General features: G+C 43.2%; 17 protein-coding genes and 1 long non-coding RNA gene across 23 annotated transcripts; 12 read left to right on the forward strand and 6 right to left on the reverse strand.

Annotated features, from left to right (window-relative positions):
- The first annotated feature begins 9132 nt into the window (after positions 1-9132).
- Positions 9133-10981, forward strand: LOC128304640 (intraflagellar transport protein 52 homolog). The gene is made up of 7 exons (XM_053041847.1): positions 9133-9276; positions 9360-9462; positions 9537-9651; positions 9742-9899; positions 9993-10262; positions 10349-10597; positions 10694-10981. Exons 1-7 carry the CDS (start codon positions 9167-9169, stop codon positions 10979-10981), a joined length of 1293 nt encoding a protein of 430 aa, XP_052897807.1. The 5' UTR covers positions 9133-9166.
- A 530-nt stretch (positions 10982-11511) lies between these two features.
- On the forward strand, positions 11512-12980 carry LOC128302570 (cytochrome c oxidase subunit 5B, mitochondrial-like). The gene is made up of 4 exons (XM_053039420.1): positions 11512-11697; positions 12075-12248; positions 12362-12405; positions 12478-12980. Exons 1-4 carry the CDS (start codon positions 11619-11621, stop codon positions 12538-12540), a joined length of 360 nt encoding a protein of 119 aa, XP_052895380.1. The 5' UTR covers positions 11512-11618; the 3' UTR covers positions 12541-12980.
- A 362-nt stretch (positions 12981-13342) lies between these two features.
- LOC128300874 (uncharacterized) lies at positions 13343-15455 on the forward strand. The gene has a single exon (XM_053037102.1). The coding sequence runs from the start codon at positions 13695-13697 to the stop codon at positions 14670-14672; it is 978 nt and encodes a 325-aa protein (XP_052893062.1). The 5' UTR covers positions 13343-13694; the 3' UTR covers positions 14673-15455.
- Positions 15456-15671: 216 nt separating this feature from the next.
- On the reverse strand, positions 15672-18224 carry LOC128300872 (protein MCM10 homolog). The gene has a single exon (XM_053037101.1). The coding sequence runs from the start codon at positions 18222-18224 to the stop codon at positions 15834-15836; it is 2391 nt and encodes a 796-aa protein (XP_052893061.1). The 3' UTR covers positions 15672-15833.
- Positions 18225-21169: 2945 nt separating this feature from the next.
- Positions 21170-26231, forward strand: LOC128302305 (facilitated trehalose transporter Tret1-like). The gene is made up of 5 exons (XM_053039100.1): positions 21170-21465; positions 24205-24485; positions 24562-24753; positions 24932-25080; positions 25157-26231. The coding sequence occupies exons 2-5, from the start codon at positions 24212-24214 to the stop codon at positions 26081-26083; spliced, it is 1542 nt and encodes a 513-aa protein (XP_052895060.1). The 5' UTR covers positions 21170-21465; positions 24205-24211; the 3' UTR covers positions 26084-26231.
- A 960-nt stretch (positions 26232-27191) lies between these two features.
- Positions 27192-31727, forward strand: LOC128302617 (uncharacterized protein K02A2.6-like). Its single transcript, XM_053039482.1, has one exon. It carries the CDS (start codon positions 27192-27194, stop codon positions 31725-31727), a length of 4536 nt encoding a protein of 1511 aa, XP_052895442.1.
- A 7613-nt stretch (positions 31728-39340) lies between these two features.
- LOC128305804 (facilitated trehalose transporter Tret1-like) lies at positions 39341-41831 on the forward strand. The gene is made up of 3 exons (XM_053043415.1): positions 39341-39596; positions 39832-40023; positions 40111-41831. Exons 1-3 carry the CDS (start codon positions 39401-39403, stop codon positions 41211-41213), a joined length of 1491 nt encoding a protein of 496 aa, XP_052899375.1. The 5' UTR covers positions 39341-39400; the 3' UTR covers positions 41214-41831.
- A 920-nt stretch (positions 41832-42751) lies between these two features.
- LOC128305802 (facilitated trehalose transporter Tret1-like) lies at positions 42752-49524 on the forward strand. 2 transcript variants are annotated; one of them, XM_053043413.1, is made up of 5 exons: positions 42752-42873; positions 47253-47510; positions 47596-47787; positions 47951-48099; positions 48214-49524. In XM_053043413.1, the coding sequence occupies exons 2-5, from the start codon at positions 47261-47263 to the stop codon at positions 49186-49188; spliced, it is 1566 nt and encodes a 521-aa protein (XP_052899373.1). In that variant the 5' UTR covers positions 42752-42873; positions 47253-47260; the 3' UTR covers positions 49189-49524. The 2 variants fall into 2 exon arrangements, with proteins under 2 accessions (XP_052899373.1, XP_052899374.1); XM_053043414.1 differs by lacking the exon at positions 42752-42873 and adding an exon at positions 46295-46489.
- On the forward strand, positions 43984-44772 carry LOC128305805 (glucose-induced degradation protein 8 homolog). Its single transcript, XM_053043416.1, has one exon. The coding sequence runs from the start codon at positions 44086-44088 to the stop codon at positions 44770-44772; it is 687 nt and encodes a 228-aa protein (XP_052899376.1). The 5' UTR covers positions 43984-44085.
- A 518-nt stretch (positions 49525-50042) lies between the features above and the next one.
- Positions 50043-51135, reverse strand: LOC128301557 (S-phase kinase-associated protein 1). Its single transcript, XM_053038107.1, has 2 exons — positions 51083-51135; positions 50043-50917 (listed from the first exon to the last, which is right to left on the reverse strand). The coding sequence occupies exon 2, from the start codon at positions 50869-50871 to the stop codon at positions 50383-50385; it is 489 nt and encodes a 162-aa protein (XP_052894067.1). The 5' UTR covers positions 50872-50917; positions 51083-51135; the 3' UTR covers positions 50043-50382.
- A 619-nt stretch (positions 51136-51754) lies between these two features.
- LOC128305612 (sodium/hydrogen exchanger 7) lies at positions 51755-59752 on the reverse strand. 5 transcript variants are annotated; one of them, XM_053043145.1, is made up of 14 exons: positions 59213-59752; positions 58459-58775; positions 58112-58398; positions 57793-58040; positions 57525-57727; positions 57331-57442; positions 57105-57258; positions 56987-57038; positions 56601-56630; positions 56017-56076; positions 55499-55602; positions 55327-55435; positions 54995-55108; positions 51755-51871 (listed from the first exon to the last, which is right to left on the reverse strand). In XM_053043145.1, exons 1-14 carry the CDS (start codon positions 59493-59495, stop codon positions 51755-51757), a joined length of 2190 nt encoding a protein of 729 aa, XP_052899105.1. In that variant the 5' UTR covers positions 59496-59752. The 5 variants fall into 5 exon arrangements, with proteins under 5 accessions (XP_052899105.1, XP_052899109.1, XP_052899108.1 ...); XM_053043149.1 differs by lacking the exons at positions 51755-51871; positions 56017-56076 and adding an exon at positions 52085-53443; XM_053043148.1 differs by lacking the exons at positions 51755-51871; positions 56017-56076 and adding an exon at positions 52085-53446.
- A 314-nt stretch (positions 59753-60066) lies between these two features.
- Positions 60067-70477, reverse strand: LOC128301339 (myosin-2 heavy chain). The gene is given in 18 exon segments (XM_053037766.1): positions 60067-60385; positions 60466-60705; positions 60783-60998; positions 61072-61207; positions 61264-61466; positions 61537-62440; positions 62511-62623; positions 62694-63085; positions 63156-63444; positions 63518-63663; positions 63731-63890; positions 63959-64298; positions 64376-64835; positions 64904-66474; positions 66544-66787; positions 66860-67125; positions 67211-67424; positions 70457-70477. Coding segments are annotated over 17 exon segments (5958 nt in total). The 5' UTR covers positions 67393-67424; positions 70457-70477; the 3' UTR covers positions 60067-60289.
- Positions 70478-71455: 978 nt separating this feature from the next.
- Positions 71456-72907, reverse strand: LOC128303743 (hydroxymethylglutaryl-CoA lyase, mitochondrial). The gene is made up of 4 exons (XM_053040800.1): positions 72802-72907; positions 72448-72720; positions 72203-72371; positions 71456-72134 (listed from the first exon to the last, which is right to left on the reverse strand). The coding sequence occupies exons 1-4, from the start codon at positions 72856-72858 to the stop codon at positions 71659-71661; spliced, it is 975 nt and encodes a 324-aa protein (XP_052896760.1). The 5' UTR covers positions 72859-72907; the 3' UTR covers positions 71456-71658.
- Positions 72908-73523: 616 nt separating this feature from the next.
- On the forward strand, positions 73524-75737 carry LOC128304281 (uncharacterized). The gene is made up of 2 exons (XM_053041444.1): positions 73524-73615; positions 73713-75737. The coding sequence occupies exons 1-2, from the start codon at positions 73524-73526 to the stop codon at positions 75667-75669; spliced, it is 2049 nt and encodes a 682-aa protein (XP_052897404.1). The 3' UTR covers positions 75670-75737.
- Positions 75738-75794: 57 nt separating this feature from the next.
- On the reverse strand, positions 75795-76402 carry LOC128302618 (uncharacterized). The gene is made up of 2 exons (XM_053039483.1): positions 76284-76402; positions 75795-76218 (listed from the first exon to the last, which is right to left on the reverse strand). Exons 1-2 carry the CDS (start codon positions 76400-76402, stop codon positions 75795-75797), a joined length of 543 nt encoding a protein of 180 aa, XP_052895443.1.
- Positions 76403-76713: 311 nt separating this feature from the next.
- LOC128304532 (uncharacterized) lies at positions 76714-77661 on the forward strand. The gene is made up of 3 exons (XR_008287411.1): positions 76714-76749; positions 76801-76993; positions 77069-77661. It is a non-coding gene; the product is annotated as an uncharacterized LOC128304532 (long non-coding RNA).
- A 1898-nt stretch (positions 77662-79559) lies between these two features.
- On the forward strand, positions 79560-80745 carry LOC128305078 (mucin-2-like). The gene is made up of 3 exons (XM_053042367.1): positions 79560-79617; positions 79698-80537; positions 80609-80745. Exons 1-3 carry the CDS (start codon positions 79560-79562, stop codon positions 80743-80745), a joined length of 1035 nt encoding a protein of 344 aa, XP_052898327.1.
- Positions 80746-82680: 1935 nt separating this feature from the next.
- Positions 82681-106256, forward strand: LOC128304182 (solute carrier organic anion transporter family member 4A1). Its single transcript, XM_053041342.1, has 7 exons — positions 82681-82996; positions 96183-96517; positions 97284-97488; positions 99603-99705; positions 102900-103279; positions 104648-105428; positions 105517-106256. The coding sequence occupies exons 1-7, from the start codon at positions 82681-82683 to the stop codon at positions 105698-105700; spliced, it is 2304 nt and encodes a 767-aa protein (XP_052897302.1). The 3' UTR covers positions 105701-106256.
- Positions 106257-137502: the final 31246 nt, after the last annotated feature.

Below are 137502 nucleotides of genomic sequence, written 5' to 3' on the forward strand. Positions count from 1 at the left end.
CCGATCGGCGGCCATCGCGCGCGCATCGCCATCGTGGCGGCATTTTTCTATTTGAACTATTCCGCTTTTCCTCCCACAACTGCGGTGAGCTGGTTGGAATCGTCTACTGTGCCGCAGGAAAACTTGGTACTGTTTGTGTCATCTTTCGCTTCCCCAACGCGTAGTAGTCCCCTCCGCGGTATCTTCCTCCCTCAGCAACGAACGCCCCGGAGACAGGCCGATGATTAATGACGTTAATTTAAGCAATTCTTCGCACAATTACCACTGGAGCGCTGGACTCCGCAGGATAATTAGGCAAGCGTAGCGTTTGCGGTGCATTTGTAAATTGTAATTAAAATGCTACTCCTCACCCAAAAAAGGCACTGCCCGGTGGTGAAAAACGCAAAACAAAACGTCAAACGTAGCAGGGCTTATTACTCTACTACTGCTGCTGCTGCTTCTACCTTCACCACACCACAAGCGAATAATAATGTTGACCTCAAGTGGATCACCGGGCCGGAGCTAATCGGATGTCCGATACGCTGTAATTCCGTCGGTAGCAGCACCAGACTGGGACAGACACACAACCACACACACTATTGCACTTCTCGTCCTATTAATTAACCAACCAAACGGAGTAACCGGCCGCACAATTGGAGGTTTCATATTTTATGTCTACGCGCCGGTTCCATACCGGTTACCGTTACCGTTTCATTTGTATAGAGTAAACCGAACCGAATTGATCATTACCACTACTGCTGGGCGAAATTGCCTGGCAAGACGGTGGTTTTGCTCTTTGTCTATTTTTGCCACTAGGACCTAAGAGAATCGGAGATAACTTGTTGAACAAGGGACTTACTAGAGAATTTTGAAATACTTGTTGTAACTTACCGCTTACCTTTTGAGGAATATTTGAAGGCAGTTCACAACTGATGGCTGAAGAATTCCCCCATCAATTGGTCTAAAAACCATTACAGCAAAACTGCAGCACGGCCAGACTGTAATTGTAACGCCTTCTGCATTCAGCAACAAGAGCTGCATCATACCTGCCTGTAATGTAATGCAAGGAAACGACGATTAAAATCATTTAACAAGATTAATTGTTTAATTACATAGTTAGCGCTATCAATGACACGCCAAATGAACGGAGGACCATCAGGCGGTCGGACGTTTAAAATTAAAAATCACGAAAAACTGCCATACCACCACTCTGTGCATACATTCTGCCCGTCTCATGCGTCACGCGTGCGTCTGTAAGCCACAAAAGCGTATCCGATTACGGGACAGCTAAAAGGCAATGCGTTTTCGTGTGCGTTTAATTTTAAATAAATTAAATGCCACCGGTTAGTGGATTTAAGCAAGCACTGGAAAATGCTACTTGAGCGGTATGTGTGCCAAACATATGGGGGTGCATTTTTCTTTGTGTGGAAAATTTGCGAAACATTTGCATGCAATGAACTCGATGCTTTTTTATATTTGAGTTCAATTAAATAATTGTGATTTAATAGAATTATTTTTTAATATCTAAACAATGTACTCCACCAGAAAAAAAATTCAAAATGATTTCATATGCTTCATAGATAATATTACTGTCCTTTACAAATTATACAAAATAGAAAATGCTACCGAGTGCTTCCTCTCGTTCCGTGTGTATGTAAAGGTGAGGTTATTCTATCATCAACACTACGAAACTAAATCCGGCAGCACGCAAACGCAATAAATTGTCCTGCCAGTGTCGCCGAAAAAAGGAACCTCAAAACCGGCTCCGGCTACGATTGGTACGAATATTGCGTATTTTGATAATTCCATCGCTATGTATCAAAATATTCGATGAAGCCCAGCCCTATTTTGATCTCTGCTGGTTGGCTCCGCCTTCTCTTATGGGAGGTATGCGCATGCACAGGAACAGTGCCCGACGGAGAAAAGCTCGCACTGGAAAATTATACCAGATTGCTTCTTAACTATCGAATACGAAATTGAAAAAGTATTCAGCTAGTTAGGTTTTGAGTTGGAATTGTTTTTAAGGAAAACATACACCCAGAAGCTCAATATATGTTCTTTTTTGGGATATTTTAAAGAAAAAATAGCTCATATATTGAATGGGAAAGTTTTCCATTTGAAAGAACATCATTTCAAGAGTACTTTAAAATAAAATTGTATAAAAAAAATATAGGAACATTCTAGATTTTAAAGGGCCTTTTAGAATCAGAATCCTTTTACATTAGAACATTTTTTGAAAGAAGATACTTAAATCTGGTACTAGTCGTAACGTGATTTTTGGCTTAAAATTTGTTTTTTAAAGTATGAAATCTGAAAGACGATAACATTTTGACTATACAACTAAGATATACCAATTGAAGAATAAAAACATACGATATTTTTTAGTACGAAATCGTATAAAAAAAATTACAAGTTCATCGGTTTAGAGGTGTACTATCAGTGTGTCCGAAAAATAAATAAAAATCCGAAGTTGATTGTAAGATTGATCGATTAAAAATATCTAATTTGAATATGAAATCATGTTCGAATTCATGTTTCATGTTCAGATGTTTATTATTATCTACTATGCATATTTTGTCATAAATACAATTCCTCACATTCGGTAACAGTAAAAACTGTCCTTAATTTATTAACAGTATCCACAAGCCACACTAACAACCACAAAACGAATATCCATAAAATATTGCAAATGGAGATTTCATACCGTAGGCCACTGTACATAAAAGATATATGCGTTGAAATTGTTTTTTTCACTGCTGCCCGTTTCCTACAGCAAGCTGACGATACAATTCCTTCTGATCACCGGCACGGAACGCTAGCTAGTGATGTTTGGTCATATCTCGTTTCTAGTGCATGATTTTTACGTCCCGAAAGTGCATCGAAGCGTTTGCTGTAAGCACGGGAATGGACAAAACGTAGCGCATCGAGAGCGCGGTCGCCTTTTTTTCTAACGAAAGAAACCTCTAAAATGTTTCCTGCAACACTCTCATTGAAAAGTTTCCCCAACTTTTCTAAACTCAAAACACACTCGAGGCTCGTCCTAGTGCCAAATGGGTGGCCATTAATCGTTGCAACCCGATAAGGTGGGCATGAATTTTAAAATGTTCAAGTCAAATAATCTTTACATTCTTTTGTTTTTTGTGAAATATTACTACTTTTTAGAAAATTTCATAAATTTAATAACAATTGTTAAATATATCCTTCGTGTTTTCCCAAACTTTAAAATTATTAAATCAAAAGTAAATTACTAAATACAAAAGAATTTGTGAAATGATCTGATTTATACGACAATCGTAACGTTTTTAAAATAAATATCGACTTTGAAACAACAAACAAACATAAACAAATTCTTAAATAGTTAATGGTTAATTTCATATAACAAAAATGATGAAACATTTCAAACCTTTCACAAACTCTCAATGGTCATACTATCGTATGCAATGCACTGTCGATACAGTCTAGTGCACCTCGTTTCGACAGCGCGAACAAACATTCCATTGCAGCAATTCGCTCAATGCACTGACTTAGATGCAAGGCAACAACAACGACATGCGGCAATTCGAGAAGCAATCCATCCGGCTTCGTTTGTCTATTTCATCAAAATACGCACGGTGGTGCACAGGTGCCAAAGCGCATCTAGGACGATCCGCCCGTTGCCTCGTTGGGAGGGAGGGTTTTCTAACTAAACCCAACAAAACCGTACGTATGCACTGTCGAGGTTTCGTTGCATTTGGAAGATGTCAACAGCTCGCCCTAACGGAGGTTCACTCCATGGCAACACACAACCGCAACCGATCTGCTTTACGGTTCCGTCCGTACGCGTTGCTGATGGACGAGTTGGCGCATCGCAGCGCAACGAAACCGACCGCATCCGTCAGCGGTTACCAGGTTTCCGGGCAACGTTCAGCAAACAGACAAGGCCATCCGGATGAGGATGGCCCGTTTTTTTTGACGCACGAACGCCAACGGGCACACGTGAGACAGGGGAAGGATGAAGACTCAGATTGATGCTGAGCACGACAAATTCCATGGGTCCTACCTGATACACCGTGTGTCGTAGGGTGGAAACCGACATTTGTCATGCAGGTCCGGTGGTTCTCCGGAGGCAGCTTGTGATCTTCGTTTGTCTGACAACCGCATCGGTTCCAGCAAGGATCAAATGAAAATGATTGGTCGCACACTTTAGTTGACGTACACTTTAAAGCCTAAACTAACTGCCCTACTAAACCTCAGTTAACAACATCATGATGCCGTTTGAAACAATTTAAATTCAAGGCAAATTTAAAATACTTTATAACTAATTAAAGTTATGATGTGCTATGAGTGACCATAATTTATTGAGGTAAATTTATTTTTTTCTAAATTACCAACCATAGAAAAACTGATGTTTTCTACGTAATTTGAGTTTTTTTGTTGTTGTTATTACTTATACAAAATTAAAGAATTTAAATAAATTTGAAGTTTGGTTCGGCGACAAAAAAAAAACAATTTCTTTTGCGGGTACGTAAGTTATTGCTTTGCGATTTCTGACTATCCTGGTCTTGTAATTACTCATAGCTATCGTCGTAGCTAGTAAGTTGTTGCTTGCTCCAGCAGGGATTCAGTATCAATCCTGCCGTGTGAGAAATAAAAACACAACAAGCACTTAAACATTAATTAGGATTCATTTTAGATTAACTTGTTAATGACAACATTAATTTCTCAAACAGTTAACAAAAAGATCGTAAAAATGCACATTAGACTAATTGATTGGTGGTATAGATCGTTAAATTGTGGCGGTTCTGGCAATGTTAACCAAACACCATTATTGTTACTGTTTGGGAACATACCCCAAAACAAAGCGCTGTAAATACGCTAGACGTAATATTGGTATTGGAACTACAGACCCGCAATGGTACACGTCGGTTCCGTCATTCAACGATCGATCCGGCGCAACAGCAGCATTTCAAAACATTCTCACGCTCGGTACCATTTGTTTACGGCGAATGCCACATCATCTGCCATCTGGGAGGATGCGCGAGTGCATAAATTAATTTGCTGTCGATGTGCATCTCGCGATAAGCCACGCGTTTGTCACCCACACGGTGACGCTGAATCGACAATTTTACCGCGCGCAAGAATCCAAATCCTCCCGGTCCCTTCCATGTTTGCCACTGTGGATGGGTGGAAGAACAGCATATCTTAACGTTCTATTGAGTATAATTAGTTTGTTGGGGATCCGATTACGGTCGAACAACGCGTCCCCGCACTGTGATCCAGCGAGTCAGTGTGAATATTTCTGGGGGAGCACCGAGTCGCATAGAAAGTCGTGTGGAGCTGAAGTTTTTCTGCTGTTATTTTCTCATTTCTTGTTTTTCTTTTGGTTTTGGTTTGTTTTGCTGACGCATACCTATCGCTACTTGAACCATAGTAAGAGGTTTCATTTGCTGTAATTACTGTCCGTTAAAATACGTTAGAGAATGTTTTGGATTAAGTGTTTTTTTTTTGTTTCTTTTCTTTTACCAAAGCCCACCGTTACGTTACTCCTATTTCATAAACATAAATCATTTCTTCTGAAAAACAAGCTCGCGAAATATTTTCTGTGTGTGCTTTGGAAAGAAAACGGTTGTGCCCTATTTATGGTCAAAAGATGCCCATAGTAAGGACTTTTTTACCAATCCACTTTTTTAAGATTAAATTATAATAAACACATATTAATCCTCATATTAAAAGTTCATTATTTGAACAATCAATCACAATGATTTCGCTCATTTCGAACCTTCATGTTACAGTAAACTACACAAACACACGTGCTGCCTTAATAGAATACAATCAAATAGATCAGTATAATCACTTGTCCCAATCGTCCTACGTTACTGCACACGAGGTGGAAGAGATGGGAAACCGTAAAACGATCGAAAACGATAAAAATCAAATCAGATCAAATAGTCATAATTCACTTCAGCACTTTCGCTCCACGAGCATCTTCTCTCTAGTTCCCAAAGGAGCTGCAACGAGCGGGACGCATGGAAACGTTGGCGAATGGCAGCATACCGAGTTCCCGGAAGAGAAGCAGCATAGAGCTAACGAAAATTTATGTCACAACATGAGCAGCATAATTGTTGAGAATAAATAACCAAACGCAAGACAACAACGAGGGCCACGAATAAAAAAACGGCTCCCCAAGGAGAATTTGTTTCGTTTCGTTTTCGCCCCCTGTTCTGGCGCTATCCGGCCAGTGCTTGTACATTGCTCCATATTCTAATCCTAGTGTAAGATCCGTCCCACCAGGTGTTAGTTCTAGTGGGAAAGGTTCTCTTTATTTTCTCTTCTTCCTAACCGTTAATCGAACCACCACGAACGATCGGGCAGGCTCAGCATGTGCCACCAACGTGGAATATTCATATAGCTTCGCGTGGCACCACCATGGAACCGTGGGTAAGACGCCAGTTGCATGTAGCAGGAGCTCCCCTGATCCGCAGTGCCCATATGTATCAAAACAAAACGGAGCGAAAATGCAACTACAGAGCTTACAAATCGAAATCATGTACACGGCCAGTGTAAACTGTCAAATTCGCTGTCGCCGTAACAATTGCACGGCCCGTACAAATATACGTTTGTACGTTCGAAAACACATTGTGCCCATGTAGCGTGTGTTGCTCTCTCTGTGTCTGGTGCGAAAGGTGTAGATGTTGTGTGTGTTTTTGTTTGTTTGTTTGTTATTCTTCTGTTTGTGGGTTATGGTCCAAAAGTCTGGATGCTTGTAGCCGATACTTACGCGGTCAAAGCATAAATAAGTTCACACTCCTGACCGCTAGCTCCACAGCGAACAAGAAGGATCAAGCAGAGAGATAAAGCCTGTTTAACTCTTGTGGCTGTATGCACATATTACACAAAAGATTTTTCTTATAATTATATATATATTGGCTGGTGTTGCTTGAATATGATACATGATCCCCTCGTACAAAGTTGTAGAAGAGATAAATATTTTGATGTTAAAATTTCACTAATTCTAATCCCATTCTGATTGTTATTGGTGCCTTGTTCATTATTGATGACTAGATAATGGTGTATAATTGCAGGTAGAATGTTTATCCTTTAATTACGAATTTTTAACAAACAAACAAAACATTTAACAACTTCTCTCCGCAATAGGTATGCTTCTGATCATTGATTAAAATTTAGATTAAGATTAGAGATATAATTTAGACATGAAAGAGTTACCACATAATCCAAAGAAGCTGTCATTCGCTTTTCTAGTACTTACTGCTACTGAGAAGCTCCCACAGTCCACAGTCATATGCCTCCACATTCCTTTTTGATTTTCCCTTAGTAGAGTCAGATAAAAGGATAAGACAAAGGAAGCTCTCTTCTACATCAAATTTGTGGAATAGGGATATAAATATTAAAGTGAGCTCTTCAAAATTCCAGCCGAAGACGGTTTTCCGAACTTGTGCGAGCTTCTCATTTTTCCCTGTTCAGATACCCAAAGGGATTTCCAGATGACCCAAAGGGTTAATGGGATTCAAACGTTAAAACCGTGAAGCAAAAAGACATTTACAATTCATTCCGGCATGCAAGCCAACACAAATCGCAACTTCACACACACACACAGACTCGTCCTGAAGATGCAAGGAATGCATTTGGATCACGGGATCGACACGCAAAGGCACAGTCGAAGGTGTTTCGAAAAGCCTTCGGACTAACCTTTCCACTGCAGTGTCTCTACCCATCGATACCGGGTGCCATAAATCGAAGATAAGCCAGATGCGATAAGGAACTGCAAAGTAATAAAATTCGCACCATCTGATGCCCCTTGCTAAACACCGAATCGATGGTTTGGGTTGCCTTCACCCTCTGACCGATTTTTTTGTGTGTTTTGTTTTTGGTTCCGTCTGGTTGGTTTCGGGTGTCCGCCTGCTTTCCCATAAAGCCCCTCCCCCGCTATAAAGCGGAAGCTCGCGAATAACGATCGCCTGTATGCTTTCCCTCCAATTAGCACTATCTGAATCAGTTTTCCGATACAGAGAGATTAGTCTACAGGGTTACATCTCTTCCAGCATGCTAAAATGGGTGCCCAAATCGATGATCGGTGCGAAACGACAACACGAAATGACGATATCGATGCAACTTGGGAGTTTGGTTCAGGAAGAGGATGTGGAAGCGAAATGCGATAGACTGTGGCGGGCCGGTAATACAAGATGTTAAACATGATTTTATCGTACCACAGACAGCTAGCGGACCACCCGTTCAAGTGTGAAACGACAGCAAGAGCGCATGAGGCACGGTCAACTCGGACCGCGTTAGCCCTTTTTGCACGCGGTTCAAAACCCCCAACACCATCTGGTATTTACTTTTCCCTGTGCGTGTGCGTACGTACGATTCGCGTAACGTTCTGCGATGCGTTTCTTCGGTCATTCTCGAGCAGGGAAGAGGAGTGTAAGCGATCCTACGGGAAAGATAAATGAATCGTAACCGGGCTGACAGAGTCGTAAATTGCTTAACACTTTCATTTAATACTTACTTATTCGTGCCATTCTGCATCGAGTTGGGTATGCGTCTGCAAGCGAGTGAAGTTGCACCAAAGACATGCAAAGTTTCAGTTCCAGTAAAACGACGGAAGGTATGAAGAGTAATGTACGGTGTAAAGATCTTGTGTTTTAAATAGTTCTTTTTTCGGAAGAGACTTTTTTACTGCCTTGGGAGCAACAGCACGTTGTTTCCTCATCACAGCTGTTCCGGTTAGTCATCATTAATCGATAATGGCTCCCAAAGGACTTTACCACAATTACTGTATGAGGAAAATGTTCACTTTTTCATACACAACTAATTCAACTAAATAATAAATTCCAAGAAAATCGAGACGATGCATACAACTGGTATGGATACGACTGACAGCATCGCACGTGGCACCACCATCGGTCGTTACGAACCGCTGCCTGGAGACGATAGGTCGACGGAAAACCGTCAAGTATACGCATTTCCATGGTAACCCACCTTTGCCAAACAATCGTAGGTTGCAGCGGTACCGTTTTCCAAACATCCCAAACGCGACACGTGACGTTTGTTTATGCGTTCCCTTCTTTGCAACAGAGTGGTAAGTAAAACATGCAATGTTTTGTTTCAATATCCTAAATCTAATGTATCGAATTCGGTTCTCATTTAAGGTTCAGTGATTAAAGACCGGCAGGATCTGTTAACAACAGCCATGAGCAACGCAACGATTTTGTTTAATGTTTCTAAAAACGAGCTCTTCAAGCTGGCAGACAATCTCAAAACGCTGCATAGAAAGCTGAAGGTGAACCATCGGGTGGAAAGGTACAATTAGGTAGCGGATCCATACTCTTGCCGGTGACTAGCTAACCCGAAAGTTTTCCCAACCCTTGTTTTTTGCTCATTAGTAATAAAAGTGAGATCACCCCGGATATCCTTAAAACGGCCACCGTATTCGTGCTGGCAGGACCGCAGGAGAAATTCACCGAGACGGAATTTCAGCACTTGAAGGTTAGTACTGCATATACAACACCGGTGTGTTGCTCTTCGGGGGATTGAACAGCTTTACTTATATTTCTAATTAGGACTACATTAACGATGGAGGAAGGTTATTACTATTGCTCGGTGAAGGCGGCGAAGTTCAGTTCAACACCAATGTAAACTTTCTGCTAGAAGACTATGGAATGACTATTAACAATGGTACTGTCGGCACAGCCGAGGTTTTACGCACGGGAAAAAGATCCCTGCGTCATCCCCCTAATGCTCTTCCTCACTATGCGCTTCTTGCAGATGTTGTTGTGCGGCCACAGTACTACAAATATTTCCATCCCAAGGAAGCACTCATCAGTGGCGGTGTAAGTTGCGACTCGATGAACAATCTACTGCTGGACGCAAGCAAAAGCATCCTGACGTCGTTCGATTTCATGGACGATAAATACAAAGTTGAGGTATCAAAACGATATTTGTACCACCTTTAGCCATTGGGATTAATGATCAAGTAGGGAAGTTAACAGAAATCGGATCTCTCTTTCGTTATGTAGTTTGTCTATCCGTACGGAGCGACGATGAACGTCATTAGTCCCGCGAATGTTCTGCTCACCACCGGTCCGGTAGTGTACCCTTTCAATCGACCGCTGGCCGGCATCTTTCAAAACGAAAACAACGGCAAGCTGGTCGCCATCGGGTCTGGCCATATGTTTCAGGACAAGTACATCTCCAACGAGGTAAACACGGCCCTCTGGGATAGCTTGCTGGCAATGATACTGCAGGATGAGTTCAAATTCAAAACGTCCGACTTCAACGACCTGGAGGTAGGTTATCGGTCACCCGCAATTTGTCGCTAGCATCATCTGTCCGGAGGATCATAACCATCGCTTTTGTACTTCTCCTACGATAGATAAATGATTACGCCGTCATACCCGATACGATCTATTTGGCCGAGCAGCCGAAGATATGTCTTATGGATTCGCTCGATTACGACATTCCGGCTGACTTCAAGAAGCTATTTGATATGTCGCTATACTCGATCAACAACGATCTGTTGCGCGATGTTATCGGCACGTACGAAAAGCTGGACGTGCAATATGAACCGCTCAAGATCATCAAACCGCAGTTCGAAATACCTCTGCCGCCACTGCAGCTTGCGGTAAATGTAGCAAAATCATTGGATGGCCTTCGGTTAACCGGTGCCACCGCCGAGAAGATATCGCTTCAAACTTGCTTCTGTTTGTACTGTTCGCAGGTGTTCCAACCAATATTCAGTGATCTGGCGGCGCCTCCTCTTGAGCTGTTTGATCTAGATGAAGCCTTCAGCTCGGAAAAGGTGCAAATCGCACAGCTAACCAACAAATGTCTCACGCCGGCGCACGAAGGGCAACAGCAGATAGACGAGAAGGAGTTGGGATATTTCATACAAGAATGCGGGCGTATTCTAAAGGTTTGCCAGGACGATCAGAAGATGTCGCCGAAGGAGATACTCAATGCAATTAGCGTCAAAATTGCGCACTACAAAAAGTTGGACAAGGACTAAGCAGGGCATATTTGGGAAAAAAATACACGAACAATGTTTGAATAATATAGAAAACGTACTCACAATCAAGCTGGTTGTTTCTGCTACAGCAGTCTGCATTTTCACTAATATTTGTTTGGCTTCACTAATGTAAAAAAAGGTTGCAAAATGGAAACTAATTCAACGACCGGATGCAATTCCCGGATACCGATGGGTCACTGTGTGTAGAAATCAACTCGACATTGTGAACTATCTTCTTGTCAACTCACATTTCGTCAAGGTTGATATACATTATTTTAAAACAGTCGTTGTGTTTGTTTACCAGATAATAATATCTCGGTTTTCAGCACTGCATCTTCCACAGGCAGTTTTTTTCAACAATTCACAAATATTTTCCAAAATTTCCCTACAGCTTTCTTGTTTCTGTTCGTTCTTTCGATAAGAATCAAACAACATGTTTTGTTGCAGCTGATCTCCGCCTGCGCCAAACGTCAAATCTCTTCCTACCATGTGATGGTCGCTAGCAACCTTGGCCCGCTCTCATGGTACGTCAAAGCAGTCGCAGTTCGTGAGAAGTCTCTACGAAAAGTGCAATCCGAGACCGACAACGAAAAGACACCTTTTCACATTTCTCGTCGCGTACAAAGCAACCACACCAATGGCGTCGCTGTGCGGAAGAATTGTCCTGGCTGCGGCCAAGCGAAATGTGACCTACACGCCGGTTCGATTTTGCAAAAGTAAGTTCTTGGTGCACGATATTGCACAACACCTTACCGCGTGTGTGTGTGTGAGACAGATGGAGCGATCGAAATTTTCCTAGCGACCAAGTGAGAGAGCAATCCCAAACTCTGTGCGCTTACGTAATTTGGAAGGGCAAAATTCAGCATCCTTCGTACCGAGCAAGGATGGAAAACTGGCCAAAAGGATGCCCAACAATAGCCGGCATAGATCGGTAAAACGTTCGTGAGGAAATGTCCAAAGGTTCACCAAATATCGATAACCTTCTCCGCAGTTGCTCCATACCGACTTGACATTTCTGTCGCTGGAACGGTGTTTTCATTATCGTCCGGGAAGAATTTGCTGACATTTGTTTGTATTCGGTGATTTCTTGCAGTGATGAACGACCCAATTGAGCATGCCACCGGTATCGAGAAGCGTGAACTGCTGGCCAAGCAAGCAGGCAACCCAGATCCGTTCGATATGCGTGTGTTCAAGCGCGGACCGGGTACCAAGGATAGCCCCAACCTGATTCCATCGGCATTCGATGCCCGTCTAGTCGGCTGTGTTTGTAAGTATTGCCGCTCTCGTACTGCCTTATCCTGTAAACCCACACAAAAGGGTAGTGATAAGTAATTGAAGACGTATCACCCTTCGTTAATACACCTTCAACAATCATTCCAGGCGAGGAAGACCAAACCTACGTCCAGTGGATGTGGCTGCACCAGGTAAGGGTGAACAAGGAACAAGGGCTAGAAGAAAAAATGTCTCACTACAATTATAATATTCCATCTTTTTAGGGCCAGCCGAAACGTTGCGAATGCGGACACTGGTTCAAATTGGTGGAGAAAGCTCCGGTCTAAACAGTGGCATTAAAAGATTCACCCTGCCACCCTGTGCTGTAGAAATGAAAAGCAAACTAACTAATATTTAAATCCTGGAGAGCATTACCTACGCGAAATAAAGAGATATCCAGATCGTTAAAAACCACCCACACCAACTTGGGGGAAAATCCGTATGTTCTACAGTGAACAAAACTCAAGAAGCAATCAATATTCATGCGAAAGGAAATGCGTTCATGGATTCGTCTGGTTCCGCTCGGCCATAAGAATTGAAAACGTTCCAACTCAAACGAAAATCAATAGCAATCCATTCTTTGGCTACCAACAGGCTACAAAAGCTTCTACTGCAGGATACGTTTCCATATGTGTTGTCTGCTAAAACAACCCCGTTCACCCTACAGCAAAATTATGATAGCAAAACCAATTTAGTGTTATCCAATAAAAAAATAATTTTATTGAAACCTGGAGTTTGCTGCATTCGCCTCAGTTAAGTTTCTGGAATTCTGAATTGGAAAGGTCACAATGCATGAGTTTTTGGTGTTATCTGGACGATAATTTGTTTATTTGTTTCTCGAATTCAGTTACTTTTTATACTAATTTTGCACAATTTGTTGGACTTCTCCATCCGATCCATACAATTGGAACCAAACTATCGCATTATTTGAATCTATCGATCATACAATATAAACCAGACACCAGCTGGTGGCCCATAATATTTACCTTTTTTCTATGACGACGGCGACGTCAAACGGTGTCATAACAAAAAAAAGTTTTTCACAAAAAAAGGTGTTCCACTTCTCGCAAGTGTTGTTTAGTTTTGGGCTAGTACACTTTGGGGTAGGGTTGATCCCCAGAAAGGAACACGGCATCGGTTGGTGGGGTTTGCAATGAAACGGCCAATTAATTAGGCGAGAACACTCGCAGTAGTGTATGGACAGAAAAATCGGGCGAAGTAGGCAGTGCGATTGATTACATACCAGAGAGAAGTTCCAGCCAACGTTGGACACGCTCTGATTGCCATCCCAAGGCGTAAGAGGCTATTGGCATCTGTAAACGGAGCCCAACCATCAAACTATCGATAGGGCTTTTCCTTTGGTCAGTGTGTGAAGCAGTGCACAGCAAAGCGCGTTACTAATTTTGCCTTTCGACGGCATCAGTCAGGGTTTGCTGCAGAGATGGAGAACTCCACACCGGACCGCACCACGTACGTATCGGATTACTTTGCAAATCTGAACGAAATCTCCAAAAAGATCGCGCTCGACATCGACGAGATTCGCGGCGCGTACGAACACATCTGGGACGATCTGAGCCGCGAGGAGCAGATGGAAATCGTGAACGAAACGATCATCAAACCGGAATTGGCATTGAAGTATTTTGATAATTTCTCCACATCGACCGATTCGCTGCAGCGAATCCTTGGTACCGATGATGACGACGCCACCGGAGAGGAAGATCGAAATGCCAATCTGTACGACGGCAAACGTTTGCAGACTTTCCAGTATGTGCGAACCGGGCGCAAGCTAGTGACGGACGACAGTGCGGGCCTTTATCGGGACGAACATTCGGCTCCGTTTTCGCACAAAACCAAAAGCCAAATAAATTTAACCATCTTTCCGCCGGAAAAGGATGGCAAGGAAGCGGACAAAACGGATGCCGGTGGGAAGGCAGTGGGACTGCTAGCGAAAAAGTTGCTGCTCAAGTCACCGAAATCGGACGATACTGGTGGACTGGTGAAAGGAAAGGGAGCGCTTGTAAAGGGAATGTCTAAAGGGCACGAAGAACCATCGAAAGAGCTGCCAGCGTACGATAGCAAGCAGAACATCATCCTGACGGAGGAAGCGTACGGCACGAAGGCAACCGGAGCGGGCTTTTTGAGTAAGTTTAACAATCTCATCTTTAACCAAGCACCGATGGAAATGACGACGGCAGCATCGGCTGCTTCGATCAACGGTAGCGACGAGATCGATGGTACACTCGAACAAGACGAGTTCGATACCGACAACGATAAGGTGAACCTGTTCACCAAGAGCTCCAAAAACGAGTGCCTTCACCGTGCGCAATCGTCCTCGGTTGAGGAGGACGATAAGAACTACGACGAGCTGAACAGCTTGCTCGGCAACAGCAAAGGGTTCGATTTTCTGAACAACTGGTAAAACGGCTCCATACGGCTTCGGTGCGGTCTTGCCTTTTAGCCATTAGCGCGCATCCCTATACAACAATAAGCCCTCTAGTCGCTTTAATTTGCTGTCGAGTTTGCCACCGCGCTTTGATGTAAGAGTATTTTTACGCCAACACAGACACAGGGTTTCAACCGTTTGGTCAGTTTGCGCGGGTAGCGGTCATCGACGATCGTAGGACAATTTGTTAGCAAAAAGCATACAGCTTAGACAGTTGCTCCAGTTTCTTTCTCTTCCAATCGCACCAAAGCAGGCGATTTATAGCCTTTTTGCGAACGTAGCCTAGGTGACGCATCGTAGGATGCGATCAAATGAAACATAATTATTTATCCTCTAACTAGCTCCTAGTTCCCTCCCAATCTATAAAAATACTCATACGAGAACAAAATGAACAATATCAAATAATTCCAAACAGACTGATTACAATTGCGATCCACACGTTCGGTAAAAAAACAAACATTTAAATTACTCCTTCGGGTACGTGTGTGGATCAGATAACTGAAACCAAAAAAAGAATTTACTATGCGTTTACAACCTTCTAGACGAACTCATATGGACAGACATTCAACTGTTCCCTACATCCTCTAAAGGCCATTCTTACGGAACGTTAGAACTTAGGTGTAGGTGTACAAAAAAACGGAAATTTCGCACTCGCTAAAGAGTGTCGTTTACATATGATTCTTATCTCAATTTCTCATTCACCTTTCATCATTTTGTCATTAGTTTTGAGGTAGGGATAGCATATTTATTCATCGATTCCATTCAAAAGTTGGTCCGGAGAGCCATCAACCACATTGCTCATCGAAGCGCAGATATCAGTAAACTGTAATACCTCATCTTCACAAACATGTTTAGCCTGGGTCTAGTGATGATATTCTAACAAAACAAACAATGATAATAGCTGCAAAACACTCACACCTTTTTTGTATACAACTATATTCGATGCTCTCTCGTAGGGAGAGCAAATAAAGCATCATTCGTACATTAATCAAGGATTGAAGCAGAATTCCCCCCAAAGGGCCTGAAATGGTTGAGAAACGTTAGAATAACCTTCCACAGTGTGGGCATTTGCATATCAGACAGCTGTGATACATTTATTAAACCTTTTCTTTCTGTTTTAGTGCACACACAAAGGAATCAAAATGAACTCTCCTCGGGTACCAGCAAATTCAAACTAGCACTTGCACCAGCCAAACTGCCCAAATATTTCTCCTCGTCGCCCCGTATCGAAAGCACATCGCCTATCTGCACGCCACGTTTCTCCCGCATCATTGCACACCGTTCCCAGCGTGAGCTTTGGCAAGCTTTGCAGCTAACCTTCGGTATCCGGAACAAGCTAACGGTACGATTGCCACAGTCGGCACAGCGGAAGAATCGCTTTTCCGCGTCATGTACGCGCAGCTGGTGTCCTTCGGTTTTACAACGATCCGCAGCCGAAAAAGCAATGTACTTACACTGGATACAGCTGACCGCCTTGCACGGTACCTTGAACGTGTTCAGCATCTTATCCTCCATCGCTTCCTTACGTTCGAGCGACTTGAAGTACTGTTCCTGCTGTGCATTTTCACTTGCCACTACCAACTCCTGATGGGAGGAAGAAGCCTCTATGATGCGCTTCATGTGATCCTTCCGGGCACGCTCCTTTTCGTCCGCTTCTTCCTGCAGCTTTTGACGCTTGGCCACATTTTCCTCGCCAGGTGCATTCTTCGACAGCTCTTCCAGCACTCGCTTTTTGCCCTGTTCCGTTCCTCGGTACTTGAAGAAATTTGGGTCTGCTTTTTCGATCGGTTTTTGTTTGATAATTGCCGACGCACGGGCACGTGATTGGAGTGCCTTCTTTAGCGACACGTGTTGCTTCGTAAAGTCGATATCGAAGGATTCCCGACTTAAACGGGGTACCGTTTCGAGACTAAATTTGCGATTCTCCAGCGAGCTGGATGGAGTTGATGGAGCTACAGATGACTGAGTGCTAGTCGGTTGTGGTTTAGCTGCCGGCGAAGAAGTTTTTATTGCCTCCAACGATTCCATCGATACACCGAGGCTTTGCAGGCGCTTAAAATCTTTCATACGCTGGCCGACGTCCAGTTCGATTCGGGCAGCAGATGATTTAGGTGGTTTAGCTGCTGTAGTTGCTGCTCGATACGACGGTACGGATGATGAAGAGGCTGTCAATGGTGATGCCGTTGCACCGCTAGTACCTCCTGCTCCTCCACTGCTACCTTCAAATGGCGACCGAAAGTAATCCGACAACGTCATCATACGATTACGATCTTTCTCGATCTGTTTAGGGTGTTTAACTGCTTTCACTGCACTGAAGCTTTGTCCTGCGTAGAACACCTCATTCTTTCCGAGCACTTTGTTCCGCAGCTCGTTCAATCCACGGCCACCCGTCGACGTGAGAAGACCGCCGCGATTGCTTGCCTTGTTGTACTCTTGCTTAATATGGTACACACAGTATTCGCACTTGCCCAAGTTCACTATGGACGTGCAGCGTTCACCATTCTTCTTATGGCTACGGCAAGTGCCCAGATCCCTTGACTGGCCCAACACCATTACCTTCGTGGCGCGATCAATGGACAAGGTAGCCTCGGTGTTTTTCTCATTGTTATTGTTCAGAACGTTTGGGTTCAGTACAGCCAGCACCGTACCTTCGGCCGTTTTCCACAGATCCTTGTACGCTTGACCAAAAAGAAACAAACTGACCATCTTGATGTCGCCGTGAAGATCGCTCAACTTCCAAATGGCAAACTGTTTGCCTTTCTGCGTTGTTTTCGTTGGCGTCTTGCTGATCAGTACACCACCAATTACCCAATCCTGCTGAAGATCGACCGTTTCGATAAAGTTACGAAGACGCATAAACGGGACCGCTTTTTTGTCCAACATCCGTTCCTGTAACGTCTGGCTGGACACGAGAGGATGCACAATGCGCAATCCGAATATGGGATCGGTGTGAACTGTCGCTTGAAACACGGTTGGAATAGCTGGCAAATTGCTCGTTGGAGATTTTTTGGATGGATTGGTAAGATTTGTAGCTTGTTTACTACCAACGTTAGTTTTTGGGGTTGTATTCAATGCTTCAGGCTTCACCGTAAGCTCGGCGGACGGAGTTTGCGGTGAGCTTCGGTTGATTTGTCGCAGTTTTTGGTCCACCCATTTCGACAATGTTTGGTCCGTCTTTTCTGCTTCTTTTGTTTTTAACAGATCATTAATTTGCCTTCCGTACTGATTGTACTTCCTCTCGAGAAAGTTTCTCGTTTCTTCCTCGTCCGACGAATCAATGTCCGCATCAGCAGTCACAGTTGCTTCAGCTATCGCGCTGGAAGATGTTTCTCCATTTATGTTGCTTTCCGTATCGGTCACCAGAAAGCTGGACCCTTCGAGAGTTAACTTGGGTTTCGGGGTAACTACCGCGCTGCTGTTAAGCTGATCCGCCTGCTCACTTTCATTTTGATCCGAGTTTGCGTCATAATTTTCCAACAGCAACTGCTCCAGCTCGTCCATATCCAAGTCTCCTATCCCATCGGACATTTTGCTAAACAAATTTTAGAAAACCTATCAGACAAACTTTTAATTTAAGCCAGACCAAAACGGTATCGAAAATGTGATTTGGTATTGTTTACAATGTTTCCCGCCTTTCTTTCTTCAACTGACATTATGAAGGGGGAACCGAGCCGGGTCGACAAAAAACGCTTCAATTTTAATGCGGTTTTTCTGACCAAATTTTGATTTTGAAAATTCCCAGTTGAAACCTACTTTTTCTGTGATTTTATTGGTGCATTTTACGATTCAAAAAACAACATTTTTTAAATATTTTTCATTGTTTTTCACCGTAAAAACAAAATGTGGAAACCTTGTCTCTTTTCTCTATCAACCTTGGTCTTGTTTATGTTGTTGAAATCGGCATAGCCAACCGGCAAAATTACCTTCAGAGCATTTAATTCGTATGAATTTAATGGTGCAAACCGGTGTAAAGGGCAAATCATTGGTAATATATTAGCAGTACAGTGTCTGTGTTCGAAGAAAGTATATTTGCATGTTGAAAATCATCAAGTTGTTCGGAATACAAGCATATTTCCAGGACAATTTGTAAGTTCCTAATGCCGTATTGTACTTGTAATGTGTTGGTAATGTTGTCTGGTTTATTCAATTGCAGGTCAATCTGGTTGTACCATACCTTATTAGGAGTGATTATGGGATTCAGATGGAATTGGGTTGTACGATGATATCATCCAGCATCATCGAGTGTGAGGAAGATTGTTTACCACAAGGTAAGTTATGATATAAATATGCTTCACATCCCATTTTCTTCCTGTGCTTTCCGATCTGTTAAAAAAAAAAACATACAAGCCCCAACTTCTTCCATGAAGGTGCACTTGAAAAATGGGTTCGGATGTCTGTACTGATTCATGCACGTTGCCCTAAAAAAGCGCCAATTGTTACACGTATAAAATACATGCACTAGAACGAACGAGCTGATTAGGGGTAAGTGGATAGTTCCAAAATAAAATATTAGAAAATATAAGTGGGAGATCGTACATGCAAGAAAGTTAAACTAGGCTTGTACGCATTCAAATTTCATCAAGACTGCAGCTTGGTAACAAGTTGCACCAACTGATTCCGGAACACCGTATGAAAGAGCCATTAAAACATCACGTAAAATCCGGAACGCTTGACGGCAAACCACCGCAAGGGTGATGATCTTAAACATAGCATTTAACTTTTTAAGGTTTATAAGCTTGTTTTCGATTTCTGCGCGGTCGACCTTCATCTACCAAGGTTGACCCAAATAGTTACTGACCGCGCTCTGCGGGATGTGCCCGCAGAAAGAACCGGTTAGCTTGTGTTTTTCAATTATCGAAGAATATTGCACACGGTCTAGTGCCATAATCTTTCGTTGGTTGAAGCCATCGTGCACCATCGTGGAAGAAAATAAACACATAAATGCACATAGCACAGATACAATTGTTTGTAGCTAATATGGACCATTAGGGCATACGATGGCTTCGACCAGAAAGCTCTCAACGAATGAAACGAGAACTAATACAAGGTTCTGATCGGTGTAGCAATAATTACTACCCGCAACATTGCACACGACGGGATAGAAATTAGCATTGCAAACATTCATTTTAGCTTTTCATTTTGCCTTATCAAAACCATGCACAATTGTGTCCTGTAACGATGGTAAACTTTAAGTGACGAAAATGGTTGCAATTTAAATCGTTACATCTGCAACCGTTGCTAAATGCTTCTGTTACGTTGTCCATCCCCTTTTTTATATTAGAAACACGTTCGTTTTCAAATTTGGATTAATTTGTTATAAATTACCCCGAGCAGACACGATTACTTGACCGCAAACGGTACGATACGAAAGCGCTTTAGTCAACGAATTGGCCGAAAGCCGAATAGAACACTATACAATTGGTATACATCTGTGGGCGCTAGAATGATCTCTTCATCGATCTCGTCCTTAGGCATCGAGTACAAAAAGCTCATACTATTTTTAATTCCCACCCTGTTTAATGGGTTTCGGTGCGCGAATGGTGACATTTTTCTGGTGGAAAATTACTCCGACTGTGTTTGCCGGTTAGTGACATAAAAGAGGGAATTTTGTTTGCTTGCACACAACGGTTATCTGCTGTACATAAACGGTTCGCGCGCAACGTTGGTGCTATGTAAGCTTCTAGAACATGTATAGAAAGCTAAACGATTTTAATATGTGCTTTCGGACTGTGAGAGTGAAAGAGTGTTGTGTCAGTCCCCCCTTTTTGTGCACGTGATTTAATTTTTCCCGCTTTTTGCATCGTTTTAGTACAAAAGAACAGCTGACCAAAAGCAGCAATAAAGGGTACGAAGCGCTGGTGTATTACGAAGGAAGAAGACCTTGCCCTGCTAATGCGCCGGTGTGCGATATCTTTCTGCTCCACCCGAACCACGCGACACCCAGGGGTTAGTTGTGTCGGGGAAAAACCCCCAAGCCCTGGGCGCATTTAAAACACATGTAGAGCCCAATATATTCAACCCCAAAAACGCACAGAGCGAGAAAGAGAGAGCGAGCGAGAAACAATCGCACGAGCGGAGGTGCGCTTGCGAATAGGGGTTTTGCGATACCGCCACCACACATCGATAGAAGAGACCGTGGTTGGATCAACCAGCCTCGGCCCGGAGAGGCGACACAGAAAAAAAAGGCGCTAAATAAACGACCGCATATAACCCGACGATAGTTTGCAGGTTTAAGCACGGTGCGTCTCCATCGGCTGCAGGGATGGAGTGGAGCATGATCATGACGATGATGACGCTGATGACGATTGCGAGGTGACGGTCGGGTGCCGCGGAGTGGCAATGGTGTCGGCGAGCGCGGGTACCCCAGGGTACAGCATAATACGATCAGCAGCCCATCGAAGCCATCCCAGTCGTGTGGTGAAGATCGTCGCGAAAGGAACGAGCCTCAAGTCCTGACACTCGGTGATCGTGGTGATTGGATCGATTTGATTCGGTTGCGTGGTGTCCGCGTGTGGCGTCGTCTAGTGGGGTGTCTAGTTAACCCAAAACCGGGTTTCGGTGGCTGTACGTTTTTATTTTTTGAAGTGACGTTTCCATTTGCTTCGCTTAACGCGCTCGCTCCCTGGCAACAGTTTGCTTGGACTGTTGCTTTTGCCACTGGTTAGTTTGGTCATTTGGTTTTGTGAGTCGTCTCACGCTGTGGCCAGTTTTCACTAGCGAAACCTGTCTATCGATACGAGTACGGCACCCCGCCACTTTACGGGCAAAGGTAAGCACCGAACCCCGGTCCACCAAACACATGGAGTGGACACCTTTATTAGGCAATTTGTTATAATTAAGTGAGAGTTATAAAACGAAATAAGCACACACAGCATGGGGATGGTTTGATTGCCATTTTTTGCAGACGGGGAATATTAATTATACAAAGAAGTTCTTTAAGAATTTTAAATGTGAATGAATGCCAATCAACAGTGTGGATATTTAAATTTATAAATCGTCCTTTTTGTGGTTAAGTGAATGTAAGGAGTTCTGGGAAGTGCGGATGTACTAATCTCAACATGCAAATACAGATTCATCAAATATTGGATCTAAATCATTTTCAGGTATTAGTTAAGCGTTTGCATTCATAAAAGCCTTCAGTGTGGTTCAGTTTTATACGCCGCATAGGAACATCTTCGCATCGATCGATGAAAAAGAACCTTTTTTTCGCAAGCTGATTAAATATCTGATTGAAGAAATGTGGGACTTTCCGAACTGCTACGTGTCGCGACTCATTAAGCGGATGTTCTGCATTAATTTTACTTTTTACAACATTTTTTTAATGATAACTAAAAGCTGTATGTAATGTTTGACTAGATCAAACAATTCATTTTGGTTTATTCCTTTAAGGAAATGGTTAAAAATTAACTTTTTCTTATTTAATTTTAGTTTTGATAATAAGCGTGAAAGTAATAAACAACGAAAAAGCCCACTGAAAAGTAAGCATCCCCAATACTACCGCACACCGACACGCGGATATGCAGCCAATATTAAGGACTTCACGCCGTCACGGCGAAGGTTATCGAAAGGCGTCTCGGGCGCACAATTTATTCACCTGCAAGCGCGGGATTTTACCGGCCAATAATGATTGAGCGTTTTCTTAAGACGACTCTTTCTTTTTGACTCCTTTCTGCAGCAGACGATCGGTTTTGTCGCGTTTCTCGCTTAAAACGTAGCAAAAACTGAAATGCTATTATCATCCCGTGTAACAAGGTGGGAGACGGTTAAGAAAACAAAGATTTATCACACTTTGGCGGCGCACCCTTGTAATACCCCCCGCGGGGTGATATTACCGCGTACACACACGGAAGGTTAACGGCATTGAAAAACGCATCTGTACAATCAGAACCTTCCAATATTATCCACCTTCACGTGCCCTCCCCCATAAAACCGGTATTATTCTCTGGTTGCTGCTGCCGTTGGGTGTGATAGTGTGGCACGTTTGTTTCATCTTCCTGTAATCCACCGTAAGGGTGGTGTGTCCCCTTGGTAGAGGTCTTTAATATTTGCTCGTCGTCTTAACCTTCCTAGCCCTGTGCACCACACAAGGTGTCAAAACTATGTCACGGGCTTCGCCCATGGCAAAGAAAGTGCAGCTTGCGGCGACGCATCAATAGAAAGCGGAGCGCGCAGAAATGCAAAACCAGGTTCCAGGTTTTAAAAATAAACGGTCGGAGTAAGACAAAACAAAAAAAAACCTCCTGGTAGACGACTTGTGACGATAGCAATGCGTTGGCTGAAACTGGGTGTGATAGCAACAGCTGTGTGCCGCGGATAACACGATCGTCAAAGATAAAGACAATGCCCGGTTGGGAACAAAAGCGTACTGACCGTACCTCCACGGTACGTCATCTTTGCTGTTTGATCGTGCATTACGTGTGGCCTAGTAGATTATACAAGCCGTAACTCCAACTGGACAGCTGGCGGCAGACATGCAGAAGCTGGGAAAAACAACACACGTCCCGGGGCGCGTGTGCAATTTAGTATTGTTTACCCGGAGGTCCTATTTCTGGCGCGGATGATGATAGTACCCCCAATAGTGGCCGATCTCGTTGGAGGTGTTGAATCGGGCTCACATCGGGTGCGAAATGTAATAAAAGCGTGCATCGCTGGTGGTGGAGGTGGTTGGTTGGTTTGCATATCCGCTTTCCAGCTACCAGATGCCAGGACTAAGCACACGAGACGATGCTAATGCATTGGGCAAACACGTACACGAGTAGCTCAGAGCCATCCCTCCACTCAAGGTTGCAGCCACCGGTGTGTGGGTCACTTAAGGTTCTTTCCGTTCTTTGATGACGCTTAGTTTCGACCAGTGTCAATAATTGCGAATTAAGCGAGCAAATAGATGGGTGAGGGCAAAGTGCTCGGGTTGAGATGATACGTGATACGCAGTTATCGGAAGACTCGGTGGGTGGCACATTTTTTCCACAATTAGCATACCGATAGTAACTGCTCACATGGGGTGGTTCCGATCAAGCATTCGATCGTTGAATCACGCTACTCGATCAACGGCAACGGTTATTGAACGACCTAGACATCTGGTTGCGAAAGTATGGTGCCGATTCCAATTTTACAGCCACATGAGAAATACTTCCGGGGCGTGTGTTTCCCCCAAAACACTTACTAATTGAAGCGCGCATAATCTGGTACACAACCTGATTGAGGATCGTTACCAGCTAATATAGTGCGCTGTTTTTATCTGTATCAGCTATTGATTATTTGAATAATGTCTCATTGCATTTGTCATCGGTTTTAATTTTATGAATTCAGATAATCCCAATGATTAAGTTGAGCTCTTTAACTTAATATAATATCTTAAATAGAGTCTTCGTGAGTTCTAGTACTCTATTAATTATCAGTGTCCAAATGCATTGTCCCACACCTGTTCTCAGTCTCTTAATTGAATGTACATTAGAACTCGATATTCTACAATGCTTTTCATCTTCCATTTGCTTCCCACTTGTTGCAGCTTGAGAATGGATAAAGCACGAGAAATACCAACCCTACCGGCAGATCCACCTGCAGACAAGGTAGCTGATACACCTGCAGACAAGGCGACCGAGGCAACGGCATCCGGGATTGTGAAGCTAACTAAGCGGGCCGTCATCACGCAGATACTGATCGCCGTCGCTGCTAACATTACGACCATCTCTTCCGGCATGGGCATTGGGTTTCCGTCGATCGCAATGATGGAGCTGACCAACTCAACCACGTCCGTCGTGCTAACGGAATCGGATGCCAGCTGGTTCGGTAAGCGAAACATACCTTGCAACGTTTTCACGCCGCTCGATCACTAAACTCGTGTGCAACTGTGTGTCTCCTATAGCGTCCATCACCGCGATCATGTGTCCTTTTGGAGGGTTGCTGTCTGGGTATCTGCTGGACAAAGTAGGCCGTAAGCGAACGCTTTACTGCATCAACATCATTTCCATCATCTCGTGGGCCATCATGTCGTTCGCCAGTACCACGGACGCGTCCTTGCTGTTTGTGGAGCTGATGGTCGCACGTGTCATCATCGGTAAGTGCCGCACGTGTGAATGCGCTCTGTTGTACAGCAAGATCAATATTTTTACGTCCACGGAACTGGGTTCATGAATGCAATTCTTTGAATTTCTGCAAAAGCAATCAAGCCTAAAGGGTAACAAACGTAAAGCCATAACCCAATAATGTGTTGTGTCCATATTTTCCTTTGTCAGGTATCGCGATCGGTCTTTCTAGCACACCTGCGTCGGTTTATGCCGCTGAAGTTGCACACCCGCGCTTGAGAGGCCGCCTGACACTGTTAACGGCCGGTTTTACCGGTGTTGGAATGCTTTTGGTTTACTCGCTGGGCTACATGTTCAAGGTAAGTTTGCTCAGTGTGTTTATAGCACGCGTTCGTAGCTCACTAATTCTAATCAATCGTCGGTTCATCTCTGCAGGAGGACTGGCGCTACGTCTGTACAATCAGCGGTGTGTTTACCGGTGTGTCACTAATTATCGCTATTCCACTACCGGAGTCTCCCAGCTGGTTGGTGGGTAAGAAGCGACCCCAGGAAGCCGAACGATACCTGAAGGTAATACGCGCCATCAAGGAAGACAACCATCCGGAGATTCGGGCGGAAATAAAGGCACTGGAGGAAAATGTGGCCCGCTTCCGTGCGTCGGAATCGTCGAAAAAGCCATCCAAGCTGGTGCAGCTAAAGAAGCCGGAAGTCTACAAACCGCTCGGGATCATGTGCACCTTCTTCCTTTTCCAACAATTTTCCGGCATCTTCGTGATCATCGTGTACGCGGCAAGCTTCTCCGTTGAGGCAGGTGTATCCATTGATCCGTTCCTGAGTGCGGTACTGGTGGGGCTGACGCGCGTACTGACCACCATCTTGATGTCGTTCATCTCCGACAAGTTTGGCCGTCGTCCACCGGCCCTGTTCTCTGGGTTCGGCATGGCGTGCTGTATGTTTGGTTTGGCGGCATGTGCCGTGTATCCGGTCACCGACACACCGTACAACTGGGTACCGACGGCGCTGCTAGTGGCGTTCATCTTTACGGCGACGCTCGGATTCCTCACGCTTCCGTTCTCGATGAACGCGGAAGTATACCCAACGAAGGTGCGTGGTTTAGCGTCCGGATTGACCATCTTCTTCGGCTACACCATGTCATTCATCATACTCAAGAGCTACCCTACGATGGTGAACGTTATTGGCAACGAGAATGTGTTCATGTTCTTCGGATTGGTGTCCCTGCTGGGTATCGTGTTCGTGTACTTCTTCCTGCCCGAAACGAAGGGCCGTACGCTGCAGGACATTGAGGACTACTTCCGCGGTAGCAAGAACGCGAACGCAGACAAAAATGACACGAAAGCGTAGACGGTAACACGGCGGTGCAAATTATCTAGATAAGCGAACCCACTAGTCTGTGATAGAGTCGGTTTTAGTATGCGGAATTGGGATGGAAAAAATACTTTTGACATTTTTACAATAAGCATTTAGGAATCTCTCGTATCGTATATTTAATAAATTGGAATAAAGTGTTGAAAAGAAATAAGCTACGTAATTACAACGGCAGTGCATAAATCCGTCGACGAAAACCATGATGACGAATTGTTTATCTCACTCGTATGAATATTTTCATTGTACATTGTACATTGTAACGTGTGTTGACCTACTTAGTACAATTTTCTAGATAGCTTTTAAAGCTTCCAAGCCTGTGGGTTCCGTTCGAGGAAAGCGACTTTAAACTAAGTCTCTTGTAAATTGCAATACACATGTCATGGTGGCGTTAGATGTTCCTCTAAATAACCTCCAGATTCTTGTTCGTAAATCCCCACGAGTTGTTGTTTTAAATGTAAGTCCTATAATCTTTTGATTACACTCCCCTGTGGCTACGAACACAACTCACGTGACGTTCCTTGAAATTTATTTACCGCCTTACGTATGATTCGGCCTTTCCGGCGGATGACGAATTAACGCTATCACCTCAGGCTAGGGTTTGTCTTACAACACTTTCTCTCGTCCATGGGGACGGGATTAATAGACATTGGGCGGTGGTACTTGGAAAAACCCATTCGTTAATAATAATTGTTGTGTATACACCTCGGTCGTGAAGCGTTACGGCTTTGCTCGATCCTGTCGTCGTGCGACAGCGATCGACGTACGCTGTTCGGCTATCGTCGGCTGTGCGCGCGGCCATCGTCTTGTTCTCTTCCAACGCAACCGTCCAAGCGAAGGGACGTGTTCTGTAGCGTCCCGCCTTATTGTTATATTTGTGTTAAGTCTTAAAATAAAGTGTGTTGTATTAAGTGTTTTAAATTCGACCGTCTCAGTTTTTATTAAAGTAAAACGAAAGTGACTTTTAAACACAAAAGTGGCGACGAGGACTAAAGGTTTAGTGAAAAAAAAAAGTATACCGCGAAGTGCAATCATTCCGCTCCCACGCAAGCGGCGTCGCAAGGACACGGACCTGAGAGACAATAGCATGGAAGAGGATCAACGTCGTCTCTCGCAGCAATTCGATGTTCCGGGTACCGCGCATCTACAACCCGGATTTGGACCGCCGTTCCAGCCGAACGGTGCAACGTTGGATCATCAAGCAGGATCGCCCACCCAGCATCCGCCATCCCTTATCACGGCGTCATCAAGCCAGCATCCGCCATCGCTTTTCACGGCGTCATCAAGCCAGCATCCCCCATCGCTCCCAATGCCGTCATCACAGACGAATTTGTATCAAAGCGGTGAGCCCACAATGTTGCAATTGATCCAGCTCATGCAGCAAGTAATGACCAAGTTGGAGCAGCAGCAATCGGTATCACAACCGCAGTCAGCATCACAGCCACAGCAGCAGCAGCAATCGGTATCACAACCGCAGTCAGCATCACAGCCGCAGCAGCAGCATCACCAGTTTCCCTTCAATCCTGAGCAAATCCTTGATTCGTTGGCCAGGAACATCACGGAATTCCGTTTCGATGCTGACGCAGGCGTAACGTTCGAGAAATGGTATTCGCGTTACGAGGATTTGTTCGTCAGAGATGCAGCCAGGATTGACGATGCGGCCAAAGTGCGCTTACTCCTGAGGAAGCTGGGTCCGTTAGAGCACGAAAGGTATGTGAACTATATTCTTCCCCAAAAACCCCGTGATTTTACGCTCGAGGCAACCATTGCCAAACTGAAATCCATTTTTGGAAAAACAGAATCCTTGCTAACTAAGCGTTACAAATGCATGCAGTTAGTAAAGAGCAAGAGTGAGGATTTTTTGGTGTACGCATGTCGCGTTAATCGGGCGTGCGTGGATTTCGAGCTAAATGGAATGAGCGAGGAACAGCTCAAGTGCTTAGTTTTTGTCTGCGGACTGAAGGAGGAAACGGACAAGGATTTTAGAGTGAAGCTGCTCACTCGCATTGAAGAGCGCCCCGATATCACTCTAGAGCAAATATCGGCGGAATGCAACCGCATTGCTAACCTGAAGCGTGAAAATGCAATGATCACTGGTGCGTCGGAAGAGCGTGTGCTTGCATTACAAAATGGCGGCCGAAACCATTTTAAGGGCTCGGATAAAGGATCGCGCTCGTATCGCACGTTTCGCGATAACCAATCAGGGAGTAAGAAACCGAGTAACGCTTGCTGGCTATGCGGTGGTTGGCATTGGGTGAAAGATTGTCCGAAATCGAATTATAAGTGCAAAGAGTGCGGTGAATCAGGTCATCGGGAGGAGCGTTGTCGCAAGCGGAAGCATCACACCGGTCGCAGAAGCCACCGACCACCACGGTCTGTTAGAACGGTTAGGGTGTGTAGTGTACGAGCCAGCCGTAAATTTGTGCAGGTTTCCATCAATGGAACGAGTATCCGATTGCAGTTGGATACGGGCTCGGACATATCGGTCATAGGTCAGACCGCATGGAAAAAACTAGGGAAGCCATCATTGGTAAAGCCTACCGTTTGTGCAAAAACAGCCTCTAATGAAAAATTAAAGCTGCTAGGCGAGTTTGAAGCAAGGGTGACAATATGCAACGCCACCAAGCCGGCGATCATCCGTGTGGCTCAGGTCGATCTGCTCTTGCTGGGAGCAGATTTGGTGGATTCTTTTGCCCTTGGCTCCGTCCCAATGGACATGTTTTGTGCGAACATTTCAACGGATACGCACATTCCAAAAGTGTTGCATGCAAGTTTTCCCGAAGTGTTTCGAGGTACAGGGCTTTGTACAAAGGCGCAGATCAAGCTGCAGCTAAGGGAAAATTGCAGCCCAGTTTTCCGTCCAAAGCGGCCCGTGGCTTATGCCATGCAAGCCATTGTTGAAAAAGAGCTTGACCGATTGGTAGAAATGAACGTGATCACTCCCATTGATTACTCCGAATGGGCAGCCCCAATCGTGGTCGTACGTAAGAGCAACGGCAGTATTCGAATTTGCGGCGATTATTCCACTGGGCTGAATGCTGCGCTGCAGCCGCACGAGTATCCTTTGCCGTTGCCGGATGACATTTTTGCGAAGCTTGCTCACTGTAAGATCTTCAGCAAAATAGATTTGTCGGACGCATTTTTGCAAGTCGAGATCGAGGAGAGCTGCAGGACTCTTCTCGCGATAAACACGCATCGGGGTCTATACCTCTATAACCGTCTACCTCCAGGATTAAAGATAGCACCAGCCGCATTTCAGCAGATTATAGATGCGATGCTTGCCGGATTGCATGACACATCTGGTTATATGGACGATGTTGTTGTCGGGGGTAGGACGGAAAGAGAGCACGATGAGAACGTCAGAAAGGTGCTCCAGCGTGTGCAAGACTTTGGGTTCACGATCAAGGCCGAAAAATGCGCTTTCAATATGCACCAAATAGAATACCTCGGGCACATCATTGACCGAACAGGTTTAAGGCCGAACCCAAAGAAAATCGAGGCAATCATAAAACTGCCAGCGCCAACAAATGTTAATGAGGTTCGTTCATTTTTGGGCGCAATCAATTATTATGGCAAGTTTATTCCCAGGATGCGGGATTTGAGGTACCCCCTGGACGATCTGTTGAAAAATGAAAGCCAGTTTGTTTGGACCAAACAGTGCGAGAGAGCATTCAGCAGGTTTAAGGAAGTGCTGAAATCGGATCTGCTTTTAACTCACTATGACCCTAGAGCCGACATCATTGTAGCGGCGGACGCGTCTTCCGTAGGACTCGGAGCAACCATCAGTCACAAGTTTGCAGACGGATCAGTAAAGGTGGTGCAACACGCGTCGCGGGCTTTAACAAAAGCAGAGGCAGGGTACAGCCAGATAGACCGCGAAGGATTGGCGATCATATTTGCGGTAACGCGTTTCCACAAAATGCTGTATGGCAGACATTTTCGACTCCAAACCGACCACAGGCCATTGCTCCAGATTTTTGGCTCGAAAAAAGGCATTCCCGTATATACCGCAAATCGGCTGCAACGGTTTGCGCTAACGCTGCAGCTGTACGATTTCGAGATGGAGTACATACCAACGGACAAATTTGGGAATGCGGATCTGCTATCTCGGCTTATTAGCAGATGCGAGAAGCCGGAACCTGAATACATCATCGCTAGCATCGAGCTGGAGGAAGTCGTAAGTTGTGTGGCCATTGAATCACTAAAATCATTTCCGATTCATTTTAGAGAAGTTGCTACAGCTACGAGAAACGATGCACTACTACGACAAGTGTACCGGTACGTCAAAGAGGGTTGGCCTCGGGGCGTGGCTTACGCAGAGGATTTAGTCCGCTTTCATCACCGAAGAGATGCGCTGACAACCGTGGATGGCTGCATTCTTTTCGGGGAGAGGGTAGTGGTACCCGCTGCTCTACAAAAAAGGTGCCTAAACCAGCTACATCGTGGACACCCAGGCATCCAGCGGATGAAGGCGATTGCGCGCAGTTTCGTTTACTGGCCATCACTGGACAACGACATCACCGATTGCGTCGCTACCTGTGGGCCGTGCCAGGCCGCAGCCAAATCCCCTCAAGCAGTGGCCCCATCATTATGGCCAAAACCATCCGGTCCTTGGCATCGTGTTCACATCGACTACGCCGGTCCAGTGGATGGAGTGTATTTCCTGGTCGTCGTAGATGCCTTCTCTAAGTGGCCTGAGATCGTGAAAACGGCGAGTATTACCTCATCCGCTACAATTACCATCTTGCGAGGCATATTTGCTAGGTTTGGACCACCGATAACATTGGTCAGCGACAATGGCCCCCAATTCACCAGCGAAGTCTTCAGCGAGTTCTGCGAGCGGAACGGCATCGAGCATATTCGAACTCCGCCTTTTCATCCTCAATCGAACGGCCAAGCCGAGCGGTTCGTGGACACGTTCAAGCGGGCGTTGAGGAAAATACAGGTGGGAAGTACGTCGCTGGAAGAAGCATTGGATCTATTTCTTCAAACCTATCGCTCCACACCAAATCCTGTTTTGGCGCAACGCACCCCAGCCGAGGTGATGATCGGAAGAGCAACCAGAACAGTTCATCATCTGTTGCGGCCGCCAGCGTCATCAGAGACCATCACTAGGAGCGATATTCGAGAATGGCAGCCGGGTGATTTGGTGTATGCTAAGTTATACAAGGCGAACTCTTGGAGCTGGGCATCTGGAAGGATAGTTCGCAGAATGGGTAATGTCATTTACGAGGTGGTTACCCAGGACCAGCAAAAGCATCGGCGTCACGTGAATCAGCTCCGACGTCGTGTTGCTGGCCCGGCTGAACGGAACGAGCGAACGGAGCATCAACTACCCCTATTTATCCTGTTGGATGAATGGGATTTGCCGCATCCTTCATCTCATCAGCCAGCGTTACCCGTGCCGTCGCCCGCATCGCATCCCACATCATCATCAGCACCGCCTGCGCAGGTAGAGGCGCAGCGAGCATTAGCATCATCGCCAACAGCACCGGCACATTTGGAAGAGCAGCAAGGACCCCCGGCTAATAGCAGGAGCAACACACAGCAGACGCGGCTACCACGACGTTCTTCTAGGATTAGAAGATTGCCACGTAGGTTCAGCCCGTACAGGCTGACTTAAAAGGGGGAGGTGTTGTGTATACACCTCGGTCGTGAAGCGTTACGGCTTTGCTCGATCCTGTCGTCGTGCGACAGCGATCGACGTACGCTGTTCGGCTATCGTCGGCTGTGCGCGCGGCCATCGTCTTGTTCTCTTCCAACGCAACCGTCCAAGCGAAGGGACGTGTTCTGTAGCGTCCCGCCTTATTGTTATATTTGTGTTAAGTCTTAAAATAAAGTGTGTTGTATTAAGTGTTTTAAATTCGACCGTCTCAGTTTTTATTAAAGTAAAACGAAAGTGACTTTTAAACACAAAAATAATGTTATCGTTCAGCTCATAGTGCTTATCATTGTAATGCCATGTCGTTCCACACATCCTTCTGAAAATTATCCTACCGAGCGCTATAATTGTGTCACCATGGTCGACAAGATTCGACCATCGGCGACAGGTGTTTTTGTGTAATTTTCTTTGTCTGTCTGTCTGTTTCTTTGTCTCAATTGGGAGAGCTACTCAAAGAAGTATCCATGACATACATATCGATCCTAACATCCTGACGAGACATCCTTGAGTGACCTTGCTAATAAATCTCTTATCCAGGGGTGAATTAAGCTCCTTGGAAACTCCTTACCTGAAAGATAGTTGGAGGCCCTACTAGTGGTAGTGATTGTCGAACTATGAGTCGACAATGCCGCTTAGTCCAATATTAAGCTGGTGGAAGGAAAACTCTTGGTACTATAAAATGTATTCCCCGTGACTTCTCTAATCTAATATGTTGGAAAACGCTGTTCTGCGTTATATTTACTGAGTATTTAGTTGGATAGTCAGGTCATGCTATGGAGAGGTCCCTTCAGAATTCACAGGTTGTGAATTGCTAGTAATATCATTGATAATATATCGACAATATGGCAACACAGCTTTTCATAGTCGTTAATGTTTAATCATCACAACATGGGTCACAAAAACATATTTGTGTAAAGAAAACAGTTAGTTAATTTAAAGCTTCTGATATTACAATTCCCGTAGATCGACTTCCCCATTGCTTGGGTATCGTAATAATGCTAACGACACATACACTCCCATTTACCGTGGAAGGTACTCTGATAAGAAATGGAGATAGTGCTTAGTGTTATTGCTCTGAAGGTAATCTTACCGGCATGAAGGCAAATATCATAAAACGGTAGCCCCTTTTTTTGCTTTGCATTAACCACACATTCCAGGAAACTATGTTGCTTTTATTTGAATCATATCCATAACCATTACTTGTTGCAATTTGATTTATTTCACACTCGCACATTTCCCTTTGATCTACCCATCCCGATGAATCATCCACGCTAAAAGTGTTCCTAATTCTACTAGCATTCACACTTAATAAAATTATCTTTCTGCTGCAAACATTCACCGATGCCTATCCTCTAAAGATTTATTTTTGTGCGAAGGATTCGTAACATGCGTCGATGGTCTACCATGGGAGCGTTAATTCACTGATCAAACGTGTCGTGAAAATCGAAGCGCCTTTTACGACATTACGCGACGCGATGATGATGATTCACCAGGCAAGGGTCCCCGATCTGGTATGATCGGAAAGAATAAGTTTTGATTTGAATTTACAACGCACTAAGCGTTTGTTCAACACCTGATCATACTTAGCACTTCACCACCACAGTTGCGCATGATTTCGGCTGCCGTAAACATACGTTTCGTCGCTGTGGCAAACAAGAAAGTCTCTTGGTCTGTGAAATGCCAGTTTTACATCCCGCCAAACGTAGACGATGCTGCCTACCGGATGATTTTCCTTCGATTAAACAACTGGTTTCACTAGGGGCTGAAGACAGTGACGCTAGGCGGCTACCTATTTAATAGGCGTCGTGATTGGTTTGTTCACACTTTTGTCACAAAGCACGCAAAATTATAAACTGTCGAGGCAAGGGCCGTGCTAGTGGCCTTCCGTTTTGCATAGAGAGTAGAATGACTGTTCTGTTAACAAGTTATGTGAAGCCTTTTAGTATAATGACTACAAAAAATTACATACTATAGTGTTTGAAGCACATAGAAAATAGATTAATTGAACTCGATTCAAACGATTTTTTAAAGTTCAGCTTCATTCAATGAAAATAATTTGGATTGGATTTGAAGTTTTGAATAATTATTTCTAATTCCTATGTACCGAACATGTTAATTTCATCGCCAAATTTGATTTAACTTAACTTTAACTTTACATTTCCTTTAAAAAATCACAGCGAAAGATCAGCGTGATTTGATGGCAATTGGATGGACGAAAAAAAGGTTTTATTTATCCGCAAATGCTAACAACTTCGGAGCACCCACTTGCAAAACATGGTGCTGGTAAATAAAAACTTGTTTCTCAATTCTAATTCTCCGTCGTTTATTCCGCTACCAACGTTCTTTACACTCCATCACTCCACGAGCCTAACCAACTGAGCTATTTCCTCCTTGACATACTGACAAACAGATGGCGCTAGCTTACTGCACTTGCTTGGCGGCAGGTGGCGCTAGTGTCAGTTGCGTTTAATTCAAATTTCTTTTGTCCATACACGTGCTACTGTTTTACGCCTTTTGCTATTAGCACGTTTGCTGGAGGTTTTACGGAAAATTTCGAATTAGAAAATAGTATAATCCTTTTTTTTTGTTTTGTGTACCATACATATAATTATAAATATCAATAATTGAAACAATTAGTGACACTATTATCTAAATTTTAGATCGTATTAGAAAAATCAATACGACCATCATCAATTACGTTAATTCTAGTGTAACGTCATTATTATTTGTTTAAGATACTTAATACGATTGTAATAATTATCTTAAATGGTTCAACATGTTTTACAAATGTAAGCACAAACAGTATAACAGTACAATAAGGACCTTTCAAAATCGAGCGATAACTAACAATAGGACTGACCATTAACAGCGAATCGTAACATCGGCCATTTGTTATTGTTACGCTATCATGCCCATGATAATGTCTCATCTAATCGATTCGAGGCAAGAGGACATGATTTCCCTACTACGGTGTCACTTCTGATACATGCCAAAATCATTCAACCGACAACAATGAGGAAGTGGATATTTGACCCAAGTGATACAAACCATTTGAACGTAGAGAGTGTTGTGAAAATAGGCAACAAGTTCGATAAGATAAGCATGTTTTCGTCATTCATAACCAACTGCTGATGTTTGTTTATTTTTTTTAACTTTTGGTATATTTGGTGTATACCACGGATGTTTCACGGAACAGTACGAATCAATTTGATCAAGATGTATATCAAAATACACTCTGGGAAGGTTATAAGAAATAATCCCGATGGAAAAGTAATTGCCCCAGTAACACACACGACCGCAGTTCGCCAACATCCACTCACATCACAGACGGTTGCGGCGGAAGACAAGCTTGAAAGGTCGATTATCACCTCGCCAAGCGGGTGTTTCTAGTGCAGTGATCAGTCATTGATTGCCGAGCGGATTTCCATCGTGCGCGCGTTTGTTTAAGTGACAAATTGCAACAGGAAAAGTAAAGGGCTGGTGCATCACAGTGTAAGCCACGGTCAGTGCATAGCTAATCGCACATTAAAGTTAGCAAAACAAATTCTCACTCATCCTCATCATCAGCGTCGTCCTGAAACGAATTTGCACGTTTTGCAAGTGTTGAACGATGACACATACGCAGCTCGAGTATGCGGCCCCGTACTTGCCAGCAGCAGCTGATACCAGCGTACCAGTGCGAACGGGGAACGCGATAGGTTTAGACGCGTGGTAGGAGCAAGCGCATCAGACAGCGACGACCAGTACTAACGGGCAGGACCAGCGACTGGTTCGAACAGTCTACGATCAGACAGGAACCCTAACGGAGGTGGGCCCATCGCAGAGTGGACAGTATACTCCAGCTCCGAAGCGCTACCTTCAGGACTGGCAAGTGTTAGCACACACCCTCAACGCTATCCACAGCGAGTTACACTTAAGTGAAGTGCGGAAAAGTGCGGAGGAGTGCAAATATATATTAAGCGAACCTACAACAGCACCCAACCAAAAAGAAACATCTGTTCTTTCGCGCTATTTTCGACAGTGAATGCAGAGACCTCCAGAGGTAGGTGCGAGCCCGTCCCAAAAAGCCCTTCAGAAACTAGTTTCCAACGCAAAACAACAAAACCTGTTTCCAGCGCACTGAGTGATCTTGAAGTTACATGTGGCGTAAAAAAATAACCACACAACCTGATCGCTATCGATGATCATTCGATCGAGACGTATTTTCTCCGCACGAAACGAAAACACCTCCCCAATGTCACCTTTCGCCTAGCGCGGAAATAGCGAGAAGACTGTGGTTGCGACTATTAAAATAACTTGTCCGGGATTGAGGCGCGCGGTCTGGCGGTGCGATTGTTGCGACACTTCCAACAAATTGGCCCACGGCCCAAATCGCAATAGTTTTTGGCATTTGCCGATCAACATTCCAAACCCGATTCATCCGGCTCAATCTTGGACATCGGTTTCATTAAAGTAGACAGTGATTGGACAACGTGACGAACCGCCGAAGAGTTATAATGTGAAATGAAGGCGCTTTACGGTTCCGGTAGTGATTTTATCGTGTACGTTGCCTTATCAAGTCATCGCCCCAGATAAGCTGCAAAAGGCGTCCACTCTGTCTGTTCAGACAAACGGCACCCACCCATACAGCCAGACATATCTGGACATATCTGAAAGTGAATCGAGAAAACCTCCCTGTCTGTGGATAAAGTTCCTGGTAGCTGTTTACCTTGAAGTTGATTATCCTGGATTGTTGTGTTTCCGACTGAATCTCGTGGCCAGAGCGTGCTGTAAGCTTGAGAGCGAGCATGGGACTCATGTTCGGTGTTGTTACAGTTTAACCTTCACGTGATGCGCGTATCCACCAAATTTACAACACGCAGATGAGAAGAGGATTGCTTTCTGATTTATAACGGGCGGCAGTATGTTTGCTTGATGTGTGTGTATTTTTTGGAACTCTCTAAGCACTTTGTTTGCATTCCTATCAACACAACTCAACAGCAGAACAATAGGGTCAGAGAAGAAGAAAAACCATCCCTCTAAACAGATAGAACAGTACATAAGTCCTATTTCATAACGTGAGCCAATAATTCAGGAAGAATGGAGAACATTTCAGATCCTTGATAACAGACCAATGCGTACCTTTCGGTTCCTGTGCTTCCAGCAGCTTCTTTCCTATCCCGAAAGACTTCTCTCTTGCCTTGGCATTCACGCCTCGATTCGCACCCTGCTATCAATTTCCAAGAAGCGTCTTTTTAGACAAGCTTTTCGAAAGCCGGTTTGTTTACAGTACAGCAACGCGAAAAATCGTTCTCGAACTTTCGTGCATCAAAAGCATCAGACCTTTACAGCTCCACAGTAATCTACTGCTTTACCTTCTAAGTCACGATGAAGGAGGTAGAACAATTTAGAAGCACGCCATTACGCAAGCCTCTTGCGGCACCACGATTACTGATTGGTGCGTTAACCTTTTGGGCAAAAAGGAGCAATGGACCAGCTGCCAGAAGAGCTGATGCGATCAGTGAACGAAGCGTAATGGTGATAAAGCTAACACGACATTCCGACGTCACTGTTTTGGAGTAGGAGTTCTGGAAGGAATTCCCGACGAATTTCGTGTATTCGAGAATCCTTGAAGGAACGTTTCAAGAGTTCTTTATTCTTTATTGCTGTACATTGGGAGCTCCTATGTTCTTGTGGATAGACACGCGGTCTCTCACACCGAAGGTCTCTGATTGCAACTCGTCTAAGATAAGGGCCTCTTTGTAAGGACTTTACTACGACTTGAGTAGGTCGTTAATCCAAGAAATTAAAAACCATCTGTTTCCATGTCAGAACAGCCCTCAATAAAGGTTCTTAGTTAACTCCCGGCTGGCTAATTACTGGCCCATTAAATTAAATCGACTGATAGCTAGACGATAGATAAGATTTCACGGGTCAGTGGAGAAGACATTTCGCATGCCCTGCAACCGTCCGTGTAATATGTCGATGACTGTTATCTGATGTACTGCATATACATACCATGTGCGGGTGCGCCCCTCAAGCCGCTCCTATCAGGTCATTATCACCACACGCGAACTTCCCCGGTCCAATGGTTGCGGCTCAGCTAATTCAGGCCTGATTGGCGGGTGTGCTAATAGTTCAGCTTTGTTTTGCGTCCTTACTGATTTGGCAGCTGAAATTGTAGATAGAAGATGGGATCCGATTAGACATGATTGTGGTAAACATAAACTGAGAGTTCTGCAGATAGTGGCAAAAAGTATCATGCGGCAAACAAATGCTCATCATCGGGGAGAGATTAAAACCGTTTTGGGGAGGACCTGTTGAACCTGCTGAAGATTGGGGTCAGCTAAATTTGCAATTTGGTTGCATCATTCTCCCATCCATCATTCTGATATACATGAGATGTGTTTCAGAACTTAACTAAACCTTAAATAATCGTAAAGACCAAAGTCTAAATCAAATCCAAATGGGATTCCAGCCTACGTCATTTGGAATTCGCGAAGATCGATGCTTTCCGCTGATGACGAATAAATATAGTGGTTAGACTTAAGTACGCGAGAGGGTCCCCATGGCCTTTTGTGCTCCTATAATCGTCAACCAAGTAAAGAAAGCTAAAGTAATTTACCTCAAATTTACCTAAGAAGACCTTTAACAAATAGAGATAAAACCCTTTAATACCTTGCTCTTAACGTATTCTCGATCATATGCATGCTCACATCATCCGTGCACCCTCATATGCATATGCAAATGCATCCGATCGTGACACTCCCATGCAAATGCATCTACGCGTCCTGTAGCTGTGGTTACTGCGCCGCGTCACGAGGGTTTACCGCGCAAAACAACAGCACGTCGTGGCTATGGGAGACCTGCGAGAGTCGCATGGGCAGCTCATTAATGCCGATTGGCGTTGATTACCGTTCATCAAATAGTGCCCACGGTAACAATCTATTATCACCCCGTTTTGCCCAACACACCACTTATGCCGTGTTTACACAGCCCCTTGCACACCAACCATCCTCGGAACACACTCCCTTTGAAGGATCTTGCCCGGGCACTAGGGTGACGATTGGTGGTTGCTAGCTTTGTGGGCTATTATCTGAAAGAATCGCAAAGTTCCCGCACCATCATCATCATCATCACCAGCTTTGCAATCGCACCACTATTGAGGTTTGTTAATCGATTATTATGTTTGTTTGGCTGGTTGCTCCTTAATGCACCATAACAAAGTAAAGGGCCTGCGCGGTCGCATGCAAATCTGCGCTGCTATTTGCCACCCTTTTTTTGCCAATACAGCCTTGATCACTGATGGGGGCTGATAAAGCGATAATGTACAGCGACAGCTTGTACCACCCTGGGAGCGAATTCTACAGAACAACGATAGGACACAATCGTGTCATTTATGTGCGTGAGCCGATGTAATCTTTACGCTTTGTTCTATATTGCAGCGTCCGGAGTAAGCGATAATGGCGAACAGTGCGAAACCATCTGCCCAGCACCCGGAAGATCGTGCCGATCTATCGTCGGCCGAAGATGAGCGCGAACAGCTGACCGCATCATCCAATCTGCACTACATCCAGCCATCGTTCATATCGCTTATTAGCGAGAAACAATGGAAACCGGACGTCCAACGACCGAACGATGCCGGCGTGTACGGGATGAACAATACGACAACGATCCTGACCAAGGAAGCGCACACGAACGGTGCACGGATGCAGCTGATCATGAGCATCCTGGCGAATCTGACCGTGCTATCGTCCGGCATGGGTTTGGGATATTCGGCCATTACACTGCACGCTCTTACCAGCGAGGACAACCCGTTGCGAATGAACTCCAGCCAGGCGTCGTGGTTTGGTAAGCATGGATCATTCTTTTTTTGTCTTCATTAAACCAATTAAAGACATGCGATTGGACTCTATCTATTCCAAACAAGTACTCAAGGTCTTTTTCATCAGACGGACAATTAATCGAACCTAAAAAAAGGAACGGATAAAGAAAAACAAATACAATTAGTTAAAAGATCTTCGTCAATAAAGCGAATTTTTGATAGACGAACAAATAAAATCCACGTCTCTACCTTTTTTTACAGCTTCCATCAGTTCGTTCGCGTGTCCCCTCGGTGGTCTCGTTTCCGGCTATCTGTTGGACCGCATCGGACGCAAGAAAACGCTCATGCTTATCAACGTACTGTCCATCGTGTCGTGGTCACTGATCGCCGTTTGCAGTGTGACTAACTTTGATCTGATGTACACACAAATCTTAAGCGCTCGTGTCATCATAGGTAAGCTTAGAACCTTACGTCTAATACCGCGCTCATGCCATCTGTTGGCTAATCGTTGCACCCGTGGCTTTACTGTTTACCCCGCAGGCGTCGTCATCGGGTTAGTAAGCGCACCGGCCTCTATTTACTCGGCAGAAATCGCCACACCGCGGATGCGTGGCCGACTGACGGTGCTTACCTCGCTGAGTATTGCCGTTGGTATTCTGCTTATCTACTCGATGGGTTACGCCATACCGCACGATTTCCGGCTAGTGGCAGCACTGGCCGCTGGCATCTGCGTACTATCGCTCGTGTTGCTCTTCTTTATGCCCGAATCTCCTGCCTGGCTAATGTCGAAAGATCGCGAAGAGGAAGCGGAACGATCGCTGAAGAAGATCCGCGGGTACGGTGCGTACGGCCATAGAATTCCCGAAGTTGAGAAGGAACTGATGCGCATGCGGGATAACGTGATGGCACAGCGTCGTGCCGGGCAGGAGAGTTTCCTGCGACTTCTGAAGCAACCGCAGGTCTACAAACCGCTCGGTATCATTATTGGGTTTTTCGGCTTCCAGCAGTTCTCTGGCATCTTTGTGATCGTGGTGTACGCTGCCAAGGTATCCTCGGAGGCGAGCGTCTCCATGGATCCATTCCTGTGCACTGTGTTGATTGGAATAACGCGCGTCGTCGCCACCCTGCTGGTCGCTTACATTCTGGACACGCTCGGCCGTAAACCACCGTCAATCTTTTCCGGTGTTGGAATGCTGGTGTGCATGTTCGGGCTGGCACTGTGCAGTTACTTCCCACCGATCGAACAACTCAACTGGATCCCAACCGTACTAATCCTGACGTACATCTTTACCAGCACGCTCGGATTTCTGACCATGCCCTTCTCAATGCTGGCGGAGCTCTTTCCCCAAACGGTGCGCGGTCCTGCGTCGGGTGTAACCGTGTTCTTCACCTATCTGATGTCGTTCTTCACGATCAAGCTATATCCGACGATGGTGGAGTTCCTGGGCAGTGCGAATGTCTTCATCATTTACGGAGCCGTCTCCATGCTGGGGGTACTGTACGTCATCTACATTGTGCCCGAAACAAAGGGCAAGTCGCTGCAGGAGATTGAGGATTACTTCCGCGGGATGTCGCACGGTTCGACGCCTTCGCAAGAGATGGAAGAGGACGAAGTGAGCAATCTGTCCGCGGAGAGTGTTTGAACAAATGGAGCAGCGTGTCACGATCGCGCTGTTAACGACTCAATCCACTCAACGCGAACACCCCCCAGAATACGGTTGTCATCTAGACCGATGGAACTTCGGTGCCGGAGCATTGGTCCGCGCATTCTTATTGAGTTCAATTGATGTCAATCATTCGGAAGGGGGGCGGCCGCCGTTCGGGATACGCACAGCAGTCATCGCGGCTGGTGGCGTTTAGCGAAAAGCGTCAAAGGAATGCGCTTTAATAGGTTTAATTGAAACGCGTTGTGGTTAATCTTGGCCCGGACGAAAGGAAAAAGAAAACACTTAGCTATCGGACAGTTCGGGCACATGTCACATGTGCGTTCCGTTTCCGTCGGTGTGTCCCACACGATCATTAATATTAATTTAGTTCGCTCTGTGATCGACCATAGATCTGTGATCCGCAAAATAGGAAAATCTTACATAACCTCCCCACCATGTATAAATAAAGCTCTGGTGCCATTTTTCAAGCCTGTACGTGCAATAGTTTAACAACGATAGATAGAATGGTTTAGTTACGGAGTAGAAGCGACTAACTAAGCTAGAATGCCATATGAAAGAAGAGGCTCAACCATATCTAACACTCGTTTTAAAGTAAATATAGAGATATTAAAATCCTTTATTCTTGTGTGTTATCTACAATCTGTCTTCTTAACAAAGGGCTCGGGCATAAAAGGCCTATAAATGCATTATAATGACACCGCCTCTCGCACATATGGCTTATATAGCTGATTTATGCTTTGTAATCGGGTTGTTTGTTTTGCCTTTGATAAGGTATCATTATTGGCCAACAAAGTACAGCCCAATTGCCTTTAATCACGGCTGCCGATACTGGTTCTAATGATCGCAATTAAGTCTCTATGCGACCCAAACCAGTTCAAACCCGTCCGAATTATTGAATGGACTGCTTCAACAGACAAGCTCCCGGCGTCTTTAAACGGTTTTAAACTTGCCATACACGTGTTACTTGCAAAATACGCATTATGACTTCACGCTGGAGCTCTTCCTTCTGTCCGAATCGTGTACTGCGCCCAACCATTCCATAAATCCGTCAAGTTCAAGGATGGTCAACACTGATCTCAGCAAACTAACTGTCGCGCTTCCCACAGTACGGCAAGCACGTGCTTAGTTGTTAGCGCCGTTTCGATGTTTGGCTTCGTTTTGCGTGTGTGTCCGCCGGGTGCGCTGGCGTTACGGCGATTCCGAAGCTGTCACTAACATTCATTCATCCGCGGGGTCGCGCAAATTCCGTTATAACTGATATGTATATATGAAAAAGGGGGACGCAAAAGCTCGCAACAGCGGGCCGTTTTTGTTGACGAATGCCCGGCACACGCGTGCTTCGGCTGGTCGTGTGAAGCATAAGCCATGCGCGCGCGGCTTTTACACACATTCGCGCGCGCAATCGTCGTCGCGGCCACTTCGGGCCACGGTTCGTGATGATAATGCGTATTTAGTCTAGCCGGTTGACGGGAACGAACGTTAGTATTCGCCGATCGCCGTGCTCATAAGGCACGCTGCTGCCCCCGACGGCTGTACCCGATTTTTGCCGTGTTTTGCAGACAGGAAGGAAACGCCGGACGCGGATACACCAGTGCTGTGCGAGTTCAGTGTGTGCGAGCAAGTTGTCCGCTTTTGCGTAAGTTACGATTATCACAGCCCATTCGGTGGTGTTAAGTGTTTCTGTCACTGTTTTGATAACCCAGCTCTTGCGGGCGCCGGGTCCCGCAAATATTGTACGACCAGTAGTACCACCGGTGATGATGTTTTGCGGCGAGTTCATCCGCCATCGCGCGTCTGGCGGGGTATTGGGGGAATGTACTCGAACTTCCCGGCGCTACCCGTGGGGGTGGGTGGGAAATGTGACAAGATTTATTCTGAAAGAAAAAACAAATCGATACACAAAACGAATTTTAGTTGTGCCGAAAATGCCCGCTGTATAAAACGTCAATCGCAGAAAAGCGCGAAACGTTCGCAAAGTGCTGTTCCGACCGTCCAGTTTATTAATAGAAGGGCAGTTCGCATTTACAGTGTCACATAAGAATTCGGCCGTTTCGGTCAAGGGTAACACGACGTCTGTTCCGCTGGGAAGCATCATCTCGCTTCAAATTTTACATCGCTTATCCAACCGGCACTAAACCGTACGTGAGAGCAAGTGAGCGTTTAAATTGCCTGTTGTTGTTGGGTGGTGTGTAGAAGTGAATTTAGAAAAGAAAAAAAACGGGAGTGAAAGTGTTATATTTGTTTGGAAACAGGGATAGATTTCACACTTAACTGTGGTCCATACGTCTGCCAGCACCTGATGATTTATGGTGCCATCAATAACTGGTTTAACTCACCGCATCTGCTAGTATGGATCAAGGACAGCTTCCAGGTTGCCAGGGAAACCACACGCAACATCTGTTTTCAATTATTATTAGACGAGGATAGATGTTTGCTTGCCAGACGGATTTTCCGTATCTCTAGCCTGCTTTTCTTGACTGAAGAATACAAACAGTATACAGGTCCACGCAGCTAGCGTATAAAGGTGTTTGTAGTCGCCTCGTTCGTCGTGTGAGGTGGGAATGAAAATGAGTCCTTGAAGATCGGCGAGGCTCTCTCTACTAGTGGGCTCCAATTACCATCCTGTTCATGGCTTTCAAGTAGTTGAATTTGCCACAGTTGCTACGTATTGTGGTAATTTGGTTACTAAGTTTTTGTCAAGTGCCAAAATCAAGCTCAAAATGGCTAACTAGATCTGGGCGATGCATCTTATACAGACTTTGTTCGACATGTGACCTCCTCGTGCAGTAATCGCATTTGTAGTTGAGCAATCGTAACGTGTGGTACTAAGGCCAGGATTGTGTTCTAAATGGATCAACCTCCACGCGACAAATCCCCAACCGTTGAGGAGTGGGACAAACTCCTCCAAACATACACATTTCGCCAAGAGAACATCCATAGACTCGTCGCAAACTATTTCGTTCGCAGCGGATACAAGGAAGCACTGGAAACATTCACACAAGAGTCCTATGTGAATGCCACGGTGAGCCCACGCTCACTAAACTCCCGTGTGCTGATAGTGGAAGCGATCAGAAAGGGAAATGGTTTGGAAGCGTATCGTTTGATGGAAACATTCTTTCCCGATTTACTAGCCACGTGTCATTTGCTGACCTTCCAGCTACTACAACTGCATATTATCGAGTTGATCCGTACGGGGTCTATCGAAGAAGCGCTGCTCCACGCACAAACGCTGCCATATTTAATTGCGCAATTTCCACCGGAAGTGACCAACGAAATCGGACGCACTTTGACGCTGCTCATCTTTGAGGATCCACTGACAAGTCCGTACGGTGAATTGCTGCAGCAAAGCCACCGTGATAAGGTGGCGTGTGCGGTTAATGAGGCAATTTTTAGACGAACAAATCCCGAAATCTCGGCTGCAACGTTAGAACACCTGTGCAAGATGGTGTTTTGGTCCCAGGAACAACTGAGCAAGGGTAAAGTGCGGTTTATTGCAATGAAAAATATTGCTACAGCTACGCTAGAGCTAGAATAAACGTGAAACGTACCCTAGAACCGATAGATGAACTCATAGAATTTCTTGAAGCTGAACCTTTTAGCGCAAACACGCCTGAGCTGATTCCCATAATCATCAAACGCGGTCTACTAATGATAGCACGGAACAAAATTCCCATGGTGCTAATCACGTTCAAGCGAGCATCAAATGTTCCATATTTTTTTCTTCCTGCTGCTGAATTGCTGTTATCAATGTAGCGTATCGGCTGGACCAGAGGGCGAAGAATATAGCGATGGAATGGATTTCTGTATTTTTTTGTGTATGTTGTTTTTCTTGCCTTTGGGTTATATTCCGACATTCTCAGTTGAATTCTAGCGAAGTGGATGAGATAGTTGTTACTCTAACCGTTACTCATATTTATATAGGGTGTGTAACTTCGTACAGTACGTCGTATATAACGGCCATAACTGGTTACGGGCTATTCATCGCTATCTCATTTTGAGGCCAATCAGCTTTAATCGATTGAAGTATCGATCGTTCAATGAAGGTTAGCGGTGGCGCCTCCACACCACACTGCTGCGAGTGGACAAGATAATAAGCCTTTGTCCTTCAAAGTCCCCAAAGGGGGTCTTGGAATCAATTCGCATTCCGTCCGGTGTAAATAAACTCTTCAACTTTTGTTTGCACATTAGATTGGGTCAATAACATTTTGCGACCTTCGCGGACAGAACTAGGCTTCAATGTACCACTGGATACTTATGAACCAATCCTGTTGATTTTTTTTTGTCTGTAAAGCATTCATTATCACATAATTTTAAAGGTTTTCATCAGCTCCGATTCACCCACTTGCAAAGCAGCAGCAGCAGCAAGTATAAAGTTGCCATTTTTTGTTACCCTCCCATAAGTTGGCTATAATTCACTCAACCGGTTTTTGTAGACTTTTTGCTTACCGTTTCGTGTGTCCGGCACCTGCTTCAGTAAATCTTTCCCTTCAAATCCTTTTGTTTGGTCACTGTTTTATAGTTTATGTCGCCCGAGAGTGGGGAGTGGGAGATCCTGCAAAATATACATTTTGAGAGAATTAGTAAATAAAGCGGAGTACTTTTTTGTTTTAAAAACATGTTTAAATAATACCAGTGCATAATATCGTTCCATTCAAACGTTGGTCTCGGCGGACGAGCAAAACAACCCGCTGTCAAATGTACCATGACCCTTCCCTTGGTGGCGTTGTTGCGCCGTTTTCAAATCCGCTAATCGTCGTTAATTTCGTTTTGTGCGCATGCTTCGTTTTTCGCGGTGAGCAATCGCGCGTGTAGCAAAGGGAACAGAGAACATAAAAAAAAACAAAAACCTTCCGGAACATACAGCCTTCATCTCACCACCACAAAGGCCCGTGAACGTGGTCAAAATATTGGTAAACATTAATGCTGTGCGCGTTTCTGTAACAACCACACCAGCATGTGTAGCGCACACGCACGGGATTCGGGGGTAAGATGGGTAAGCAGTTTGCCAGCTGATCATTCTCGTGGCAGGACGCGCACAGTGCGATCAGCAGCATCATCGCACCGCCAACAGGATCAAACAACAGCAGAAAATCGTGACACGAACGTTAACGTAAACGCCAGTGCTAAATGTGTTGTACAAATTAACAGCTCTTGTCCCAAATCAGGGCCCACCAGGTTGGGATATTTTCTTTATATCGGTGTGCTGGAAGCTAGCCAAGCTTGAAGCTGGAAATAACATTGTGGTCGCGTCGGTAAGTTAGCGTAGCAAAAGGGAGCAAACGAATGTTTACGGAAAGGCAAACCGCCGACGTGTGCAAAAAAAAAATCTTCTCCCTCGGCACGGCACATTCATTGAGGTCAATTATTTCCGAAGGCAACGCGTAGAAAAAGGTTCTCGTTGGTCTTGCGAGCGACGCGTAGAAACGTCACGCATTCAACTACAGCGAGTTGCCGATACCGGTTCCAACTGGAACATACCGAAATGTGTACGCTAACAACGGCAAACAACGTGATTTACAAAATACGAGTCGCTGCAAGGTGCCCTAATCTGGTCGAAAGGACAAGTGGCTATCTCTGCCCGAAAAGACGAACCCGAAGTAATTTGGTAACTCTCACAACCAAATGGACGGCGGATTTCCGCCGATAATCACCGAAAGACCTGTTTCGTAAATATATTCGCGCTTTGCAAATCCTCCGTTTTTATCGCCTTGCTCCCCCGGCGAAAAAGGAGGTAAAAATAAAATCACCCAAAAATAACACGTTTCTCTGCGGGAACTGCACGATTTCGAATTCCCTGCGGGCATTGCCCGAAAATCTTGATCGCACCAAAGCTGGAACGATCAGTTAATTAAGGAAGCTGGTCTCGATCGCTGGTAACGCTGCACTCGCTTTGCGTTGGGTTCTGCACACGAAAGTTTACATCTAGTGTTCTTTGCATCCTTTGAAGTAACGATTTCGTTACCACTGCAATATCAAGTGCCGCCATGATTTATCGTAACTTTTTCTCGCTTGCAGACTAAAAAATGAGTTTAAAAAATTTGGCCGAGTTGGAGGCCACCCTTACCGAGAAGTCACCGTCGAAAAGTCCGAACCATGCCGTCCTTACACAGCTAACGCGCCGTGCCGCCATCACGCAAATAGTGACTGCCGTGGTGGCCAACATCACAATCATCTCGTCCGGCATGGGCATCGGGTTTCCTTCGATTGCCATGATTGAGCTGACGAATTCCACCACCTCGGTGGTGTTGACGGAATCCAACGCAACGTGGTTCGGTAAGCTGCACACGATTTTGGCGCGAAAATATCCATAAGCAAACGAAGTTGGTTTTAATATTTCTTTCCCTCTCGCACACTCTAGCGTCCATCACATCGATTATGTGCCCGTTCGGTGGGCTGCTTTCCGGCTATCTGTTGGATAAGGTTGGCCGCAAGAAAACGCTCTACTTTATCAACATCATATCGATCGTTTCCTGGGCAATCATGTCTTTCGCGAGCCGTACCGATAGCACCACGCTCTTTATCGAGCTAATCGTGGCGCGTATAATAATAGGTACGCTTCACGCGTCCGTGTTTGTGTGTCTAGATTCCTTTATCAATTCCGTAGCACGCAGTATCCGTCTTACACCATTTAATCTAATGGCCATCGCTCTGTCATGCGTGTGTGCTTTTTTCTTCCTTTCTCGATCTTTTATCAATGTCGCCGTTTTGAACAGGCATTGCGATAGGCTTATCGAGCACCCCAGCATCGGTATATGCGGCCGAGGTCGCCCATCCAAATCTACGCGGGCGCCTAACGTTGCTGACCGCTTTCTGTACCGCTATCGGCATGCTTAGTATCTATACGCTCGGCTATGTATTCAAGGTATGTCAAATGCTATTCGATGATAGGAAGATGATTGAAGACGTGATGCCCAACCCTTCGGACCTAAGCCTGTAATTGTTTACTAATCTATTTGCACTTTTTCTCAATTGATAGAACGACTGGCGGTTCGTGTGTATGATCTGCGGCGTGTTTACCGTCGTATCGCTGTTGACCGTGATTCCGTTGCCCGAATCACCCAGCTGGCTCGTGAGTAAGAAGCGTCTGCCTAAGGCGGAACGCTGCCTCAAGGTGGTGCGCGCCATTAAGGAGGACGACCATCCGGAAATTCGGGCCGAGCTAGATGCACTGGAACAGAACATCGCACGCTTCCGTTCGACTCAGGATGGCAAAAAATCCAAGCTGGACCAGCTGAAAAAGCCGGAAGTTTACAAACCGCTCGCGATCATGTGCACGTTCTTCTTTTTCCAACAGTTTACCGGTATCTTCGTAATCATCGTGTACGCCGCAAGCTTCTCGATCGAGGCAGGCGTTGCCATTGATCCATTCCTGAGCGCAGTGTTTGTGGGACTGACGCGCGTTGTAACGACGTTGCTGATGTCGTTCATTTCCGATAAATTTGGCCGCCGTCCGCCTGCACTGTTTTCCGGCTTCGGTATGGCATCCTGCATGTTTGGTTTGGCAGTTTGTGCGATTCATCCGGTTAAGGGTACTTCGCTTTCCTGGATTCCAACCGTACTGTTGGTAGCGTTTATCTTTACGGCCACGCTTGGTTTCTTAACGCTTCCCTTCTCAATGAACGCCGAAGTTTACCCGACCAAGATCCGTGGCTTTGCGTCCGGATTAACCATCTTCTTCGGTTACACCATGTCGTTTATCATTCTCAAAATATATCCCTCGATGGTGGAAACTATCGGGAACTCGAACGTGTTTATCTTCTTCGGTTGCCTGTCAATGTTGGGCATCGTGTTCGTGTACTTCTTCCTACCGGAAACGAAGGGCCGCACGCTGGAAGATATAGAGAATCATTTCCGTGGCAGCAAGTCCTCGGACAAGCAGGAGGTCGAAATGAAGACAATGTTAGCGAGCCAACAACGGCGATCATCCTACCCAGGCACTAACACCCACTAAGACACTATAAAATGAACAAACTCAATGGAACCATGAACTGTGATAAGGCACCGGTACATTAAAGATTATGTGCGATTTGTTATTTTCGTTGTTGTTATAACTGGTTAAAACCGCGAATCACGCGTTTCACTTATGAAGCTACTTAAAGCTGCTACTGGTCGCATTCAAAAATGACGTTGTACAGAAGGGAGGGAAGAAATCTACGAGACCACCATCATCACCACACTGCCTGCACACTGATATCAAGAATTTTAAAGACGCCAGGTTTAGTAATTGTAATTGAAAAAGGGAAAACAACTTATAAAACTCAGTTAATAATGTAAAAGAACTACGAATCTATAACTATACCGGTGTTTGTGGACTGTTTATCTACCCGTGTGACTACTATCACAGCTTTATATTAGTCATTGCCAAATTAGTTTCATTCAAAGCAATACTTACTTTTTACAATCGTAAGTACACGTTTACTACATGCTTCCGATCCGAAATTCCAGTGATGTTAGCTGATATATGAAAATAATATTTACTTCCCTCTTCTTCGTTGCCGGTTAAAGATTTCGCCCTGAAGCTTCTGCCAAAAACAAACAAATTGAATATTAATGGTGAATTTAAGATTATTTAATACATAATGTCGAACTTACCATTCTTAGAATATCCTTGAAGAGCTATAACTTATTTGCATTTATCTACAAAATTCTCAACGAGTAGTATTCACTAAAATTTATCTTTACCTTGTAAAATACAGATTATTATTATTGCTACTCTACTATCGCTACAATTATGTACAATTCATGTAAAGGAATCTAATGTTATACAACAAACAACTGATTTAAGAAGAAGTCGAGGGCTTCAAATTGTTTATGTTAGAAACACGTTTATTAATCCTTCTGCATCTTGAACTCAAATAGCCTCAGTATCTTGAGTGGCTCAAATAGTAAATTAATTCAAGACCGTTTGCGGTTCTAGGGAACAAGTAAGAAAGAACGGAATTTTGAACTAATGGATAAATTCAATGAAAGAAAATTTTAAGCAATGACAAAAATTGTTGGGTGAGAGCATTAAGCGTAGCATACGGTTGGCTGAAACCAACACTTTCCGGACATTTCGTCAAGGAAACCCACCAGCCTAAAACACGACGAATTGAAGGACCTGCGAGCTCGAAATATGTGTCCACCAGCGCACAAAACTAATACACTACTTCTCTTCACACCACTCATTCTCCTTGCGAACCTGTTCCTCCTCTGCCGGGGTGAAGTCATTCTTGATGTTGAACGTCTTGCGAATCTCTTCCGGGGTTTTGCCCTTGATCATGTTTGCCACCGTCTTGCACGTCACATCCAGCAGCCCCTTAATGTCCAAATAGTTCGCTGCCAGGATCAGCTCGAACAGGGTACCCTGGTCCACCTTCAGGAAATCGGCATCCCACGAACTAATGTCGTCGGTGCGCTTTTCTTTGCTGTCGTCATCTTCGACCGGAATCGGATCATCCTTGTGGAAGGTGGCCCACTGTAGCACCTTTCGCAAGATGGCGGAGTTTACGTTCGGCAGCGGTACGACCTCATCGTCACCCTCGTCCATACCCAAATCTTCCAGCATCGTTTTGATGGTCCCGGAACATTTCGCGATCTGTACATCGGTGTCGAAAATTTCGCCGTCCGACGACTGTAGTCTGATGGTGGGCATTGTGACTGTGTGTTAGTGAGATGATTATTGATTCCTAGGAAGCACTCTAAAAATACACAAAGAGCGAAAAACAAGGAAATGTTTAGCAAACCTTTTCCGCCAGTTCCTTTACACGACCGTGTTTGTGCTGAATTTTGCACTATTCAATTATTGCAACTGATTAGCAATCGGTAAATCTTAAAAGTTAATATAATATCGAACAAACACTTACCGAAATAGGCTCTTTCTTGAAAATTTTCTTCGTGTTTATCCCGAGGCGCTTGACGAAACGAAATGAAATATTGAATGCACCACTGAGGAGGCTGGATCACGTCGAACGCTGACAGCCACAGTAACGTCATTTTTGACAGTTGATGGACTTAATATCGTTTCCGTTTCCTTTCACGATAAGTTTCGTCCTTAAATAGACGGTTATTTGTAGATGAAATAATTTTGCACCCATTTTTAGCTAACATCGCTTTTCGGTGGGATATTTTACAACTCGCAGTAGGTTTAAGCGGAGAGTTCGAAGATAAGAAAACGTTTACCGATCCTTATAAGAAACTTCCACACATTGCACACAATTGTTTAAGCGTATTAAGATTATGCAATGCATTTTATTCAAATTTACCGCGTTCAATATAGATAACGTTCAAATGTATCAGAATCAATCCAAATATGGACAAACTAATGCGGTGAAAATAAATCAAATGAACACGTAGAGCGAAAAACGGAGTTGGTATAAAAAGCGCAGAATAAAGACGAAATTTTTCAATTCAGCGTTCCTAAAATATCACAGTCATAAACAAGAACTCCTCGTATGCGGTATAACGTGGGCAGATTATTTGAAACAGACCATCGTTCATGATGTGGCAGTTTTATATCTTATCTAGAGTAATGTCGTTTAGAAATGGAAAATCTTTCCACTAGCCCTTCTGCCCTGTTGTATGATGCGGTTCGCAATATTACCCGAGGATGAAACACGGAACGTGTCATGCTCACCGTCGTCCATAATTTCTAACTAATGATACGGTGGAAACACACATCATATTAGTGGACCGTTTCGGATTTGGATTACAATCAAACCACCCGGGAAGATCATGGCGGAAGCATAGTAAATGAGGAATAAACATTAAAAAGAGAGAAGAGAGAGAGAGAAAAAGAGAATAGAAAGGATTATGAAAGCGCAGTGAAAAGGAATGCAATGCAAACAGGTAAAACATGTATCATTTAATATCATTGTATTTAATGCACATATTTGCGTTTTTCGTTCGTACGAATTAACTTAACACTCTTCATTGAATCGTACACCAGATGATCGACAAACGTTCCTACATAGCGGTCTAACTAGCACCTTTGTTATCCTGTCAACAGCGCCCAGACGATCATCAAAGTTTTAACTGAAGCTGTACCATCATACAATGATTATCCCACTGCAAGCTTCATACGCAACACTTATAGATCCCTTTAATCTAATCCATACTTTCGCTTAAAATAGGACGACATCCCGCAACGGGTCATTTAGCAGAACAATTAAGGAACTTAAACGAATTAAAACAATCTTTCTGCCTGTGTGTTCTTACTCGACCATTTCATCAGAGCACTTCTAATCTTAACCGACTGTTTCTTCACTACATCTGCACAAAATAACAATATCATTACCGAGCCCTTCAACTGAAACAGGTGTGTCTTTTACGCTAGTAAGTACAACGAACATTACTATTCCCAATTGTACAGCTGAAGCAAGAACAGCTCCTTGTATACTTCTGACTTTTTTCTGATTAATGACAAATCACAGGGAGGTTTGTATCTTTCGGTTATAATCTTTACGTGCTGGGTAACTGTAGAACAAAGATTCAGAACACAAAAATCTACCAAATGAAACGTGTAGCAAAACGTATAACAAACAAACAAAAGTTTGATCGACAAAAGGTGAGTAGAAATGTATTGTTCAATAAATCATATTCAAATCATACAATACCAGTGGAGTGAACAGAGAGCCACCTAAATTAATGTTTAATTGTTTTTCTTTAAGGTTTAAGAATTTCAAGAAAGTCCATTCGGAAACGTTTCAAATGTATGGACATTTAAAATATTTAAATCTTTCTTTTTGACGCGAATAGACGTGGAATCGTTTCATGATTTTTAACAGTAACTGATAAAACAAACATTGTTTATTTCATTCTAAATGAAAAACTTAACTTAATGAGCACACGTTGTAAAGTGTTTCAAACATTATTGTCCATGCCTTTGGGGACATTTACGACCATGTAAAACCTAAACTGAAAATGTAAAACTACCGAATTGTTTGCAGCGCAATGCAACAAATTAACGAACCCATACCGTGGATAATTAAAATAATCATATTAAAACACTAAATAACAGGACCGACCATAATGATGACGATTATGCTAAATAATACCAAGGAAACATATGGCAAACCGTGGTGGTAATGCAGCAAAATTTGGTAGAGAACACTGATGTAATGCATTTCGCTTTGATTTTGCTTTTCTGTTCTGCACAGTGTCTGCTCAGCAATTCAGTGGCAGAGCAAAACAAACAGGACTGCAATCAGCTTTTAAACAGTACGTTTCTGCTGCACAAACACGAGATACACGCATGTCAAATGAAACAGGAAAGAAAAACAGAACAAAATAAAGAATAAACATATGCCAATCATATTCTATAAGGAATAGAAAACTTTTGATAATGAAACAAACAAAACAAACAAAAGTAAATGCGAGAAATAATAACTCAGCTAATGAAAACAAACTTTGTACAAAAGATTACCAAATAAAACCACCGAATATCTTAGCGCGTTTTTTCCACACCAATTAGCTTTTGTTCCGGTTTGGTGTTACATAAAATTAGACCCCAAACTACTCAAGATGTTGATCGCATCGTTAGCTTCATGTGCGGCATCGGAATGTTGCTGTCGCTGCGGATCATGTTTAGTATTGTTTCGTGTGTTGTGTGTGGAAGTGATAGTCGCACCAGTTCGTCCAACGCCAAACGAATGGAGAGAGTGGAAGTAGTAATAGTAGTAGTAGAAGTGGTCGGTGGTATTTGTTGTCGATAACAAAAGGAGTTTCCAGAAGAATAATTGTTTTTTTTTTGTACGCATAAGAAGGAAATTACGAAGGAATTGCGCGAGACACATCACACGTGCGTGAAACAATACATAATCGAGTTGGGTAGGTTGGTGGTTGGGTGAGAATCGTAGGGACGATAACGAAGGAAAGCATGCATGCAAAGAATAGGGATACATGTTAAGATCACAATCCATGTTACACGGTTATCATTAACTAGATGCGTAATAAAAACTAACCATTAATCATCTACTTGTGACAGTGTTTCGGCCTACGCGATGCTTCTCAGAACTAATTTAAGGTTACAAATATAATGTTATAGTTATGTGTGTTTCTACTACTGCCCATTTCGGGCCCAGTTCAAAATTTAAAGTTATGTCAAACGTACTGCGCCCTCCGCCAGTTCTGGCACTGTCACAACTGCCCAAATATTTCTATCACCAACTTTTTTTCACCAGTCAAGTCTTTACATTACGGACCAATACGTAGCATATTTTGCGCTACATTTTTTTCTGTGTTAATAATAATTCGTTAGTTGCTTTGTATTCAATTTCAAAAAGCTTCAGCAGCTCATTTATATCCCCCTTCCTAACCAGAACAGCACCGTTGACTAGACAAAGATAAACACCACCAATACCAGATACTATCCCTAAATACCTCCAACAAATCCAGAGGATGCCTCGCACGCTCACGTTGCAGCGAGGTACACGTATCATTTTCAACGATTAGTGTTGTCCTTCGAACTCGTGTCCTAACTTTAAATACAGTGTATGTGGGTGTGTGTTATGAATTTGTGTATGATTTAGTAGCATGGATAATTTCATGCATTTTCTTTTACATGCAAGTTGCATTTACAGGTCTACTAAAACCGCTTCTATACCCGAATTATGCAACTTGGTTAGTTTGCAATTGTTCCCTACAATTGTTGTGAGTGTGTGTTTTTTTGTTTAATTTTCAAGCTCATTCACTTATCGCTACCCGCACATAAATTAATCGCGGTTTTTATAGCTTGCAAATATCGTGCTGCGATCGTCCGAAACGAGGCGTATACTTACGCGATTGATTGAATTCCGGCGTGCGCTACCGTCAGCGGGACCACCGCGCGAAGCACGATCATCATCGTCGATGCATAGGTCGGAATCCGAATCCGAACGACGCGTTGGACCGTCCTACGATTAAAGCGGCACATAATATATGTTAAATATCTTTTGTTTCTATATAAATAAGCCTAGAACGTTCCGAGATAGATCTAGGGTCTTTCGCATTTTTCTGGAGTCCAAGAAAATCGAATTATTTCAGATCTCTCTCGGAACAGACAAGTTTATTTAAAATTGAAAATAGCAATCCTTCTAATACCAAACTTAATATGTTAATTTCTAACACTAACCTGCGTCAGCTGCTCGGTTGTAGTGAGCAAACGAGCCAACGGGCTCAAGCAAACAGGTAACGTCTCGAGCAATGTTGGCCGCGAATGGGTCAATAATGGTTTCATGTACCTGTGAAAAATAGATTTTTTCAAACTTTATTTCTCTCTCAATGAAACATCTCTTTAATCTTACCTTGTATCGAAATTTCCCCACAGCCGTGCTAGTACAGCTTTTTCGTGACCTCTTCGCGAGCCTCCAGGAGTAGTGGCACCTTCACTATCCGGATTTTCCAAATCCTTGTTTTGGCATATAGAGTGAAACAATAAAACCGTTATTACGTGATCTTATCAGTCTTAGTCTTATATGAAATGTTAACAATATCAAATGAAAGCGCAATGCTAGGTGGGGCAACAATAACAAACCACAAAGAGGAGGCAACTAATGCGTGATTATAATGTCTAATTTTAATAGAAATGCATGATTATGCGTGATGGAATAATACCGTAGGCAAATACTAACAAATTCCTCAAATTATAAAGCTATCCAAAACTAGTCCTTCGCGATTGTTTAAATTAACGCTAACAACATAATCTCTTTAAAACTACTCGACTAATTAAATAAAGGGGAAAACACAAAATAAAAGAAACATTCCAATGTTCTAAAAATAAGGAAAACGAATCAAAAATGAGAATTTCATTAACGCCTCTTACCAAAGAACTTGCTCGCCTATTCACCTGCAGTTGACTGAGATTTAAACCAACATCGATGGACTTTAGAAATTAAAGCAATCGATGCCGATTGTGGCGAATACGCGATAAAGCAATAATAAAAACATTATCATGGATTAGTTTGGGGAATGGTGCTTTTGTTCCGCGATAAAGTGTGGTAGGATGAAAAATTGTTACGCCAACTGCTACCAACATTTTGCATACGGTGTATGACATCATGAGCGACACTAGCTAAGCAACGCTTTATCGATAATGAGCGGGTAGGAAAGATTGGAGAAAGCTATGAAACCATGGAAACCGCAGGACTGTCATGTCAGATTTAACACGTTAAACCCATTACAACATGTGGCTAGTTACAGACCAAAAACGAATGGACGGGGAACGGGTACGATCGGATCGATTAATGAACCATACACACGCACATACAATGATGCAAAACACATTGAGGAGGGAAATTCGCATGCAAGAATATAGTAGATCATTAATACTCTCACTACAATGATCAAACATCAAACAAATGGCTACGATGCCGGAGGGCATGCGGTTTTTTCGCTTATTAAACATACCCCAGCCGTGTTCTCCATCGAATTGTACACCTGCTTGTTGCGGTGCAGATAGTAAACGAAGGTTTGTCGTTTGCCGTAAGAATAGTGCGCCAGGCGTACATTGTTTTTTTTTGTGTTTGAAAACAGGAATAATTTAGAGATTTTGAAATACATTAATTTTAGAAACAGAAAAATGATTTGGCGATTAGCGTAGCGTTCATATTTTGGTTATTGGATTAAAAAAGTAAACATGAAATATGGCAAACGATCACAAAAAGAATATGTAAAAAATTTGGTACATTTTTTGCGTTATGCAATGGAAAAGTTGTAAGACCGGTATTATCACGGTGCAATAAAAGAGTGCAGCAGATAAAAGAAACTTAACGATAAAATGTTGCTATACTTACGCTACGTACTCCTTGATAGGGAAGGACCTCCGTTTCATCATCGACTCCAACACTGGAAGAAAAAAAAGGAAGATGATTAGTATCAGAAGAAGGGTTTTGTTTTTTTTAAGTTACTCACGGTATATTCAACCAATTTAGCAGAAAGTTCGCTGCTCCACCTTGAATAATGACGGTGGTAATAACAATTAACGACGTAGTCGTTAACATTGCCTGTCTCGCGTCGGACACCGTGTTCCGAATGGCTAATGCGAACGACATTGCACCTCGTAACCCTGCAAAAAGGCAATAAAACAAGCAAAAATTTAGCTTTCCTTAAATGGAACATTCTAAATACATCGCCTTACCGGCAAAGAACAGCATGTGCTGAAAATTCCACGAGATCTTTGGCTTTCTAGCAATATTTAGCAAAGCTGAAAGGGGGTAAATATTTACAGCACGCCCGATAGCCGCACACATCTGGGAAAGGAAACAAAAGACCCCACGCATCAATTACAAAAACGGCATTCAGATGGATGCAACACAATCAGGGGGTACTTACAAAACCAGTAAAAATGAACAGCGGATCGAAGTGATGCTTCGGGAAGGTAAACATTGATACACCGATGTACGAGAAGATGAAGTTTTCGGCAAGAAAATTAAGCAGCTCAAAAATCTGCTTCGTTCGTGTCCGGGAATCATCCGACAGGTTGTTGTACGTGTAATGTGCTTGACAAATACCGCAAAACAGTACCGCAACAACGCCTGTGAACGAAATCAGTGCATTCATTAAAACAATAGAAAAGCCATTGTTTACCACCCCCACTTACCCGTTAACTCAGCTGCTTCAGCAATCAAAAACGTACTGTAAGACATCAGCACAAACAGGGCTGATTCCAGCAGTGGGAAATCCCGTATCCGCGTGAACTTGGTCATCATTGCCGTGACGCAACCCATCGATGCGCCGATCAGCAGTGAAAAGGCAAACACGCTGAAAAAATCTCCCAACGACCGTAGAAACGCGTGGCCTTCGAATTCGCCATTGCTCGAATAGTGCTCACCGTAGTTTTGAATTGCACTGAACCATATCAAGGTGAAGGTAAAGTAACGTTAGAATGAACCCTACAATTTCCATACAATTGTTCTTACCCACTGAGTACGATCGCAACGGCATCATTCAGTACACTCTCGCCAAACACAAGCGCATACAGATTAACATCCACATGCATATCGCTAAAGATCGCCAAAATTGTAAGCGGATCGGTGGGAGAAATTAGTGCCCCAAAGTATAGCGTGTCCAGAAACGTGAAGCTCGACTTTAGCTTTGGCATCAGCTGGACGAATCCGTACATTAGTGCGCCAATCAAAAACGCCGACAGAGTCGTGCCGATGATGGCAAACATTAAAATAGCTCCAAGGTTACGGAAGAAGTATTTCTATAATGTGAAAAATCGGATGATTAAATGTTTAGCACAACGCTACGTTAATATTCTTACCCGTTTCAAGCTGTAGCCGGCATGGAATATTATCGGGGGTAGAATGATGTTAAAAAAGATTTCCGGATCAAACGTAGCCTTCAAATCAATCTCGTTTTCTTCCACATTGCCCAGCTCACCGCGAAAGCTGTACGTGTACGTTTTGTTTGCTTTCACCGGTTGCTCGGAACCGTGCGGTAGATTGCCCGGAAACTTGAGCCATAGTGTGTCCGGCGGGAGGCTTTGGTTGAACTTTGCATCCGGTTCTGCTTCCACGGAAACGTGGATGATTGGTGTGGTCGTTCCTGCATACCGGATAATGGCTCCCACGATAAGACCTAACAGAGAAAGAGGAGGCAAAAATTGCATGAATTATTATCAAACCATTCTATAGTTTACAGCTAAATCGCGTAAAAGTCATAGCGTCAGCCTGAGTTTGTTTCATTATTATTGTTATTACAACAGCCGTTTCAGCGGCGATGAAAAGTAAATATAGCAGATACATAGTAAACGACGAACAAATCACACATATAGCACCATACGAGCTGCCGTTGCGCAAACGGCATTAGTCATACGAACGTCCTCCTACTATCAGTGTAAAATGATCCGTCCGACCGTACCATATGGGAACGTTGGGCGACGCACTCGCACTATTGATTACAAACCATGGTTCATATTCGAATAATCCGATTGTCAGTCACACATTTCCGAGGCAGCACACGGAGCTTTGATAACAACTACCTTTTTGGCGACTCAGGGAAACTTTTTCACTTACCGTATATCACGGCCAGACCCGTCTCGTGCAGCCAGGAAACGCGCCGATGTTTGAACAACCATATCGTTAGCACCGTCAAAGTTAGCAGGAAGGTGTAAAGCAACAGATTGAGCGAATCGATCTGATGGATTTTGTTCGCCTTCGCATCGAGCTCGATATCAGTCGATTCGGCTGTGACGGCCGTATCTAGTAGGCACCATTGGGCTAGCACTATCAGTACTGCGACGGGCAGAAAACGATACCGGGATCGATGGTTTTGCGATTTCGTACGCCGCTTTAACATTGCAATCCCGTGCCCGGTCGGACCGTCCGCTCGTACCAGGATCCGGAACTGTATTTCGGGTTATCCGAAACCCGCGATAGCTGTACCCGAAGTACTGACTACTCGTGCGATGACGAAAGGTACCACTAAACAGACCGTTGGATCAATTGCAATTGGTGCTGTTTTGTGTGTGCTGACGAAACTACGACGGGGGAGAATCCCCTTTGCTCTATGGCCCAAACTCTTATTGCCTATTTGCACTCTGCTGGTCCTTGTTATTCCGTTGTGTGCTGCTTCCACTTCGTTTTGTTGATTAGGAAATTGATAACCTTTTTTTTTGCTTTGTTATGACAGGCCAAACTTTGACAACAGCCTGCTGCTCGACGAGATTCGTGCAGTGCACAATGGTCGATTGTACCGCACTGTCAGCCATTTTACATTTTCCAACAATAAAAACATGTCCCCAATATCGCATTGTGTTGTGTAGTATCTCCCAGAAACAGTGCTCCTGATCTTAACAACGCAAAAGGTATGTTATTTACGTTTCTTTACGCATTTCATCACACAATATTAATACTCCCAACGTAAACAATAAGTGGAACATATTTTATTTAACGATTGCTCTCGATTGTTTCATTCGCTATCAACATTATCACGATGAACAATTTAAAGAATAGTGCCTTTCACTTCCTGTAAACATAGATGGGCGATTGATTGCGTGCGCGTGTTCGGATAGTATGGAGAGATCGACAATGATTCGAACTGAAGTTATGTCTAGAAACAATTAAATATTTCCGCCTCCAACAGCCTCACTACTATCCTCCACCTGATGATTGTCCCGTGGGCGGAAGATTAGCACTTAGCCGTTTTCTTTGCGTTGATGCCATCGACGGTGTGGGCGGTTTGGCAGCCTATTGAAGTGAAAGATCGGAAGCATTACACTGAGTATACATCTCCGGTTGAATCTTCACGGTGGGTCTATTTAACTTACTCTTGCTAAATGCGGTGTGCTAGCAGAAACTGGCCGTGCTGGTCCAGCTGCTGATGTAGGACCATTGCCGAGCGTCTGGATAGCAACTGGACGTTGAATTTCGCGATCGATACCCTCAGCACTGTTGGTGCGTGAGGAAGATCCCGCCCGACGGAACATTCCGGATATCTTTCCCTTGAGGTTGGTTTTACTCGACCGAATATCGCCAGCCAGGCTGAGATCAGAATCTGATCCTTGATGCTGCGAGGTGGGAAAAGGCAAAACCAAACACGTCCGATCACTACGTTCAGATCATCTGGTAGGTACGGAATACTTACGGAGTAGTCGCTTTCGGTTCCCTTGCTTCGGGTGAGACTTAAGCTGCGTAATTTACCCATAAGGCCACGCTTCTTCTTTCGCATGCGCGGCATATCACTTTGGGTCGATCCGGTCGATAGACGCGAGTCAAGGCTGGAATCACGGCGCATCATGCCGTAGTCGGAGTCGATCGATTGCAGGGACGACATACTATCGTCACCTTCTCTCCAGATAAGCTAAAGTTTGGGGTAACAAATGCAAGGGTCAGAAGCGTATAGCGTTTATAGTAAAGACAAATCAATTCCTTACCCCCTGCTGTTCAGCCTGCATTGATTGATCCAAGGAAAGACTCTTTCTGTGCAGGCTGCCACCGTTACGGTTCACCCGGAGCACCGGCCGGCCCGGTGAGTTTTCGTGCATTGCATCATTTTCCTGGGATGCAGCCCTGTAAAGAACACAAAGTTGTAAGGTGTGCACTTTTCCGAACTGAACACCGCTTACCGTCGCATTCCTCCACGGCGTGCTCGTTCTCTGTCTTTTTCCTCGTCGCACATGCGCTGGTAGCGTCTCAGATCTTCGGATGCATCCGCCAGCCTAGCTAATACTGTAGAAATCGACTGCTGTGGCTGTGAAGCTCCGGGTCCCGGCGATGGACTCTTGTGACGCATGGGCGGTGTTGGAATGGGTGCATTAGCAGTGATGGTCTGTAAAGAGTAGGGAAAGGGATTGTAGATCAACCAACAGCAAAAGCGCGCCATATCTGGCATGCACTACCTTTCCAGTGCTTGTCGTGTGGGAATCCTTGGCAGCAACCTTCTGCAGTTCCGGGGCCAACTTCACCAGTTCATCCACCGTTTGCAGCAGTGCTCCTATTCGTCGATCACCCTCCGCTTCGAGCCTCTTTCGTGTGGCGTCGAGCCGCTCCCGTTCGTATCGATCGCGATCTCGGCGCAACTTTTCGTTTGCTGTACGCAGCTTCGCATGAGCGTCACGCAGCTCCAGCAGATCGCTTTGCAATTCGGTCACCTTTCGGCGACCCTCTTCGATCTCTTCCTCGGTTGTCTTTTTGATTTGTTCGATCTTGCGCTTCGATTCGAGTTTCTCCTTGTCCCGTTCACGCTCCACCTCGTACAGTGTTTGGCGAAGATCCCGGGCCAGCGTGGACGTTTCCTGCACTAACCGCTGCAGTTCTTCGCGTTCCTTTTGCCAGGATAGCTCCAGCCGTGTCTTCGTACCGGGTACCTTCGACTTTCCGCTTCCCATAATCTTCTCCTCTTCCAGCTCGTTAATCTTCGACTGCATCTCGGATATCTTGATCTCGGACGCGCTCAGCTCCGACACCAGCTCCGTGCGCACCTTACTGGCTTCGAGTCGGGCCTCGCTGAGTTCATCCTCGAGACAGCCGATCTGTTGCTCCAGTGCTACTATTTTCGTCTTGTCGTCATCATCTCCGCTGCTGCTGGTGACGGACGCGAGACTGCGCCGGTTTGCCTTCATATCTCCAATCTGCTTTTGGGCTGCTTCGACCAACTGCTTGAAGGTATCACGATCGCGCTTAAACCGCTCGCACTGTCGCTGCATAGCCGTCAGCTCGTTGTGCAAATTTGTCACCTGCTGTTCGTACCGCAAACGGGTCGCAGCAACTTCGGACTTTACGTTCAGCTCCGACGCTTCTAATCTGTGAATTGGATAGCGGAAAAAACGGACATGAGAACAGAACCTAATCAAAACATTACTCTCAAACTCACTTCTTGTAGATGCTCTTCAACTCCTCCTCCAAATGAGCGTTGTGCTCGCTAAGCGTACGCTGTGCCTTGTTAATGCGCTCATAGTCATCCAATTTTCCACGCAGATCTTCGTTCTGGAAATAGACATAAGCAGAGAAAGCTTTTCAATCATCGGTGCATTTATCCACACACCACGCTACATACGTCTTTTTTCAGCTGATTCACTTGATACGCGTTCATCTCGCTTTCTTTGGTCAGTTTTTCATAATCATGCTGCTTGTCCTCCAGTGCCGTTTTCAAACGATTCTTCTCCAACTCTATACCGGCATACCGGTTATCGTTGTTAGTTTCAGCGACTGTCAGCTTCTTCTGCACCTCCACTAACCGGCGGCTCATGTTAGTGTTTTCTTTTACAAGCCGCGACTCGATCGCTTCCGCCTGGAGTAACTTGTTCTTAAGCTTATCGACTTCCTGCGTCTTTTCGCGCTCCGATGCCAGCTGCGCCTTTGTGACTAGATGGTCCTCCTCCATGGTTTCGTGTTTTTGTAACAGCTCTTCAAACTTTCTACTCTGCTGGTGGATCTCCGCCGTTAACTCTGAAGAGGGATTAAAACAGTTAGAACAGTAAAAAATGTGTTGTATCAATGTTTGGCGCTAATCGCCTACCTTCATTTTGTTTCTTCAGATCCTGCAGAATCTTCGTTGATTCGCTATCTTCCACACCGGTGGCAGATTTACTCTTCAACGCGGACATCTCCCGCTCCAAACTTTCCTTTATGAGCTCGGCATTTTTCTTCGAAAGCTGAAGTTCCTTCTCCAGGTCGCCGATGCGATTGTCCAGCTTGGTCTTTTCCTTGCGTAGTTTTTCAAGATCCCGCTCGGCGTTAGTGTGTTTCTCCTTTTCCGTTTTCAGTTGTGCCTCGAGCAAAGATCTGCTAGACTCCGTAGCTTTCATCTACAGTGTTGTACGGGGAAAAAATATACACTAAGATACCAATCTTCTATTAGTAGCCACCTTCTATACTTACTGTCGAATTAATTTTGGTGATTTTATCTTCGAGCGTCTTAATCTTGTCATTCTGCTTTCTGTTTTCATCTTCTAATTTTTCCACGGTACGCTGTGCTTCGTTCAACTTTGAAGTTTGCTGTTCGAGAGTTTCCTTTTTAAGTGTACCTGAAATCGAAAGATATTCCAAATCAATCTCCAATGCTGAATTTTTAGTATGCTGTAGGGCAATTACTTAGTTCCGTCGTGAGTTTCTCCCGCTGTTGCTTTGTTTCGGCCAGTTCTGTCTCGAGTTGTTTCTTTTCCTTTTCTAGCGCGGTAAGGTTCATGGCACCTGCTTTTCCAACTAAAGCACGCAACTCATCGATCTCCATCTCACATTCTTCGACCATTTTCTGACGAAAGAAGTGAGATTTGTTTGATGATTGTCATTTAGAACAGGATAAAACTTCCACTCTCTTACCTTCAGCTGTAACTTTGTGTGCATATCGGTTGGGCTCTTCGAAAGGCGTGTGGGTAGTTGGGCGGTAGCCTCTTGTACAACCCGTTTCAATCGCACCTCCAGTTCATGTTTGTCCTTCTCCAATTGATCGATGGAATCGGTTAGCTTTTTCTTATCTGCCGCTGACAGCGTTCCGGTTGGCTTCTGTACGGTTTGCAGCTTCTTGATCTCCGCCTGATACTTCTCGTTGTCCTGCTCGAGGCTTTGCGTTTTAGCTCGCAATACCGTCGCTTCCTGCTCGATCACCTGCAGCTGTCGCTTCAGGTCAAGTGCTTGCTGCTCGGTAAGTGCATCAAGTGATCTGCAAAAGACAAAATTCAAAGCTCACCATGATTATCGGCAAACGATCGCGTAACTAGTGCCGTGCAATAAACGTACTTCGATTTGGACAACGATTTGCCACCCTTGGACTTGGCCAGTGCCATCTCAGCTTGCAGCCGCTCAAATTCACGATCCTTTTCGATGAGCTTTTTCCGCAGCTCGCTAATCTCATCCTCCATGACAGTGATCTTCTTTTCTTCCAGCGGATCCTTCACACCTGCCTTGCTGCCAAGCGATGATGGCAGTTTCCGGCCCAACTCCTTCGTTTTTGAGGCAAGATTTTCCTGCAGATCTTTGATCTGCTCCCGAGCGTGTTTGTTCTCGTGCTCCAGCTCCTCCATCTTGCGCCGCAGAACGGCCATTTCCTGCTCGTTCAGTTCCAGCTGTAAGCGTATTTCGGCGGGATCCTCCTCATCGGATATGCCTTCATCCTTCTCGACTGGGGCATTGTCCGTGCCGGAGCGTGATGAAGGTGCTGGACTCAGTTTTCTTGTTTTCGTGAAGATACTGGTCTTGGCTGTAATGGAAATAGTGCGTTGTAATGCGAACTGCAGTTGTCACAACACATGATTCCAAAGTACTTACTTTTCGCCTTCGATGCCATCTTCTTGAGTTGCATCACCAACGAGTCGTTCTCGTCTTCAACGCGTGACGATTTGCGGCGCAGATTTTCCGCTTCTTCCTCAGCATACTTAAGCTGCTCGCGAAGATCCGCTTCTCGTTCGAGCGAATCCTGCAGATCCCGCAGCAACTGTGCCGGATCTTCCTGGGAACCGCCGCGTGTTAATGAAGCGCGCGAAATTTTACTATCGGCCGATGTTGATTTGCCAATGTTACCCAGGCTGGGTGTTTTCTTGGTCGGTGACGTGGGCGTTGAGCCGGAGCCGGCGTTCTCCAGTTCCGACTGCAAGCGTCGCGCCACTTCATTCGACACCTTCAGTTCGTCTTCGAGATGTTTGATCTTTGCTGCCAGATCACCACTTGCACCAAGGGCGGCCTTTTCCGACTCTAGCTGCTCGATGCGGCGGTCCGATTTCTTCAACTTAAACGACAGTATCCGACAGTTTTTGGTGGTCTGGTCGAGCTCCTTCTTAAGCGATGCATACTCATCCGCCTGCTCCTCGCGGAAGTTGTCGTGCATTTCTTCCATCTCCGTATCCTTGTTGAGCAGCTCGCGCCGAAGTTCCTCATTCTCATCCATCAGCTCCTCGCAGAACGTTTCGGCCTGTTCCAACTTCTGGCGCAGCTGCTCCTCAAGGAATCGGCTACCGCGAACGTTCATATCCGCCGACATCTCCTTCAGTTTGGTAGTGAGGAATTTCTTCTCGTCCTGCAGGTCGTCTAAAAGCTGCTTCTGCTCATTTACCTTCTGCTGTAGCTTCAGCGCTTCGGAAGCTGCCGTCTTGTTCGACACAGTGTCGATCGAAGCGAGCCGCCTCAGCAGAATGTCACTCTTGTCCCGTTCGGCTCTTTCAGCCCTTGCCTTAACCGTATCCAGCTCACGTCGTAAACTCTCGTTCTCCTCCTGCAGTTCTCGAATGTCGGTATGGTCCACAATGGTTGCTTCCGTTGTTTCGGTCGTTTCGGTCGTGATCGAGTGCAGATCATCGTCCGCTTTTGCTTTTTTGTCTTTGATCGATATGAGAAATTTAACGTCGTCACTACTGGAACTGGGTATTTGGGGCTCGCTTATCGGTCGTACACTCTTCGGCTGGAAGGAAGTTATGGATGGGGTCGACTGGGTTAACGATATTTTCGACGACGACGATGACGATGGTCCAGCAGGGGTCGTAGAAGTGGTTGCGGGCGTTGATGAAGACGAATCTTCGGTGCGCCGTCTGCGAACGATAGTTTTCGCTGTTGTACCGCTGGCATCACTTCCATGGGAGTCCTTAGAAGTGTGTGCGCTGGTTGTAGCGGTTGTGCTTGATGATGGCTGTGGTGTGCTAGCAAACGTTACCGTTGGCTTGGCACCGCTGGAGGTTACCTTTGCGGTGTTTGTTGATGCTGTTGAAGAGGAGGAGGGAGTGGTGACACTGGAATCGGGTGTGTCTGGAATGGGTCTACGTCTTCGTCGTTCGACTTTTTCAACCGTGTCTGGTTCCGTTTTGGCAGGTTTCAGAACTACTTTCGCTGTTACTGCTGGTGGCTCATCTCTGTTGGTAAAGGAAAACGAAAGCGTATCAACATTACGCGTCACCCGACTACATCACCCAGCTGCTTACCTTTCCTGCTTCGGAGGTACTGTTCGCTCTTTGCTCGTTTCGCGCTCTGTGCTTCCCTGTCGCTTTATCAAATTTAACTTTCGCACACGCTCTGCCAACGAGTCACCCTTCTCAATCACAATGTCCGCTAGACTATCTTCACGCTTCAGCAACTCGGCCTTGTCCTCCTTTTTGACATTTTCCACCTTCAGAATGGGCGGCAATGGTGGCCTTTTGATGGTGACTGTCGTCGAGTTAACCTCGTCTAGCTGGAAGTTTTGAAAGAAGACTCAGATAGTATACCCCAAGAGTATGTAGGCCATGCTACAGCTATAACCGCAGGTTTACCGCTCATTACTAACATTGTCGAATGTTGTCGTATGGCGCCGTCTTGGGAGCGGCAAGTTGACCGTAAAATCGGCCTTCACCGACTGCAGAATGTTGTCCAGATCTGGGGTCGAGGCCCACGAGGCTGGACGTTGCTGAAAGTTTTGCGTACTACCACCATTGTTACCGCCACTGCTGGGACTGAGCAGATTCTGTGTAGATGTCCAGCTTCGAACCGGTTTGTCCAGCGTGGTGCTGCTGCCGCTATCACGATTGCTGCCAACGCACAGAGAAAGAGAGAGGGTGATTAAGAATTGAATTGTCAAATTCTCCATTCCTGTAGACGCCTTATCTACCCTACCGTGATTGGGTTGAGCCCGGAAGAACCGGCGTGGAAGCTGCAATGTCGTCCCCATTGCGTTTGTTTCCGTGTTCCTTATAGTCCCGAAAGCAGCGCTTACATCGCGTCGGCCAGCGTACTTGCGGATGGAAGCCAAGCGGACATAACTGATCACCCTTGGCACTTGGAAAAAGGTGCGACATGATGGTGATGTCTCATTCAATTTATCTCAATGCTGTGGGCGTGTGATGGCAGTGGTGGAGTGCGAAAAGTGCGAAAAAGAAGGAAGGAAGGAAAAGCAAAAATAAGTTTCCCTTGTTTTACACGTCGATAGTGATTGGTACGCATTTCGCCGTACGACGTGACAGCTAGTGTGGGTGCGCGTTTGATTACAAACATATCGTGTTAGCGCCAGGCTATAAATAGTCATCGACGACGCCACACCCACGTGTTTTGGCGAGACCTTGTGCACTAAATTGTACACTATTTTTAATCGTGTATCGGCTGCTGTCGGAGCGCTTGGTGAGCGTATCGATTGATCATATGATCGGTGGAATTTGTTTCGTTTTCGTCCATTTAATGGTTTTTAAGCGTTTTTCATTGATGGACACTTAGCAAACGATTTCGAAAATCTTGAGTATGTTTTTGTACGTTTTTGAGTTCATGCTACAGAAAAGATATGTAACAGTCATGCATCTACTGTGGTAGAATAGTTAAACCCCAAAAAATAATGCGATGAAAATGAAGCGTTCCTATCAAATTGATTGATCGGGTAGTTCTTATGTTAATAACTTAAATTCAAAGGTTCTATTGTTAGTCGACCATCAAATTTCAACCTAATTCAACTTTGAAAGTTGTATGTCAGAGAAATAGATTGTTATAGTGTATTGGTCTCCACCCTTACACAATCATTAGCTTACCATGATGAATGGTTAGCTTTACGTGACTTGAACTTCCTATGGGCTGAATATTTACTTTACTATTCAGGAGTATTTCAGGCTTTCTTTGACTTTATTTAACCGTAGGTGGATGATCAGTCCGGATGTGATTTTAGACCGATCCTGTCGACTAATACTGGCACCGCTACAAATACAAAACCGTGCCAAGGAGGAGTTTTACATTACCTATTAGATATTTGTCCAGATTACAAAAGCAAAATATGTTTCTTTTTAACAAGAAATGTATGAAAATTTTAAACAGTATATAAACTGTTGTTAAGCCGTTTGGCATTACAATTATATTTGTGTTACTTTTATTTAAAAGTCTCGATCTCTTTTTGGTGTAAAGACCTTCTAAGTCATGTCTGCCATTTCTGGCTTACTTCTAGCTTAATTTTACCACGAAAACGGATAGTGAAGACCCGCGACACTACCAATACACCACCGGTTGCCCAAAAAAAAAGTCTTTAAAAACAAGGCACGACACATATAAAATTGTCTACCCCGTGTAGTAATAACATTCCATTACAGTTCACTATCTACGAGGTACCATGCGTCTCCATTGGTTTTCGTATCCGCGTATAAAATTTCGTATCCCGTATTTAAACATTTAATAACCCTCTTTTTTCTAAACGATTAATACACTATTTTACTTCCATCGACAGAACATGTTTTTTACCGATATGTACGCATATACTGGCACAAAGCTGCACCAAACAGTACACCTTCAACAAGCTTGTTCCACGTGACGGTGTGCTGCTGTCAGAAGCAACATCTTTCGCAAACGTCAACCGTGATCGGGCTTTTAAAAATAGAAGAAAAGGCTTACCAACGTTTTGCATCTTTCGGTCCCTCCCCGCCTCGGTCAGTGGTCACCCAGAGGTAGCGAGGTTCACGCAGTAATAGTAAGTGACAAAGAGTTTGATCGATCCACGCCATTCCCGTCTTTGTGTCGCTTTTTGGGTATGCATCCATTGTGTGTACGTGCAGAGTGACGTAAATGTTTGAAATTGCCACCATTTATTGTGGACCCAGAGATAAATGCACAACCGCTAGCTCTTAGTAGCGCTCTTACTGATACTGAGATAGTCATAATGACAGTTACATCGGTTGTATCACGCTCTCTGGTTCTGTTCCCATATCAGAAACAGAATGAGCAAGCATCTTTTATACTGAGCACGATCTTTAAAGATGATAGGTGTTATACTAAAGTACATTTTTTAGTACTCTTTGTGGCCCAAACCTCGCCTGCTTGCAACCAGTAATTTTCTTTTAATTACTACCACCGGTTTTTAAGCAATAGCAATAAAAAAGAATTGAAATTGCTCTGAGGACCAGCAAACCATCATCAACCGCCACCCTAAGTGCGCTGGGAATTTTCCACACATTCCAAGAAAAGCAAAGATCTTGCACGTGTTCGCAAGCAATAAAATGTTTGCTCCTCATGTGTGGAACTGACATTGGCCTCCCATAACGCAACAGATGTTCCAATACTTTGTCCCCATTTTCCAGCCTGCCCTAGTTTATTCGAGTGGGGTCGGGTCCACTAACAGGTTTCCATCAACGCCGTTACCATTAGTGCCGCAATGTATTGCTCCCATTCGTACAGGCTTCCTTCTGGTAGGCCAGCGTGTTTTTTGGGGGTGGAGTCGGAATGGAGACGCTTTGCTAGATATTTTCACTCGTGTAAGCAATCACGAGTGAAGAGAGACAACTTTCCACGACCAGGATCACTGTGATTGTTTTAATAAGCAACTTCGTCGGGTTTTTGGTACATCACACATACATCGAGGCCATCGACGCGCTCGCCTTGGATTGCGTAACGTACAATACGGATGAGAGCAGGCAGTACGATACGCCGCCGAATCCACTGCCCCCAAACCCTGCTCTGTCCGTCCCGTCGTCGTCGTTTGTATGGATGGTATGGTGGTATGCCTATGATTTAAAAATATCTTCCGCTGACTTTCTCTCTTACACCGCACTGTGAACTTCTTCCACATTCACATAATTTACTTCATCCGATGATCTTCAGCAAGGAAACGAAGAAGATCCCGCTCGCAACGCACGTTTACGTTTGGCTCTAGTGTGTGTTGGACACGGAGCAACAAGCACACAGGGCAGACTCAAAAACTCTCAATGCCGACATCTTACCCTTACCGTCAGTGTCTCTGACAAAGGAAAATCCGTTCACTTTTCACAACCTACGAATGATTTACCCCATCCCCATTGAAGATCACCCACAGGAATCGCCCTTCATTTGCTCCGTCACTGATCGTCAGCAGCAAAGACACAATAGGCAATGATTAATTTCTGGAATCATTTTTATCACCTCTATAAATATAGCTCCAGCTTTTCTCTCACTCTCACTAGCCCGCACTAGGGTGCTTTAGCACGATAATAACGTAGCAGCCGATTTACGGGTACGCATTTCAATTTCAAACAGAACAATTTTCACACCCTTAAAGGCTTGCACTTCTTCCGCGAACTTTTCACACAAATTTCACTTCTGTTTCTTGCTTTTACACTACTGCCTCCAAGCGGCCATTTTCGCAGCGAAACGCTCTATTCTTCCTATTGGATATTCTTCTGCTCAGCAACAGTAACGAGTCATAATGCGGGCAAAAATAAACTAAGCTCCCCTATTTTTTTTCGCACTGGGGTGTACTGGGTGTGTAACCGCTGGCTACGGTACCGTCGGTTTTTTCAAAATCCACCACTAATGGAATATGCCGATCATATGCGAACTTTGCAACAAGAGTTATGCTGAAATGTTTTCGAACGCTAATTTCGAAATGCGAGACGTGTTGGGGTATCCTTTTTCGCTGCAATCGTTCGGACATTCAATCCACTCGGTTCGGTTTTCGGTTTGCGCTGTGTGTTTCTGCTGCTGTAGATGATCGATAGGCTCAGCTACTGAACTGTTGGTCACTTTTGCTCTCGGCGATTTCTTTCGTATTCTCTCCTACCGATCGCTGTCGTTAGTTGCATACTGTTTTCAAGTCGCTCGGGGAACGTTTCCTGTGCTTCGAACTGGGCAAGGGAGTGGCTCGCAATGGATGGCGAGCGGGGTAGCGCGGCTGCGGACTCGTTTTCAATCTGCACAGTATGTAGCGCGCGGCGCACCCTGATGCGGTACCGATACTCAACTAAATTTAAGCACGACGAACACCGACAACCGAACCACGGTTCAGGTGGCATATCCCGTGTGCGTCGATCACTGCGCAGACTCGGCTAGTTTTAACCACTTTGGACGTCATGAACGTTTGGCTGAATTTTTTGTGTCACTATTCATCAAGCTATGTTTTAATCGTTTATTGTTATTGTATTTTTTAAATTTATTTGCATTTTAATTTGCAATTGGTTCAAATTCAATTTATGTAACAGATATATTAAAATTTAATTCCGCACAGCTTTTGATCCTAACAGAACGCAGATCCATTAAATGGATGACTTTAAAAAATTGCTTACACTAGTAAATGCACGTTTACCCCTGATTAATCTTTTTAAAATGTTTGTTCCGTAACCCTGTACCTAACATGCGTTCGGGTTAGTTTTCCTCATCGCCCGGTTGACCTTTGATTCGGATTGGCGTTGAAGTTTCTCGCAAATGAACTTTCCAACGTTCACCAGCTTTGGCAAATCGATGCCCGTGTCGATGCCAAGACCGTGCAGCATGTACACCACATCTTCCGTGGCGGCATTTCCCGAAGCACCTCTTGCGTACGGGCAACCACCTAGCCCCGAAACGGACGCATCGACAACACCGATGCCAAAGTCCAGTGATGTCAGTATGTTGGGCAACGCTTGCCCGTACGTATCATGGCAATGAACCGCAAGCATATTAACCGGTGCGATCTTTGTCACTTCGCGCAACATATCGGTGAAGGTTCCCGGTGTACCGACGCCAATCGTATCGCCAAGTGAAATTTCATAGCATCCCATCTCGATCAGCTTTTCCACAACGCGGACCACTGCCGAGGGCTTAATTTTTCCTTCATATGGACAACCTACCGGGGATATTTATGATTTGATTAGTTTGCCGGGTGCAAACCCCAGTTCCTAAATCCCAACTTACCGACAACCGTTGAAACGTATCCACGCACTTTCACGTTTGCCTTTTTAGCTGCATCCATTACGTCCTGGAATCGAGCAATGCTTTCATCCACAGAGCAGTTGACATTTTTACGAGAGAAGCTTTCTGATGCTGCACCAAAAACTGCTACTTCCTCGGCTCCTGCTTTTATCTGTGGGGAAATGGTCCGCGGTTATTTAAGCTCACGATCACAGTTGATCGGGTGTTTGGTTTTTGTTATACATTACCGCTGCCTGGAATCCTTTAAGATTCGGTGTCAGCACTGGATAGGAGATACCCGGCAGCTTGGTAATACCCTTCAGCACCTCCGCGTTATCACCCATCTGTGGGACCCATTTAGCGCTCACAAAACTGGTCGCTTCGATGGTACGCAGCCCGGTTTCGGACAGTTGATTAATCAGGTCGATTTTGACCGCCGCCGGTAGCAGCGTAGGCTCGTTTTGCAGGCCATCTCGTGGGCCTACCTCCACGATTCGCACCGCAACCGGCTGAGAGATATTCTGCGCAATGATGTAAGCGATAATGATAAGAATGACTCACACGGAATGATTATATATATGAGTTGTTGCATTTAAAGTTACCGTTGTGTAAAGGCGATTGCCGGCAAATGTTGGTAGAAATCGGGTAAATCGCAACATTTTCGTGGAATGTAGGAACTCCAGTAGAGGGAATGTTCGGAAATGTAGATCGTTCGCGATCGTTGTTGTCAACTCGCGATAATTGACGTGAATGTAAACAAATAGAACAAAGGGAGAGAATTGGAAATGTCATAGTGAAACCAAAAATCCACGAAAATGCGTTTACGAAATATAAATTTTATGTTTTATTGCAAAGCTGTAGAATTGCTTGTTTGATGTATTAATGATATTTATTCGTATGTTGTACAGCTCTAGAAAATTAACGGAAATAAAGCACTCCCGTTTCGAGCTTGAAATGAACTCGCGGTGGTGGTAAGCAACATTTTAGAATTTAATTTCAATTTGGTGTTTTAATAGTTATTAGGATATTGTGTCACCATTTAATTTGGTCATTTGAGCGTACAATAGAAATTAAACATGCAGTGCCTCAATTCAATTGTAGAATCTTTTTATTAAAAAAATCGAGCTAATGTAAGCTGTCAAAAAGTTTGGTCGCCGACGTTCACAGTGTTCACTTTTGTCAAAGGGGAAAATACGTTGGATGGTATTCAAAAATAACCGTCCAGCCAAACAACAACAAGCAACGCGTTGTTTTGTACCTTTTCTGTGTAAATCCCTTTTTGTACTGTTCGTACAAGTGAGCATTAAATTGCCGTTTTCAGAGAATGTACAAGCAAGGTGATAAGGAAGCCGATAAGATCGTTACGTACGGGACGCCGACATTAAACGATTGGAAAGTTTATCTGCGGAATTTGCAGTAAGTATTTAGTGGCAGGTAACAAACATCGGATGAGCATCGTATCCGGTTTTGTTTTAAGTGGTACGTTATGATTGATTCTTTGGTGTTTTTGTAGACAAAACCCTTCCGTTGAAAACATGGCCACACCCGACTCATCGTCATCCGAATCGTCTTTTGAGCTGGAGGAAAGTTTCAAAGCGCTACTGGATCGTAAACGACGGGAAATGCAAGAGAAAAGATGCGAAGAACGAATGCTCTCGGAAGACTCCGATGTCGCATCGCGCGAGGTAGTCGAAGCTGGGAAAACATCGATCGGTAATGATTCAACGTTTCTCGAGCAGGACTCGATCAGCAAAACGTCCGACCAAAGCTTTGAGGAGATGGAGCGAATATGTGCTGTGTTGGATAAGGTGAACGGATTTGACACCAGCATTAAAATGGCGGAAGATACCGTAAAACCACCTACATTGACCATGCAACAAGCTATTACACTCGGTGACATAACACAGCTTGATGATGTTGACGAACCGTCCGGTTTGTGGGAAAACACAATTCTACCCACTCTTTCGCCCGTAAAGCGTATGCATATGCTGAGACCGTCCACAATCCTAGAGGAAACATCAGTGTCCGGGCCAGCTGAAGCATCCAAAAATTCATCCATCGAAACGTACATTTCGACTACGCAGGTAGCGGAATCAACGAACATGCATTCCGCTACCAGTGGTAGTGATGTGTATCGCACGGCCCAAGATACGTTCACAACGGATTCTTACGCACGCAGCAGCATTTTGGATATGGATTCTGGATTGACGATCGATCTAACTGGGGCCGATAATCGCGCCAACAATGATCAGGCGGAAGATGAGTCTGAGTACAGCAAGAACTCTACAAGAGAGGCGGACTCACTGGAGCAAGATGTGCAGAATGTAATAATTTTGGATAGCAGCACAAGTGACATCGAAGATGGTGAGCAGCAGGGTACAGAATACAATAAGGAAGAGTATGAGACACTTGGAAACACCTTTCCACTGGATTCAATAGCGAGTGAGCGCGACGAAAGCTTGGGAGAGGCTTCGCTGGTTTACGATAAACATGAAGAATCCGCCCAAAACTACCTGGATGAAGTTTCCGTGCTGGATGAAATGCCTGATCGCTTCAACGATACGCTAGAGGAGACGGATTTCATGATGAAGCAGGGTTTGAAGATTTTGGCACTGAAGAAACAACAGCAACAAGCTCAGAAACATTGCATTCCAACAGCGCAACAGGAAACACATCAAATGGCAAAATTACGCACAGACTCCGGTTCAGAGGATGGATCTCGTCCATTTTTGCATACTCCTTTGGGTAAAAATGTTAAGAAAGGAACACCTCTCGGCACGCCCCATTTATCATATCTGACACCTACTAGCGGCATGAGCTCGAAGTTAAATATTTCCCACGGAGGACACAGCGTCGGAGCCAAGCAGACACTGTTTTCCAGCGTGGGAAAGAACAGTGCTGCAAAGAATCCTATCGTTGGTGGCGCTGCGTCGGTAGGTTCTTTCAAGAAACCGGTTAGCCGTTTGCCCCAATTGAAGGTAACTGGACGAAAGTTTGACCATATCGTATCGCCCATTGGTGCGTACATCAAAAAAACACCACAGAGTACGTTGCAGGCCAAGATAAATTGTCACCACAATAATCTCATCGATGTACTGCACAGTGAAAACCGGGACAGTGCCCTCAGTGCCGGAAGCAACCATGGTTGTAATGAAAACCATGGCATTAATCTGAAAGGATACACCTCCTCACTTCCAGGCAAGGGCGTTATCAGTTCCAATCGTGCCCATGTGCTGGACGAAAGGAACGTCGTACGAATTCCGGGCGGTGAAAAGATGCAGAAGCTGATCAACAATTCGCCTACGATGGTCATTCGTCACGAGGGGCGTATTAAATTTGCCGAGCAAACGACAGGGAATGAGCAGCGTAAGCTAACGCACAACATGGCCGCAATGACTGACGATAGTTTGGCCGATTTGTCCGTACTTTCCAACGATATCTCCGTCCGTGTGCTGAAGGATGCTAATTAGTGTTGGCTGTAAATTTAACTACTTTTTATTTACTTTCTTTTGAACTTCGATCTGAGATGGTCGATGTTTTAACACACATAATAACGAAATAAACTACTACAATTAACAGCGACTGACTTCCCTATTTACGTTTTATGATGATTCGCTTTTGATTTAACGTATTGTTTTACTTTGGATTGGACATAATCGTACTTCTGCTTTTTAACCGATGGCAATCGTCTTCGCACCATAAGCTTCTTAGGTGTTCTATCGGAGCAAAGTGAGATGTCGTCATTTTCGAAGCAAGCATAGGATTGAAAGTCGTTTAGGGTATCATCGCTATCGGCGGAGTCAGATCCTTCCGTATCGCTGCTGCTACATTGTGCTGTAGATTTAGTTTCGATTGATTTCGGAGTTAAAGGTTTTAGTGTGTTGTTCGCTTCAAATACACAAAGTTCAGTATCTGCATCCGGTAGGAAACATAGCCTTTCTGGAGCGGAATATTTTATATCAGTATGCGTGTCTAGTGTTCTACTAGAATCTTCTGCCTTGGCTTCAAGCGCTAAAGTACTGTGTTATGGATGATTGAAAGGATTTGTGAGAGAAACTTTAACAACCAAATTCAAAGCACATACCTATGCTGGCAGCTTGTTTGAGGTATGTAAAAAGGGATTACAACGTTCTGCCAGAGTCCTTGAAGGGGATGTCTCCTAAATTTTGGAAATTTATGGGAAAAGGATATAAAGTACACCATGTTTGAAACCTCCGTCGATATGTACTATACAAGTCAAGGCAAACTATTTTAATTACCTATTGAAATGGATTGCATGTTTTTACAACTTTTACCGCAATGGTTTCTATTCGTAGCTATTGATATTATTTCAAGAATGTATTGAATAAATAAAATTTATTTGAAACGGTCAATATAGTCATCATCATCAAGCAATCATTTAAATCATCAATGTGAAGGGAAGAACATAATGGAAAACCCTTTACATTCTGTCAACGTGATGTCCGAGTGGGTGCGTTCTGTGTGCCTTTCCTTCATGCCGGTTGTTGTTATGCAAGACATATCAAAACAAACTGTTTCTCACTCGGCAGGTTGGTGTGAGCCGTACTAAATGCTAATTGTGCCAAAAAAGAATATTTTAGTTTCATTTTAGAATGAGACACAGTCGATCACGCTTCCCGGAACTGCTGATAATTACGGTGTTCGGAATAGGAGGAGGATTTTACGCATTTCAGCCAGCTTTTCGGCAATTACAGCAAGAACGTAGCGGAACAACCACCGAAACTGCAGCAGCCAGCACTTCCAAAGAAACGTAAAACCAATTATATCCGTAAAGTATGTATTGTATGTTGAAACTAGCTAAATTGCAAAAGGACATTTATTTACATCACTGTTAAAATGCATCCACAGAATGTCTATGGCGGCACTATCTCGGATGTTTCAAATGATAAAAGGATCCCCGGTTGCGGTGGTCGGCGGAACAATCCTAATAACGGGATCAGTTATCTACACATACCGATCCATCTATCATCCGTTTGCGATGCGCAGAGAACGGGCCGAATCTGAAGCGATGGCGAATTACATTTTTCAAATGGAGCAATCCAAAGACCGTCGACAATCGATCGATAATAGATGAGACGGAAGTTTCACTAGAAGGTCTTATCAAATACATTGATGGTACACCTAACGACCATTGTTGTTATACTGGTCGCACTTAAGTAGCAGGTGCAATTCAAGTTATTAAAGGGAAAATATTATTCTGTCATTACTTCACGAATTTAACATTTTTAATACTCCGAATATTGTTATGCGACTGTGGATCCAGCGTAGAATAGAAGGCCTAAATATGGAAGGGTTACGGAAGGTGTAACTGTTATTTTATATGTCACAAAGCACACAAGACAAGGTGCACGATTTTGCTAAATATTCACTACATAAAATGTGAATTGCAGATGATAGTCATCATTTGATTCATTACCCATTGGCGCCAAAAGACATATGAGTAACATACAAATATTATACTGAGGATTTATTGTAGGTAAGAATATTTGGAAAGGACGAATGAATAAAATGTTGAACTAAAACACTCACATGCGTTGATGTTGCCTCATCAACATTCTTAAAAAAAGGTACCGGAGTGGAGTAATGGAAAAGGTTACGCATTGATATAAATTGTGCGTGGGATAGTTTAATTAAGACATTTATTTAACGTATGCTGCACACGTTGAGCGTTCGTAACAGTCGTGTCGTTTCCTCCGCTGTAATAATGGCCTGAGTGTGGTCCGATGGACGAGAAACAGAAGGAGAATGTGGAACTAAACAAACCGTTAAATGCACGCACACCAATGCTATGGATCTAAGCCGTGCTGCAAGGAAACGACGTTCCTCTGTGGATACCGCCGTGCATATAATTAAGTTATTAACATCCACATGCGCAATCATACGCATAATCACACCAACGCATGGACCAAACACTACGGCAGTGCCCAAATCCCTTCAATCAACTGGTACAACGGCGTGCATTCTTTGGTTATTAACCAGCACCAAACCCTGTCGCTTTCGGTCTTCCTCTTTTCTCCGTTCGCGCTAGAGTTGACGAGAGTTCGCTTAACGCGTTGGAGTACGGCCGTCCACATAGGGATCCCAAGTCGCCCTAATGCGGCTTAGCAGTGGATAAATGAACGTTATTGTACTCTGATTCGGGTTAATTTGTACACGAGCACGGAGCGTTATCACGCGGGCAATAAAGTACGATGATCTTGAACCTTGGCCGATGCAGCGACCGATGCAATACTGTTCTGGATCTTACTTTTTCCCTGGAGTCTATCGGCGGTAGTTGGGTGTTTGCTTTTATGCTGCTTTACTGCCAAGCGGAAATGGTTGTCGTTCAATTCCGGTCAGGTAAAAGACGTTAGAACGATTAAAACTTTATTAGTGAAATGGTTTATGGACTCTAACAGCTATTGAAGTTGCTCATTTTTCTCTTATTTAAGATCTTAAAGTTTTGTTGCTTCTGAAGACTTTTTTGTTGGAATTTTACTGCATTTTATTTGTTGCATTTATAAGTCTTATTACACAAAATACATACCTTACGAAATGACGTAAAGACCTTTGCTGAATCGAACCAGTTAAAAAATGTTACAAAAAAAACTAATAAAAATAACTAATAGGTTTATTTTGAGCATCATTAGTCATAAATAAAAATGATAAAAGCTCTAAGCTTGAATGAACTATTGTTTAGAAATGAAAAACGCTTTTTGCTTATCAGGATATGATAAATCTTTAAGAAATCCTAACGTCCGCCTGGGATGGATGGATGATTCATAAAAATATGTGGTAGATTCATCGAAGCAAAGTAGTCAAAAGAGTCGTTTCTATTGCTTCAAAAAGTAAAAAGACAAGAGTGGAACATGTTAGAGAAAAAAATACATCCTTGAAACTTGTTTACTTCAAACTTACCTTTGGGTATAATTTCCGCATCGTATCTAGTGTGGCGCGTGTGCGCAAGGTCTGTAGGCAAACTATAATCCTCAACGACACTGTACGAAGATAAATAGTAAGGATAAGTTAGGAGAGACATAAAATATCGACTGTTAAGTCATATCACTTATCAAAACCACATTTTTAATCTCCGGTGCAATCACGATACATGTGTAATGCGTCTTGGTTGATTGCAACAGTGCACGTACATTGGAGGCGCGTGATTCACTAGATAGGAATCAATGTGATTTAAAAATAATTACTGACCCAACCAGCGATAATCTCGATTCGTACGATAAAACCTTCGAATTAAGCTGATCCCGGATCAGGGTCCGTTTGGTGGATAAAAAAGCAAACAGCCACGGTAGTCTAGCTCGCAGTTCTGGATAAGCAGTGCGTTTCGTTAAACGTTCCGTGCAGTATGAGTGAAATTTATAAGACACTATGGGCAATCTATCTCGTTGGATGTCTTGCAGGCAGTAAGTTTCGAGTGCAACAAGCAGTGATGAAAGTGAACGAAAGTGTGTCAATTTTAAGTGGATTCTTTCGTTGTTTGCAGTTTCCAACGGGCAGTTGATGTGTTTCCATTGTGACGATTGTGATACAGCGCTAGTGGAGGTTGTGCAATGTGGACCAAATCGGCCAATGATACCGTTCCCTGAAGATTCAACGACAACAACTGTGGTGCCTGAAACTACGACCTTGATGCCACCGTCGATACCTACCATTGAGCCTGAAACAACTACCCAGTGGCCACCAAGTGTACCAACAGTTGAGCCCGAGACAACAACGATCACTCCACCGACTCTTCCTACTGTTGAACCTGATACAACTACGATCACTCCACCGACTCTTCCTACCGTTGAACCCGAGACAACAACGATCACTCCACCGACTCTTCCTACCGTTGAACCCGAGACAACGACGATCACTCCACCGACTCTTCCTACCGTTGAACCCGAGACAACAACGATCACTCCACCGACTCTTCCTACTGTTGAACCTGATACAACTACGATCACTCCACCGACTCTTCCTACCGTTGAACCCGAAACAACAACGATCACTCCACCGACTCTTCCTACCGTTGAACCCGAGACAACTACGATCACTCCACCGACTCTTCCTACCGTTGAACCCGAGACAACAACGATCACTCCACCGACTCTTCCTACCGTTGAACCTGAAACAACCACACTGGGCACGCCTATCTTAACCCCTCCGACGCATCCCACTTTTTCACCTCCACCACCCGGATTAAGTACTACAGGATCACCAATCCTAACACCACCGACACATCCAACGCTAGTTCCAGGCGCACCGTTTGCGTTTGGAATTACCGTACCGGTTCCACCCAACACGACACAATACGCTTGTCTGTCTGTGAGACGAACTGATGGTTAGTACACGATCTTGAGTTAAGTTGCGCTTGGTTTACTATTCCGTTTTTCTTTTCATATCGAATTCCAGTCAACAACCGATCGATCACCACTAAAGGCTGTGCACAACTAATGGCGAGTGTGCCCCAGACGTGTTCTTCCGTCACGAACGGCGGTCATACCAGCTGTACGGTGTGCTTGGGATCACTGTGCAATGCGTTCAACTAAATGGAAACCTACTACCCAAAACAGCTAAACCCTAAGTATTCTAGAACGTGTTCCTGCTACACTCATTTCGAACGATTAAATCTCTGAAATTGTATATAGTTAGTAAAAGAATGTGTAGCGGAACTGTTGACATACACAACAGATTAATAAAGTTATGTGTTGATAAGTATATTTCATTAACGTTTGATCCTTTGCAGAGGGTTAGCAATGGAAGAATTGGTTTCAATGCATTTCCGACTTTAGGTAATCTCCCATGAGTGATTCCGTAGTGTGATCTAGGAGCTGTTTTATTAGATACATCTAGCTACAGATAGCGTTAAAGTACTGTAATTAGTTCAAACATTATTACAGATTTGTTTTTCCTCAAAAATGTGATTGTAAAAATCGCGAATCATGCTGATTCTTAAGCATTTAGAATGGCCGTTAAATTAGATTTCAAAAGCACACGTGAGTGAAGCACTCACGAATTCGCTCGCTACACTCACGATGGGTGCTGCTTGAGTGTACAGTGAGTAAAAAGAGAGGCTTGACACTGTGAATGTAATCTTAATAATGGATTAAGACAGTTATGGTAAACAGGAAGTTCTCTGTTTCATACTTCCTATTATTTATTGCCAATTATTGTAACTCTTAATAAGTTAAGACTTTAATTTATTAAAGCTAAGTTTAAGTAGTTTTAAGGAATGAAACTAGTCGGAATGATATATTTCTGCGTTTTTTACATCTCTTACGTCTGATGGAATATCCTCAACAATTGACACGTAATATTGAAATGCAATTAAACATTAAAAACCTTTAAATACTCAAGTTCAATAAACGCTACAACAGAACAAGTAGTAAAACAATCATGCCTTAATGGTGTGATTGTTTTTTCCTTTGTGCATCTTAAATCTCTCGGCTGTGTGTGAATTGCACTTGCTGGAGTGCACTCACGGTCCAGCCCATTGGCAGGCATTGCACCGCTCTCAGACGCACGGGACAAACAGCTTCCGATTAGTTTCCGTTCAACATTCAACCGGGACGGGCGGTTACGTTCGGTTCGCCTCTCGGTAGACCGCGTGTCGTCGTTTGAACGCTGGCGTACGATTGCGCACCACCAACCAAACAAGTGACTTGTATGCTCCGCCAAGGCAATTCCAACCCGTCAGTCATCGATGGAACGTCCTGGCTGACGGAGCACGTGGACCCGAGCGAGCCTGTACGTGTGCGCGTTTCCTGTGCCAGGTGTGCATTCGCCAGGGGGTTGAGGATCATTTAGAGGATCTTGTTGGGTGATTTATGTGTGGTGTACGCAAGCAACCATCGACCGAATCAATGCTACGGTGTGATAAGCATGGTTTAAGGCAAATATTTTCTTTCCTGCCGAAAGGTGACCGTAAGCTGGCAGTGGCAGTTGTAAAGTTCCCCGTAAGCTGTATTGATATCCACCGTTTCTGGTCGTAGTTGGCTATGCTGTTCGGCTGCGTGTTACAGGCTGTCGGTGTTTGAAACAGTGTAGGGATTTTGCATAATTTTATACAAACAATTCCGAGCGCTGGCGGGAACCAACCGTCAAATCTATGCTTTGTGTGCGACGTGTGATAAGACCGAGTGATTGAAACGGGCTGCATCTAATTCAGTGTCCGATAGTTTTCGGGTTGGATATTAAACACCTCCTACCATCGCTCACTACCATTTTGATGAAGAAAAGAGGCGAAAGTGCTTCCAATTTCCACTAGTGTTTGCATCGTAAAGGCTCTTTCATCGACGCTACCAATACGGTTGGTTTAAATGGTTAATTAACAAGTGAGGACCAAGCCAACGGTTCGCTCTTCATTAAGTAAAACTTGTGGATTAAAGCAACGTGTATTGAACGAATCAATCATTCGTAATCAATTCGACGCCAAAAAGGGGTGATTAACTACTGGTTCGGTTCGGTGTACGCTGCATTACACCATGTCCACCACGTCCAGCTGGGACGACAGCGTGAAGATGAACAACCCGACCTCGTCCGCCACGACACCGTCCACCGGCAATACGGTGCAGACCGAGTCGACCAAATGCGGCGGCAGTTACGGCGAACCGTCCTCGCCGATCGCACTCGAGGCAGGCGTGTGTCCACCGATCAAGGTCGCGACAGACGGGGAGCCGCCATCGACGCCACCTCGATCGTACCATTGCGGGTGGTTTGCGCTGCGTCCCCGATGGATGGTTCGGTTCATGACACCGAAGTGGGCCCTGTTTTGGCTGTGCTGGGCCGGTGCCGTGCAAGGTAAGTGAGCAGTTTTAGCAATGCGTCTGGTGTGCGTTGTTGGTGCGCTACGAGTGTTTCGTGCGTGTTTGTGATTTGGTTGAAGTGCATGGGAATACCAATTGTGCTACATTCTTTGGCACAAATATGTCAAACGTAACACCCGCTCGGGAATGTGTCGGAATAAAATTTGAATTTAAAAATTTGGTGCATTGCTGAATATTAAGACGATTTTTCATACTTTGCACGAGTAGGCAAACTGACTCCAAGGATAAATTAAAACATACAGTGTTTCTTACGTTCGACTGCTTAGAGTTGAAGCGAAGATGAAGCAAATAATCAGCAAACATATTCAACTACAATTAATGAATTACAAAAAAAAATTAATTGTTTTGTGAGATATCTGTTGAACATAGTAATCGAGTTGTAGGACGAATTTTTGTACGGCGAATGAACAACGGTGCTTCAGGGTCTTGGACCTGCTGTAGTAGCGCCCTAAATCGCTCACGGTCGAGCGCTGTTTGTCAGTCAATCCAATTTCTTGGCCCTTTGTCGAATGCCTGCTCTGTCTTTACGGATGACCTCAAAGGATTTTTGGAGCTGGGTCATCCGATGCCATTCCAATGACATACACAGCTCATCGGGACCTGGCGAATCTGATACGATAGTGAGTTGTTCCTCGTAGAGCTCATCAATTGCTCTACTTTTATGCTCTTCCTATTTAACTCTACTCCTGTCCGTGACTAACTGCTGTTCGAATGTGACTTGAAGTTGTCTTATGCTGAGCGTCCTGTCGAGATTATAACTCAGCGCTTACATGTTATTCAATTATGCATTTCTAGAACAGCTTCTATGCAATTTCGAATAACTCTTCGAAATTGAGTATTAGAGAAGAAGCAGTTAAACATGCTTACAATTTTTTTTTCGTAAAACGGCCTGGCCGTATCGACTTATTTTACTACGTAGAGTAACTCTCTGTCGTGTGAAGACTTAAACACGTAAAGAAGAAGTGGTTATAACCTATGGACTATTGGGATTAGTTTGCTTCTTGCGTAAGAATATGAAAACGTTTTTCGGTTGCCTTGGCTATAATTTTATTAGGCATGCGTAAACACTATATTAATAGCAATTATAAGGAACAAACTTCTATTTACCATCACAACTGAGCACTGATTGTGTGCTGTAAGTAGACTGTTTAGTAGTTTCTCTACCAGTTTATTATTCTGTCAAACATCGTTATACGTTTATCGCTACACAAATCATCCTCTCAGAATTCGTATTATTACGGCGCGTTCTGTAAATGACAACATCAACAATGCATTCTAATACGACGTAGAAGAACGCCCAGGCCATTAAGGAGTGAAATTGAATTTAATCCCCGAAGTGGCAAGTACCACCGACTCTCGAACCACATCCCATCGTCGAGCGTTTTGGTGGATTCCCTTGCAGAGGCGACACGCTTATCCTGAAGACAAGGCGACAAACGGGTGCTTAGGGATACATTTGGTCGTGCTTTTTCAAAACTACGTGAGAGGGTGGTTTCGGGGTTGACAGATTCTGACGCCTGCCCTGCCACCGATCAACGTTATTAACACTCAAACATTACGAGGTGATAATCATATGCTGTTTATGCGTGTAAACAAACCATTTCCAAACGCGAACGGGGAATTGCTGCCTGCCTGCAAGGGAGCGGCCCCCTTTTGAGCCGGGGGTTGCAGTGGAGAAATTAAATTGTGTACGCTTTGTGACTTTTACTTTACGCGCCCTCCTCCCCGCCTTATTTCAGGTATGCCATCTGCGTTCTTTTCTTGGTTTTCGGTGAGTTTTTCCCGAGCCCGTCAGCTGTTGCGGTTTGTCGTAATTTTTTTGTTCGGAGGGGTTAGTAGGTTAGCGTACGAAGGAAAAAAAAGGAAAACCGAAAAGAAAGCAGTAAAACGGTCGTAAATCGACGCTTTTCATGGTGATTGCTTGTACTGGAAGGTACAATGTATGGGTAAACTAATCTCGCAACAACGGTAACTCGTGGCGACGCGAGGATGCTTCACCCGACCTGGTACTTCAAGGGGAATTCGATTGGAAAATGCTGACAAAAGTGACCCAAAATTAGCCTGTCTCGGGCAGAAGCGCACCCTCCGCCCCCTGGGGGACGAGGACGCTCTTATCCTGGTCGTTCCATCTCTTGGTATGGTAAGGATCGGTGCTGACGAAAGCTGGCGATTGTTGTGAGATGAGGGCCACCGGAAAGTTTGCTACGTTAGTTTTCACTATCTAATCGCCGTACGGTCAATTGCACGTGGCGTGTGTGGTTGTGACATATTGAAAAGTTTCCAATTGCTCCTCTCCCGTTTAGCGGTGGTCGCGGACGTTGGGATACGTTCGGTTGAAGAACTCTATTTTATAGGGTAAGATGAACAATTTCCTTTTTCTTCGCCGAAAAGTTCACGAAAACAATAAACGTGTTTAAATGCGTAATTAATATTTAAGTAGGTAAAAGAAACAAATCATGGATGAATCGAAAGTATAAAATTAATTTCGAAAAAATTGTAACAAAAATGTAAAACGAATGTTTGCAAAAAATATCCTGAATGCCCATAAACTTCAGCGAAACAAAAAGGGTAGCATTGGTATCCTGTTATTCAATCTTGATCCAAGAAATAATGTAGATCCCGAATAGAATTAGAAAATTTAATCATAAATTTATTGAAACATCATCAAAATGAATTTTATGAAAAAGTTATGTTTTTCTTCTTTTTTTATCAGAACAATAACCTCAAGAGGTTTAAACCCTGTCATTTCTAGCTTTCTGTGACTGTACCAATAAAAGCTGGATAGTTAGTCCTTGTGAAGACCAACGCCGCTACCATCATACTAGTAGACCGCACCGATGAGTTATGTTAAAGTCCATTAAATGTGTCCTCTCTATTCGTGCACAACAAGTTGTTATACTAGTAGCAGTTGATTTACACTTCTTCTGCTGCAAAAAAACACACACAAACCATTGCATAATTGCACAATTGGGACATTAACATAATTGGCCACCACGGTGTCCGCTGGTTGGATTTGATTTATAGACCCACTCCTGCGCATGAAACCCGGTGCTTAATGCTTATAAATGTGGGTTTCACTTTACGCAGCATTAGAAGCAGATTTAGAGGCACCGCGTCTTTGGTTGGCGGTTCGCCGCCCGTCAGTCTCATAGCCAGCCAGCGATGCCGAAAAACGCATGCTTTATTATGCACTTTATTCATTTCAATACATCGAATAATTTGGTTAAAATCACATAAATCTCAATTACTAGCTTACAGCAAAAAAAAAAAAACACTCATCCATATCTATCTGTTGTCTACCGCAAGCAAGCAGCAGAATGAAATCAAACACACGTGCGCCTAGAAGACATTTTCCTGCGCTCGCGGGAACACGCGTATAGCTCGTTCGATTAATTCCGTTTTACGACCCCGATTTTACGACCATATGCACCCCATTTATGAGGCTTGCAGTCATTAGCTAATAAACGGGAGGAAAAGCGGTTACCGTTTTTGGAGGCAACCCTCCAAAGGCTTTAAAAGCACGCATTCATTCGAAAACAAGCAGCAACAAGTGTGTGCCGTGTGTGGCATATGCACCGATGCAATAAAAATAATCGTATCAGTACACGACCGGTGGCCCATGCCACCCATCAGCATCACGCAAAGCGCGCCCAAATACTGGTAATCAGTTGATGAATGATGATCATAAATTGATGCGACATTTATGAGACTTTAAGGTTTTGAAATCACGGCCGAGGATTACGGGGGCGCGGGGCACATCCCACCCATTGTGTCAACCTACTACCTCCCGGGCACAAAGCCTTTGCGCCCGGGAAATATTGATAATAAAAACCGTCCCCAAACTGACGGACCAAATAATGGACCATTTAGTGTTTTAATGACACTCCATAACCCTGCGGTCTGCAGCCTGTTGACCCCGAGTACGAGTTTCAAGCTTTGGCAGGTTCTGTTACGGAAATTGGAGAATGGGTGATGCTGCTATTAGCAACCGGTGCACAGCTAACCGGCGGAAAAGTGCATCGGTTCGGAAACCCCATTTAAATGAGGCTCGTGCACGTGGTGTCAGTTGTGATCGGCTTATTTATCACCTTCCATGTGGAGGTGGGTCACCAACAACGAGCGAAACCTTCCACCCCCGGGACGGTTAGTAGCGGAACGGCAGGGAAGTACTTCCACCGATCAAACCATCCGTTCCAGCCACTGGCCGGGATGCTGATAGGGGATGCTGGCTGGCGCGCGGGATGCCAGTCCATTTGTCATTTCAATGCTCGGACGACGGCACTTGAAGTGACAGTTGTGACAGAACAAAGCGCGAATGGGCGAGCTGAAATAAAAACAACCCATACACGCACGAGAACATATTGTAATCCGGGCGGTGGCCACTAGTTCGGGTGGTGGCCCCACAGCATATCACCGGGCTGTAAACAAGCCAACTACAACGTGTCGTCATTGTCATCTGATTGTTATTGCGCTTAAAATGACAAATTTAATGAATTGGGAGCTGTCATAAATAATGGGCAGGCAGGGCTATGAGTGAGTGCACTCGTACCACGCACTTGGTGTACTGCATTTGTTTTCGTTTTGGGATGGGATTGGTGGTAGCGAAGGGAGGAGAGCGTAAAACAAAAAATGTAGCACTCCATCGCATGAATGGACAGCAGAAGATGCACGCTTCATTATCTGCTTTATTCACTCATTATTTAGTTAGTGAACAATTAAACACGTCAAGCTTAATATTCTATAACGATGCATTTTGTAGAGGCTACAGATTCGATTAGTTATTGGGTTTTAAAACTAAACTTTTAAGCTCCGGGTATCCAACAGCTATCCCTTTTCAAAGTACAATTTATTGGCTTTTAATCTAAACAAGGTTATTGTAGTCATTCTTCAGAGTTTACACAGCTTTCATACAGAATGGGGTTAAAATAGATCTCTCAGGTATTAGTTTCCTGTTGATCTGAAGTTGTCCGTATGGTAAGCCTCCTTAAATTCCGCCTGGGGAGTACTGTAAAATGACTGTACTTATTTTTTTTGTACTTGCCGATAATGTGTATGATCATTTCAAACGATCGGTGTTAATGTGTATAGATTTTTGCATAGTCTGCAATAATAGTAATGGGTGTCCTAGAGCGGGATGACCAATCTGTTCCGACACTGAAAATCTCGCTCCGGATCTACTCTGGAATCGAATTGAAGTGCTCTGGAAAACTGCTAAGTACAGGTCCGTATTTCTGACTACTTCGATTAGTCGTAAATATTTCGATCACTATTTCGTTATACTCCAAACTATGGAACAGATTAATAGGTTAAGGTTAAGGATCAATAGTTTGTTTTGGACATTTTCCGTTTATATGTCACCATTCTTCATTAACGAGAGTTGTCCGGATTCGAGTTGATTTTTGTGATCTTCAATATTGGAACTGACATAAGAGATTCCCCACTTTTACTAAAGCTCTCTGTTACACGCCGAGCTTCTTCGGCAGACCACGCGAAGGACTGATCCTTTTGCTGAAGACTCAGTGGGACGATAACGGAGTTTTCCCGGTGAAGCAGAGGTGGTGATTCGTCCCGCTTACCGGACCTTCCCGTTAGTTGCTCCTTATCCAATGCTTGGGGAGCCTATTCAGACAGAAGGGGGTAAGGTGCCGAAAACCAGAGCTCTGATAAAAGAAACCTTCAGTTTTCGCTGTTTCTACTTCAACCGATATACAAAAACTGCTTTATTGAACAATTGCTCCCGCTTATATAGCCATTTAAAAAAATAATAATAGCTTCCTTAAACTATTTTTCATGGGGTTTACAATGTTACATTTTCGTATGGTTACTTCAATTCAAAAATTCCAAAACGCAACACTCTCTGAAAGTGTTTCCTCAGCTTGTTGAGAATCTATGTAGTTCTTTATGTGTCGTCAAATGTTTCGAACATATTTTCAACTTTCCTCCTAAGTTTCCTGATAAATCTGCTTTCTCCACTGCATTGTTTACGGTAAAAATCATGTTTGTTTTCGTTTGGTAAAATATTTGGTCAACCCGTTCAGTAGTGAACACGGCGGTGTAGCGTTAACCCAGAAAAAAAGTCCCCCAGTCACACTTGCATTTTACGGTGGTCCCCCCCGATTTAACCTCGAACAAAAGGAACAACCTTGCTTCCGTTTTGCCCGGTTTTACGACTGTCATCACGGAATCGTTTTTCCGGCGTTTGTGGACTGCACGAAAGCAAGTGAAAGTGGCCGCCGCCGTATCTGATTTATGCCATCGGGCGACATCCTCGCCGCGTGATTTATCCACCCGGTGCCCTGCCGTCGGTGGACAATATGAAAAGCACCAGATAATAGAACCGAGAATGCAGTGCGGGAGAAACATTTGCCATAGTGTCCGATCCGTACGATCTGGGGCCCATCTCGTGTTCTCCCGCAAACATGGCTTGCTGGGGTTTTCCAGCGTTTTCACCAATTTCGGATGCGTCATCTTTCTGTGGGGAAAGGGGGAGAAGGGGAAGAAGGGGGGCTTTGCATGAAGTTACCAGTGGCCCGTGGCACAGTTCTATTTATGGCGTACAATTCTAGTGCTGGTGCTGCTGTTTCGTGATATTATGAGTCCTTATCTCGATGGCAGTAAAGACGAGGGATCTCTGTGATGCGATGCATTTCCCAGGCTCGCCGTCTCAGCCCTTGTTTCTTCGGAGTCTTATTAAAACGAAGAGATCGCCACGGCCCGATAGGACGCGTGCCGTCCACTTTATGCGAACACTCATGAACGGAACGGTGGCGGAAGCTCGCCAACCAAGAGGCGGCTGGTGCGGTTTATTTGCGGCGTAAAAATTAACCTCCTTGACAGAAGTGAGGATGAGAACACACTGGCCCATTCCCCTCACCACGGGTTGATGGGGACGAGTGGAGCTATAAAAACAATGAACCAGCGCGTCTCAAGATATAACCGCCTTTCCAGGATTCCCAGGATTTTATGTATCCTTTCGCTTTGCCCCCCCCCCCTTGTCGACTTTGGCCAGATGCTTGCAGACAAACGCTGCAACGGATGCTTTCGCGATGTGAGAAAATCGATGCCCTGCCAATCGCTGTTTGGGAAAGTGGATCGTAAAATACTTTCCTTCGCAGGGGAAAGGGCGCTAGAACCCACCGGGCATCGCAAAAAAAAAAGAGAAGGAGATGAAACCCCTTGCCGCGAATGCGACGATTTTGCGTCGAGTCACGTTTACGTCATTTGTAAAGTGCCACGATTGACTACGATACACGCTTAAATTCAATCCCGTCGTTCCGGGTCTTTTTTTTTGGGGGGGGGAAGTGGAAAAAGGAAACATGTCAACCCGCTGGTAGCGGGGGTTTTAATGCACCCATACACCTGCCGGCGCATGAGTGTGGTGGCATTATGTTCGTTAATGTGGTGCTAAATTGTGGATCGTAATGTACGTAAGTGTCGTTTTCTCCGGGGGGCGGTTTTTTTCCAAGCAGTTTTTCCGGCAGCAGTTGGGGGCTTCAGTTTCTTATTTTTGGGAAGAGAAAATCTAAAACCATTAACTTATGACTTTGCACCAAATGTATTAAATGACGATGAGCGATGTATTTAATAACTGCACTGTTGTATTGGCTTTGATTGTTATTTGATGCAAATCAACAACGAAATGTTTTACTTTAGTCGCGTATATTAGTAAAGAAATTGTTTTAAAATATTTATAAATGGGTTGGTAGGTGGTTGTTTTGAATATTCAATAATTTTAAAAATGTCCAAAGAAAATAAATTCTCTAACAAGAATAAAAAAACATCAACCAATGTTATTTACTAAAGATTTCTAAAATTAATCTAACAAAAACATACCTGACTTAACAAAAGGATATAAAAACATGAGAAGAAGTTAGAAAATTAAAAGTAAAAAAATAATTTAAAAATTATTAACTGTTATACGAACTCTTTGCAATAACATGGGACTATTGCTATTCGATTTCATCGATACATTATCCACACAGAGCAAATTCCGACACATGCCAGAACCAGTAAATGGGAAAAAGCTTTCTCCTTTCAACCCAGCACAGGGAAAGTAAACGAAGTAAAGCCGAGGGTAAAAAATGAACGTAATTGAGATTCAGAAGGTGTTTCACCAGCATCACCCCCCCGCAGAAGTGATGACGATAAAGTACGCGTACATTTTAAAGATTGCATGAAATCCTCCAACTTATTGTGCAACGTGAGATTTCCGGGGCTTCTCTCTTGCCGTTTTCTGGCTTTACCCAGATTGTTGCTCCCAGTGCAATAGCGGAGCGATGTCGGAACACTGCCCGGTGAACCTTACAGCTTCTTGATCGGTTTGTCAAGAAAACCCTATCTCCCACAGTAGGAGAACAATGTCTGCCTCATGAGGGGGGAGGGTCTATGCAGCCGTGTGAATAAAAAGCGTGAAAAATCGACCACAAACCTTTGGAAATTCGGGAGGCAATTTTGTGGTTTAAAGTTTGAGGATTTTAACCCGCAACTGTCAAACCAATCGGACCAGGCAGCTCGCTGAGATGGTTGAGAGAACTGTAATGGTAGCGATTTATATGAGTTTACCCATTGTAAAGCGTAAAGGTGGAAGTGAGAAAAATGTGTACAATGTTTCTAAAACGCAGCTTAATGTCATGTCGGAAGGGATTACTCAACCTTCCCGTCTGTAGGGAAGAAGGGATGCATAGCGTAACGAGACAAGACGAGCAGCAGTAGCCCGCGGTAGTTGACACATTTTTCCGCCAGTTCCGCCAGCTTGATCCTTTGACGGAAGCATGAAAGGATCCCGTGCCCTGTCTGGCGATCGTCGTTTCAGGCCAACACATTTCTGTACGCCCATTCCATTGATGCAACAGTTGATGCCAAAAACCCACCTTCTGGCTTTCCCGACGAACGAGAATGTTGTTTGCCTGTCGTGTACCGTCTTTTCTGTGCACCAGGGTAACCATTCCAGGGGGTTTTCCCCCTGTGGCAATTTTCACCACAAATGTAAAAGAAAAAAGGGGCAATGGAGGGCTTCCTCGTGGCGCGCGTGAGCTATTTGCGGTGGGTTTTTGCGAGTGGTCGGTTAGTGAACCTTGTGGACCAAAAGTGTGGCTGGAATGGGTCATGTATCATGCTTTGAGCAGAAAATGAAGCTGGCTTTGGTTTGCTGTGGACGATGAATAGTGGTAGCGGTTTACCAGTTCGTGGGAATATTATTAATTTCTGGCATTCTCCTTCGATGCTGACAAGATGGTCCACAAATATGCGACAGAGTAGGTTTGAAAATGGTGACACACTTTGCACTTAAAGCCTGTTATTGGTTTAATGTTTTGTTTTTCGAAATTTTGAGTGTTGCTAGAATTTTGTCGAAATTACGTCTTTTTACAGCAGATGCCGCTAAAGTTCTAAATTATGCAAACAGTGTGAAATACACAATTTTCTTGATAACTTGAATAAATCTTCTGCTGTAAGTTATTAAACAATGACAAGATTGAAACTAGCAGAAAATCATGATGAGTTACATTGTCGATCATAAAAATCTCTCTGGAAAGCCGGGAAACAACGAGGAATGGACATTTGATTGAGGAATTAGGAGCGCAATCAGAACTGTTTTCTTCACATGCTATCTACAACTGGTTGGAAATGAACAATATTCGTATTGTTCGAACAACAATATAAGTAAAGACTCTGAAGTTTTCAAGAAAAGAATTTAAAATTTGAGACGATATTGGGATCTCGTAAACATCGTCTAAGTCTTGCGTAGAAAGAACTGGTCATCTGTCAGAGAAGTGGCAGAAAGTTCAAGAGAACAAATACTGCTTAGCATAACATTATTATTTACAGGACATTTCATATGTTTGGTTAATCCTAATTACATCTAATCATTTATTTTAATTCATGGAAATAAATTATCTGGTGCTTATTCAAGTTGTTTATTTTTATCATTCAAAATAGATCACTATCACGACAAAAAAAAACGTATCAAAAGGTAACATCACACTCGGTAGCGACACGCTAATAAAACTTTCCCATTTCAAATGCCATCAAGCAAACCACTCACATTTCAAAATAACCGTTGCTAAATCGGTGTAATCGGCACACTTCGATTGTCGAACCCATTTCTTACTTCCTTCCGGTTTCATAAAGTAATCACATTCCCAGCAAAGGTTCATATAGGCTCACCCTTGGTTGAAAGGCGAGGAAAATGTAACAACAAACGGCACAGGGCCGACAGGTTGCTCCACCCAAGACTCGTTGCTCTATTTGGCCACGCTTGAACGGATGGGAGGAGAAAACATATTTTGGGACGGTTTTGTGAACGTTGGCATAGTGTCCACATCCAGGCCACTTCTTGGGAGAAGTGCGAAGAAATGGCTTTTCCTTTAAGGGATTTGATGTCTTGATGATGGATGGCGTGACAATGTTTGAATTATTGTACAAGGGTGTTAGCTACAGATCGAAGGGCACTCATTTGCCATTATGGTGTGCAAAGAAAAGCCGTTTAGTTTGATTGTCATCAGCTTTAAATTGCACTTATCTCCCATGTTTAGTTTGCTTTGTTTAAAAGCATCTATTTATGCCGTGTTTGTTTAATTTGATATCAATATTGTCCGGTTTTGTGCTATTGCTTTGCAACGTTTTTCCTTTTCCATAAGTTTACCACTCGGTAAAGTTTGTTGACCTTTTGTTTTCCACGCCAGCCACGTGGCCAGTTGATGGCTTTATTTTGTTCTATCAGCTGGAGTGCATCACTCGAGTGTCGGTGGGATTGTGGGGTGCGAAATATAAGAGTACCACCTACTTTGGCCTTCCGTTCTGGTGGTAGAACATTTTTTTAAAACAATTTACGATCAACAGGAAATTAAATTTTTCGTTTAGCATAAATGGCTTTCCCTCTCGTATTTTTTTTTTCGTCCCTTTCTATCGATGTGCCGGAGGACGTCCTTCCAATCCGCGTACCATTATTGAGAGAAATCAGTTTCTATCACGCGTGGTAAGCACAAAATTGCATTTCTGCTCAACCATTCATAAGCGGAATGAAATATGAGGCCTAGTGGTTGTGCAACACCACGACACCATCACGACACGTGCTGCTGTAAGGTTAGCTTATGTTTGGTTAATATCGCCGTTCTACCTCCAAATGCGATTTAAGCGACCACAGATGGAAATGGAATCCGTAGTACGATACATAAAAGGATAACCCATCTTCCCTTTAGCTGGATTGAAGAACGTTTTGTTATCCGATCTACTTAAAACATACTTTCTGTGTTGTTTGTTTGTGATGTTGCATGTTAAAGAACACTTGAAACATTGTAAATATATTTTCCTTTTTCTCCTCCTAGATATACAATCGAAGCATCTGACTATGTCTTCGGTTGATGTAGATAAAAATAAGCTAAAATAAGCAATTGGAAGCACAGTGAGTTTGTAGCAAATTTAAGATGAAATCAGTGTTAATCAACACCCAAGACTGATGTGTTAAACAATTCCTTTGTCATAGCTACAAAACCTTATCCTACTAGCTCATATTTCTTCAAACGTTATGTCTAGCTCATATTAGTTGCATATACCCGTGGCCAACGAAAATGGCAATCAGATCAAAGAGATGCGAGATTGTAGCGAAACACACTTTACTGATTCGTCATGTGGACAGACGCGTGGAGCTGGAGTTCAACTCACAATAATCCCAGTATGCACATTGTGCGTTTGTCACCGACGCCACATGTCCAGAAAAATTTGCTACGAACCAACCAACTGAACATATCCAAACTTCTAACACAAACCAAAATTCGTTCCACGGTTCATGAACCGGGCAATGAAAATGCGTAAAATGCCGAACTATCAACTATGTGTGCAGCCCCCCACCAGCGCAGTGTGGAGCCAATGTAGAAAAATTGTCAATCAAGAGGGTCGCTCGCGCCACGGTGCACGCCTTTTCCATAAGGTTAAACAGAACGGTGTAGATCCGTTTTCCGATAGCAGCAAATGTTTGCCAATTTCAAACAAAAAATTTCGTGCCACTGAATGTGTGTTTCTCGATTCTGCTTTCACCGACACGAAAAGCATATTGTGGGGGAATAACCGCAAAAGGCTCTGCTGAGTGAGTGTAGCTGAAGTGCAGTTAAATGGCAATTTTTCCATCCATTGCTGAGTCGTTGCTTCGTCCATTGAATGTGTCCTCCACTGTTACATGGCGATATGAATTATGTCTTATATAGCGTTACGATTCGGTTCAGTGCTCGATTGCTGAAAAGAAAATGTTTCTTCTGATTAGAATTGGATTTGGTGTTTGCTTAACAAACTGCCCACTTTGTCCCATTTTGAATCTTTTCGTTACATTTCTTATTTTCTATGCTTTTCTTCGTTTTTTTTTTCGTTGTAGATTAGATGTATCCTTTTCCTACTTAAACTTTAATAACAATTTTATATATGTATAATTATTGTTTAACTTTGATATTTTTTTTGAACTTTTCTGAAGTGTTAAAAATCAAAATTTATGCAGTTTTATTCAAATTTGTTGAATAATTATTAAAAAACTAATAACTAACCGATTTAAGTTTAAATTTGCGACTTACTTATTCCATATTTCAAGTTTTTCTATAAATTTAATTGCAAAAAATTTAATTGCAAATCTAACAGACGTTATTGTAAACGGTTGCTTCTTCCTCGATGTGTTTTGCCACAAATCTATCCACTAATACTAATCATGGGATCGTGCACATCCTTGTTGTGGCTTGAAAAAACCTAAACGTCCTATTTAATCTTTAACAAACCTCATACAATGGTCAATCACCGCCAGCTCGTGATATAATAGCTGATAAACACTCCAGCTTCTTTCGCGTACAAAAGAACGAAAGAAACAGTTTTCACTTAATGCAAACAATAGTTGTCACCATGGATACACTCTGCCATTGCGTTCACCGCGGTACAGTGCACAAACTGCGACCCTTCGCATCGTTTTTAAACCATCCTTCGGAGCCCTATTCCGGATGTTTTGAATCTTTCACATTTTCGCACGCACGACGGCACACAAACAACCTGTATCTAATGCGCTACGCAACAATATGTTTCCCTTCGCATCGTGTCCCGTTCGTTTTACCACTTGTTGTCACTAATGTCCTGTTTTTTTTTTACATAATTCTTTTTTATGTTTCGAACACCCTCCACCCTCCAACCAGGTTTGATCGTGAACGGTTTCATCAACGTTGTCATCACGACCATCGAGCGGCGGTTCGGTTTGCGTTCGACGCAAACTGGCCTGGTGGCCAGTGGTTACGATATTGCGTCCTTTCTGTGTCTTGTGCCGGTGTCATACTTTGGCGGACGGCTCGGTGCGTCGAAACCACGATGGATCGGATGGGGTGTGGCGGTGATGGGACTCGGTGCGTTCGTATTCGCGCTGCCGCACTTTCTCGTCGGACAGTATCGGGCAACCAACTCGGACCAGAACGTGTGTATGGTGGCGACGTTGCTGACCAACAGTACAGGTGCTTCCGTGGAGGCGCTAACGGAGGTAAGCTAAGAACAGCAGCGTTATTCTTTGAGCTCAACAAGTGAATGGAAGATTAGCTTCACATTTACTTTCATTCGTTTGTTTGGCTAAGATTTTGTTAAAAAAATAGTAATATTCGGTTTTACACATATTTTGCTTGTCCATTATCTAATGTTATGTTTTCAATTGTTTCGTTCATTGTTTTTACATCTATGTTTTCAATGTAGTAACATTTCTTTTTTATGTTTTCAATCCTTTGTGCTTATTCTCCTTTTTATTTTATTTACGTATAGGTATTTAGCGAGTTCTAAAACTTTGTTTGCTGCTTGTATTGAATTTATCGGGTTTTTCTTATTTTTTTAGAACACACTGTGTTGTTATATTTATTTTCTGTGTTCGATAATTAGAAGTATCTCACATTTAACTAATTTCCTTTGAGACATCTGAGAATGTCTAATCTTGTGCGTAATCATGGAAAGAAAATCTAAAATTCATTTGCATCGATCTAATTCCTATAGAACCATATTGAAACTAGCTTCAAATTATGTCAAGAACATTGGTTAGCTTACAACTAAAACGAAAAAACACATTCGGTAATTAAATAGCAAAAGCACTTCCTTTGCCATGTCTTCCTTCCGGGCAGGATCTGACTGGCTTTTGTTCACCTGGTTAACAATCTTCTACTACCGGACACAATACAACAACAAAAAATCGTCCTTACGACCCATGTAGCATGGTTTCATGTTTCTTGTTTTATTCCTTTTTTTTTTAATCCCTTCCTTTGTAGCTTACAGGTTGCAGCCAGGACACGGTATTGCCACTGGCAAACGGTGGACAAGCATCGACATCGGACGGTGAAAATTTGTCCTGGAATGTGTGGTTCTTCTTTACCGCCCAGCTACTGCTCGGTGCGGGTGCATCACCGTTGTACACCCTCGGCGTTACCTACATCGACGAGAACGTCTCGAAGAAAATGTCTTCCGTGTATTTAGGTAAGTGATTTTTTGTGGGTGGTAAGACTAAATTAGTATGTTTACGGCAGCGTGTGCGTGAATTCCCACTTATTACGCTAGCCGTGTTCGCTTCGCTTGACTGCGAAGAATAAAGATCCTGTACGCAGGCCACTGACAGTTGCAGTGTTTCCCTCCATAAAGTACGGCACAAAACCAATGCCTGAACCATATTTCGTACAGTCGTTTAAAATATGCCACACCATGCATCGTGCCACGGCGCTTCCCTGCTCCTTTGCGCTGCACAGTGCGCGCGTTGGCCTACATTGGGCCTACCCAGCGTTCGGGGTCGGGGGGCTTCGCAAGTTATTCGCAAATGAACACCATAAATTACTCACCATATAATCTTTGCGACACACTTCTGTGTGTCTCTCTGTGCCACCGCTGGAGAAGCCAGTTGAATAGAGAAGCAAACCCTGAGACACGCCTGAGGAGGCTCAAAATATTTTGCAATCACTTCTGTCAAAATAAATCATCTGATTGTGAAATTAAACGGCGATCTGAGGGGAGAAGCTGCAGGATAAGGGATCAGCTAGGAAAGGAAAGCAAATAAAATCATGCCCTCCCGAATGTGTCCGGGAAAGCTATAGGGGAAGGAATTGCCACTTCCGATTTCCGTTGCAGGAAGGGAATTGGTTGGTGAAAGCAAAATGGATAGTTGCTCTTGGAACGAAACAAGAAAGGAGTCCCAACCCCTTCCAGTGTGGACTGTACTTTTACGACGGAAAGAGGTTTCCTAAGCTCCTCTCGTGTCTTTTGTGGAGCTACGGTGCGTGTTTGTTTGTATGGACTTGCGTTGGGAACATTGATAGCGAAGGGAGAGGAGAACAAGATTTTGGTATGCGATATAACTGCGTACATCTTCATCATAATTTTATTAGCTTCCGTTTATGAACCTCGATGAAATTGTGCGTCAAAAGTGGTTACATGAAATTCCTGTTTGGGAATGAGCAAAGGAAAATACAAACGTATCAAGTACAATTGCATACATAAATATACACAGGATGACACATGCTTTTATTTTCCTTGAGAATGGGTCCTATGTCTACACAAGAATAAATTAAATAGAATGAATTATAAAAGTCCATTTAAATCAGCTATAACAATGATAATAACAAGTAAAAAATAAATAAAATGTTAAGCATAATATTTCTTTTGGGGTTTTAAAACTTATTTTAAATCACTTTAAAAACATCTTTAAAACCTATACTGCAATTGCTACATTGTTCACCAGAAGAGACAAAAAATGTCATTCCCACTTTAAGTGTCCCATTTGGCACAGCTGCCTGCTAGCTGCATCAGGTTCTTTCGGGTGGAAAATTCACATCAATTTTTTTTTTCAATTTTTCCAGCAACACTTAGCACTTGCCCTGGGTCTACCGGCCAACTATATCAATCAGACAGAAAGATCCAGGGAACCTTTCAACAGCCTAACGAACAAATAGGGCGTGCGTGCGATGGATCGTATTGCAATGGAATACGATTGCTACGATTTGAACAGTGGAGAGCGAAATGTCCGTACGGTTTGACAGATTGGGTTGTGATTTTTATGCTGAAACCATACTCCTCCGTACATTATGCTTGCGGATGGTAAACTAGCTCGCCCGATACCCGTGCTAAGTTCGAGTGATTAGATTTTGTCTTTCGTTTTGCTTTCACACACCGCCGGACTGACCTGGCACGGGTCGGGCGTAAATCTATTTAGCGACAATAGTGAGCGATAAGTGGGAAATATAGGAGTAAATGTGGTGTGCTCCATGCCAGGTTGATTGATTTTTGATTGAAGGTTTTCGAGTGCGAAATGGAGTACAATTGGCTGGCCCAGAAGAACAGTGCGAAGGTATAAAGTGGCGGGTTCGGAGAAAAAATCCTTTAGGTAGCTTTAAGCTGAAAAGGTTAGATTATTTAGATATTAATGTACATGTTATGTATTATGAACAATTTAGTTATGTAGAATACCATATAAGTGAATGGTAATTTAAAAACACTAATAGAAAATGCATTACATCTAGAATTAAATTTCATCATACTTGTTTTATTTTAATAAACATACCAAAAGTTTAAAAATTCCTTTACTAAACTACTCCTTCTTGCAGGTATTTACTACACAATGGCCGTTGTTGGACCGGCTGCCGGTTATGTCATCGGTGGACAGTTGCTGCTCTTCTACACGGACATGTTCGTCGTCGATGCTACCACGTAAGTTTTTCCCCCATGTTTCCACTGAAAGAAGAAAACTCTTCAAGAGATCGAAGGGACGGAAGACTGATCTGCTTTTAATCTACTGGTTTGTCCTGGTCATCCATCATTGGGGAAGATCTCTACCCATCCACAACTAGTCAATCCTGTAAATGCTTTCAATAGGGTGCTGTTGTTATGCCCAAACATCCATAAATACCTTAAGCTTCGTCTAGAGCTTATGAAACGTGTTGCGTCTAATATTAATAAATTCAAATTATGTGGAAATTTCATAACCGAAAGGATCGTAACGTTTATCGTCCATCCTTTCTGTGTTGGGAATACATTCTAGGCCGCAATATGCTGTAGACACAAGTCTAGGGAGAGATGTATCCATTGTCTGGGCCATTGTCTGTGCCCGCATTTGGTTTTTCGGCCAGAGATATGACAGATTTATTGGTGCACATAACACCTTCCCCAAAAAGGTAACATCTTGCGCGTTTTCTTTTCCCCTGTCCTGGTTGAGACGTATTCGACGGACGATTCGCATCATCTGACACCATTTGAGCGGGCTATATCATCCGAAAAATTGTGAACCATAGCCTGTTCGTGTCTGGTGTTACCTCCCTCTGCCGGTTTAACTAGCGAGAAGCAAACGAAGAGGACAAAACTGCATCACTTGTGCCAATGAGGCAAGACGAATATGCTGTTGTGATGATATTACGCCGCCAGCGGATCATTGGGCTCATTACGGGAGTTTTGCATTAGGGAGGGGAAATGGTTCATTTCCTTCGGAAATCATAATGACTGGCGTCATCTCTCTGGTCTCTCGGGCGAAAGTCGGCGGGAACTGGAAGCTGCATACAAACACTGTTGCTGTTGTAGATAGAAAGGAGTGGAATTGGGCCACCATAGCTGAAATGTAAGGACGAAAATGCACTTTAAGGTCCTTTCCAAGTATGTTACTCAAAATAATACTGAACAAAAAAAAAATTATAAAATACATTTTTTTACTATAGAATTTATTTTGTTGAAAAATTTAGACTATCCTTCCTTATCATCCTTCGCGTTCGAATGTATCCTTACCAATCGTATACTGCCGTGAGGCAAACAAGAGAAAGCCATCCTGTTGCTCTCTGTACAATCTATTACCATAAGAACACATCCACCACACGTAAAAAAACACCCAAACAATGTCTTCCTTCACGGCAAAACATTGCCCCACCGACCTGTGTAGTATGATCGATCGTTCTCTCCGGCACATGTACCGCCGTGGTCTTGTTCGGTCATATCGGTGCATTGCCGTTTGCCTCGCAAATTGTGTTACGAACGATGACGACGACGACGACGGTTGTGTTGTTATGAAAATATATCAAACCTTTCAGTTGCGCTACGGCTACAGGTGATGCTGTGGATGCTAGTGTGGAACATTTCCATAATAAGCAATTCGTTATTCTGCGAAAAGGTAATAAGCATTTTTGCATAGTCGGTTTGTAGAAGAAGCAGCAAAAACGGTGGTTGAAAGGAAAAACCGCATAATGGTTGTGGATGATGTGGATGATGGAATGTGTCAATAGTAATAAAAATATTTGAAAGCAATAGAAGTTTTTTTTGCCTTAAATTTATGGTAACATTTCATTCGTTTACTTTTAATTGTACTATTCTTGAACAATGTTTTGCTTTGCAAAAATGGTTTTATGGAGAATGATGGGTTTAAACAGTTATTTATATTTTATTTCTTATAGATTATACTTATATTTTATGCTTATTATCAGATTATAGACATTATTTATTATTTATTATTTATTTTATAGATCAATCAAACTGTCAATCTACAATAGCAACTTTAAAATCTAAGAAAAAATGTCATTTTAATAAAAAATGAATTTACAACTGAATGCACATTAATAAACACCGCGGTTGTCACACATTTTGTGTCACAAAATACCAATGCAAATACATTTGCTAAATCGATTTTAATGACTTTCCGTTTAGAAGATGGATTGTGCCTGCCGCTCGATCGCCGCCCGATGATTGATGATCTACCTGTGTTGCGGCGCTTAATTAAAGTATTGCACATGAGTGAAATTCTGTTTTTTTTTTTGCAACAAAAACACCTGATACTACCCTCTTGCCCCACCTGCCAATCCACTTGATGGCCACGTTCGAATGTATTGTGGCCGGTTTCGTTGCATTGTTGGAATCGTTTGTTCGATTTGACCACCGTCAAAACCCGCACAATAGATCGATAAATGAACACAAACGCAATACGTCTGCTGCGAACCCAAATCCCATTTGTAATGCCATGGGAAAAGTTGATTTTAATGAATGAAAACGTGTCACCACAATCCGGGGCGGCTGGGTTTTGTTGCGCGAGCGGGAACACACTTTTCGCGCGACGAGGTCTCGTAAACCAGGAAAAAATACGATCCCAACCGGACTGGACAACCTCTCTATGGAGGTGTGTTTGTGTGTGAAGCAAAGGATTTCAGGATAACATTTTACTCTCTTTTCCGACCCAACATTTACCCTTGCGATGTGCATTTATCATTTTTTAATTGTCTTTCCTGGCCGTGAGTTCCATTTTTCCACATTCGCTGCTTGCAGTCGGTGTGATTTGGGAGGAAAAACAAATCCCACACGATCGTTTTTTTGTTTTGCAGTCCATTTGGTCCAACCGGGGTTCGGACGGATGTGAATGAAGAAGCTAAGCTTATAAAGCGTACGTCCACAGCCCAGCGGTTCGGAACGGTGCACGGTGTCAATATTGCCATTTAAATCGCGTACCATTGTCCTTGCATTGTGGCGCTTGTTGTGCTAGGGAACGCGAGTGTGACACAATAGAACAATTGCGCACCCGGTAACTACGATTGTAACCATCGTAACGGGAGCAAAAACAACGTGACTACCGAACGCTGGGAATGTTGAACAATGCGTGCATGTTCAACTTCCGAGAAACGAGGAAATAGACCGCGCGTTACCACTGAGGATATCCGCCATTAAAACCTGTTTTTTATCTAGCCCAGGTCTATACCAGCATCATGCGGTGTAAGGATATTCCGGCGGAAAAACACGCACTTGTTTGGTTGCTTTCGGGTTTTTGCCAATCAACCCAACACGTGGATACTATATTATTCTATTTATTAACCTTTCTCTCTTTTTCTCTCGCTCTCTCTCTCTCCACTAATAAACTTTTCCTTTTCCCCCGGTGTTAGACTCGGTCTAACGCCACACAGCAAGGTGTGGGTCGGAGCCTGGTGGGTGGGGTTCGTTTTCATGGCAGCGTTCTGTTTGCTGTTGGCCATCCCAATCCTGGCCTATCCGCCCGCCCTGCCCGGTTCGGAAAAGCTGCAGAAGGTGTCGGAAGCCCACCGGGGTGGTGATGATGGTGAGGGCGAAAGGAACCAGGAAGCATTCACCAAGATTAAGCAGATTCCACGTGCGCTGCTTGCGTTGCTACGCAATCCGACGTTTTTCTTTCTCAACCTGGCCGGTGCATCCGAGGGGCTGGTCATTTCCGGGTTTGCCGTGTTCCTGCCGAAGCTGATCGAGAATCAGTTCAGCGTGACGGCGGTCTGGTCGGCGCTGCTGATGGGTAAGTGAGCTCGTTGCAATTCTGCAACGTGTTTGTAAGGATTCTATTTTAAGTGCGTTTATTGTTGTTATGTGTATAAATATCTTCATTTTCAATTAATTTCCGATTTGTTATAAGTTTGTTTTTTGTTTTAGTTTTTAGGACTCTTCGTAAAATTTATGTTTATTGAAGATATATTCATATCACGCAAGAAAAGATGGTGGTTTTTGTGTTTTTAACACGTTAGAATGGGCGGCCCGATGCCATAATGGTAGCGGCGGCGCCAATCTTCACACGAACGGAACGGACCAAAATTCCATCCGGGACCGAGGTAGGGGTAAATAAAAGTCATAGAAAGCCAGAAATGGTAGGCCTAGACATCTTGAGGTTGTTGTGCCGATAAAGAAGAAGAACATGTCAGATTCTAACAAAACCTCAGTAATCTGACCCAAACAGTTCAGATGCAGGCAAGTAAAACCGTGAAATTGAATACCAAAACCTCCGATATTATAGCGTTACAAGGAATATGAAGATCAAGGAGATCTCCAAGATCATACTGCTCTGCATTATGCCTTTCACAAGAGCAGTTTTGATGTTTATCAAGTCTCTGGCTTGTCTACCAAGAAGTAGTGGTTTTGTGTAAACCAAATTATTTATTTTTCAGGATCTTAGGAATTCTTCTTAGGAGGATCAAGAAACTAGAGCACAATTCAGAATATTATTTAAGTGTAATTGGCTTGCTTTAAGTTTAGTACAATTCTAAGAAATTGTGCGTGAAAATATGTTCTCATAAAAGCGAAAATACTTCATTCAGAAACAACAAAAGCATTTTACACGAGAATAAGTTTAAATTCTGATACTTTTGTTGGATCAGACTCTGTCTAAAGGCGGTGTTGTTCAAGATTCTTTATAAACGTGTTGAACGTACATCGTAACCAAAAGCTACAGATATTTGAAGAAATTCAATCAACTTCCGTTTACTGTAACGCAGATAATCTGCAATGAGATGCATATGAAGAGAAGAATAATCTCTTTCGATATCCTGGATTAAGTTTCATTAAGGATCCTGAATAAACTCTCGTTGTGTTGGTAAAACTGTAATTTATTATAATAAGTCTAATATGTAATCTTAAGTTCGCGGTCATGGATGATCTCGATTGCGACGTAAAAATGGACTTTGTTGGATTTAATCATTACTAGATACTGGACCCTTCCTGTTTTTCTATTACTACATTTCTGGGTCTTGTTCTACAGTACAAACAATTACCACTGTTATTAAAATCCAAGTTTTATTTAGCATAAGTTCTACTTTACTTGCGTTTTTATGTTTGTTCCTCACTAGTTATTTGCAACATATTAAATCGTGTTGCTCTCGTTTTCATTCCCCAGGAATAATAACGGTGCCTGCCGGTGGTGGTGGTACATTTTTAGGAGGATATCTTGTGAAAAAGCTACACCTGTCCTGCTCGGGCATCATCAAGTTTTGCCTGTTTGCCACAATTTTTGCCGCCCTGTTTACGGTGTGTTTTTTCCTATCCTGTCCGAATCTCACCTTTGCCGGCGTGACGGCACCCTACTTTCCGCACGAAAACCTCGACAGTCCTTACGCGCACTCGACGGAACCACGTGATCTGTACTATCTGCCCAAGAACCTGGACAATGCGTGCAATGACCGGTGTGCCTGTAGCCGGCGCAACTACGAACCAATCTGTGGTGCGGACGGGATCATGTACTACTCGCCGTGCCATGCCGGGTGCAGCGAGGAGATCAATCTGGAGAACGCCAAAGTGTACCGGGACTGTACCTGTATTAATGCCACGTTCCATGGCGAGGCAGGACCGTTGTACGGTGGAGGAAGCTACGATGCGGTCAACACGATGTGTCAGTCGCAGTGTGATCATCTGTGGATTTTTGTGGTACTTTGCTTTCTGGTGATGTTTTTCACCTTCCTGGCCACGATGCCGGCCCTGTCGGCGACGCTCCGCTGTGTTCACGATGATCAACGGTCGTTTGCGCTTGGAATACAGTGGATAAAGGTCCGTGTACTTGGCACGATCCCAGCACCAATGATCTTCGGACGGCTTATCGACGAAACGTGCATCTTGTGGCAGGAGTCGAGCTGTGACGATCATGGCGCGTGTTTGGTTTACGATAATGCGTTCATGAGCAAGTAAGTTCTCCCATGTCCATGTTTGGTGTCGTTATCTGTACTACAAAGCGAAGTTATTAAACAAGCTGTACGCCGCTCTCGTTTGTAGGTACATGTTACTACTGGCTCTAATCGGCAAAGCGTGCTCCATACTGTTCTTCTTCGGTGCCTGGTTCTATTACATCCCGCCCAAAGTGATCACCAACGGCGATACACACCAGCAGCAGGACACCGCCAACCAAAAACTAACCTCAAACGGTCACATAAACCCCATCACAGTGGAAAAGTATTGATTTGATTCTTCCATAAATCGTGACACCGCTGTTGCTCAAAACTCGTCACCCAACAAACGGTAGTGGCCATTTGCTACAAGTCATACGTACTCTTAAGTGTCATAATAACCGTGTTTGTTTCTTCTTTAGCGCATTCCATCAAGTATCGATATTTATCGCAAAATTGTCATAAAACAGTACTATGTATAGTTACATCCAATCAAAATACGTAGCGATTGCGCCAGTAAGCTTCAGTATTTAGTAAAAGTAGCATGTAGTGAGAGAAACGATTCCTGCGCAATCAGGATGATGGTTTTTACTAAGATCCTAACTAGATTTCGTTTCGTTACTTTCATCAAGCGTAGAATTTATCTATCGATGGCCAAATGATTCTCAGGATTGACTGACACTGTAGTAAAGCGTAAAGGCTATTCTCAGCTATGTATTAGGTCCTTTAAATGAATCAGCTACACCTGATAATGACCATTTTCGAACCGACATAGAATATGTATGTATGTACTGCCAAACAAACCTAAAGTGTAGACTCTATAGTGTGTAAGCGGTATTTGAATAAAATGGATCCTTGAACTAAGAGATTGTGTACTATATTCCGTAAGTTGTACTGCACACGATATAGCTGCAGCAAGCGGAATGCAATGAAAGAAAAGTGCAGCTCAATATGCAATACATTACAGTTTTAAAGCTTGTTCACAATTCGCATCGTTATTGGACTTAAGAAACAGTTAATTTAGATATTGATAATACTACTGTATCTTAAAATGGTGCAGCTGTTATTAAATAATGTATAAACATCCGCGACATGCATGGTAGATCTGCTAGCGGTTTTTACATTCGAATGCGCAGCAACTGATATTTACGCTATTCTCCAATAGGTGGCGCTGTACTTTTGACTGTATCGTTAAGGTATGCGTACACGACCCAAGCTGTCCATGGAAAATAATTTTTTATTAATATTTTCTAAAAACCAGGGTAAACAAAAAAAAGGAAAAATAAGTAAATTTTACAAAAAACTAACATGCACTAATAATCAATTTGTAGTTTAATACAAAAAAATTCATTAATTTTAGAACGAAGATTGTATCAAACATGACGAATAATTTTGTTTAACTTCTTCTGCATTAAAACGTAAATACATTTAATGTTTATAATATTTATAAACGAAACTGTTCGTTAATGCACGACTGATTGGGGCATAAGGGGACTCTGAATAGCTACCCAGTCATATGAACTAATATAACATATACAACAATTTTGCTCGCGAATTTTTCAGAAAAAAATCTACGATGTAAGCACATAAAATCGACAGAGTTTTCGCTGGGATCATGCTTGTTTAAATATCAATGTTTGGGTTGCTTCACTAAACATAATTTGATTTGAGGACCTTTTCAAGAAGCGTCGAGCATTTTGAACAAACACGACAGTGTTCGAAGAGTGCATTATCATCGGTTGGTAGTTGTAAGTAAATGTCATGTAAATTTTGTATGTTGGTAAAAGAATGCTAAATGTCACACGCAATAAAATTAACATAAAATTAAATCCACAATTTAAACCTTACTATATGAGCCTTGCCTATGATATCTGCTCACGAAACTTACATCGAACATGTAGAGAGCATCGAACATAGAGCGTAGCCTAACAAATTGTCAACAGGGAACACGGTTCGTTCACTTGCACCGAAAAAAAGAAGAGAAGTGAGAGCATTGTGTACGTGTACGTCAAGCACTGCTGTCAAAAATCGGTTTTCTTCTGAACGCACAAGACGTGCCGTTCCGCCGTTCATAACAAAGTGAAAATTTTTGCTTTGTAAATGTTCAAAAATGTACTTAAATTTTGTTACGTAAGTTGTACGGTAAAGTTTTTGCGGAATCTGAAATTATACCCTGCATTACATTACATTTAAGCAGAGTTTGTTTAGTGCGTTCGATGTGATTGCGTGAGCTGAAAGTGAAGAAGAACGGGGTTAAATGGTTCTGTTGTGTGAAATTGGTGGTGTTTTTCACGCAATAAAATTTAATGTTAATCTAAAAAGATAAAAGAAAAGTGCAGCACCAGTGAATGGGGAATAGTTTCGATGCAGCTATTGTGCAAGATCCAGTTTGAAAGTGTGGTCATTTGTTTCTTTGTTGGCCAGCAGCAGCATCAGCGAGAGCAGCAGCGCAGCATCAACACAACATGCCACATAGTAAAACGCATCTATAATTTATGTACAATTTAACTGGATGATTTTGGCTATTTTATTGGTTAAATTTCAATAATTCCCTGTCCTTACCGTCAATATCAGTTTGTTAATTTGAGAATTAAACGGATGATTTATGATTGGTAAATTTATCATGCTATTTGCGCCTATGAATTGTTAAACAACGTGCCACTTTTCCTACCAATTGTTATTGTTTTACCTTACTGATGGTTTCCTTTTGTTGTCGCACCACACAGTTCTGTGCTCTGTGAGAGTCCAAACGAAAAATAAAAAAATACCTTGCCGCACATCGTCTAGCAGCTCCCCTAGAAGGAAAATGCACCCTTGGCGCATGAGGAGCATGCTCCCAGAAACAAAGTCCTGTTTTTATGTGCATGTGTGTGTGTGTGGATTTGTTTTTTCTGCTTCCCTTTTTTGGTTTCGTCCACCATCGATGATCGATTTTCTTCGAAAATGTCACCAAGGACCGCTCGGCTCTTCTATTTCGGTCGGTTTGCATGCACGGGGGAGGCCATGGTCATGTTTCATAATCACCCGTGGCATAAACACAGCTGATTGTCATTGCCCGGGGGGATGAAGGAAGCATATCAAGCGAATCCATTTTTATGTATGCGAGTGTGTGGGTTTGTAACAATGAATCCGTACAATATGCGTATCCGTTTATGTGGTGTTCGCTTAACTTTACATTAATTTTTGTTAGCTTTATTCTATTTTTTTTGTTTAAACTCACTTCATAAATTTTAAAACCTCACCACAATGGTTAACATAATCTAAAGGATATATGTGACACGGACGATTAAACGCACTCACAAAAGGATTGATACGCGCGACGGTGTGATACGCGTTTCATCCACGTAACGCGGGTTTGTATGTGTGTGCTCCGTGTCGAAAGGTAACAACGTGGCTGCTGTGTTGGGTTCGTTGTTTTGGATGATGATCAACCAAGAAAGTGAAGCGATCAAAGCATGCCAAAAAGGCTGCTCCGGCACACCGATGCGGTAACGAAGTGGGGAAGTCGCGACGGCTTGGGTTTTGTGTGCTGAAGAAGTGTGCGATTGTGTGCTGTTGTATTTATAAGCATTTGCTGACGAGATTGTTTTTGCTTTGCAAATGTTCGGTGCGAGCGGTGAAAGAAGGTGTAAAATATGCAAAAAAAGCATCTCTTTGGTAGTGGAAAGGCAGGAAAATGTGCTTCTAATCTAGTGGTAAAACACGCCACAATTGTTTCTTTGTCCCATCCTCCCGCAGTGTTGTGAAGAAACAGGGTGCAATATAAAGCGAAGCAGGTGCAAGGGTGCAAAGCAAACGTGTGTTTGAGAAGGAAAGAAATTCGAGTTAAGAAACAGACGGGTGTTAGAAGTTTCATCTTAAATAATCAAAGCAGAAGGTAAGTTTTACAAAAAAACGTTATGTTGCATAAAGTTTAATTTTAGAAAAATGCTTTTTTAGTATCTATTTTGTAGTAAATTTTACAAGAAGTCCTTGAGACACTCCGTTTCTGTAGTTACAAACCAAAAAGCCACACAGTGTCGCAACATTGGAACTGAAAACTTCAAAGGCAATCATCTCCGGAAATCGAGTTTTCAAAATTGACGGAAGATTAACTTAAAAACGGGATTCACAATTTGAATTTGATTTAAATAATTGTTTTTTTAACAATTTTCTATGTCATCGTACGTAGCCGTTTTTTCTACTCTTCAACTGTCTCACCAGTGCATGTTTTGTTGTGCTTTTTCTACCGTCTGAAAATCCGATTTTTTATTAGAACATTGTAAATGTTTTAATAATAATCAGAAAGACATAATCCAAAAATGATACGGAGCCGAAGGGAAAAATATTAATTCTGTTTTAGCTTTAATGGTGTGGTCTGTATGATGTCCGCCGTTCTGCAGATTCGCTATAAAAGTGCCACGCTGCATCTGTTTTGCTAACGAGGCAGTTACCAGAGCGGAGGAATAGCAGACCAGACGAGGAAGAACATCAAAATGTGGACAAATTCACGACAAATAACATCAAAATATCGTCATATGGTTACGAAAAAAAACCGCAATATCAATCACTCAAAGTTTTAACAACAACCAAGTTAGATTTTTTTTATCAAATACTAATATGGCGACCCCATTGAATTTGACCCGCCTCTGCTCCGTAAGCGTGAAGTGGAAACCACTCGCTTTGCCTTTACCGCACCAAAACTGGAGCTTGAAGGCGATTGACTTTTGCGCCGGAAATCTGTCATTGACATGTCTCTATGAGGTCTCCGCTCCGTTTGATCATCACGCCTTTTCATGGTCATGCGAGGAGAAAATGGATTTGAAAACTGGACTCATTTTACCACCGCAAATATTAAAGCTTATCAAAAAAAAACGAACTGGTTTTGGATTTGTGGAGTGGAGAGATTGGTCTTGGTTAGAGATTTGAACCTAGGACATGCGAGTTGGTCACTCCCGATTTAGGTTGTATTATTTCATCGTCAAAAATTACTGCTTTATGTGAAAAACAACATTATAATAACAAACCTTGAACGATAATCTTGATTCTTCAATTAATCATAACTGAATATTCACTCTACGTGTAAAAGCGATACACGTGATAATCATGCGGGATTTGATTCCAGTCCGGCCATGTTGTGAAAGCCGTTGATATTTGCGAGGCTATTTGACCGATTTCAACTGTCATGTGTTATCATTGCAATAAAATAGACAACTGAAAATTCGCTCTTATCTTATAGTCGTGGCAAATCGCCATCTTTTCGTAGTTTTTATTTTCAAGTTGACGTTTAAAGTCTATGGAAAACGACCGGTAGAATTGGCGAATACACAGGTTAGATTTTGTTTATGATGTTGTTTTGATCAAAAATCTCCAGCTAGGATAGTTTTTGTTGACATTCACATGTTTAAAAAATGTACGCTACAGAAAGGCTTGCTGAACAAATGCATTGTTGGCATGTGTTTATTTCATTCGCTTAGCCATTTTTTAAATGAACTTGAAATGAACTTCATTTCAAACTAAATCATTTATTAAAAATGTTGAGTTATACGGAAAGTTAGCAACCTTTTTAGTCATACACAAAGGACATATTCACTGTGCCAACCAACAGCTGGTTGGTTACGGAAAGAATAACCTACTGGCACCTCGCAAATCAACATCGCAGTAGCCAGTACGCTTTCAAAAGCTCGTAGAGATCCTGCATCCGTGATATCTAGCGTGGCGACGAGCTTTTCGACCACTCAGGGCAACACCACGATTGAGTAGGCGTAGACGAAGAGCGTCAATCACAGCCCCATTTAGTGTTGTGTTGGGCAACACAATAGTAAACACGCGGCAGGCAACGGTGGGCAACTGATTGTGTCACCGTGCGTCGTGCGTACGGTTGCGATGGTGTTAGTGTGTCAGCAGAGCAGAAACTTGTCCACGTTTGTGCGTAGCAACCAAGCCATTCCTATCCCCTCAAGCTTAGCACACCTTGTGTTTTTAATCTCCCAGCACCTCTCACAGTGCTGCGCGATGCGTACTGTTTTTTTTTTGGGGGCGAATTCGAAGCATTTCTTCCGTATGTTTCCGTAACGGATTTTGAATGTTTGCTTCTGCGTTATTTCTTCGTACATTTTACTCTGTCTTATCTTTTATTTCGTCGTGCCCCGTATCACGCAACACTACCATATGATGCAGGTCCTGAAAGGATACTAGAGACTGGTAGTTCACTTTACTGCGTCGTGCAGACAGACAGCCCCAAACGTACGCACTTTCTTTCCGCTTCCTTACCACACTGGCACCACCTCCATTACGTAATGGCGTTTTCCACTCTCGGGGGTGGTTTGGTGTCTGTTTTTTTTTTTTGGTGATTTGATTTTCAAAGTTTCGGTAAATGCGTTTTCATTTCCACTCGGTTGTGCTGTGATGGCCATTCGTGGCGCAGCTGCTTGTTTTGTTGGTACGGTCGCGTATCGGATGCGTTACGATCAGTGGTGTGGTGGTTGAGGTTAGTTTACTGTGCGTTCCTTTCCAGTTGGTCGGTGTCGGCTGCTGTTTCATAATTTGATTTGTAAATAAATTCAACCTCGTCTGCATGTGTCGATGAGAGCAAAGATAAAAAAGATGGTTGGTAATTTTCACAAACCATTTATTATGGTTGAGTTTTCGTCGCCATCTGTTATGGGCTTTGGGTTTGTAATCATTGTAACCTGGCTGAGATTGCACGATTATGAGTGAAGTCTGTTGAAGGTGTGATAATTTGCACGCGTTTTTATTCCGTTTCGCGAAGCGGTGTCCTTTTATAATAACAAGAAGATACTTGGAGTTCAGGATAAGTGTTATGAGCTGGGAATTTTAATTGCGACAAATGCCATAACGAGAAAATGGTTTGTAAACAGACATCGCAAACCCTGTACCTCTTACGGTCGTTAAAACAATGAATGGATCATTTGAAAACAAGCATTAATTTGCATCGCAAATGGTGAACAAGCGATTGAAGGAACTGGATTCTCTTGGAAAACATTTGATAATAAGATGACACTCATTTTTTTCAATATCTCTTCGACGGAAATGTTGTATCGTTCTTTAGCCCGTATGTATGACTCTGAATCTTCAATGTGAATCATGAGGTATCATGAATGGCATGTATACATTTGCAGCTTCATAGTATCATACTTGAAATCTTATATATTATTCTATAATATAAATATATTCTAAAATATGCTTGAAATATGGCCAAAATATACTAATAACATTAAATTGTTATTATACTTAATTAAGCATTTAATTCTTTCCATGTTAGTTTGTTATTGTCACACTGTACTTGCCTTAAGTAATGCAAGCGCTGCAATAAATATTGAAGCTAGCTTTGTCCACCCAACAGGCTGAAGTTACATTCGGCTATCCGTACAAACATTCGTTCCGATGTTTGTACTGCGTTTGTTGTCTGCTCCAAGCCGCTCTGTATCAAATTTAACCTACTCCGCTCCGTGTTCCCAGCACGGCCCCACGGTTAATCGAATGAAACATGTAAGCCCTGCCATGAATGTTGTGCCAGGGGTGCGGTTACAAAATGGTGTAATAACTCCGTGTTGGCCATTTCCGGTGTTTGATATCCGTCGAGTGGATGAACAACGAGATACTGGTATCGATAATGCAGTCCCTGGCAGGGCACCCAAAAGGGTGCGATAAGTATGGTTAGAGACCCTTGTGAATGATTTGTTAGAAATCGTGATGCGTTTGTTTTTTTTTCTGGGTGAAACACCCCGTTCGACCAAGATTTAAATCAATTTCATTTCAAACCAGTTTTTATCAATTTCTCAGCATTCAGTGTTCGTCACGGTTGCGTTTTTCACATCAATTTCATGTCCGGTTTTCAGCGCGAGATGTGTCGTCTTATCACCGAGAAAACAAGGCCATGTTTAAAGACTGTCATCCTAGGGCGGAAAGGATTTTAACGCACGGGTTTTCATCTTATCAGCAGCTCCAGCATCTCTTTGGCGCTTGGTAAAGGGTTTGTTTTCACACTGCCCTTATCAGTGAGCTCCCTTCTAGTTCGAACAAACCCGCTCACAATCTTGCTGTGTAGTAAACAGGCACTCGCTGTTTTCTTAATACTTTGTTACAGTTTCCAATGAAATTTATTTTCGGCTTAGAATGCGTGCGATGGTAGAGTTTCGTGTCCATCAAACCGCAGGATTCCAGTTATCAAAAGCGTGTCTACCTTTCGGTTAGTCATTTGATACCAGAAATGGTGCGTGTTTTGTAAGCAAAATATCGCACAGTTGTGTGGTTTTGTTAAGGCGTTCTGTGGAAAGATATTGTGAACGTTTACCTTGAGGTTGTTTTTCCCCCGGTAATATTAGAAGCCAAGTATTGGGAAATACGGTTCCCTTTGGTCCAAATATTCATATTACTGCCCGTCAAACCCGTTGACAGGAGTTAACAATTTACCCCCAAAGAAACCGCTGATTAACGTGTTGAGCTGTACCGGGCTAGTGGTGGGAAGATTCCATATTTTTTTCGGAACGGAACCACGGTTCTTTTTGATAAAGGAACGGAACGATCCTAGTTGGTTCGTTGATCCTATAATTACGAGAAAGTCACAATAAAAAATAATATCATCTGTATGATATGATTTTTACATATTCGTTGCCACCATGACACATAATATAACAGCCTAGGCTATGCCATAGTAAGTTTTTAATCTGTATCTGTCAAATCATCCAGGTGACGGGTTACAAGCTTAATATTTCTATTTTGTGGTATGATCTGCTCCATTATTGGAGACTAGATTGGTTCTTTAACAAATAGGATATCAATTTTGCAGAAGATCATTGAATTTATTGACTCTTGTTACTATGCGTTTGAGGAAACATGTAGGTTATGAATTTTTATACACCTAGGTTCGATCGTTCCACAGAAGGAACGGAACGAACCAAGTAGGTTCGGAACGAAATTCCCATCACTAGTACGGGAGTTTCGCCCGCGCCAAGGTAAAAAGTAATCTCCAGCGAATATTACCTGTTAATCGTCAGGTTGGGTGTGAAAAGCGATGAAGAAAAAAACATAAAACTACATTGTGCCAATTCATGTAACGGCATGGAAATGTGTGCCATGTCAAAAGGCATTCACATCCCACCGCGGGGGCGATGAGTTCGAGGCACCTTTCACTGGAACAGCTGCCCCCCCGGGTTGACGAGGGCCAAATTCCCCCGACGGCCGGTTGACGAACCCCTGAAAAACATGCCCTACCGATCAACAGACACGATGATGTTACCATGTACATCACTGCAACCACACGCAGGTCGCGTGGTGCCCACGAGGAGGCTTATTTTCTGGCCGACCTTCTTGGTACGCGGTGGTGCGTTCGGTTTCGGGAAATGAAAATTCATCGCAAAAAGGCACCGCGCGACCGCGAATGAATAATATATCCAGTTCCCAACCCTGACCCATCCCGACACCGTTTCTGTCAATGTGTCCAGTATTGTGTGCGAGCAACTGGAAGCCTCGGGGTTGGCGGGTGAGGAAAGTTTGTGTGGTGTGATGAAAATGAAAATGATGCTTTTAATTTTTTTCCTCCCGGTAAGTACGCACGGGAAAGAGTTTTCTGTCTGCTGTTTTGTCTTATCATGTGTGTTATGAATTGTGTGAATATCGCATTTTAATTATTGATTTATAATGCCTTTTTCTTCGCTCGTAATACAGCGCTTCGTAATACAGCGAAACCATAAGACGTCTGTTTCGAACTTTTCAGACTTAGCGTGATGTTAAGCGCCTTTTTTTGGTTTGGTCGTTTGGAAATGCCAGACCATACATTTCATTATGATATTTCATAAGCAACTAATTTCCCCATCCATGTGTTGAGGATCAGTTTACAAAGAATTAACAGTTTTTCGCTTAGAAAGCGTTTTATTGAATATTGTGACCCTAACTCAGCATCGACTGGCCATGAATTTATGATCCGAGAGCTTCCCGACGGTTCGCCACAATATGTCATCCTAATATTGGACCTACTTCTAGTCTTCTCATTGATGGGTGTGGTGTGTCTGAGGCAGGAGATACAAATTTAGAACCAAATTTTATTTTCCAAATATACACATATTTACCTAATGAAGCTGTTTTGGTCCTTAAAACATCTGGATTCTTTTTTAATATTTAAAAGCTTTCCTTTTTAGTAGGTCTTCCTGTGTCATGTTGTGACACTTCCGCAGCAAAAAAAAATGGCAAATGCTCGGAAAAAAGAATGTTGCTTTGGATTATTGATTTCATCTCACCAACCGAACCATTCCCAGCTGTCGGACCCTCGTTTGTCACGATGCGTCACAGGCTCAATAATTATTATATACATTCAATGCTATCGAAAGCTTGCGACAGGAATTGGCCAATAACGATACCAGCGCAAAGAAGCAGTAAGACTTCTCAACGCTCAAGTGCTCGCAGGACCATTAGCAGCGGGTGAGATGAACTCCAGTTCTCCATCGCATTTGGGACCGTATCGGACGAAGAGATGACTGATGAGAACCACTCCGGTGCGTCCGTATTGCGTGTCCTAGAACAGAGATAATAAACATTTCCCTTTATCACCGAGTGATTCCACTGGAGAGACGCACCGCAGCTTGTGCCGGGGTTTTTCGCTGGAGTTTTGTGCGTCATCGTGCTTCCACAACGTTGGGACGAAAAAAAAAAGGTGAACGGTCGTTGAACAATGATCTTTTTCTCGAGTGGAGCTGTCGAAATAACGATATGAATGCTGTGGAATCAGCGCGGCATCCGGAAAATCTCGCATAATAATGGAAAAGCTCGCTCCTCGTGCGAGAGTCATTTATTCTTGAAGGACATATATAATGTTCTGCTTTTTTTTTGAGTAGGCTTGAATAATGAAGCATGGAGAAAGCAACTGCGTGAAGCCATATTGATTAGGATTATTTATTCTTTTCGAGCTCTTGTGATTGTTGTACGAATGCACAGTAAAATAATATTGATTTTTAAAACATGGGCGACATGCTAACAACGGTCCCTGCAAAGCTGGCACGTTTCTTGTGAGACGCTTTGCATTGCTATTTATGAACGTTTAACACCTCAGCACAAAGGCCTGCGCGAGCTGTGAATGATTGGGTTCAGTTTCTCAATGGAATTTCGCCAGACAAATTTAGCTTCTCACTTAAACTAACACTGAATAGCACTTTAGACAGAGGGCGCAGAGCGTGGTGGTTGATGAGAATCCGCCCCAAACTCCAATCCGCCAGCTCTGGCAATGAGCTGAAATCGCACGGTAAACTGCCACGATTCCATCCATCCATCCAGCTAACAGTAAACGCGGTGTGCAAAACGGCAGAAGTTGTTCTAGAGCCAGCCGGGCTGTGGTACATTATTCTGTGCGATTGCGAAACGAAACGAGCGCAACCGACATGAATGAGCGCGATATTCTTTCCCTGGCCTTTTTTGTCTATTCCGAAGCTCTTTGCTGCTTTGTGAAGCTGTGGGTAGTACACATGAAGGGAAGCGAAAGCTACGTGGAGCCTTTTTTGTACTGTTGCAACTGTACCTTTGCGACAAAAAACCAACGAAAAAATGTATCAGAACGCAAAGATAAAGTTTGTATTGCCCGCGTATCACACTCTGTGTTTATCACTGCTATCACCTATGGGACTGTGCAGTAATGTGTAATTTGGGACAACAGCTTAAAAAAGCTGCTTCGGTTTCATCACAGACTCGAATACACAAATGTTTTTTTTTATTACTCTGTGTTGAAGTGTTTTGATATTCACATCAAACAGAGTCAAGAGATTAGTACATTGTGTGGATTGATGCATCTTGTTGTTGTTTAAGGCGTTTTTATGTCTAATTCTATGCTCAGAAAGATTGTTTGCTCTGTGGTGCGAGAGAAAGTCTACAAGTGTGGACGGTTTAAAATTATAAACCTTAAGCACCTTATCCATCCTATGTATATAGGCCTTGACAGCTGTCATAATGACAGCCCAACATACGCCCGAAAGTACGGCACAGCATCTTTTGAGCCTCGAAAGAGTGAACATCTTCAGCTTTCAGATATTACTTCGACTATTTTAAAATTGTTAGCCATCTTTACTCGAGGAAAGGAAGGTCTGTGAGTTCTACGATGAACTCACTAACGCACTAAAAAAATGACTCATTTGGTTATGGTCATGTCATTAAAATGACACCGGACGACCGATTCAGTTAGCTCTTTTAAAGCTATTCGCATGGAAAAGATGAGAGAGAGAGAGAGCAGGAGTGGTTGGTCCAAATTGAGATGGAGTGATGACATGGATGCTTCGAACATATAGACTGCGATTTATGTGATTGATAGACAACAGAATTTCCAACTGTGGAATGTAGTAGATAATTTGTCGCTGGGCTGCTTGACTATCGAATTGACTCGCCGACGCTGCTCTCCAGACTAAATCTGTACGTCCCAGCTAGAAAGCTCCGTGTATGACGTAGAGCAAATTCATAGTCATTTCGGCTCCTTAGATCCGTTTTTAATTATGTGTCGCAAATTTAATGCACGCTTGTGATCGTTACGAACCTGCCATGTCGCGTTACGCGTTCTTAAATTGTATTCGTGCTGTGCGGTCAACTTAATTTGAGCCCATGAAGAACCATCGAACTCAAGAACTAAAATACCAAATAAAGGAAAAGATCTGTATCTTGTCCCTAACTTTTCTACCTTTTCTTTTCGGGATGTTTTTGCAACGAATATCCACATTAAAGATTCAATATATTCTGATCTTGCGATTCTCATTCAAAGACGCACTCTCGATCAGTTCTTCCGTCATTCTTCGCTCAAGGAGGTCTAAATCTCCAATCGACTTGTACGAAAAGCTCAGTGACTCTTGCAAAAAAAAAGCCGAACAAATAATAGTCATTGTTTGGGATTGTTGACAAAACACCTCAAAGTTGAATGAACCGCGAGAAGCGTCAGCTAAATTTACTTAGCGGCTTAAGCGTATGACGGTTTCCAAACATTTCACGCACTCGTACTCGCATGTGCCCACGGAGCATCGTACAGGAATGGTGTCGTCAATATCTCAGCAGTTTGTCGCACTTGCCCCGGTGGATTGTTGTACTGGCATTTTGTTTTCTACACCCTATGTTTGCGATTATCGCTTTAAGCCACTCGTGTTCCATTTGCCTATCTTACGTATCGTGACTCATGCTTGCGCTGGGCACTGTGGGTTGTGTTGATTTGTGCGTGGGTAATTAGCGTCTTGGATTTGTGCCGAAGAGGGAAGCATGGTGAAATTATTTTGTAAACATACTACTCGAACATAGACAATGGTTGTTTTCCTTCTGTTTGCCTTACTCCGCATTAGTGTAGCGGGGGGGGTTTTTTGTGCTGTCCGTCTAAATTACATTACACCTTCGTCCATCTCGATACCACGTAAGTTTAGTTGAGTCTGAAAAGAAAGACATATTGCTGTGTGTTGATATTAATACAAGTTAATTATCATTCAACATAAAGTCGATTAATGTAACCATGAGTTATGCAGAAAACACCCCTGTTAAATTTAAAAACTTACACAAAATCGGCATGATTTATTCGGTGTTTTTTTTTCTTTTCGAGAATAGCCAGACTCTGCTCACATACTCATTATTCAGATGTTGAAAATACCCGCATGTCAATACGAAATTATATTACGTACCGGAAAACGTAATGCAGACCGACGCACCGACACCGCGAACACCTTTCCGACAAATGACTTCATCGCCTGGCCGAACGAACGAATACGGTGGATATGGTTGAAATGTTCGCATGGTACCGGTTTATTTGTGTAAAATAGTTTTTTTTTTCGTTTGTTTGCCTGGTTGTTTTCTTTTTTCGTTGGTGGATTATGAAATCATATTCAGTTTCCTTTTGCCATACCGAAAATGCTGATAAGACTTCTTCAATCGGTGACTGAATTATGAGTTTATGATTAAAGTTGTATCAGTATACCCTTACATATGCTAGGATTGGATCGCTCATGAGCTGTTTTATCTCTAAACACACCCTTTAATAATATAATTTTAATACGGGTTTTTGTAACAAATTTGAACCACAATGCTACTTCACATCTGGACACAATGAGATCACAATTCCTCATGAAAATTGTATTTATTCTTCATTCCTGCTTCTCGAAAACCGATCGCACATTGATAGTCTACGTCTATCCGTAGCCCGTTTGTAAGTCACAGTTGGGTTGCATTTTAATTTTTCCATTATGTAAAGCTTTTGCTTTCTCCACCCCCGGCCCATGCTCCACATTGTGTCCGGCGACGAACCTCTTTTCTTCCGGTAACGGTTGCTCAACGTTGCCGAACGCCGGGTGGGATTATCTCCATAGCCAGCTCCGCTGGTCGATTGCTTTCTCAAGTGACGAAATCACGAGCACGCGGCTCCGATCGCTTTTGGATCGAAACAACGTTCCACGATATGGACGCACATCGACCCGTGTATGTATCGAGTTGGTGCGCCACACTGACGTTGGTTCCGAACGGGGTGAGTAAATCGGGCCCTATTCTCTGACGTCTACTGTTTGATAATGACTTACGAGCTGATGGGAAAAGGGATAGTGTGTTGCGGAGGATGACTGAAATGAGATGGATTCAGAGCACTGTTAGGCAACGTGGGATAAAAAAAAATGCCCCACGATGTACACATGTTGCTTAACTGTTTGATAGGTAGTAGTTGGAATAATTTGATTATTCTCACCCCATCCCTTGAATGGACAGCAACCCGGCTCGACTGTGGGACAGCTTTAACTAACGATCGCTCAAACGTGGCTCGAGATCGTTATTGGTGTGCACGAAATCATGACTTTCGATCAGGCAGAAGGCGGAAATCATTACCGTGCACAATGTAGGCGCTGTTTTTCGAGCCTTCGAAGTGACCTTTTCTTACGTCCAGAAAAGTTTTGGGGTCGTGAGTAACGTTTCTCCGGGAGGCTTTGCCTTGAAGGCTTTTGAAGTTTTGATCGATGCAAAGGAGCGCGGTATCGATCGTACTGTGAACGAACGCACCAGAAACTATCGCTTGCAATGTAAGGTACTTTCCAATTCTGAAGCGCACCTTCAAAGTATTCTGGCTCATACCAATCGAAGGCGAATGACAGAAAGTTAATTAAAACCAAACGTCGTCAACTGAACTCAAATTTCCGTTCAGTTTGCTGCTCCATCAAACAGCGAATAAGTGTTGCGCCACCCGTGAAATTTATCGTACGTTGTGCTTCAATAGTTTCGGTGTGCTTAAAACATTCTGCCATTACCTTGGCGCTAAGATCCATTAAGCAGGAAGGTACGTAGTCGTGGTTGTGCGAGAACGGAATCGCAGTACTGGAAACACTTTCTAGTGTAGCCATACGCCATCAGTACGCGGTACGGTCCCTTGGACGGATAAATGAGAACCGTTCGGTTTGCGCACGGGGTTGACAGGTTGAGGTGGCGCTATAGCAGCAAAACCCACTGCTTCTTGGGCGTAGATTGATGTAAAGGTCGACCCTAGCTGGATACAGCACGAATGGCGTGCGTTTGTGTATGTGAAAATGTCACATTAATGTATGCTAAACGCAAATATTTTTAAATTAAACCGGTTTAAATTCCAACCTCCATGTAGCTCACAGCTTGAAGCTAGAATCTCTGGAGATGCCTCTGAAACCAGAAACCAGATGAAGCTCAGAAACTTAATTACCGTCAAGTCTCTCTAACCTGCAAGCTGAAGGGACTGCTTTCTTAGAGAGACTTGCAGCTTTGGGAGACAAACACACTTGGATGGTATACCACTTATGTATGACAAAAGTCTTCAACCATATTCTGTAAACGGAGCCATCACGAGCTGTCACCAGCAAACGTCAATACACGGCTACCTTAGGGAGACATTGGTGTACAAACAGTATGCGCAGCTTGAAGAATGCCATGTTAGGCAGACTTCGCTGCTTTAAGAGACATAAAATGTATTGAAAATGAAGGGACTGTCAAAAATGTTCATCTTAAAGAGACTTGGTATCGGCGCACACGACAGGACGTCCTGTCACATGACAGGACCGGACCAAAATCCTGTCCGGAGCAATTCTCCGTACGCAGGACTGATTATCCAGCTACGGGTAAATAAAATCACAGGAAATCCAGAAATGGAAGGCCCTATACCTTTTGTTGAGGTTGTTGTGCCGATAGAAGAAAAAGCATTGACAAATTCAGAAATGAATTTAAAAAATGAATAAATTCATGTTTTTTGTTTAACGATTCATGAATCTTCAGACCGTTAGATCTTTTCAAGCGATCTCACACCTTTGTTTGTATTGTTTGTAAACAAGTGATCGTAGAATTATGATATGATACGATGGTGTATTGGTAGCCGCCCCGGTCCTCACACGACAGGACCGATGCAAAATCCCGTTCAGAAAAATCCCCTGTAGCAAGGACTGACTATTCGGCTACGGCAAGGTAAAATAAGTCCACACAGTCCATAAGAAGAATAATCTTAATGAATCTTAGCACATTTTCTCCAAACAATCTTTACAATCAAATTGATAATCACAACATTCGAAAGTTTCTTTCCACGCTGCAGAATCGATTTATTTCCAAAAGAAATTTATTGTTTCGATGAATGAGAACATTTTCCAGCTCGGTGCATTTTCCGACCGATTTGTTCTTTTATCGCACACACAAAAAACGATACACATTCCTTGCCCTGTGTTTGTACGTACGTTTGTAAGTGGAACACATTTACACACATTTCAGCCCCGCCAGGATTCCGGGGTGCGTACCTGGTGCCATTGCAGGTTTTCGGTGGATGGATTCCTTTTATTTATGTATTGCCTTTCTGTTCTGTTTCTTTTGCGGGATCCATTCAACCGTTCTCCGGCAGATGCAGCGACGCGTGTCTGTTACGTAGGACGACCACCCTCTGTCCGGTGTTGTGTATCACTCTCCCCCCCCCCACCGTCACACCGGTGCGGTATCGGGTTTGGGCAAGGGTTTTTGCTTGTAAATTGTTAATAGCTAATTGCCATCGTTTCGGAACTGTGCGTTTCGATTAATTTATACGTGATTCAATTTGTCTTCCTCAAGCAAACAGTGTTGGAAAGGTGGCAATTAATTACGTCAAAAGAGGAGCCTTATTGAAACCAACCCCGATGTGAGTGTACTGAGTTCAATGATGCTAATGTGTGTGTGTGTGCGTTTTTTTGGGGGTAAATTGATTCAAGTGTTACGCAACGCTATTTCCAATACAGCACAAATAGTATAGCAGTGTTATATCACGTGCTAGAGATGCGTGTGATATGCGATGCGATTGTTTGTTTGTTATTCTGCCTCTCGAAGTCCAAATGTAGGGCAATGTAACAACATTGTAATAACTACATAACATGTACTAGGTACTGTGTATGAGATGTGATAAAATACACGACGATAATAATGTACAATCCTAGGCGCGATGTATTACAAACTGGCCAAACAGTAGATTTGCAATCACCAGTTCCTGCTCAGCAGAGAGGTCACATTAATCTAGCTTACTTAAGCGATGGAAAGGGTTTCTGGTGCTTGCTGTGCCTGAACTCAATACCTAATGGTGCTCAGGGTTTCGATGCTGGTTTACCGACCATAGGCGCACTCGTTTCTTGCGGCATACTTTAATTAAAACTAATTGCTTAGTACATCGTTTTCTACATCAACGTCGTCTGCATTATCGAGTTAGCATCTAGGCGGGATGGCTTAAGATCTCTTGAGGAGAGGCCCTTACAATGGCATTAATGCAACCGCGGTAAACTGGTAAAGCAGGTTGGGAAATGGCGGTGGTCTTCGTACAAAAAAAGGTCAAATTGAGCTAGATTCCACTGTGTGTTGGTTTATGAATGGTTATTCTTAACGTAATGTAGTACTGATATCTAATTATTTTTATGGAAGGGGTATGATGAAAAATTTGCTCTCAAAAGGGAGATCCAACAACTTACGTATGATCGAAATAAAGAGATGTATTTAGACGAAAAAAAATCTCAAATATGACAGCAAACTATTTTTTTTATGTTTTATTGTTGTGCTCATTCCTGTCTCATGAGAATTGAATCTTTTTATCCAATCAGTGTTAAAAATAAAACAAAATATCCCCAAAAGTTCGTTATAACGCGTATAGATCGGACATACTTGTCGAAACCCTTTAAGTGCATCAATCATCCACCGCGCCTCGCATGGTCTAAAAATACTTTGAACCCGAAGAAAGAACAACAACAACATTTGGTGCGTAAAAGAGTAGATCAAATGACCAATTAAGGTTGGAATAGCTAAAGCACAACACTTTTGTTTACCAGTTCGGTTGGATTGATGGCCAGTGGCACGTAAGAAAATGGGTAACTCACACATTTGCTTACGATCTTTTGTTGTGGGGCTTCGAACGATCGTTGGTATTTGCTTCTGTCAAACGCGTAACATCATCTTCAATGGTTGCTTTTTTATTTTAACGACGTTTGTTGTGATGTTGTGAGGGATTTTTCCCAAGTAACTTCTGTCAAACGCACACCAGTGGTTGAAGATGCTGATGGTCACATCGGCGTCATCTGCGCTCACTGCCTGATTTGGAAGGACTTTCGAAGGACGAATGAAAATAACGCTAAAAAAAATCTTTGGCATTTTTTTTGTCTACTTTTCCTATGCAATGACAGACAAGAAAATGGGTGGAAAAACGATTCCATTTCGCGGAGAGAGAAAAAAAACACATGTCACTAGTGCGCGCCCACTGGTAAGCAAATACGGGGGGCTGTCAATAATTGTTCATAAATAGATTCTGCTTTATTAACTTCAAATGGTTTCATGGTTCCCGGCGAACATGATGCTTGCAGTGGACATCTGTGTTCAATGGTTTCTGTTCGATCTTCTAATTTAGATCGAGTGTGCTACCGACGCACTGAGCTTTGATTTGTTTTGCTCCGCTTTTCCACGATTAGAATCTTTTACATATTGTGGCCATTTTTTGGCCACTTTCGCACAATCATTAAACAACGTCATCTTTTTAACTAGCTGTGCGGTGTGTTGGTTTGTTCGCAACCGGCATACCGGGCACATGCCGTTGGATTGATGTGTTGCGTCAAAGCATCAACCAATCCATTTATTGCTCGGTGCGCAGCCATTGATTGACAAGCGCGCGTCCATATGCCCCCGTGAGGGCAGGTGGAGGGAGTTTTGTCGTATCTATTTTCACCATTTCGCTGGTACTGTTTTGGTGGGAAGGAAAGTATTTTTTTTCTTTCGCTTTTTTTCTTTCGTATGTACATTCCCGCGCTACGAGCTACCACCGAACGGGGTGTTACATGAATGTTTGGGGGCGGGTTGGTGATTTTTAATGACAGACCTGGATTCGTGATGCGTACACGCATTTACGTGGCCATAAAAATTGCGACCGACGTTTCGGCTTTGTTGGAGTGTGAAGAGACCACCAATGTGGGGTTGCTGCTGTCGCTTTCAAACCGTACGATTATGGCATTCTGTGTTGTGTTTCTAATGCTTCCGAATGTGTTGCTTGCTTTAGTGTTTTCTTTTTTTTGGTTTCGATAGTTTTTGCATTGTAGCTTATTTTTAAATATTTTAGTATTTCATATAAATTTTAATCCGTTTTTACTCCATAATATAAGTATACGCGTTTTTTTTTTATTTATTTATACAAGAACGACGAGGGTATTGCTAATATTAGGATATTTATTTGCTATTAAATATTATGAGTGATTATATAATTTTATTTGTACTTTTGTTTAAAATTCTTTGGCTAATTTCATTACAAAACTCTTATTACACTTATTTCTCTTTTACCAAACATCAAACCCATAACATTTTTGTTGCAATTAGAACGTACAGGTCCTATGGTTAACCTGACGTGAACCTGATGAGCGGTTGCTACTGCATTTTTTGGGATTTTTTTGTTGTAAACATTACATTTGTCCTTTGTCTTTTGGACCATGAATAAGAAATAGGATGGTTTCAGCTGTCACCTCTACTAGCTACTGTCACGCATCTAAAAGATGCACCGTACGTCAAAGTACAGCTCACACATGAAAGAACAGATCGTAACAGCATGTTGCCGTAGCATAAATGCGTTTTTGTTCTTCTGGGAAGTTTTGGTTGAGCTGTATTTTTCGACGCGTTACCTAATGAATATATTTCTTGTGTAAGGTTTAAAAAGAGCTAATACGTGTTTTATCTAACGACTCCTTGATGGATTATTTATTAATATTACAGTAAAGTTGTGTTCTATTTAATTGTATTTAGAATTTTGTTGTTTTATATTATGTGTTTATTAAAGTTTATTTGACATATTCTAGTAATATAATTTATTGTGTTTATTATATTTCATAACTTCACAATTGAATTTCTTGAAGGTTGTTTAAAATTTTATTTCGAAAACTAACGTGTAACGGTCAAATTGAGTCGTCACATAAACATATACTTCGTTCGACACCGTTTATCAATTCCAAACGACACCTCCATCAAGTGCCATCCCTTCAAACTTTCCCACCAAAAACAGTAATGCAGGCAGCTTTGGCTCGACGTTGAAACGGGGCCGGGATGTTTTGGCGCTACTTATGCTCATTCGCTATGCACATTTTTTCGTTTTATTGACAAATAAGTCCTCGGTTACACTTTCACTGCAGCAGTTCCGCATCGTTGCGAGTTTGACCGTTTTTGTTTGTCATTTCCAATTTCCAAAGTAATCGATTTCAAACCCCATCCGGGAATTGGTGTGTTGCGATATACTTCCCTTCTGGCTGTAAGTATGTCGGTGTAATGCTGCCTTGTAAATGCATATGTTTTTTGCTCAATTTCCCGAGAGTGGCGTTTGAATATTTGCTGTGCAACTAAGTTGCCAATAGGTAGAATTCTGTGAGGAACAGCTAAATCGTGTAGAAATCAATACTCACGCGAGGTGCAGCGTTAGTAATCGCCTTACTTTCTTCGTTAGTAAAAATGGGACGTGGGAGAACGTAACAAAAAAAAGCAGTCTTCCAAAAGGGATCAGTAGAGAACAAGCAATCGGTATTATCGATTTGCGGTAAATGAAACGTTTGTCATTGAAAATGAATGAGTTTATTCATAATTCAATTCTGTTCTCATTAGGCAAGTACCTCGAACTCGAACTAACCTTGAAAAAGCAAGGCGTTTTAGCAAAATTGACCCAAAGAATATTTTCTCTAAAGCGTTTAAACATCTTTACACACGTATTAAATGATTATATTGTGTAAATATAATTGATATTATATTAATAAAGTGACATTATTTTCAAGTTAAACGGTAACGTGAAATACGTCTCAATTTCTGGACGTTTTTTAACATTAATTTGAAGTTGAATTTGAGTATGAAAAAGGTTTACAAAGAATCCACTCGGCAAAAGCTCATGAAAGATGTTTTACGAATGCTGCTTGAAGCTGAAATTAATCTAAAAATGATCGTAACTTAACCAACTCTATATTGTGAATTAGAGTAATATGTTTTGTATAATTTTCTTTAGTAGGATAAGAGCACAAATTATGAAAGAACGAGGCCTTTTTTATTTGATCGTAAAGTATGGGGTTTAGAAAGTGGGTCACCATCTTCAGTACTTTGGTGTAAACGTGTAAGGAAGTCACAAATTCGGAGACGCGCGGAATTTCGCGATATTACGCGCGAAGGTTAACGGTGAAAATTAAATACTCACCGAACGACAAAAGTCACTTGTTGTCAGCGGAAATGCGGTTAATCGGAACGTGGGGAAGCCTGCCACCTGTTTGAAAATCCGGCAGGTGTAAATGGCACCTTCTGTTGTGGAGTTTGCTTCTTCGAGGTGCAGTCGTGGGTCGTAATCTAGCTCGCGAACGTTGCCGCTCTTTGAAAATATGACACTCGCCGCTAATCGTGACATTTTCTCATCAAGATCAACCTTGAGAATTAGATCACTCAGCAGCTGTTCAAGCGACAGTCGGACGATTGTACGCATGAGAAGAGCTATGTTTCTTTTTCGTTTGCACGATAGCTTAACAATGCTTGTTGCGCTAGATAATTGTGGTTTTTGAGCTCGGGTGAAAGGAGGTGGCTACGCTAAATTCCCTTACAAATGGTAATGCAATTTTTAATACTTTATTTCCCCTCATTTAAATACACCTTTTTTACGAGCTCAACTAAAAGATACCATTTGCTTTCCCCTCTTCCTCCAGGAATCGTGCCAGCGGGATCGACGACTTCGACGACAGTTTTTAACCTTGAGCGGCCTTTCGAAACATTGAAAACAGGTAAGCACAGGCTTCACTTCGCAGCAGTCAAGGTGAACCAAGTGATTGAGTTGCTTTCCCAAAAGAAACTTCCTCCCACAATGAGCTGCAGCGGAGGTCCCGATCCGTGCGTTTGCTGAATAAAAATAATAAAATATGACTGGCCCGTGTGGGCATTGGTCGTCGTGTACCTGTTACACACCTTCCAGCGGGCGGTGCTTTGGAAAGGCACGGTTCCGGCCGTCCGAAACCTTCCATATAATATGCAGAATCGGGGCGATTTTTAAGTACCCAACCGGTTCACCGGTTTTACTTATTTATTCGGTATAGCCGAAATTGTAGTGGAAAAACAACCCCACCTAGCCATTAAGTGCAGTTAACATAAGTACAATGGCTTTACGGGTCCGGACGTTACACGGTTCTGTTTTTAATGCAAGTAACGTTTTACTGTGCGTGCAGTAAAAACGGTTCCACAAAGTCGGCGCCAAACATGCATCCATCCCGACTTTTGTGTGGTATTTGTTACGGGGAAGGCATTGGCCAAGTCGCAAAGAATTAGTCATCCGCAGGAATACAAACAAAAATAGCAAGAATATTTCTTTTTAAATGAAGACAGCTACAGGAATACAGTCCCTATTCCTTCGCTGGCAGCTAATGAACGTTTGAATCGATGAGAATGATTATAAACTTTCAGATTTTCCAATTTTTTACAAAATACCTCAAACCATTTTATATTTTACTTAAAAAAAATGGAGGTCATAATAATGAGGAGTGTTAAATTGGTAGCAAGATTATTCAATCAACGAAATTAAAAAAAATTAATGAAATTCTGGGTGAAGTGTCTTACTTACAATAAACATAAGTGACCTAACTCGCCATAAAGCCTGGAATAATACTTATTTCTTTATGTTAAGCCATGTCCCGACGGGAAACGATCAACGAATTTCTGTAAAACACATATCCGAATTCTGGACAAGCAGGGTATCAACAAGTGTTTGGGATAACCTTTTACACTTTTTGCAGTATCGAAAGATCGTTTTCGATCGATCGGCTTCAAAAGGTCCTAGCGCAATCATATGAAGTGTTTAGTGAAAAAAAAAATGATTTAATTTATTTTTTAATGTATGAAATAAATTGCCTACACCTTTGCGCGTTATGCCGCATTTGTGAGTCAAAAATGAACATTATATTTTATTTGCACCCATGTTCCTCCGCGTGCATCATATCACGTACGTACTGTTTATGAGTCATGCAAATAATGGTTCACACACTGGGGTGCTATGTTAATATAGCCTTGCCGTTGTTGCTACTATGGCGCCCAGTTTATTTCAGTAGCGTCTCGGGATTTAATTTTTTTTTGTTTGCCGCTTCGCGTTCCCCTAACCGTTTGATAAGATGCATGCAAAACCGTCCGTGAAACGAGAGGAACGTCAAGCTCTCATGTTTGTTGCTTCATCAACGGAAACTGGTGGTTCTTGGTGTTCAAAAGGTTTCAAACGAAACCGCTAGAAGATGGCCCTGGTGGTGTGAGACGACTCGTTGTGACGATATTAAATCTTTGTTTGAGTTAGATGATAAGGAACTGTGAATTTATGTCACTGCGGAAGATGGAAAATTGTGGTAAAATACAGACGTAATCGGTAATAATCTATGAATGAACGTCGAATGAATTTTTTTGTAAGCTTATTGTGCAATAGTTACATGATATTTGTTAAATAGTTTTCCCTTATTTAACATCGTATATCTAAAAACTACCTTGAAATAGAAAAAGGGCAAATAAATCTTGGCCTCAGCTTTGAAGGACAGTTACCAAACCGTTATTATTGCCTTATCGTGCAGTTTGCTAACGAAAGGATGGAATGCTAATGGGCATAGCTTGAGTCGTTAAAAAATTTGCGTGCCGTTTGTATATTTTTTTTTGTTTACGATCTAAACCGTTGATCCACAATCCGTTCGAAAGCACGAAACAAATGGGCGAATAAATGGGGGCCATAAATTCTGCGTTAAAATGCAGAGTTCACCTGTTACTGCCTTTCTAGACTACCAGACCCGTTATATTCGTAATTGTTCGTATATTATTCGCTCGTTTAATTGAAACGACGCACCGGCAATACTTCCATAACGATTTACTTATTTTCACAAGATTGATTAACAGCTTGAAATTTACGAAAATCATTATGTCTACAGAACTTGTCACACTTGCCTTCCCCTCCCCTCCACCGTTCGTGTAATTTTCCCTCTCGTTTGCTTGATTTTGATTCTATTTTTATTTGGAGCATATCGGTTTAATTACGTTCTGCTCTTGCACTTACTTCGTGGTTTGGCGCCCGTCCCGTGGCGATTGCTGGCCACGGTAAAACTAATTAATTATCTCTCGCCCAGGCATGAGAGAGATGTGGTTGAGAATTAAGAAATTAAATTTCAGTCTGTCAAAATCGAAACCGAACCAACTTAATTGTACCGAACGTAGTGGAATTGATGTCGTTTCGATCGTGTGCCAAATGGTCATTCATGGGAATGATGGTCATTCGAGTGAACTTCTTGCTGATGTCTAATGTGTTATGATTTATTAACTATTAAAGTCAAATTCTTCGTAGAAAGAACGAAAATCAAGTTCAAAAGTAGTGGCATTGATATGTAATCATATTAAATCGTTTGTTTTGATTTAGAAATATTAAATTATTTATTCCTTTTCTATTGAAGCTTCCGAATATTAGTTCTGCTTTTCAAAGAGCCTTTCTGTTTTCTGCGATTGTTCAGCACGCTTTCCTGCCTCTAATGCTCTTTGTTTCGAACGATTCTTTCTTCGGTAGGATCGTAATCTGATTAGCCTTGGGACGGGGACTCCGTTGTATGTTAATCAAACCGTTACCAATATACCCGTAGCGTACGAATCGTTCGAGGTCAAGCGGTCTCCCACCGAGGATCGTGTGTCGTCGAGACGTCGGTGCAACGGCGGACAATGAATGCACTCTCGCTGGGGCTTTGGGTGGCGCAAACGACAAGTGAAGCGTATGCCACCGGGTCCAGCACGTTAAACAAAAGGCTTGCCTCTGTGTGTTGGCGACGATAATGAATGCACGCTCACGCACACTATGGCACTAGAGGCTGTCCGGTGTCGTTGCACTTAGCCCAGGCAAGTGATGCAGTTAATGGTACGGGTGCAGCTGTACCCGGTACAGCTGATGGGCCGGGTCAGTTGTTTCATGCCGTGTTGTGTTACAAAATGAGATTAAATGCAAAGCGAAATATGCGGATCGGTTCGCGGATGAGGTGATTATACTATAAAAGAGTTTCTTTTTCTGTTAAATTTGGGCTAGATTTATGTTCGTTATGGAACAATTATATTTATTTTGCAGTTATCCTTACTGTATCAGCAACCCAAGGATCAAGCATGTAAGATAAAACATTTATAAGTACTGCAAGGTCATTTTCGCACTTCCTTCACCTTCCTTCTGAGTCCTTAAAGCTGCCGCTCTAATGAAGCAGTGTCACGATTAAAAGTTTTAATTAATATGAGCCCCCAGAGTGCACATTGGCCCCCCCGTCCCTGGAGGCCTAATTCCACCGCATTATCATTATGTGAATCCTTTTGAATTATCCCTCCGCATAGTGAGTACCGACAGGGTAGCCGAAGAAGCAGCAACAGAGCGACAATTTAATCCTTACAGCGATAAAGTGAATTATAGCGACCCCCCCTTAGCCGCGGCGCACTAAATCCCAAATTGGGTGGTTGGTTTTATAAAGTTTCAGCTCGGAATGAACAGCAAAAAAAAAACAGTTGTTTGTAAGAAAGAACTACGTTCAACACAACAAGAAAACACTGAATTTCGATTTGCTGTGCATTTTTGCGGTTCAACGTTTAGCAGCATTTTCTCACAGATGAGACTCCGTCGCTCGCTGGTGAACTGCGTGATAAATTTATCAAATGGCCACCGCGCTCAGCGGGTGGTAGATTTGATTTATACTTTTTACGTGTAAAAGCATGGTGTTTGAGTGAGCAGAAGCCCAAGCCACACATTTTGGACATTCCAATTGATAGGGTCTTACGTTCGATTTGAATTTCTCGGAACCAAATAAAGGTCCGACGGTTTTGAGAAATACGCCAGTGGGGGGGGGGGAAAATAAATATAAATTGCGTTTGACCTTCAAATCTCAAGTGCACTGGAGAAGAGTGTAGTGTATGAGGAAGGCAAATTTTCTTTTGTGAGGAACTTCTTGCTGAACATCTTCCATCGTTCCACGTGACGCTACGAAGAGTGATCAACTTTGTCCGAATATCACTGAAATCAGAGACCTGAGGTATGTTTTGAATTCGTTCCTTCCGAGAACGTTCATGAGGTTCGTGCCAAAATGACAGTACAACAAAGAGTTTGATCCATAAGTCTTTTCAGGCAAGTTACTTAAGTTTTTACTTTTGTCGAACCAAAGAAAGCTCTTTTGTGGACATCCTTAATTCCTCTCCTAGCTCGATTACTCTTCAATTTCCTCATCCTAAGCATCATTTATTTTACTTATACTATACCCTTAACCAAATCTTGGTATTATTGAAATTTTTATACAAATTTATAATAATATGGTGTACTTCATGTATACAAAAATCGGCATATCGGCTTTTACGAGAAAACTTAGAATTTTTACCTTATTAACTAACGAGAGGAAATTTCCCCTTAAAATAGAAATGAACACAAATGAACACAAATGAACATCGTTGGTAACTGTTTCGTAAGTTCCGTGAACGAACGAATCCTTACGAACGAACGGGTTGATATTAATTTTAAACTAAAACTTAAAATGAATTATAAAAATAAATAAAAGTAAAATGAATTAAACTTTTTATATAGTTTAAAAAAATGTTTATTTAGTCATGCAACACAATTTAATTAATTTGTTAAGTGAATAAGTCCTTAAATTTATCAAATAACAAAACCCACTAAAGCATGACAGTGAGGTGACGATATTTTAGAAATGTGCTGCTCTGAAGCAAGTACACCTGGGAATAAATCATCTCTGGTACGGTTCATTACTAAACCTGGACGTGAGTATACTAACAACACTCCAAAACCAACCAGAACCCCACGGCATATTTAATATGCAGCGCCGGGGTGCATCTGTCGCATCAGAATTTTGTGGAACCGATAAGGCAAGGCACACATAGTTGCAAACTGAGGGAACGAAAACAAACAACACCTTCCGTGGAAGGATTCTTGGCCCAAATCTCTTATGTTTTTCCTCCCCCCACGCCCCCCGGGTGGCCTGTGCAAACATTTAGCTGCAGCAAAGCGAGTTGGTTGGTTGGGGGAGGTTTAATGTAATCGATGTTCGTTCTCTCCGCGCCACCAGGCAACCTGCTGAACTGGATTCGTTTGGCATTAAAAATGCATTACTCATGCAATGGCAGCGCGCATACCAGCTGGTGCGGAATCGACCTAAGCTTCCACCATGGCAAGAGGATACAAGCTGTGCAATATGCCGAGCAAAAGGACTGCAGTGAATCGATAGTTGATGTGTTTTTGTTTGTTCATTTGTTTTTTTTTCGCCCCGGCGAAGAAGAGGAGCACCATAATGCATCTTTCCCTTCATCGTTTTGGATGGGTTCTCGGTTGTAAAATGTCACGCAGGCGGTGGAAAGTTCACGTTCGACAAGGATGCGATTCGATGCGGATTGATTGATCGAACGCTTCGCACTGCACTGCACGGTGTGCGGAAGCCAAGAATGTAGTGCGGCCACTTGTTGCACTCACCCAGCATCGGCAACCACTTGGTGCGAGGTTCTGTTGGAGAATTTTCTTTACGATTTATTTAAAAAAGAAAAGGAAAACAAACCCCACTGTGTTGACCTTTTGGGGCGTTTATGCGCTTGTGCATCCTGTCGAATCCCACCCCTCCCCCCAAACCCCGTGCGCCGTCAAGCATCGTGGAAGGCATTTTCAAGGGCACAACCACAGTCGTGACTCTCCGTACGTCGTCGATTATTTGCTGCGCCGCAATATTTCCGCATTACTTTTGCTCCAATTACACTCAGTGCCGTCGGTGTGTGTGTGTGTTGAGTTCGCCATCAAACGGCCCTCGAGTGTGTACCCGAGGCACCCGAGATGGATTGGTTTTACTCGACTTGAGATGACTTTGTGAGGAGGATACATTTCCCGGATGGTGTGGACCCCGTTTCGATGTGTTTCTGTGTTGGGCTTGTTGCCCGCTAGTGTGTCGCTATGCAAATTTAATTAACTACCGTTACCGACCGAAGCCTTGTTCGCACCGGTTGCATTATGGGGCCTCGATTTACACGATCGATTCCATGTGTACGGAAACGAGAATCCGACCGACTGACCGGACCGCTCTCACGGGACTATTCCGTCCCGTCCGATCGGTGATGGTGGTGTTGTTGTGTCTTTTTCTTCTTTCGCTGCTTTGTTCCTAGTTGTCCCTGGTCAGTTATTTAGCTTGATTGGTCAGTTAGTGGAGTTTGATTTCTTTTTGTTTTGCATTTATGAGCGGCACGCAAGAAATGGGTTGGAGAAAGGATTTTACTTCTTGCACGAAGCAAAACACAAGGTCAGGTCAGAACATTTTAGCTGAATTCCTAATTGTTTAATTAGATTATTATAATAATCAATCATATTAATACTCTAAATAAATAGCAAATTTGTTTGAACTAGAAAAGCGTATTTAAGTTAGAAATGTTATCAGTAATTTTGTTTCTTTTGTTAGTTAATTTTTTGACGCACTGTGATTGCTTCCACAAGCACGGCCATCGCAATTGAAACGCAAATTCCGAAAAAAACATCACCTTCGCCTCTCCCGAGATCAAACAATCATTAATGAATGCATAAACAATTCGTCGGCTTATTTATTGCAATTCGTTTTATAAAGCACAGCATGATCTCGCTTACTGATTGGAGTTTGTTTGCTGTTTTATGTCATGAACTGTACTTTGATTGTTCTTTCCGCGATAAAGGTACGATTTCCAATACACTTCACTGGTGTTTGACACAATTTTACCTTCCAAATTTCTTTACAATGCACAACAACAGTGTACACAAACGAGCAGCCTAATTAATCGCACATAAACGATTCGCCCAGCCATTATTGTACCGTTGCCGATGGTTGAAAACGGTTTGTTGGATGTGAATATTCAATTGGTGTGTATGTGCGGATTGCAAAACAAACCGTTTTGCAACCCGAAAATGCGCAACGAGCGTCCGGATCACATCGTCCCAATCCGATATCGGTGGATATTCGATCCGATCCGATCCTGGCAGGCAATATAAACAACGCAGCAAAGGCACCGATTGTGCGATTTAACTTACCGAAGCAATTTGACGTGATGATACGCATGTTGGGAGGTAGGGGGATACACAAAAAAAAATAGATATACCGTCCTGTCCAAAACAGATGTGCCTCGAATGGCTGTTAATCGAATTCCGACCGTCCTCGGTGGTGAAATGTTTATGTTAAACTCCGTTTGGTTCGCTGCGTTTCAATGAAAATTGGGCAAGAGCATGGCATGGCATGGCCGGGCCGGGCCTGGTCCGGCTAACGCTCCGTGCTAACGATGTGATCGATTAATTTGATTCGTTTTAGTATGATTCACCGTACTGTGAAAAAGGGATGGGGGATTTAACTAGAAGCGTAAATGTTTTGGTTTTAACGGAAAGCCATCAACAACAACATGCGCAAGAAAGATCCCTTGAAGTTGTCTTGAAGTTCTGCAATCCTTAAGCCTGTGTGAGTGTTAAATATATTCAACGATCGATACGAATGTGACAACTGGCTTCGATCGTTTGACGCTAGATGACACCCGAGATAAGAGGATCAATGATTGGGAGAAAGTGAACTCAAAAAAGCTAATCCGGCGAACGAGAACGTGATGTTTTAGCGGTTCTAACTAGCCAAATCTGAGTCAATCGATTTGGCAAATAAAAATTGTAAAAAGAAGTGCGTTTTGTGTGCTTGAATTATAAAGTGTGCAGTTACTATTTTATGTAAAAGAATGAACGCTGTTGCAACACTAAGTGAAATCATTGTTTCTTGGCCTTAATTTCATATTGGGATTTGTTTTACCTTTTACTAAAAATGTGTTGAAATAATATGTAATATTATTTCTGTCAGTAATATTTATTCTGTCGTTTTTTTTTTAATAAATGGATTGACCTACATTGGGAACCTGTAATGGCGACCTTCTGAAATGGCGGTCATGGTAGAGACTTCACTGTTCGAGTTAAAACAAAATCAACATTTTTCTTTTAATTAACGCCAAATTTCCTGTCATCCTACATAGAATTGTTAGATTATGTATAAAAATTCACTTTGAAAACTTAAAAAAAAAACATGTTTGTTGACTTGAAAATGGCCGTAACAGTTTGTATCGTAATTTTTCTTTTTAAATATGTTAGTAAAATTGCGTAAATTTTAAGAGCTATTATTTTTTCCATGTCGGATGAATTGCCCCTTTTTTAGATTTATTATTTTCATTAACTTCGAAAATTCTTGTCATAATATGCAATGTTTAGAAAGTAAGATAAAGAGGCTCAAATAGTAATTTAATGCTCGCAGTTGGAAATTAATATTTAAAAAAAACCCAGTCACTTAACGTTCTTCATCTCACTATCGTCCCATAATAGTCATTTTCCGCAGTCAGTAGGCTAGAGTGAAAAGTGAAAAATTCACCTCATAGCTTCCTGCGCTCCGCTTTCTTTTGTTGCAGTTTCAGCTATGGCCCCGCGAGGGTATTACCACCATTATGTGCCACCATTATTTACGGGTTTCCTTTTTTTCTTTTTCATGGAAGTATTTTGAAATTATTCTCCTTGCTTACCAAACGGAAGAAAAAGCAAAGTTCCACATTCCGCACGCACTCGTTCCGTAGCATATGATCTTCTGTTCTGTCTCCACTGGGGAAACCATTGCGGTAGGTCAGAACCACTCCGAAGCAAAGGAGTTCATCGGTGCAGTAGGTCAATTTTCCTTCTAATGCAAACCCCCATTTACAAAACGAAGGCTACTTTTGTCACAGATAAAACACTGTTTTGCTGTGGCAACACGCGATGCGTGTGAATGGCAGATTAATTCATTTGCATACTTCGGTTTTCGGTTGCCGGTGACGCTAATTTATTCACTTCATTGTTTTGATGTGCGATTGTGATTGTGGTAAATTAAGAATTTTGTATGCATTTTTAATTAATATTATAGCTAAAAACACGCTTCAACAACCGTTTGACAAAACGTATCGATCTACAGCAACAGTACGCCATCCTGCACAACAGGAAATCGGTTGAAGCTTCACGATGGACACAACCGATGGCCGTGGTCCGTGCTCTCGCGGCATTTTCCCATTCGATTTTCTCCCATCGATCGGTAGACGTAAACCCAGGAACATTGTTAATTAACTTCCCCGGTTCGTTTTATAGACCTTAGCGCGCAACCCCATCAGTTTGGCGCACACAAGATGGACAAGATAAGGCATGTTTCATGCCTAGTACTACTACCTGCTACCACCACCACCCGGTGGACCGGTTTTGCCCACCCGAAAATTGCATCGGCATCGGGGTGGGAAAAATGATTCGCTTCCGAACTACCGGTCCGTCATTTTTCGCATGTTTATTTTCCTCTGTCTGTTGGGTGGCAGCGAGCAGCGAAGGAATTGCTCCAGCGTGCTCCGGCGGTGGAGCTCCGTTTCGCTATCGGTGGGATAGCGCTCCGACCAGGCGGCTGCGCGTGTATCGGTCTATCGGTGGAGTTTTACGGCAAATTGTGTCGCATGATGGTACGCCGTAAAAAGCAACGTTCGCAACAGCCGTCCATCTGTCACCGGTGGTGTGTACAGCAGGAACTGGAAAACTTTTGTTTTGGCTACTGGCTACGGAAAAGTGGGGTAGTATTTGCAATTGTAAAATGGGTTTTACTGC

Source organism: Anopheles moucheti, chromosome 3, assembly GCF_943734755.1.
Source record: "Anopheles moucheti chromosome 3, idAnoMoucSN_F20_07, whole genome shotgun sequence".
Lineage (NCBI taxonomy): Eukaryota > Metazoa > Arthropoda > Insecta > Diptera > Culicidae > Anopheles > Anopheles moucheti.

Coding starts and splice junctions, on each gene's coding strand:
- LOC128305612 (XM_053043145.1), bottom strand. CDS start 59,495: ATGTTAAAGCGGCGTACGAAATCGCAAAACCATCGATCCCGGTATCGT. Junction 55,436..55,498: donor TGGGGAAATTTCGATACAAG/GTAAGATTAAAG, acceptor TATTTTTCACAG/GTACATGAAACCATTATTGA. Junction 55,109..55,326: donor CAACCGAGCAGCTGACGCAG/GTTAGTGTTAGA, acceptor CTTTAATCGTAG/GACGGTCCAACGCGTCGTTC.
- LOC128305078 (XM_053042367.1), top strand. CDS start 79,560: ATGAGTGAAATTTATAAGACACTATGGGCAATCTATCTCGTTGGATGT. Junction 79,618..79,697: donor CGTTGGATGTCTTGCAGGCA/GTAAGTTTCGAG, acceptor CGTTGTTTGCAG/TTTCCAACGGGCAGTTGATG. Junction 80,538..80,608: donor GTCTGTGAGACGAACTGATG/GTTAGTACACGA, acceptor ATCGAATTCCAG/TCAACAACCGATCGATCACC.
- LOC128303743 (XM_053040800.1), bottom strand. CDS start 72,858: ATGTTGCGATTTACCCGATTTCTACCAACATTTGCCGGCAATCGCCTT. Junction 72,372..72,447: donor TTAAAGGATTCCAGGCAGCG/GTAATGTATAAC, acceptor ATTTCCCCACAG/ATAAAAGCAGGAGCCGAGGA. Junction 72,135..72,202: donor ATACGTTTCAACGGTTGTCG/GTAAGTTGGGAT, acceptor TATCCCCGGTAG/GTTGTCCATATGAAGGAAAA.
- LOC128305802 (XM_053043413.1), top strand. CDS start 47,261: ATGAGTTTAAAAAATTTGGCCGAGTTGGAGGCCACCCTTACCGAGAAG. Junction 47,511..47,595: donor ATCCAACGCAACGTGGTTCG/GTAAGCTGCACA, acceptor CGCACACTCTAG/CGTCCATCACATCGATTATG. Junction 47,788..47,950: donor CGTGGCGCGTATAATAATAG/GTACGCTTCACG, acceptor CGTTTTGAACAG/GCATTGCGATAGGCTTATCG.
- LOC128300874 (XM_053037102.1), top strand. CDS start 13,695: ATGGAGAACTCCACACCGGACCGCACCACGTACGTATCGGATTACTTT.
- LOC128305805 (XM_053043416.1), top strand. CDS start 44,086: ATGGATCAACCTCCACGCGACAAATCCCCAACCGTTGAGGAGTGGGAC.
- LOC128302618 (XM_053039483.1), bottom strand. CDS start 76,402: ATGGTGTACTTTATATCCTTTTCCCATAAATTTCCAAAATTTAGGAGA. Junction 76,219..76,283: donor CAAACAAGCTGCCAGCATAG/GTATGTGCTTTG, acceptor TCCATAACACAG/TACTTTAGCGCTTGAAGCCA.
- LOC128302305 (XM_053039100.1), top strand. CDS start 24,212: ATGGATAAAGCACGAGAAATACCAACCCTACCGGCAGATCCACCTGCA. Junction 24,754..24,931: donor GGTCGCACGTGTCATCATCG/GTAAGTGCCGCA, acceptor TTCCTTTGTCAG/GTATCGCGATCGGTCTTTCT. Junction 25,081..25,156: donor CGCTGGGCTACATGTTCAAG/GTAAGTTTGCTC, acceptor TCATCTCTGCAG/GAGGACTGGCGCTACGTCTG.
- LOC128300872 (XM_053037101.1), bottom strand. CDS start 18,224: ATGTCCGATGGGATAGGAGACTTGGATATGGACGAGCTGGAGCAGTTG.
- LOC128302570 (XM_053039420.1), top strand. CDS start 11,619: ATGGCGTCGCTGTGCGGAAGAATTGTCCTGGCTGCGGCCAAGCGAAAT. Junction 12,249..12,361: donor CCGTCTAGTCGGCTGTGTTT/GTAAGTATTGCC, acceptor CAATCATTCCAG/GCGAGGAAGACCAAACCTAC. Junction 12,406..12,477: donor AGTGGATGTGGCTGCACCAG/GTAAGGGTGAAC, acceptor CCATCTTTTTAG/GGCCAGCCGAAACGTTGCGA.
- LOC128304281 (XM_053041444.1), top strand. CDS start 73,524: ATGTACAAGCAAGGTGATAAGGAAGCCGATAAGATCGTTACGTACGGG. Junction 73,616..73,712: donor GTTTATCTGCGGAATTTGCA/GTAAGTATTTAG, acceptor GTGTTTTTGTAG/ACAAAACCCTTCCGTTGAAA.
- LOC128304640 (XM_053041847.1), top strand. CDS start 9,167: ATGAGCAACGCAACGATTTTGTTTAATGTTTCTAAAAACGAGCTCTTC. Junction 9,463..9,536: donor CGGAATTTCAGCACTTGAAG/GTTAGTACTGCA, acceptor ATTTCTAATTAG/GACTACATTAACGATGGAGG. Junction 10,263..10,348: donor CCGACTTCAACGACCTGGAG/GTAGGTTATCGG, acceptor CTCCTACGATAG/ATAAATGATTACGCCGTCAT.
- LOC128304182 (XM_053041342.1), top strand. CDS start 82,681: ATGTCCACCACGTCCAGCTGGGACGACAGCGTGAAGATGAACAACCCG. Junction 82,997..96,182: donor CTGGGCCGGTGCCGTGCAAG/GTAAGTGAGCAG, acceptor CCCTCCAACCAG/GTTTGATCGTGAACGGTTTC. Junction 103,280..104,647: donor CTGGTCGGCGCTGCTGATGG/GTAAGTGAGCTC, acceptor TTCATTCCCCAG/GAATAATAACGGTGCCTGCC.
- LOC128302617 (XM_053039482.1), top strand. CDS start 27,192: ATGGAAGAGGATCAACGTCGTCTCTCGCAGCAATTCGATGTTCCGGGT.
- LOC128305804 (XM_053043415.1), top strand. CDS start 39,401: ATGAACAATACGACAACGATCCTGACCAAGGAAGCGCACACGAACGGT. Junction 39,597..39,831: donor CAGCCAGGCGTCGTGGTTTG/GTAAGCATGGAT, acceptor CTTTTTTTACAG/CTTCCATCAGTTCGTTCGCG. Junction 40,024..40,110: donor AAGCGCTCGTGTCATCATAG/GTAAGCTTAGAA, acceptor TTTACCCCGCAG/GCGTCGTCATCGGGTTAGTA.
- LOC128301557 (XM_053038107.1), bottom strand. CDS start 50,871: ATGCCCACCATCAGACTACAGTCGTCGGACGGCGAAATTTTCGACACC.